Genomic DNA, 144,179 nt, shown 5'->3' with positions numbered 1-144,179 from the left:
TAATCTCATATTCTGGATATTTTTCATGCTACAAACTACACAGATACTAATATACTTATAATAACCAATATAACCTCAACCGCTCTATCTTTCAGGTGCTGTTCCGACAACTTTAGGCTTCCAGTTTTTCCACCATGTCACATTTTAGAGATAACAACTCGGTGTATCCCAGAAGAAATGGAAAAAACCCCAAGCGGAGTCGTTATCTCTCGACATACGGGATAAACTTAACTTCTGTCTGGCTGTTATCAAACCTCCAATGAGCGAGGCCATATTTCTTGTCCACGTGAACATTAACCCTCGGCTCGTCTCTGAATGGAGAGGTGCTGTAAAAGTCCTGATGCCTACATCTGGACCCATGATAAATCTTTTATATAATCTCACGCTTGTTCACGGTGAAGAAACAAGGCGGCCTCTCTCACAGTAAAGAAACACAACGTCTACGGCACAAACGTGTGCAGATTTTCACTCGTGAACAATTGAAGATTCTGATTTGAGGCATTCAATAAATGTCTATTTTAAAGTCACTCCGCTCTGTAAAAGAAAGGACGTTTCAAATGCCAGCGTAATGAAGACATACGGTTCAAAACCCACATGGTTAAAAGCTTAAAGAGGTACGTCGGGGGAAAGGAGAACATGTCAGACGCACTGAAACGCTAATGAATTCGAACAGGGGGTTTAAGAGCAGTTCAACCAGTGGCTGGGAGGATTATTTGGGGACGGCTTTTCTATTACAGAGCCGCAGTTGAAGCTTCCTCGCCCGTCAGTCTTAACCGGCGTGTTGGAATCAATCACAGCACACAGATTTGCACCTTCAACCCCAATTAAGACGCGTGAGGTGGGGTCAGATTGAAAAGGGATAGTCGTCCCAGAGAAACTACGTGTTGTGTATTTCACAACACTGTCACATGGTGGACAGGGTGCTGAGGAGGGAGGGGGTGCTGAGGAGGAAGAGATTCGGGTCGAGGCACCCCGAGGGAAGACTTGAATCTGAATTATTCCTGATGCCTGCAATAAACACTGACCCTGTTGTTTTTTCTGACGTCTGATGCAATGTGTGAAACTAAATCACAGCCCAGCGGAGCAGAGCAATAGTGGGAAGCGACTCTGCGTGTCAGTTATTGGTAAATCAGGTGGAGAATCAGAGCCTCCGCTATTTGTTGTGTGCAGAGCTCCTCACATCTGAGCCGGGCCTCGTGTACGGGAGAGGTGCAATCTCTCTGCCACAGTTGCAACAGACTTTTCCCATTGAGCTATGTAACAGTGTTTTATTACTGTAATATATATGTAATGCTTTTTTTTTGTGTGCCAAAAAATCATCTGCAAAAGTAAACGAAATGGTAACAGTAACCCAGCGTGTATGGTAATATATATATATATATATTTAAATATTTACATATATATACATATTTTGTATATATTTGATATATATATACAAAAATATATATATATATAAAAATCGTGTATACACATTTTATATATATATCTTTAAAAATATATATCAATATATTTATATATACATATATTATACACATGTTATATATTCTATATATTAAAAAATATAAACTCTCTATATATAAATAAATGTATATACACATTTGTTATATATTTTATAATATATATATATATATATATTATAATATATAAATATATATATATACATATATATAAATAAATGTATATATACACACAATGTGTATTGTATCCGGCTGGGTGCTAAACCATGGCAGCTTGTGCAAGGTTTAAAACATTTATTTTTCTTAAGGTTAAGAGTCCTTGTTTCAAACCTTTACTGGAAATAATGCTCATACTACTACTAATAATAATACAGGACTTGTATAGCGACCTTTATACGAGTTATGCAGCAGAAAGGGCTTCCCATAAAAAAACAAGGAAAATGAGAAGGACAATAAAAGACATTATTGTCACATGTTACATGCTCACTCAAGGAGCTGATTGGACCAGTCCCACTGCAGCGGTTCTCAGCAGAAAGCATATTATCCTGGTACTGTCGCTGGCTGGGCGCTGCAAACTGGACTCCAGGGCATTTTATCTGGAGTGAGCAGAATATAAAGTTTAAAAAAAACTAAAGTGAAGTCGAAACCGGTTGTTGGATAGAAACAACAGTATGCCTAGGGTTGACCCCTAATTTAATTGTATAATGATTGTGCATATTGGAATTGAAATCGAGCTGAATTAATGTATGAGGTCACTTCATGCTCTACGCCTCTGTGAAAATGCTGACAGCATTGATAGCGACAAACCGATCCCAGTGCAGGCAGAAAACGTGCCTAACAGCATCTTTAAAAAAACCTTATTTGCACATTAATAATTGGCAGGGTAATATTGGCCAAGTTACCTGGCCCCATACCCACAAATCATCACTATGTGGAGAGGAGAAGAAGGGGAAAAAAGCGATTTGCATATGCATGACCAGCAGAATGCAGATGTGTTCCTCTGCCAGCGCTATTAGAGGTGTTCTCCATTCACTGCACACGGCCCGTGAACAGTATGGCATTCTAATTTGGTCATTTCGGAGGTCTAGTGCACACTTTATGCAGCTCAAGCCTCCCCAAGTCAGAGTCTACATGTCTCATCTGCTGAAAGAGCTGAAGGCACAAGAATGATTTGTTTGCGCAACGCATCATAAAGCCGACTGGAGGTAATGGCCGGGCCAAACCGGTGTCGCCTGACACCGGCTCGTCTCTTCGTGGAACGTTTCGTCTTTCCACGAAAATGAAGGAAACATGTTGTCGTCATTCCCGATGTAATGCAAAACCTAAAAATGGAGCGTGGTTCGGTTAAGTAACGAATCCCACAGCAACGACTCTGGCGTGTTGCATTTCAACAGATGGAGGGATGATGCAACACGAACCCATGCAACGGTTTCCTGGGTTATTTGTTTAGCGTTCTCCGAAGAATGGAAAAGCGTGTGGTGTGTTGAAATAACTATGACAACATTAGTTAAGGTTACGTAACAATGACGTCAACATTTATTTCAGGTTTTACACGGGACATTAACAGCGGTTCCCTGGGTTAAAGTCCAGTTCAAACCCACCGGTCCACTCTGACCTCTTTACATGGCGTCATCTGTCCAGTACATTTGCCTAATTACAGTATCTATTCTATAGATTCTTAAAATGCTCTTCTATGATCAACAGAGCGTTGTTGTTTAAAGAGCTTAATGATCTATTGGGTTATATTTAGATTTATTTTCTTCCCAAAATGTGAAGCCAAGGTTTCACATCCACCTAACGACGTGGACCGATTCCACATGGCACTCACCCATGCAACCCACACAGGCAAAGAAAAATCAATGCACACACACACACACACACACACACAGGCAAAGAAAATTAATACACACACACACACACAACCACACAGAGAACCTTTTTCCAAGCATTGCTGCCGTATCAGATTCAATGGTTTGGTCTCATACACTTTACAGCACATCCTTGTAACTACACATATCTTAGTCACAAAATATGCAAATGCATAATCTTGGAGGCTTTCTTCATACTGGAGGAAGACATTTTGATTCAAAGCCAATTAAAAATAAACGTGGCCTCTTGTTCCCTCGTCATTTTACGGATCATTCAGATATTTTTTTAAAGAACAGGCAGCGAAAGGTTACGTTTCATAAGTACTCATGCCGTGCCAAGTTTCTGATGTGCTCTGCCGCGTATTTGTTTGTGTCTCGGAGACAGAAGATGTGATTTATAGTTAGACTGGTGGGGGTGGCAGCGAGGGAAGAAGCTGTTCTGTTCTCAGCTCGCCCCGATGTGCACCCTCGGGCTGCACGCCTTTCATTATTTCTTTTGAAACTTTCATCCGAAGTCTCTGAGGGATTAGCCCTCTTGATTCCTGGCACAGTCAATGAAAAACAAGCCTCATAATACAGGGGAGGGCTTACAGCCAGGAAAGACGCGCTCAGCCCCCCCCCTCTCTCCCCCTCGGTGTGAAACCGTACAACGGGAGCGAAGGCGCCTCCCGTCTGGTCACTTGGACGTCTTCAAATTGGTGTTTTTTGTTGGTTCTTTCTCGTTAGCAGAAGATTTTATATGCGTTTTCCACATCTAGCAATTCTTCCTATGGAGGCTGACGTCTCTTTGAATGACAGTAAATATAAGTATAACCTTCAGGCCGTATAAACCCGGCGATATGCAGGTTTCTGCTGCTTTTATCTGTTGGTTTTCCCCGGGTGCACTTGGACAGTTAGGTTTAGTCGCGGCGCTCTCATGACCTCATTTGAGGGAGCGAGATCACTGCTGTTGCCCAGCATGACGCCACAGTGACAGGATGTAAGGGCTACAAATGGCAGGTACATACACTACCGTTCAAAAGTTTGGGGTCACTTAGAAATGTCTTTACTTTTCAAAGAAAAACACTGTTTTTTCAATAAAGATAACATTAATCAGAAATACACTCTCTACATAGTTAATGTGGTAAATGACTATTCTAGGTGGAAACGTCTGGTTTCTTATGAAATATCTCCATAGGTGTATAGAGGCCCATTTCCATCAACGATCACTCCAGTGTTCTAATGGTACATTGTGTTTGCTAATCGCCTTAGAAGACTAATATCTGATTAGAAAACTATGTGCAATTATGTTAGCACAGCTGAAAACAGTTATGCTGGTGATATAAGCTATACAACTGGCCTTCCTTTGAGCTTGAAGTTTGAAGAACAAAATTAATACTTCAAATATTAATCATTATTTCTAATCTTGTCAATGTCTTGACTATATGTTCTATGAAATGTTCAATTCATTTGATAAATAAAAGTGTGAGTTTTCATGGAAGACACGAAATTGTCTGGGTGACCCCAAACTTTTGAACGGTAGTGTACATGTGATGCTTCTCTCTGCAACTGAAGGAGGTCCAACCTCTGCTAGTGTTGGCTCGAAATACACACGAGTAGAAGTGCGTGAACCGTGTAGGACAAGGTGGAAGTCACGATGCTGGAGGAGGACCATTTGGCATCACGTTCTGACCCATTGGGTCAAACCATCGACGACGGTTGCGGTAAACATCCGGTAATTGTTGTGAATTCAGAGACGCAAACTTTTTTCACAGATCACCAAATCGTCAAATCATCATCGATCTTCAGAATAACCCAACGACACATTGGGACTCGAACGCCGACCTCCGGGTTGAGAATCCAGCGCTCGTTTGACCCGCCCGCCTCGTCTTCCTGCCGCCCGAGCGCGGGTTCTTTTTCAGCCGTTACACTTTGTCATCACGACCTCGAGAGGATTTTCTCTGGTCGTCCAAGGGTGACGCACAAGGCCGTTCTTTGCTGTCACACGTATAGACGCTGAGGGACGCTGAGGGAGGCCTCGTGCGACGGTATCAGACGCTGAGGGGCGTCGTGAGAACGGGCTAAAAACAAGACTTCAGTTCTCGCATAGATCTGCCGGTACCCTCGACTTTAAGGAGCTTCGCGGTGAGTTCCAGCTCATTGTTTAGCCACGCCTCTTCTGCGGTGGTTCCCCTCGCGTACCGCGGCGTTGTCAGCGGCTACAGGAAGCTGTCGGAGCTCCCGAAGCCCTCTGTACACTGTATCTGCTGAGCCCACAGACACGAGTACTGACCGGAGCGGACCGAACGGTCCGTCAGGTTCATAAAGCAGCTGTCAGATTAGTAAAGCAATCGCAACAAAGAGGGATGCCGTGTGACGGAAGCCCATCATTATCAGCCGGATCGACGCTCGCAAAACTCTGCTCGGATGGTGACATATTGCAACCTCTTCTCCTTACGAGTTATTAAACAGTGCGTCCGAGGCCCTTTGGGATTTATATGTTGTCCCCCCACGCTCTCCTTTAGTTTACTTTTGTCAGCAGTTTCATTCCTTTGCACTTTGCTCCTAAGCAGGTGGAGCTAATCTATCTGGTTTGCCCTTCAGTTATGGTTTACCGTCCGCGGGACGGGACACAAGTGTCTCCGATAATCCCTTAATTAGGCAATGATGGACTCTTCATCTAGAATGCAAAGCTGCAAATCTCCCCGTCCAGCGAGCAGGAAGCCGTCCGCAGTCACACGGAGGCCGGCGCTAATGATCTCGGCAAGTGGCAGCGATCCATTGGAGCTTCCGCGGCGGCGGCGGCTGCACATTAATCTTGCGAGGCGATCCCAGTTGATGAATGACCCCCCCGGCCCAGAAGCCCTGGCAGATCCCACCTTAATTATGCTGAGGGAGGCACCGGGGGTAGGGGGGGGGGGGGGACTCAGGAACGACGATTCCGGAGACTCCGGCCCGAGCGCCACCGACCCCGGGACCGATGGAGAGGGAAGCTGGACGTCATCGATGTGTCCACCAGGACGTCTCGGGCTCAAGGAAATTCAGGATTCGATGAATTTACGGTGAACAATATTTAATGGCAAAAGTTGATAGACAATTAAAAAAACGACGAATGACGAAGTTTTGAGGTGTTAGAGGAGCGTCTGGTTCCTAAATGAAGGAAGATGTGTGATGGGGAAGAGTTATTTTCGGACTGAGCTCGCTAGACAGAGACACACGGTATGGAGGACTCAAAATGACTTAAGTATAAATAAATGCATGAATAAATATAGGAATAAATAAATAAATGTTTAAATAAATGTATAAATAAATAAATAAATGCTTAAATAAATGTATAAATAAATAAATAAATACAGGAATGAATAAATATAAGTTATAAATCAACAGGACAACTTTGGTTGGCTTATGGCCAATTTCAAGATAACGGGGTCAAACGTCATACTTTCTGTCATTGGACAGGAAGTTCCTTCAGAATAAAACTTATGTTGACTTCAGAATAAAGGTAACATCTCAGATTTACACCGGCATCTATTTTATCTCTCATCTCTTAACAATAACATATTATTAATTCCCATACATCATCCAGTTAATTGCTACATTTGTCATCACCGACAGTTATAACAAGAACAATGTCTCCCTCTTTACAATACATTCATCTTAATATTCTTCATCACATTCCCTATTAATTATCATATCTTTTCATATGTATTAGTTTAAAACATCAGACTTCCTTTATGTACATGTGCAAATAACAATAACTTATTCGAACTTTACACTGATTAGAGGAGTATTAAACTAGTTCAAGGCTTTTTCTTCTTCTTTTTTCCCCCTGTGATGCTTCCAACAGAACAACTTCACCGCGGCTCTAATTGTACCCCATTATTTGGCTGTGCTCTGACATGTTTAAAGAAAAGAAACGCACAGCAGTGTTGCATCAGTGTAACATCAACACCCTAAAGATAGCACACTGGCACAACAGGGTGTGTGTGTGTGTGTGTGTGGGGGGGGTTAGGAAGTAAAAGAGAAAATGAGATCAAAATGCACGCGTCAACAATATGAGGAAAAAAAGGAGAACAACACCAAATCCTCTGCAAACTGTTTGATTGGATGTTACAAATAGACGCGCCGGCCCTTTAAAACCGAGCCGTCCACATTTTTGAATTGTTTGTCTTTTCGGGAGCATTTCAGCTCACGTCAACATGTTTGATTTATTCTTTTTTTGAGAGGAAAAAACCACAAGCACATTGTGTTTACATTTTAGAGTTTGACAATGTTAAAATATATTTATTAAGAACAAACTTGTCTAAAACTATCAATAGCCAGAATACATGGTGCTAAAGAAAGAACCATCTTATCTTGGTCCACGGCTTTAAGCAACATTCAACAATAATAATAACATAATATATTACATTCCCTTATATAATAGCTGGAAATGTATTAAGGGGGTGGGGGGTGGGCCAACAGTGGGAGGCGGTTACATTTACATTATGTGTGTTTGTGTGTATGTACTAGGGTATGTACGTTTGTGCATATATACACAAACGTGTATGCATTTCAGGCATGGCACTAATTTGGTTTAAATCCTATTTATCAGATCGATCTCAGTTTGTATTTGTAAACGATGACGCCTCGATAACCACCAACGTTAATCACGGAGTTCCACAAGGTTCTGTGCTTGGACCAATTTTATTTACCTTATACATGCTTCCTTTGGGCAATATTATCAGGAAACACTCCATAAACTTTCATTGTTATGCAGATGACACTCAACTATATTTATCGATAAAACCAGAGGAGAGCAACCAACTCTGTAAAATTCAAGCATGTCTTAAAGACATAAAACATGGATGACCTGCAACTTCTTGATGTTAAACTCAGACAAAACCGAAGTAATTTTAATCGGCCCTGAGCACCTCAGAGATCAATTATCTGGTGATGTGGATTCTGTAGACGGCATTGCCCTGGCATCCAACACCACTGTAAAGAATCTTGGCGTTATCTTTGATCGGGACTTGTCCTTTAACTCCCACGTAAAGCAAATCTCAAGGACTGCATTCTTTCATCTACGTAATATTTCAAAATCAGACACATCTTGTCTCAAAAGATGCAGAAAATTGGTTCACGTTCGTTACTTGAGACTGGATTACTGCAACTCCTTATTAGCAGGCTGCTCTAATAAATCTCTTAGGTCCCTCCAGTTGATCCAGAATGCTGCAGCTCGTGTTCTCACTAAAACTAAGAAAGAGATCACATCACTCCTGCACTAGCTGCTCTGCACTGGCTCCCAGTAAAATCAAGAATCACTTTTAAAATTCTTCTCTTAACCTACAAAGCCTTGATTGGTGATGCTCCATCATATCTTAAGGAGCTTGTCGTACCATATTGCCCCACTAGAGAGCTACGCTCACTAAATGCGGGACTACTTGTAGTTCCTAGAGTCTTAAAAAGTAGAATGGGAGCCAGAGCCTTTAGTTATCAAGCTCCTCTTTTATGGAACCAGCTTCCAATTTCAGTCCGGGAGGCAGACACAGTCACCTCGTTTAAGAGTAGACTTAAGACCTTCCTCTTTGACAGAGCTTATAGTTAGGGCTGAATCAGGTTTGCCCTGGTCCAGCCCCTTGATATGCTGCTATAGGCTTATAGCTGCCGGGAGACGTTTTAGGATGCACTGAGTACCTATCTCCTCTTTTTTCTCTCCTTAAGGATGAATTTTCATCTCTCAATCACACGTTACTAACTCTGCTTTCTCCCGGAAGTCCTTTTGACTTTACGTCTCATGGGGTCATCGGACCCTATGAGACGGCATAGATCTATCTGCCTGATGGATCGTCTGGGTCGTGGAATTCCTGCTCATGACTACGCCACTGTCCTGTTGAGACTCCGCCCCTCCTCCTCCCCACCGCCATCTGCCTGATGGATCGTGGAGGTCTCCATCGTGGAATATGCCTACTATGAACTATTCATACACTCTGTCATATTCATTGAATGTATTTTAACTCTAAATCTGTCCTTCTGTACACATTACATCTATTGCATCTGTCCATCCTAGGAGAGGGATCCTCCTCTGTTGCTCTCCTCCAGGTTTCTTCCCTTTTTTTCCCCCTGAAGGGTTATTTGGGAGTTTTTCCTGGTCCGATGTGAGGTTTTGGGGCAGGGATGTCTATGTGTACAGATTGTAAAGCACTCCGAGACAAATTTGTAATTTGTGAAATTGGGCTATACAAATAAACTGAATTGAATTGAATTGAATACAGGACTGTCTCAGAAAATTAGAATATTGTGATAAAGTTCTTTATTTTCTGTAATGCAATTAAAAAAACAAAAATGTCATGCATTCTGGATTCATTACAAATCAACTGAAATATTGCAAGCCTTTTATTCTTTTAATATTGCTGATTATGGCTTACAGCTTAAGAAAACTCTAAAATCCTATCTCATAAATTTTTAATATTTCCTCAGACCAAGTAAAAAAAAAGATTTATAACAGCTGAGTGTTTGTCAAGGCTCAGGAAACCCTTGCAGGTGTTTCGAGTTAATTAAACAATTCAAGTGATTTGTTTAATACCCTACTAGTATACTTTTTCATGATATTCTAATATTTAGAGATAGGATATTTGAGTTTTCTTAAACTGTAAGCCATAATCAGCAATAAATCAGAATAAAAGGCTTGCAATATTTCAGTTGATTTGTAATGAATCCAGAATGCATGACGTTTTTGTTTTTTTAATTGCATTACAGAAAATAAAGAACTTCATCACAATATTCTAATTTTCTGAGACAGTCCTGTATGTCAATATGTATGCAGGTTTTTGCCGTATTTATATATATATTCTTTTTTTATTTGTTATTTGTTATTTTAATCTTTTTTTAGTACCATTGTGTACGTACAATATGTACATCTTTGCCTTTGCATGTGCATATCTCGAAAACCAGTACAATATTTGATCACAAAAAAGAACAAGCTTGTTTGGGTTCAGTCCTTTTTGGCCTGAGATCAAAGTGTTTTCGTTGTTGTCACTGAGCAGATGATGAAGGGCGGGGAGCAGATGAGGAGGAGATTGGGAGAATCTCGAAATGAGTTTTTGCTCTATAACAGAGTACTGGTCTTTTTGTATCTTGCCTTTTTTTTCTGACAGATATTTACTTTTTTTTTTCTACCTTGAGACATCATTTTTTTTAACACTAAATGTGCTGAAAATATTCTAAATGAAACATACCTTTTATTATAAGAATAGGCCATATTCATATTGTGCAGTTACTGAAGGCATTCAAGTGTCCTCGACCTGATCGGGTTGGGAACACACGATCCATGAGCCCTCCGAGCCGCCTTGATTTACAGCTCCTCCGTGTCCCCTCCAGTATTGGTCGACTGGTCCTCGCGTCCTCGTAGGAGGCCATTGAACATGGAGAGGTTATTGGATTTTCTGGCACAACAATCTCCAGTAGGGATAATTTGTTCCCTTTTCTCGCAGCAAAGCCACTCCGACTTATCCGGGACAACATGTCTGAACATCTCATTATCTTGTGTTTTGAAGTGAGGATCAATAAGTATTAATGCTTTGTTTTATTCATATTGGGATGTGAGAACTGACTCATTGTCCTTTTGCTAAAAATTATTTCTCTCTCTCTATATATATATATATATATATATATATATATATTGATATATATATATTGATATGCATATCTTTATGAATATACATATTGATCTACATATATTGATGTATATATATTTTGTATATATACTGTATGTATAAATATATATATAAATACGTGTATATATTTTTATATATACACATGTGTATATATATACACATATGTATACATATACATGTATATACAGGACTGTCTCAGAAAATTAGAATATTGTGATGAAGTTCTTTATTTTCTGCAATGCAATTAAAAAAACAAAAATGTCATGCATTCTGGATTCATTACAAATCAACTGAAATATTGCAAGCCTTTTATTCTTTTAATATTGCTGATTATGGCTTACAGCTTAAGAAAACTCAAATATCCTATCTCTAAATATTAGAATATCATGAAAAAGTATACTAGTAGGGTATTAAACAAATCACTTGAATTGTCTAATTAACTCGAAACACTTGCAAGGGTTTCCTGAGCCTTGACAAACACTCAGCTGTTATAAATCTTTTTTGTAACTTGGTCTGAGGAAATATTAAAATTTTATGAGATAGGATTTTAGAGTTTTCTTAAGCTGTAAGCCATAATCAGCAATATTAAAAGAATAAAGGCTTGCAATATTTCAGTTGATTTGTAATGAATCCAGAATGCATGACATTTTTGTTTTTTTAATTGCATTACAGAAAATAAAGAACTTCATCACAATATTCTAATTTTCTGAGACAGTCCTATATATATATATATATATATATACAGGACTGTCTCAGAATTAGAATAGATGAAGTTCTTTATTTTCTGTAATGCAATTAAAAACAAAATGTTTACAAAAATCATCAACTGAATATTGCAAGCCTTTATTCTGATTTATTGCTGATTATGGCTTACAGTTTAAGAAAACTCAAATATCCTATCTCTAAATATTAGAATATCATGAAAAAGTATACTAGTAGGGTATTAAACAAATCACTTGAATTGTTTAATTAACTCGAAACACCTGCAAGGGTTTCCTGAGCCTTGACAAACACTCAGCTGTTATAAATCTTTTTTTTTACTTGGTCTGAGGAAATATTAAAAATTTATGAGATAGGATTTTAGAGTTTTCTTAAGCTGTAAGCCATAATCAGCAATATTAAAAGAATAAAAGGCTTGCAATATTTCAGTTGATTTGTAATGAATCCAGAATGCATGACATTTTTGTTTTTTTAATTGCATTACAGAAAATAAAGAACTTTATCACAATATTCTAATTTTCTGAGACAGTCCTGTATACATGTGTATATATATGTATAAATACACTTGTTTGTATATATATATGCATGTATATAAAGAGTACATATACACATATATTAATATATGTATATATACACATATATAAATACACATATATATAGATATACATATATGCCTATATACAGAATATGTATATATACACATATGTATATATAATACAATATATATAAATATATGTATGTATGAACAGTTTTCTTTCTCTAGAGAATCAATGAACTCAGGCCAGTTGCAGCGTCACATCATCAACACATTGATGTAAGTGCATCCACCTACAATAAAGTTTGGACTCAGAAGGTCAGCTGGAAATGGGACAAAGCCCAGAGGAGTTCTCTTAAAGGGCCAGGCTGCATTTAATACACATCCATCACTTTTTATCATCTAATTAGTCCGCTATGTGGCAGCCTGGTCAACATCAGAGGGAAGCAGAATTATTGATCAAGTAGAGGATAGTATCTATCATTTCACCTCGGCATCGACGCTCCAGCCATTGCAAAGCAGGGGAGACAATGGAGTCGCAGCAAAGCGCCGACAGAGCCATGTTTGCCATTCCAAGCGGCCGCCGCTTGTTTGTCCTCCGCCGTCGGCCATCGACTAAGAGACTTGTTGTACCGACTTTGCAGTGCGACAACTACCGGGACAGCAAACACCACAACTAGATCATAATGTGAAATATGATACATCACAGTTTTTAATAACTACAGGATGTGTAATTATTGAAGTGGACTGAGTAACTGCAGAAGTATATATTACTTTATTAACTTTGTTGGACACCATATTATGATTGCTCATCACTATTTACATTATTTATATTATTATAATATATGTATATATATTATATATATTATAATTGCTCATCACTATTTACATTATTTATGTTATTATTATATATATATATGGATCTATTAATATATATAATTTTTATATGTGTGTTTATATATACATATATATTTATCCAGACACATACAGTATATACATATACATATGTATACACACACATATATATTAAATATATACATATATATGAAAACACATATATATGTATATATATATATACATATATACATGTATACAAACATATATATAAAAACATATGTATACACATATATATGTATAAACATATATATATATATATTATATATATATATAATATATATATACTATTATCAAAAAAATTGTCACTAGATATTATTACAATAATAATATACGTATTCAAAAGTCTGAAAGTATTCAAAGGAGCAGCCATAGGGATGATGATATGGTATTTATTGTGACTGGATGTGAGCAAACCTATTAAATGTTATGATGATAAACATCTGACAAAAAAAGCACCTGGAAACATCTGGAATTCAAAAGAAACACCTTTTACATTTGTCTTTTTTCCTCCGGACGCTAGTTTATGCCGGTGGTATTTTTCAAGTGAATCAAATCCTCCCCGGAGAGAGATCTGTGTGGGTCTATGGTCAGTGTGCATTCTGCCACATCCTCGGGGGAGATGCTGGAAAAACAAAAGCCTGAGATGAAACAGGAACATGTGAACATGGACGAGTGTTTGTCACACATATTAGCTCAATGATTCCTCCATAACAACATACAGCAAATTCCATAACTGCCTTCTCCACAGAGGACGTGCTGTGAACACCAGACGCAGAGCCTTCCCTTAGAGGACTGAATGTTTGTGCTTGTGGCCACATAAAAAACTAGGAATAAACTAGAACGGGCACTCGGTAGAGTGCATACCTTCGCATATCACAAGATTGGGCATTGAATTATGAACATTTTGGCATTAGTTGCATGCCAATTGGATATAAATTGACCGCGCTATGGTAAAAAAAAGATTGTGACCTTTCCATGACCTTGACCGTGACCTTTGACCCGATTGATCCCAAAATCTAATCAAAAGGTCCCCGGATAATAACCAATCATCCCACCAAATTTCATGTGATTCAAGAAGATGTTGACCTTTTTCATGACCTTGACCTTGACCTTTGACCCGATCAATCCCAAAATCTAATCAAATGGTCCCCGGATAATAACCAATCATCCCACCAAATTCCATGCGATCCGGTTTAATACTTTTTGACTCGTGCGAATAACACGCACGCACGCATACAAATACACGGCGATCAAAACATTACCTTCCGCATTTTCAATGCGAAGGTAATAAAGATATGTGCTCTATCCAAACTGAGAAGGACCTCCTCTATACATCAGGAATGGATGTCTGCGGGACACAAACGACGCCGGCTTTTCTTGGCCACATTTGAAGTGGGCCGCGCCATCTTGTGATGCGTTTGGATTTTTGGAAAATGCACATATTGACCGTGGCGTCTCCTGATTGTCGGCGCGCTGCCAGCTGCCACCGTCTCACCGTCAGAACAAAGGGATCGATACCGTCGATCCCGACATCTATTCGTCATCGGGACAGTCGACCCCGCTGAAAAACGCTTTCTCGCAACAATAACGGACCCGAGTGACGCATAACTTATGTGTGTGAGGAATGACCACTGCACACACACACACACACACACACACTCTCGTTTCCAAATGATCCCATCAGTGCTAAACGATGGTCGCGATGACTCATGTGAATTGTTCATTGCACAGGAACGAGCCTAATAGATGATAATTCAATAGCCGCCGGATACGACGATTAGCCGTAATCTGTTATTGCTTTAAATGACCCACTTTGTCCCCGTCCGGCCTTCAGCGTCCCCGACGCCGCGCATCTGTCAACACGACGTGCATCACTCAGAACTACACCTTCAGACACTTGCAGAATGTGAAGGAGTTCTTGTTTTTAGCATTAAATGTTGTGACATGTGTCTCAAAGTTGTGAAAGCAAAGTATTGTTTAGTTAAAACCTTCAATATTAAATATGTGAAGCCAAGATGAATCAGAATTATCCAATTTCCTGCCACTCTTTAAAAAAGGGCCAAATAAATCATAGCATATTTCATGCATCTCATTAACATACATGATTAAGGTGATTAGTTTAGTGCGGGAACACGTATGACATCATTTAAAGCCAGTCGGTCGAGATGTATTTCAGTTAGTCTTCCTTTCATGTGTTCTTTGACAGCATGAAAGAAATCTATGGATCGGACTTTTTGCACTCGGCCCTCTTCTCATCCAAACCCTCCACGTCCTCTGGGACCCGCCGGATGGAAGAAAGATGAAAAGAGAACAAGTCTGTCAGAAATCTTTATATCAGGCGTCATTTTGTGCTCCAGCAGGGCGATGACCCGAGAGGACCGCTGGTCCAGGGATGGAGCCCGGAGTTTGAGTTATGGGCTCAAAGAACTCCTGGAGCTCCAGTCAGCCTCCGTTTCACTCCCATTCCCTCTCTGTCGGCACGGGGGAAGTGTGATGTCTAACTATGATGTCCAACTATAATATCTAACGATAATATCTAACTACTGTTTATCTAACTATGATCTATTACTATAATATCTAACTATGATATATAACTATAATATCTAACTATGATATATCTAACTATGATATATAACTATAATATCTAACTATGATATATAACTATAATATCTAACTATGATATATTCCTATAATATCTAACTATGATATATAACTAGAATATCTAACGATAATATCTAACTACTGTTTATCTAACTATGATATCTAACTACTGTTTATCTAACTATGATATCTAACTACTGTTTATCTATATATAATATCTAACTACTGTTTATCTATATATAATATCTAACTACTGTTTATCTAACTATGATGTCTAATTATAATATCTAACTATAATATCTAACTACTGTTTATCTATATATAATATCTAACTACTGTTTATCTAACTATGATATATAACTATATCTAACTATGATATCTAACTATGATATCTAACTATGATATATAACTATGATATCTAACTATAATATCTAACTACTGTTTATCTAACTATAATATCTAACTACTGTTTATCTAACTATGATATATAACTATGATATCTAACGATGATATATAACTATGATATCTAACTATGCTATATAACTATGATATCTAACTATAATATATAACTACTGTTTATCTAACTATAATATCTAACTACTGTTTATCTAACTATATCTAACTATAATATCTAACTACTGTATATCTAACTATAATATCTATAACTATGATATCTAACTATAATATCTATGTACTGTATATCTAACTATAATATCTAACTATGATATATATCGACTGTATATCTAACTATAATATCTACTGTATATCGAACTATAATATCTACTGTATATCTAACTATAATATCTACTGTATATCTAACTATATCTACTGTATAACTAACTATAATATCTACTGTATATCTTACTATAATATTTACTGTATATCTTACTATATTATCTAACTAACTATAATATTTACTGTATATCTAACTATAATATCTACTGTATATCTCAAGATGTCCACGTAAACTCAGTTTTAACGTGTTAGTTTGCCTCTGTTTTTAAAAGTTATGCGTTTTTAAAAGTTATGCGTTTTTAATTAAATTATTTCATTGCCGTCTTCAAAACCCCCGATCTGAGCGATCAGTCCTTACCCAGGGTGCACCGCTGCGGGGCGGCGCACATGTTTGCACATTGTGTTGTTTACCCTGTTGTTTACGACGCGCCCCTCAGGCTCCCGGTCTCTGGATGCAGGGACTCTCTCGTCTTTTCTCGGCACATTTTGTTGCTGGTTTCTGGATTTAATGTGAATAAACCACATTTCTAGGTGTGTAAATGCTCACATATAAGGTCTGGGAGTCTCACATCACTTCATTAAGTGCAGCCACCGGGGTTGCGGACTCTGCCGAGTCAGCGCTCTCCAGTCCGGTGCAAGAGAGACCTCCCTCCCCCGCTTCACACATGTTTTCTCCCATCGGGATGTATAACCTCATCTCATTCGGACTTGGAATCTTCCAGAAGTTACGACCGGGTCACGGAGATGAAGAAGTACTTTGAGTGTGTGGATTTGACTCCAGCGCCACAGACGTTTGCTCCCCTTTGTCATGGATTTTTAATTGATGAGGGGGGGGGGGGGGCCTGATGGACCCTCTCTGCTGTCAGCCCCTGTGGGATAACATTGTGTGCTACTGGCCAAAAGTGCTGTGACTTAAATTACATGGAGCGCTGCAGCGGTGCCACACCGCCTCCCCACAACGACTCCATCATCTCAGCGGGGGTCAGCATCAGGTTCTTTCATATGTGAGACCATCCAGATTGCAGAATGTTGGTTCTCCTAATTAAGTTGTTTGTTTTTAATTTATTTGGTTTTTAATTAATTAATTTTTTATTTTCCATTATATATTTTATTTTAATATTGTGGTGGATAACATAATTCACCCACGGAACTATGGGTGGGGGGAGTGTTTAGCACGGACCCGTTTAGCGGACGGAACGACCGTCCAGTTTAGTCCGGTTTTGACTTGAGGAATGAACGTCTTTTGGTATTGTGTTCATTAAAGCTTTGTGCTGGATACTCCGCCTCCGACTCCCGTCTCTCGGCACTACACTGGTGAACCCGACGAAGGTCTCGCTGAAGCTTCAGAGACCAAAACGAACATGGCGAATAATGCTTTTATTAAGTTGCCGGAGTTCTGGGAGTTTTCACCGACGGCGTGGTTCGCGCAGACAGAGGCGCAGTTCGCCATCCGTGACGTCACGGACGACTCCACACGCTACTACCACGTCGTGTCGGCGCTGGGAAGATCCACTGCGACCCGGGCGGCGAATTTCATAGCGAATCCCCCGGACCACGGCAAGTACAGGGACCTCAAAGCCTTCCTATTGAAGACTTTTGGGCTGTCACAGTCAGAGCGGGCCCAACGCTTGTTGGCTATTCGGGGCCTCGGGACAGCAAACCCTCTGAACATATGGAGATGATGCTTAACCTGCTGGGTGCTGAAGAACCTAACTTCCTCTTCATGGAGCTGTTCCTCCAACACATGCCACCGCAGGTCCGGACGGCGCTCGCGGGCACGAAGATTACTGAGCCACGCGCGTTGGCGGAGGAAGCCGACCGTTTTTTCCTGGCGGCTCAGAGTTTTGCACCCGAAGTGCTAGCCCCAACACGCAGTGCCTACCCACCGGACAGGGACAGGCTGACCAACAGAGCCCCAGTAGCCGCCGATGGCAGTGCCAGCAATGGTATGTGCTATTTCCACGCACGTTTCGGCGCTAAGGCAAAGAGGTGCCGGTCCCCGTGCAACTTCAAGCCGACGGGAAACGCCAAGGCTTGCGCTCGTTAGTGGCCGTGAGTGCAGGCACGTCAACCCGGCTATTGTTCATCAGGGACACCCTCTCCCTCCGGGAGTTTCTTTGTGACACCGGGCTCAGAGGAGCGTCCTGCCGGCTACGGTGGAGGACACCGCCCGGGCGTCCATGGTCCACAGTTGAGGTCCGCTAACGACACACCCATCCGCACGTATGGCACAAAGACCGCAGACCTGTGCTTTGGAGGCCAGCGATTCAGGTGGGATTTTGTCACGGCCGACATCTCCTTTCCCTCCTCGGCGCGGATTTCCTTTGTGCGCACAATCTGCTGGTAGACGTGAAAAACAACCGCCTGGTGGACGCGGACGTTCTCATCGTTTGAATGTGCCCGCAGTCGGGCGGCTTACGGCGGACTCTCCAGCTCCCTCTCAGAGGGGACGAATATCAACGCCTGCTCAGGGAGTTCCCCGGTATAACCCGACCTACCTTTTCCGCGGTCACGGCGAAACATGGTGTAGAGCATCATATAGACACCAAGGGCCCGCCCGTCTACGCTAGGGCCCGACGACTCAACCCCGACAGGCTGAAAGTCGCTAAGTCGGAGTTCGCCAACATGGAGCGCCTGGGCATCATCCGCCGCTCGGACAGCCCCTGGGCCTCACCACTCCACATCGTTACCAAGCCAGACGGCGGGTGGCGACCTTGTGGGGATTACCGCCGCCTGAACGACGCCACCACGCCCGACCGCTACCCAATCCCGCACATCCAGGACTTCTCAGCACACCTGGCGGGCAAGCGGGTCTTCTCGAAGGTGGACCTGGTGCGCGGTTATCACCAGGTGCCGGTGCATCCCTCGGACATCGCAAAGACAGCGGTGGTGACGCCGTTCGGGTTGTTCGAGTTCCTGCGTATGCCGTTCGGGCTCAGGAACGCGGCTCAGACCTTTCAGCGGTTAATGGACTCGGCGCTCAGGGAGATGCCCTTCGTTTTCGTGTATTTGGACGACATCCTGGTCGCCAGCTCCTCCGAAAAGGAGCACCAGGGTCACCTACGCGACCTCTTCAGGAGGCTCGACCAGCACGGGCTGATCGTCAACCCGCGAAGTGCCTGTTCGGGTTGTCCTCCATCCATTTCCTGGGGCACCTCATCAACAAGGAGGGCCGCCTCTTCCGTCGAAGGTGTAGGCGATTTCGGCTTTCCCCCGCCCACACACCGCTCGGGCGCTCCGGGAATTCCTGGGGATGGTGACTTTTTACCACCGGTTCATCCGCCAGGCGGCTCACGTCATGCGCCCACTGTACGGGCTCTCAAGGACAAGTCCCTAACCAGGCTGTCGACTGGACGGCGGAGAGGAGAAGGCGTTCGAGGCCACGAAGGCCGCCTTGGGCGAGGCCGCCATGTTGGCCCATCCGTCGCATGATGCCCCATCGCCATCACCACCGACGCGTCTGACTACGCCGTCGGCGCGGTGCACGAGCAATGGGTCGATGGTGCCTGGCAGCCGCCGCCTTTTCAGTCGCCAGTTGACCCCAGGAGCGCAAATACAGCGCTTCGACAGGGAACTCCTTGGACTCTGGCTGGCGATCCGCCATTTCCGATTCCTCCTGGAAGGCGGGAGTTTGCGGCTTTCGTGGATCACAAGCCTCTGACGTTCTGCATGTCTAAGGTGGCGGAGCTGGTCGGCCCGCCAGCAGCGTCAGCTGGCGTACATCTCCGAGTACACCACGGACATCCGACACATTGCTGGCAAGTCTAACGTGGTCGCAGACTGCCTCTCGAGAACGGTCATCGGGGCCGTCCAACTGGGCCTGGATTACGTCCGCATGAGCGTGGACCAGGCCTCCGACCATGGGGTCCAAGCCCTGAGGGATTCGGACACAGGATTGCGCCTGGAGGAGGTCGCGGTTGACGGCTCGGACGTGAGGCTATGGTGCGACGTCTCCACAGGCCAGCCTCGACCGCTGGTCCCGTTGTCCTGGCGCCGGGCCGTTGTTGAGGCGTTGCATGGCCTTTCCCACCCCGGCAGGAAGCCGTCTGTGAAATTGGTTTCCCAGAAGTTTGTATGGCAGGGACTGAGAAAGGACGTTGGTGCGTGGGTCAGCTCTTGCGTTGACTGTCAACGATCCAAAGTGCACCGCCATATTAAGGCCCCTTGGAGAGTTTACCGTTCGAAAGGAGGTTCGACCACGTCAACGTCGACCTGGTGGGACCGCTTCTCCTCTCACGGGTTCACCTACCTCTTCACCATGGTCGACAGGACGACCCGCTGGCCTGAAGCTGTTCCCTCTCCTCGACGCCGGCTTCTGACGTGGCACGCGTTCATCGGCACTTGGGTCACGCTTTGGGACGCCTTCAGACCTCTCCTCGGACCGGGCTCGCAGTTCACCTCGGAACTCTGGAACGCGGTGGCTGAGGGGTTGAGGTCAAGCTGCACCGCACTACCGCCTATCATCCCCAGGCGAACGGCTTGTGCGAACGCTTCCACCGTTCCATGAAGGCAGCCCACGGGCCAGCTTGAGGGACGGCGACTGGGTGGATAGGCTGCCATGGGTGACGCTCGGCCTCAGGTGCCCGCGTAAGGAGGACCTGCGGTCCTCTTCCGGGGAGCTGGTCTACGGGCAGACCCTACGAGTGCCAGGCGATTTTATTCCCGCCTCGGTCCCCTGGTCGGCGGCCAAACAACGTTCCTCCCTACTGGAGACCGCTAGGGTTTTCGCGCCTGTTCCCACATCGCAACACGGCACTCCCACTTTCCGCATGCCCCCCGATCTGAGCACGGTGGACTATGTTTTCATTCGCCACGACGCCCACCGTGGTCCCCTACGCCCTCCTTACGATGGCCCGTTCAGGGTTTTGAGCCATGGAGACAAGTGCCTGGTGGTGGACGTCGTGGGTAGGCCTGAGACCGTTTCCTGGGATAGGGTTAAGCCGGCTAACGTGGACATTTCCAGACCGGTGGAGGTGGCGCAACCCCACGCCGGGACGTCCGCCTGCGCCGCGCCCCGCTGACCGTTGAGACTCCAGCGACCTTGTTGACCCCGGGACCTCCGGGTAGCGGACGGCGCCGACGTGCCTGCTGCTTCCTCTCCTCGGCCCCTGTCACCCGCTCGAGACGGGTCGGGTCGTCGCCCCTTTCCGTCACGAGGACTTTGACTATGGGTGAATTCTGGGGGGGCTTGTGTGGTGGATAACATAATTCACCCACGGAACTATGGGTGGGGGGAGTGTTTAGCAAGGACCCGTTTAGCGGACGGAACGACCGTCCAGTTTAGTCCGGTTTTGACTTGACGTCTCTGGATGCAGGACTCCTCGTCTTTTTCTCGGCACATTTTTTGGTTTATAAAATATATAAACCACATTAGGTGTGTAAATGCTCACATATAAGGTGTCACATCACTAATTGGGTGTCTAGTAAGGCCTTTTCATGTTATCTCTTTCAAAAGTGCAGCACCGGGTTTGCGGACTTGCCGAGTCAGCGCCTCCAGTCCGGTGCGTTGCAGACGACACCACAACATTGAGTCTCATCACACCAAGATGACGAGACCCTCTACAGAGGGAGGTCAACCTTCTGACCACGCAGTGCGGAGCCAACAACCTGGCAAAGAGCACAGAGGCGCTACTGCCTCCGAAACTGAGGAAAGCAGGAGCCCCCATCCCACCACAGCGACCTCGATTCGATGGTGACCCCCTGCCACCCTCACACGGGGAGGTAGGTACCCTCCGGGCTCACACCCGCCAGTTGTCCAACAGCCCTGACTGAAGAAGCTGTCCTCGGTCTTCTTGACGTTGAGGACGAGACAACCAGCATTCGCACACAACAGTTCCTCCTCCAGGTGGGAAAGGCGGTGTGAAGTGCCATGGCAGTGCGTCGCCGGTGGATCTGTTTTCTCCTCGGCGGCGCTGCCTTCGGGGCTGGCTGTTCACGCCGAACATATTCGTCAAAGAGGGGTGGTGTTTACGCTATGAGAGTGCAGCGAACATCGCCATTTATCGGGCGTACTCACTGACGTTGTTGTCCGGCCAGCGACCCTGAACATGACATACCCCCTCCACGATCTTTAGTGGGTCGATTGGCTCGACGCCTCAGCGCTTCCCTCCGCCGCGACGCTTTGCGTGAGATCGATGATGATCACCCCCGCGCCAGGGTGTTTTTGTGAGACGCAGCCAACAAAAAAGAACAATGCACTGGCCACACACTTCTTCTTCTTCTTCTTCTTCTTCTTCTTCCAATAAAATCCTCCTCTTCCCCCGGCGGCGCTTGTTTGTAAATGCAATGACAGCCGCCCCACACTGCCTCCACGGGACCGACGGACGTTGGGCGATTCGTAAACGGCTCCGATAACTTGTTGGGTTTGACGCTATGAGAGCGATGTGAGTGCTTCAACACAGTGACGTTGTGGGTTGGAAAGCTAAACAATGAGGTCCTCACTCTGCAGCTCCGGTAGGAGTGATACCTCTCTATGGTGCAACGCCCCCAGATGTTTGTCATGCATTCTGGATTCATTACAAATCAACTGAAATATTGCAAGCCTTTTATTCTTTTAATATTGCTGATTATGGCTTACAGCTTAAGAAAACTCAAATATCCTATCTCTAAATATTAGAATATCATGAAAAAGTATACTAGTAGGGTATTAAACAAATCACTTGAATTGTCTAATTAACTCGAAACACCTGCAAGGGTTTCCTGAGCCTTGACAAACACTCAGCTGTTATAAATCTTTTTTTTTACTTGGTCTGAGGAAATATTAAAATTTTATGAGATAGGATTTTAGAGTTTTCTTAAGCTGTAAGCCATAATCAGCAATATTAAAAGAATAAAAGGCTTGCAATATTTCAGTTGATTTGTAATGAATCCAGAATGCATGACATTTTTGTTTTTTTAATTGCATTACAGAAAATAAAGAACTTCATCACACTATTCTAATTTTCTGAGACAGTCCTGTATATACATATTTCCGAGACCCATGAGTGTGACGCTCATGGCTCTCCTGGTGTGTCGGAGGTGTGTGATGAACGAGATCCTCTAATACAGGGAGACATTTTGGTGGCACGCAATTTTAAATCCTCATATTGCGGCAAACAAAGTGTACAAGTTAAGGTCTCGTGAACATCATCCTCCAGTTATTATAGTCTGCACCAGAGTTGTATAATACATGCAGTGGACGCCAGCAGCATCCCCATCCTCGCAGAACGCAGGGTGGTGCATTAAGGTATATGAAGAAGAGCACTACCCCCCCCCCCCCCCCTCCATCCCCGAGTGACTCTGTGCTTTAATTAAAATAAAATAAAAACTCTCACTACCCATGTTGGTTCATATTGATCCAAATAAACTTATTTTTCTGTATTTTTGCAAATTAAATTATGCATTGGTCCGCATGAAAACCAGCAGGGTGCAGACATGAGCTTCCTGTGGAATGTAATCTCCAGCAAAACATTCTCAGATGGAGTTTAACACTGAACTTTATTAAAACATCTCAATGTAATAAGCCCTCGCGCACGTCCCATCACGTGAATGCGGGGCCGCACATTTAATTACGCAACGATACGTCCGTTGAGGGAATGTGACGTGTTATTGCCCAACTGTGTGCACCGATATGGGAGCGAGAGAAGAAGAAGAAGAAAAAGTGGGTGTACACACACACACACACACACTAGTTGTGCCGTGTGGCTCAGTTCAGACGAGCTCACTCATCGTTGGATTCCACCAATCTGAGGACGGCGCGAGCGGCAGCCTGGTCGTCAGTGATGAGCGGACGCGTTTGCGCAAAGGCTGCGGACTTCCCGCTGCCCGAAGTCAGAGAGCACAGAGAGCATCGCCCCCTCGGTGGAGAGAGTCAGTGGATTTAAGCTCGCCTGGATGGACGTGCATCTACACTCTGGTACCGCAGACTGGACTTCGGTGTTGATGAGAAGCAGCCGACTTTACGCACTGTGCCGCCGCTGGGTTTCTCCTTCTTCTTCTCCTCCTCCTCCTCTCCTTGGTATTATACAATGCCAGGATTCGGTCCATCATATTCTGTCCAGTTGGAGCCGGGCTGCTCATTCGGAAGGGCGCCAGACCTCCAGCCGCTCAAATCTGCAAGTTCAGTCCAATAAATGGTGATATTGTCTGTCAAACCCTTGGAATAACAAATCGATAAAAAAAAAAAAACGGGACGCGATATTCTTCCGGAATTTCTAACGATCCATTTCCCCCTCCATTCTTCTTCAATATGCGATTTTGGTTGGATCGCGTTGTTTTTTTTGGTTCTAGCTTCACGCTTCTTCTTTTCTCTCTCCTTTCAGCTGGTAGTGACTGATTATTGCCGTTGATTTATTTTGTTTGTTCCATGCAAGACTCGGGGTGGAAACATGTCTGGCCACTTCTTTGAGAGGGACCACTGCTATCAGAGATGGCATTTTGGTCCGGCACTTCGCTTTTCACCTCTAAAGTGCCCCGGAAAATCGTATTCATGTTCACCCTCTCCCTCTCCGTCACCTACTTGTTCTACAGCTTGATGAGCTGCTACAACTCGCTGCAGTTCCCGCTGCAAGAGAACTACGCGTACCAAGGAAGACCCGTGACGGAGGAGACAACTTTGGTGACATTGAGGGAGAAACTTTACTCCGCTTCCACCGGGGGAGCGGAGGGACCCGGCGCGGCTTCTTCTTCTCCTCCTCCTCTTTCTTCTTCTTCCGCCGTGAAGGATCATGCTGAGGCCGAGCAGAGGACCGTGGAGTGGATCAGGGCTCCCACGGCGTCTCCGACGAAACCCGCCGCGGCGGCGCGTCACAGCAGCGCGCCGGAGAAGGAGCGCCGCGACTTCAGCACCACGGACCGCGACCTCCGGGTGAACTGCACCATGGATTACGGAGAGAAGAAGCTCCCCCAGGCCATCATCATCGGGGTGAAGAAGGGGGGCACGAGAGCCCTGCTGGAGGCGCTCAGGGTGCACCCGGACGTCAGAGCCGTGGGCAACGAGCCACATTTCTTTGACAGGAACTACGAGAAGGGGTTCGACTGGTACCGGTGAGTTCGGTTTCGGTTTGACAGCTCGGTTTATAAATAAATACACAAATAAAGCACACTTAAAGCTGCTCTTTACCGTGTTAGACAAAGAATGCCTGTGTGCTGCGTTGCTAAAGGCATCATGTGGTCACAGGTCTTCATGCTTTTATTGCCGGGGAGAACATCAATGTGCTCAGATTGATGAGTCATCACTCATCGTGATTTATGCCGATACATGTCAAACTTAACGACTTGTTGTGCACTGCACTTTCAGCCACATTCCTTTATGATGAGATATGTCTGGGCTCGGATTACAATAGACTCAACCCGTTGTGTAGTTCACTGTGTTGAAGTTTAGGGGTTTATTCCGCCTGCAGGTTGAATACTTTATGTTGCTCATATGTGAATGAACACGTGAGTGGTGAAGCACAGATTCATGTGTATTGTCAAACTTTGGAAAGGTCCTTTGAAGAAGGTCAATTCTGTAATCTTGTGTTGAGAGTCTTATACGTATAACATTATGTTAACATAACATTTAGTTGATGATCAGATCTGCCTGTAAGTCAAGTTACCTCAATAGCCTCTTGGCTAACTCTGGCACATTTACTGCAATGTTTTTATCAATGTGCACTGTCCCTTATTAAATAAACCATAAAAATAAAAATAAAAAATAAAAGAAGATGCTCATCGTGGCACACACACACACAAACACACAAACAGACACACACACACACATTCTGCTTAACATGTTAGATAATGTTAACAAATACAGCAACGAGAATACTGACATATAATAATCATATGATGTTCATTTTAAATATTGTGTTTCATGCTGTGAGATATTGTCTCTCATTATTATTCAGGTGCATGTTGCGTAGCAGATTGTACACACACACTCAAACATGGAATCCATGGTCACAGATTACTGCAACACGGACGTGATTTGATAGGAGTATTCTTCTCCACCCTTTTTGGATATCACTAATTAAAGAGATAGAAGTATTTCCCCCTCTGGCATTCCTCTGTTCTCATCTTGTCAGCCAGTCGTCTTCTCCTCTTCTCCACAGAACATTCAACCCTTCAATTACCTCATCAACTGCTGTATTATCCGGGGGAAAAACCCCTGTTTTGTTGTCGCTTTGCAGCCGATTGCTCAACAACAACAACAAAGGAAGTGTGAATGTGCTCACACCTTCTCCACGTGTGTGGTAGTTAACGTTCACTTTGAGTCCGGGTGTTAGCCCGATTAGAACCTCTTCATCATCGGCCTGTTTACGGGAGGAAAGAAACAAAAATCCACTTTGAGGGTTGGTCCACAGCCGGCGGGTTACGGCCCAGTTGGGCGTTTGTTCTCGGGGTGTTTGGCCGAGGGCATTGCCAGACGCCTCGAATGGAGTCCATGAGCTGAGGGGAACGCCGCTGACTCAAAGCGCCCTCTGTTCCTCCGTGTGCCGGTTCACGCCGGTGTTTGGGTTGCGGAGCATCTGCTTTCATGTCGCTGCATCGAGACGTGGGAGCTCTCGGCTGTTCGTCTCGCCCGCGTTGATGCAAGCTGTTTCATTACACTCACGGTGAAAGGCTCATTAGACAGGAGGAGGACACGCTTACATGAATAATAAGAAGTGTGCTTGTGTGTTTAAGGGCCCCTGAGCAAAAATACCCCCCCCCCCCCGAAAAGCAGTTTTCATTACATATCTGATGAGTGGACAGCTCACCTCGGAACGATGCGTTCAGGAGCACGAGACACGATGGACGTGGTCAAAGTCGATGGTTAAAAATAATCACAAGTTGAGACATTTTCTTCTTTTACTAGATAACAGACACTATATATATATATATATATATATATATGTATGTATATATATACACATGTGTATATATACACATATATATATATATATATATGTGTATATGTGTATATATACACACATATATATATATATACATATATATATATACACACATATATATATATATATAGTGTCTGTTATCTAGTAAAAGAAGAAAATTTTTCAACTTGTGATTATTTTTAACAATTTAACCATATATATATATGTATATATATATATATTTATGGATGTATATTCATATATATCATTCAGAGCACGTTTGTTTTTCTTTCTAAATGATGCGTTCTACTGCATCTGTCCTCTCGGCCTGCGATGCTCCGGCTAATGTGGACTTAACGGAAGTGAAATGATGATCAGTTACAGATGTTCAACGACTCCATTTGACATCGGTGTAATAGTTGATCTCGTAAAAAATGCGATTCATCAAATTTGGGCTCGTCGCAGTGACACCTGCTCCACATGTTGACGGATGTGACTCCGGGGAACGCGACCCAAAAGGCATCTCGTTAACGCTCAGAAGCTTCTCCGGTGGCTTCTCACGACGTCTCTGTGCTACTGCAGCGAGCTCGCGCTGACGAGTCGTCGACATCTTGGTCCTTATTCTTTCCGTGTGTTGCCTTTCTCCTACTTTCGGGCTGTGTGCTTGAAGGCAGCGAGAAGAAAAGCCCCACCGAGTTGTGTGCAGTGAACTAAAGAACCTTGAAGCCGTGAAGTGGACGTGGACAGCGTGGATGCATTCAGGCGCGCCGGGAGCCCGTGCCGATAAAGTGGCGGTTGTGGCTCTGAAAGAGAGACGGTAGACTCACGCTTGTACTGCAGCTTTCATCTGAGGCTTCAACATGTGGTATCTATCGATGCTTTTTTTGGTTACTTTTCAAGAGATTGGGGCAAAAATTCACCAACGAAAGGACTTGTGATTATCCTGCCGAGTGTCTGACAGGGTCACGACCCGGTTCCCTCTCAGGTAAACTCGTCAGCGGCGAGCCGTCGCCATGTTGAGAGCCTTGTGGAGTCAATGGAGTTGCTCTGAATGTCGCATCGAGTGTCTTTCCGAGTCTTACGTTTCCGTGACTTCGTTTGCTTACAATTGTGCATAAAGAAATAGCACAATGTTGTATTTTAAGTCATGTGGTAGTGCGTTCTATACAACTGGCCCATTACTCAAACCGTTGCAGCTGGAGGGGGAGGGGGGGGGGGGATTTAGCAACATCAGCAAAAAGTAACTTCAGTAAACTCCGACTTCATTTAAATCTGTAAAGTTTTCCTTCGGGAAGATTTTAACTTTCTGTATAAAACACAGACTCTCATGTCGGATACTCGCATCGGGATTCCAAGTTTAGCGTGGGCTCGGCGTCGGCCTCCGTCGACGGGCCCAGATTGGTGATTCACGCTGATTTCCTTTATTTTTTTATTTTTATCACTCTTGGACAGTTCCTCCAGTGTGTTTTGGGCTTACTTGAACAAGCAATTAGCGAAGTAGTGCCATCATTACCGTACACACAGGACTGCCGCCAGCCAACTGGCGCTTCGAATGATGCGTCTATTTCTGAGTAAAGAGGATGATTCACCGACGCGAGGATTTTTAAACTCATCCGTTCTCTTGAGCTTCCCCCCAAAAATGGCCATCCTGGAATTGCAAACGTTTGAAGCGTTGAAGAGCGATACGGCAAAACGTTACTCCGTCCCCGTGCCGGCGTTCCTCCGCTTCGCTGGAAAGATAATGTGCCTCGTGAATTGTGCTCAAGAATGTCATTGATTATTGATCATACGTGAAGATTCATGAGCACTCTCAGTGGGAATCCACACGAGTTGGGGTCATTACGTAATGAGGGCTTATGAGGGAGGTGGACTGCTTGGTATTTTCGGGATTTCCTGCAAAATGCCAAACAAACAGTGTTTGTATTAGTGCAAGCAAAAAGGGTTTTAATGGAGCAACTGCCAGAGCAGGAAGACAGAACAATAAAAACTTGATTCTCAGATATTATTCAGATTTATAAATGGTGAAATTACATCACAAAATAGGAAAATACATATTTTTATAGTATAAACGCAGTTAAAATGACCAAATATTCGAGATATTTACTGTATTAAATCATGAAAATTACAACGACAATTCACCAGGGATTAAGGAACCGTGCTGAATTAAAAACGTGTCTTTTATGACAATGATGTCCTTCTTTCTTCTATTGAGGTGCAGAACATCTGTTTGTCTTCAGGCCGATGTGATCCCTCAGCCACGTCCCCCGGGACCGAAATATACGACTAAATAAGTTTGACTCGCGTAATGCTGAATGAATACTGACGTCCAAATCGGGAATATATGTAACGTTACTTGAGCCCATGCCTGGCTACTCTTATATGACTGAGTGTCAGTTTTAAAAAGAGTTTATTGAAGTTTGTGACTGAGTCGATTGTCTTTGAATTTGAGACATTTTAGTGAAACAATGCGGCTAACATCAGCCAGCTAGCTCAAATATCATTAGTCATTGTCTGCCAAACAACAGATAAAGTTGCGTGTTAAATACCGTTACATTATCCAAGTTATCTGCCCGACGTGGTTTGAAAGTTAACATATGTTATGAAGTTTATCTGGAGACGTGCTTTTCTTTGTTAGCCGCCCCGGAAACACACATAATGTTGCTAGCGGGAGTGGTCGGATCGGTCCGTTCACAAAGAGAGAGAGCGGCTTCCTTCACACTCAAAAGAACCCAATTGTGTTAACAAATATGCCGTTTAAATAATGCCATTAGGTAATGTATGTTGAAGCATGAATTTGCACCTCAAATATCTCTTCTCTAAGATAAGTTAATGAAGAGTGGAATGCTCTGTGTGTGTTTGGGGAATCTAACTATAGGCTCTATATCAGAATCCATCCGCCAGAGGTGCAAAAGTAAAAAAAAAAAAATCAATACGAGAGTCAAAGACACCATTCTGTGTGAAATTCATCACAAATCAATACGTCTGTGAAACAGAGATCTTCAACTTTAAAATGGCTTTTTGTTTATGCAACACGGTCTGGAATCTCAACTGAAGAAGTAGCATTGACTTTGTCACTAATTAAAAAATAAAAAAAAGCTGAATATTAGAGTACACTGGAGGCACTGATGGGAAAAAATGACCTGATAGAAACGTGTTGGATCAGCTTTGAATCCCATATTTGTGTGTCAGTTTTTTACAAATTATTTACAATTTTCCCACTTTTTCAAATCCCCTGAATTCAATTCACGTATAATGGAGGGAAAAAAGAGTTGTCAATTTAATATCTGTCTATAACCACCCACTTCAGTCCCAATACTTGCCCCAAAGCCATAAATCAAACTCCTCTCATAAAGCACAGGAGATCGCGGCCGACGCAGTCCTCTATGGAGGAACGCGGCGGTGTCCGTCCTCTACACCTCACCGCGAATAGCCTTCCTCAATAACTCCTCGCTCCGCCAGCCGGCTGCTGTAACACGGAGCTTCACCGCGGACTCGCTGGCTTTGACCCAGTGTAAAAGGATTTATGGCCACGCCCACCCTTTACGAGGCGAATGCCTCGTTCATCAAAAGCTGCACAGTCGGCGCCTGGAAGCAGTAAATTAAGAACACATTTTAAGGAGAAAAGTGACAAAAGCAACAGCGGTTTGTACTCCAACCAACTTTATAATTTGGAGTGGTTTCACGGCCGATGAACATTGATGAATCACTTCAAAAGTGAGATATACCTGCAACAATCTGAGTATCCACACCACCTCCGCCTTCCCTGCAAAGTAAGACACAGATAACCGGGAGGCAACATTTTTTAACTGGATATTTTTGCAAGCTCTCATATCTCTGTGTTATTAAAATGACACCTCTGTAATAAAAAGCCGAGGGGGATGTGGCCATAAATCTTGAGCCCCCCCCCCGCGCTGAGAAACGAGTCAGCTCGGCGGTGATTAGTCCCACTATGTATTGTTTTTATTCCGGGATGCATCTAAAACTATTTCTCCTTTTCTTGGCCACTTTTGTTTTTATTCATCTCTTCTTGCATGCCAGAGGATCAGCCTCGCCATTCCCCCCCCCCACCCCCCGAAGACTTTGCTCACGTCGCAAGTTCAAACACATCTTTCGATGACTTACAGGAGAGTGCGTTCCCAAAGAAACTCGTCCGTTTTTTTCTCCTCATCTTTTTCTCTCTCTTTAAAAAAAGAAAGAAAAAGAAGTACAGTGTGTGGCTCTCTGAAGGAACGGGGAACACGGTGCGCTGCAGCGCGGGGCTTCAGTGCACCTGCAACCTCCGGTCACGAGGAGTGGAGCCGGCGACAGGAGAAGGCGTAATGGAAACACGGCTCCGCGGCCCGGTCTAAACCCGGCGCTTATCCCCTTGTTTCTCTCTGCGCTCCCTCTCCTCAGCAGCTTAGCCCCTTGACTCTCGCCACCTGACTTGGAGCCCTGTGAATCCGCTCTGGTGAAAGTAGCAGAGGTGAGCCAGATCCCCCGAGCAGCCAGCCAGGCAGGGTGCCACCCCCCCTTCCGGCTGGGCCTTCGAGCCGCCTCGCCGTCCCGACGCCTTCCCCCAGACGGCGCGGCAGAATCTGCCGACGCCCGATAAGACGGCCGCCAAGACTCGCACCTCCGGAGCGCTCCGATGCCAACGCCGCGGTTGTTGGGAGTTTAGTCGGTGAGTGGATAATGGAAAGGTGCAGAATGACCTTCATGCCACTTCAGAAACATTTCCCGACTGTGTGCCTCACGATCTTATCCAGGGAACAACACACAAGGTGGTCCCAGAATCATCTTTCATTTGTCTTTTCATAGAAAGCATCAACATCGTCACGTTTTCCAAGTATTGAACTCTCAGGAGAAAACGTCCCTTTTGTAAGACGGCGTAGTTTAAATGTACAGCCGCCGAGATCCAGCTCAGCTGATTAGTGCAGCCATGACGACACTGTTCTCCGGGTTTATCGTCCCGTCTCCTATAATGATATCCAGAATACCTTTAGGATACACTGAGCACCTCTCACCTCTTTTCTCCCTCCTTGTGGATGAATTTTCATTTTTCAACTCTGCTTTCTCCCCGGAGTCATTTTGACTTCACGTCTCATAGGGTCATCGGAGGTTTTTCTTCTTCTTCTTCTTCTTCACTAGGATTATAGATGGTTGGATCGTATTGTAGCGATCTGTATTGTCACATGGGAATCATGGAGGTAGTAATACAGCTCCCTTCTTTTTGCATATGGAGAGAAGAAGAAAAATTAAAAAAAATCTCGAGAAGTTGATGGTTACGGCCAACTTCCCCCTGTTCTGAATTCATGTGCATTCCTCCTCCTCCTCATCTCTTTCTCCTGCCTGCTGCGGCTACACTCCGACGCCTTCAAGTGGAAGTCTGTTTTACTTTCTCCCCCCCCCCCCTTTCCGTTGCGATGAAGTGGCCGTGGGTTACGGTTCACCATCAACGCTCATATGCACTTTATTTTCGTGTCCGTCGAAAAAAGAAGAAGCGCCGGGGATAGAAATTCAGAGCGAAGCTTCTTTCTTCCCTTCCGTTGTCGCGGTGATAGAAGGGGAGGACTTAAGTGTGTTTTTGTTCCGCGACGTGGACAGATCGTCTAAAAGTGAAGAGGGACGCAGCTCGTTGAATTATTTATTTCACACCCAAAAATAAAGTCTAAGCTCAGCTGAAAGTAATTTTATGCAACAAAAAAAAAGAAGAAAAAAGAAGAAGGGATTCATCCCTCCCCCAAATGATGATTTGCATGCAACAGAATTGCCACGGTGCGCCTCGAGTCTGGAGGAACAATCGCACTCCCCGATGTGGTTTTTTCTTTTTCTTCTTCTCTTTTTTTTACAGACCTCTTTAAATCTCTGCAAACAAGACTACCGTGGGACAAATACGCACGTCAATCACGGTTGTCAAGATTCCAGTTTCTCCTCCTTCCACATCTCCTGCAGCACTTTGCTCTCTGCCTCCTTATTGGCTGCGAGGGAGAGGAGGGGAGAGGGGGGGGGGGGGTATGTGGTCTCATGATACCAGCTGATGCATGTGTTCAGTCAAAAAAGGGGGAGAAAAAAAACCCCAGACAGGAGCCAAGATACTGGGTCTGCCGGGAGGTTTTTTATTTTTTCCTTCCTCAAATGTGTGTCCACCAGCTGATAGGTGTGTTATGCCGAGGGGTGAAAATATTGGCTTCTCCCACTAGATTAGGCCGCATTACCATACGACCATTACGCCGTATAAATATGCAGCAATATGCCTTTAAAAAAAAAAAGAAACCCTCGTCCGTGGTGAGGTATCAGCATCCGGCGCCGGCCGCTAAACACGGACGCCGCTTTCAGCTCATTTTTTTCCTCCTCACGATTCTAAAATCTTTTCCGGCAATTATAATTTTTGGGGAGTTTGTTGTCGATTTGAAACGGAAAAAAAATTCGGAGGCGTTTCGCAAGAGGTGATCCTTCCGTGGCCAAATGCATCTCAACGAGATGACACACTTCATTCAATTATGGCCACGGGAAAAGGCTCCGGAGGTGTGAGCTAATTCCTCTGTTTACACCCCTGAGTCTCTGTCACACACACACACACACACACACACAGGCTTCATTGATCTTGTTTGTCCCGTCGCCTTTGAAGCTTCTCGTCGCTTCATGTCGTTTACTTATTCATGCTCTTTTCTTTACTCTCAAAAACCACCACTGGGTTTTCGGTTGGAACCATTTTAGCACAGATTGATACGACGTACGAGTCGAGTATCGGACGTGTGCGACGCGCTCGACGCCGAACTCGACGCACGCCGACGTCTCCGCAACCCTCAACGCGAGCAACGCCATTGACAAACCCCCTGGAGACGTGGATTAAAGACAGTGGAATGCAAGAAGGTGGCCATTAGGGATTATGCTCATTGCTAATGGCCGTTTCAGGAAGTGATTTGTTCTCCTGGATAGTTTTGGATTATTGGCATTAGAGGTTCAGCATCGACGTGTTCCGCCTTTCTAATACGATTGCATCTTCATCCCTTATTCATAAATGCAGAAAACTCATCCTTCTAGATCTAAACTTCAGTATCGGTTTAATTTAGGAGTCTATCGAAGACAAAACTGTAAAAAAAAACACCCCGACTGCTTTGAGGCTGTTGCAGGATTAGGACCCTTGACTTCTCAGCGGGCCTTTTTCTCACGAGCTATTTGAACTAAAGCTGGGGTTATTCATTCCGTGCATTTCAATGCGCCCATGGAGAATCTCCCAACAGTCGCTCTCCACTCCCATCGACCTCGGGTTTGTTTCATGTCTACCGAGACAGGAGGCAGAATCCTAAGAGTGCATTGATTTCCGAATGAGCGTACATTTACTTTAAAAAAAGACACCTGCAGGAGAGAGCGGCGGCGGCGGTGTTGATGGTAGTGGACGTCATAATTGATTCGAGTAATGAACAAGGACACGGCCGTCATGGTTTTTTTTTTGCCTCAAATTAGCGTCGGAAATACACCAGGGCAAAGGGCAAAACTGCCCCAAAGAGATATAATTTTGCCCCTGATATCACGAGGAGAGGGGCAAAAAATGCCCCCATAATTTTCTTAATTTAATTGTTGTTGTGTGTCCTATCTTTATTGCCTGTACTAGGTAGGTACACACACCAAAAATCAATAAATATCATTTTAAATTATAAAAAAAACACATTAAATTGTATTCTATCAAAATTATTTCTATGGTGTGATTTATGTTTTCTGTTATGTTTTTGTGTTCAAAAAATCTAAGAAACACCTTGAATCCATAGACTACTGCCTAATAGTATTATTATTGCCATTTTTATGACAATTGCTCATGTACTGTAAGTCCAAATAAGTCTATTTATTATTTTTTGAACAAAGGTTAAATGTTATTTCACAAGTTTCAAAAAGCGCCCCCAATTTCTTTTAAAATGCCCCTGGATTTCAGTCAGCGGAGGCAACAATTGTCCCCTAAAAAATAGGTAAATGTCCGACCCTGTCTCAAGGTCACTTTGCAGTCACGGGCTTGAAGCTGCGTCCTCTGGTCTCCGTAAAAAAAAAGACCGACTCGTCATGAAAGTGCACCTGGGCCGAGGTGAGAAGGTAGAGCTGCTGTAACTAATGGGAGTATTTAATTCAATTTATTGCCTCAGCCTGCCGCATCATACGAGACACGCCGGTCACTGGAAGATTGGAGGTTTTCTTCGTGAGAGAGAGATTAACCCTCTTTTGCAAAGGGCAGGAGACACTCGCCGCCCAGATCGCTGGATGTGTAAATCTGCAGAACTAAATGAGTGTCGGTTGGTGGAGAAACGGGTCTCTGGAGCTTCATCATCAGCGTCACGCTCGCTGGGGATCTGTAATAAACGAGGGTTTCGTCAACATGGCCGCCGGTCAGTGTCTTTTCAAGGAGTCGGTCAAAAAGCACTCCGACATATTTCCCTCCGACTACATGTTTCGCGTTCGGCGCTATCTTTATCATCTATTATGTATTTCTATGGATGGAGGATGGCATTCTGTTTTCACCCTCAGCTCATTGCAATGATTAATGTGGCCGTATTGCTCTTTATGTTGGCCACGTGTCAGACCGTATCTGCCTCTTAACACATTGTCTCCAATTAACATTTTCCAAATTCACGATGCAATCTGCGGAATACAAATGAAGGCGGTCCCTGAAGCCGTTGGCTCTTGTTCTCGGCTCGGAGCGATTTATTTTGTAAAAAATGGTTTGTAATACACCTCATTTTTGCAAGGAATAAACACGTACGCGGCGCCGCCGCCGCACATTGGGTAAACTCAACGAAAGGCTTCAGGGTTTTTGGAAAATTAATGTGCCTTGATAATTAGTTAAGCAACGGAGCAATGCCAGAGGAAGGAATTTCACACCTTGAGTTTAATAATATACAGTGCCATTTGCCGCGGTTGTAATGTGCATATGTTTTTCCGTGTTATTTCGTGCTCCTGTTGTCGTTTCGTCTCATCTGAACAGACGGATTGTCGAAAAAACAACACGACGGCTGCTACTCATTTAAAAATGTCTAAATTTTAGGATGTTTTAGCATTTGTATGCATTTCTCATGTACAGCACAGCCATTTTTGTTAGAGAACCTCAATTTAAGTGATTCATATGATTTTTTCACACATTCTACTTTCATACTTTTCTTGTATTCCTCAACAACAACAAAATTAAAATATGAATTTACAGCATTGTAAAAACATTGTAGCACCACTAATTATTTGTAAAATCTTTTTATTGAACAACTATTTGCTCCTCTGGTCCTGAGCACATGGAGCACTGCTTATATCCTGCCAGGTAGTTGATTGCAGGTAATTGCTTTCACCTGGCGTCCCAGGTGTAAACCCTCTTCCTGATTACACACTCACACTGAAAACCAGCAGGCCTTCAGGTCCAGAGGGCTTTGGATTGAGAACTTCCGCCTTTAAACACGCAGCTACGGCCCAAACCGCCTACTCCTAATTCTCTCCAGCCATTCAGCACGTTTTTAAATTTTTTTTAAACACACATTTATTCTCGCAGAGTAATGTCATTAAGAAAAATATGTGTATTTTCGTAACTTTAAATTTATTTTTTGCAACTTCTAAGTTCACGGAGGAACGTCAAGGTGCGCCGGCAAAGTTCTGCCATCAGAGGCCGTGCCCCCCCGACCTGGATAAGTGCTAACCCACAGAGTTCCACATCGCTCTTTCCCTCCGTCACGTCGTCGCCTTTTCTTTCCCGTGTCATTTTCCTTGACTTGCGAAAGCTCGAAATCTGAAAGGCACAACAATGTCCGCTGCATGTTCCGTCAATTAAAAAAAAAGTAGGCGCAGAAATCCCGCAGTGAAAATGAATGTAATCATGCAGCCTCCCGCGGTTCTGAAGTAAAAAAAAAAAAAAAAACATTAAGCATATTTTTGGGAACGTCGGGGTATTCCGAAGAGCTTTTTTCTTCTTGCTATTGCGAAATCTTCATTGTTGTCAATCCTACTTCAGGGAAATTTGCCGTCTCTGCTTCCAAATAAAATGTGTTCAACAGGCTTACCGAGCGCCACGTCTCAGACTAATTAGATGCTCCGCGGCTCGCTTCCACATATTCAATGTTTTTGAATAAGCAACAGTGCAACTTGCACAAAATATTGTTCCCACTTTGCACTTAAGATATTACAACCCAAGTAGTGTTCATACTGCCGTCTTAAACTGCTGCCCGTGACAACAATAGGAGAAAGAAAATTACACTTTTTTTAATTGATCCCTGTGGGGGAACCCTTCTCTGCATTTAACCCATCCTTAGTGAGTCAGGAGCAGCTGGAGGCTTCAGTGTCTTGCTCAAGGACTCTTCAACATGCAACTAACGGGGATTGAACCGAGTACCTTGCGGTTTCGGGACGACCGCTCGCCCCAATGAGCTGCAGCCGACCCCCAAAAGGGTCGAGCGTCGTTCTCGACCACAGGCACCGTGACGCCACCCGTTGGTTCGCGGACGCCGTTTTTGAAGTCTCGTGTTCGGGCATTTTTTCCGTCGCTATCTTGGTTTTTATCCCATAGCACCTTTTTGGTTGTTTGCAGCCATGAGTGACGAAATAAAACACAACATCTTCCAAACAAACAACAAATGCTGCCGATGGAAAAAGGGGACGTCTTCTGTGTTGAGCAAGGCGTGGCCCTGTTTGGGAACGCCCGGTTAGCAGCCGCTGCCGCATGATGGTGCGCCTCCATGTCGTCTTCCTCTGGATGTGGTTTCAGCTTCCTGTGTGTCGTGGCGAGTTTGTTTTGGCGCAGTTTCAGTGCCTTAGCTGGCCTCTTTATTACTGCATTCCCTAATGCCTTGATTTAAAGCCCTCTCAGAGGTCAGATATCGTGCTGGCAGCCACAGACCACTTCCTTCCACACCGCCTCATTAATAACGGCACATAAATCCGGGCACACCGACTTTTTCTCACTTGCATATTGCAGCTATTCGGGAGTGTTACGGGGGACATCTTTATTGCAGAGAGGAGGTAGATTGCCAAACACTCATCCGTTTACACCTCAAGCCCAAGTCCAAATTAATTAGAAAGTACTCCTCCCTGTGGGATGCTTACATTTGCATTTATTTAGAAACTCTCAAGGGGCCTCCACAATTGATTCGTGGGAGATTCACAAGACCGCGTAACGTTCGCTCACTCGGCAAAGTCTTCAACAAATAATTCTCTCCTTCGTGTTGGGTGATTTCATGAAAGATTCAGGGGAACACGCGCACTCCATCGAAGCCTTGATGTATAGCTTGTGACTTACACTAACTCGATCGCATTACATTTGCTTATTTGCGGCTCGTTGTGTGCAACTAACCCACTTCAGAGTGAAACGAGGGGGGAAATGAGTGAACGCAGCAGCGGGGTTTCTACCCGCACGGATCGGATTGCATTTTTATCATTTGATGATCCGGATGTGGTCAGACAGAAGAATTATTATTGTTGTTGTCAGCGTGTGTTTATCTTGATTCGGCCCACTAATCAACGTCAACCAGCGAGAGCCTTTTTGTTTTATTTGAGTGCAAATGTAACATCAAAAGCCTCATGTGTGTTTTTTTGAGATTACATTTTTAATGAAGCCAAATATCTCCTCTGGTTAGCCGTAACGATCGAATTGTTTCTAGAGAAGATGCTAAATAATCGAAATGCTTCGTGATGTAAGATGTTCAGAACTCATACACGGCCACAAGGACAGCGATTGGAATATTGGACTTTAAAAAGATGCAAAAAAAAGAAAAAAGCTCATCTCATATATCTATCTATTGATAGATATCAGCTGTTTGTTAAAAGTTATTATTTGGTTTGTAAACCATCAATAAACAATATTTGGTGACTTTTATAAAGTTTCAACTGATGACAAATATAATTTGTTGACTGTCATAAATAATTTGTGGAAAGCATCTACAAACTTTAACACAGACAGAAGGACCAGAAAACAATTATTAACTTTTGATAAACAATGTCTGTAGTTTGCAAACCATTTGGTAATCATGAACAAATACCTAATAAAGTGCATTAAATGGTAGTGTGCAACAATACACTTCATAAATAATGCATAAATTTCATCAGAAGGTGATTGACTCTTAACAAAATGATCATTCTATTCAACTACTTTTCATTGATGATGATTATTATAAAGTGTAACCAGGATTTATTTGAGGTAGTAATTTAAGCGCACGTGTAATCCCTGAGGTTGAGGTCTACATGTGCATACTTCTAGAAACATTATGGATGATATCCTTGCTGCACGTTTTCCATCTGGCTTCTGCTTTACAGACCGAAAAAATGCTTAAAGATTTAAAAAAAACGTAAATAGCGAACACCGGTTCTTGGCTCACGATGTCATCTCTATTGTTTACGTGCCATTAATCTCTCACAGCATTCTCCCCTCACTTCTCACATAGAGCATACATTGCTTGAGGCTCTTATCTCACGCAACACCAGGCTGCAGCACCGCGTCCACAGAACTGCTCCCTAGAAGAGGAGGAGGAGGAGAAGAAGAAGGAGAAGAAGACATAGGACACCCCCCCCCCCCTCATGCTTGGAGAGATTTCATCGTGCATGATTTTGCTGTTGTGGAAATATTTTTTTGCCTGGAGTGGAATATTAATTTATCTTCTGAAGTAATCAAAGCCGATGCATTAATTACACACACGGCGAGGAGGAATCTCGTTCGGGGTGATTTAAAAAAAAAAAAAAAAAAAAAGCTACCGCAGGAACTTTAATTAAATATCCAAATCAATAATTGTGCAGGAGCATGTGTCACTGTGTCGACGCGGCGTCTTCTCTACTGGAAGTCCGTACCTTTTTTTTAAATAACGATTACTGCTCTTCACACGCTGAATAATCAACATCATTAGCCGGTCTATTCCCCCCCCCCCCCCCCCGTGCTATTAAAAAATGAACAAACCCACTATAGCATCAGAACTATAGGCGGCAGAGACCTCGTCTCCATTTCCAAGTTGGCCAATGAAACGTGTCGGCGGGGGCGGGATGTTAATAAGCGTTAATAATGCAGAAAGAAGCAGCTCTTCCGATATTAACGCACTCCGTGTGATCATTTCCGCGGCAGCCGCGATTACACGGCGTCGCATGTTTATATTTTCCCAGTTACTGCAGACTTTGAAGTGAAAAGTGGGCCAATTAGGAGCTGTTTCTTTTCTTCTCCCCGTTGTTCAAGCACACAACAATCTCTTCACGGCCCTGCTGTCGGCTTAAGCAGACGCTAAGAATACAACCGGGAGGAGAGCGACAGCGAACGGATCCTTCGCTTCCTCGCTCGAGTAAACGATGCACGGGAGCGTTGTTTATCCGGCCGGCCTTCCCGGCTCCGTTCCAGAGATCCACTCGTGAAGAAATCCAGACTCTAATTGGCAAAACACCAAAGTGAAGACGCAGCAAACGGGACGACATCCAGCACCGCTCCTTCTCTTTTACGACCCACCCCCCACACACACACACACACACACACCCTTTTGGCTCTTTTTTTTGTCGACCCCTCGGTTGCTCTGCGGAGTCTTTGGAACCTTTTGACCCCTCGTTCTCGGGTAAGGAATATCAAGACTAAAAAAATGAAAGCGGGCTGCGACTGCAGGAGGAGGATGGAGGATGGTGAAATGACGGTCCCATAATTGGGGTCCGCAGCAGCTCTCCGTGATCTGGGGACCGGCAGCGCTTACTCAGCAAGAATAAAACCCATTTGGAGCCGGGATACACACACACACACACACACACACACATCACCCCGCTACCTCGCGCTCTTATTATAGCCCTCTAGTGCACTCTTAAGTGACTTGCTGAGACGCATTGTGTGTGTTTACCTGTTTGGGAAAGTTGCTCTTCAAAACTGCGCCATCGGCGGCCCTCGTAGGGGGGAGAGTGCTGTTCACGCTCGAGGGGAAAGAGGAGGGGCGGGGCCCGCTAAGTGGTCCACCTCGGGCCGTGGTTACCCGCGAGCGCCCGGCACAACGACACGCAGCGTCCACTTTGACTCATAAATCATTGAGGGTCCGACGTGCATCGACGGGAATGTCGGTTTTGATACTTGATTAGCGTTTCTGTCACTTCGCCTTACGTGGAACATGACTCCAGCTGTTCGCCAGCAGCCGGTCCTCCAGACTGGCAGCCGGAGGTTTTTTTTCTTCTTTTCTTTTGCAGTTTGACAAAAAGGTGCGATTTCCAAAGGAATATACATATTTTTTTAACGAAATAAGATGATTTGCACACTGTCACAATTAAAATTCTCTGACACATTGTCTTTGTTTCAGCTTTCTCTTTTGAATGATTTTCAATTTTTTTCAAATTACAAATTTGCCTCAAAAGGGCTTTACCCGCAGCTGTTATTGTTGCTGTCTTATCAACTGATGAGGGGAAAAAAATTATTATTATTAAAAAAAGATATCCATCTACCTATTTAAAAGGAAAAGGTGCAGATGTAACCATATTCAATTCAATTTGGTTTATTTTATATCGCCCAATATCACACATTTGCCTCATAGGGCTTTAAAATCTGTACACATACGACATCCCTGACCTTTGACCTCACATCGGATCAGGAACAACTCCCAAGAAATAGAAAAAAAAACCCTTTCACTGGAAATAAAGTGAAGAAACCTTCAGGAGAGCAACAGAGGAGGATCCCTCTCCAGGATGGACAGAAGAATAGACAGATATGATGATTAGATATCCTGTGCATGTGTTGTAACTCTGTAATGTGTCCTTCTGGTCACATGACATTTATTATTCTGTCCATCCTGGAGGGGGGTCCTCCTCTGTTGCTCTCCTGGAGGTTTCTTCCCTGTTTTTTCTATTTCTTGGGAGTTCTTCCTGATCCGATGTGAGGTCAAAGGTCAGGGATGTCATGTGTACAGATTGTAAAGCCCTATGAGGCAAATTTGTGATATTGGGCTCTATAAAATAAACTAAATTAAATACGGTTACATCTGCACCTTTTCCTTTTTAAATAGGTAGATGGATATCTTAATTCTTTTACCCTCAGCAGTTTATAAGATAGCAACAATTACAGCTGCGGCGGACACACATTACATTACGTTTTTAATCTAATTACAACGGCCCGCCTCCTCTCCCGGGTCCTGCAAGAAGAGCTTTTAGGTGTCGTTTCACACTGCAGACACTTTAAAGCGACGGCTGAAGGAAACCGACGAAAGAAATGCTGCAGAATGTTTTCAGACTGTGTGTCCATCTAAACTCATCACGCCATTCTCAGTGAAGTAGAGACGCGGCAGCTTGTCAACGTCTCTGAAGATCAGCCGTCTGCAGTCGGGAAACGACAAAAGTTGCCGTCGCGCGCCTCTTCACCGCGGATGAACCTTTTTAACCCCCGTTTCACACACACACGAGTTATTTATAGATAATACGTGAGTCATTGATTTTAAAACGAGCCGTTTGGATGCCCGGTAATGTGGAAGCGATGGAGTTTATGATATTCAGCGGCATGCGGTTCACGACTCCCTGTAGAATATGATGTACACATTGTGCCTCGCTGCCCAAATGCTTATCGCCACCTCGCCTCGTGTTAATGTTGACCTGCGCCGCCCGGCTGTCGGGAGCCACCGCTCGCAGCCGGCGGGGACAAAGACGCAGACCGGAAACTTCAGCCGTCGTGTCGCGCCGTTGTCACATCCGCATCGGCGCGTCGTCGTACTCTGTGGTAACTTTGTCAAAGTTGAGAGGAGAAACACAATGTGCGAAGGCTCCACGCTAACTGGACGGGAATTCAATTCAATTCAGTTTATTTGTATAGCCCAATTTCACAAATTACAAATTTGTCTCGGAGTGCTTTACAATCTGTACACATAGACATCCCTGTCCCAAAACCTCACATCGGATCAGGAAAAACTCCCAAATACGGAACATTTTCAATGTGTTATAAAGTACAACGTGATTGGCTGAGGCCTTTTTGTTTGCCGTGCGAACGCTTTGATGAATCGGGCCCGTTGTAGAAAAGCTTTTTGGGGTTTTGAGTTCCTCAAGAGCCTTACTTATACACAATGGGTCCGTTGAGAATGAAGCACGAAGCGTCACGACATAAATCATCACAAATACAACAAACACCCCTTCGCACACGCACACACACACACACACACTCACAATACAACGGCACACGCACGTGGTTGACCCTCCCTGTGCTGGATATCACATATTGTGCTTTGAAAAACTGATTCAGACTTTTTTTTTTTAAGGATCAGAGTTAATGTCGCAGTGACCTTGGGTTTTAACCGCAGGAAGGTCAAGTGCTTCGGCCACGTTGTCATGCCAACCGTCAATATGGAAACGAGAGGATACGTTAATATCCACCTTCTCTTCTTGCGCTCATTCACCGAGGCTGAAGTCATAGCTGTCCGCGGTGATGCTCGCTGCGGCCCTCCTGGTCGAGGCGGGCCCGTTGGTCACAGGGTGGGACGGCGGCTGCCGGTCAGCGGTCAGCAGGTCCGTCTTTCAATCAGGAGGTCGGCGGTTCAATCCCCGCCCCAGTCCACGTGTCCTTGAGCAAGACATTTAACCCCGAGTTGCTCCCCGTGTCTCCGGTGTGTGAATGCAACACGGTCGTAAAGTCACTTTGGATGAAGACATGTGATGTAATGGATGGTGCAGTCGTTCTTCATCGACCCTCCAGCCCTCGCATCCCGTTGGACCGTTTACCTCCGAATGAACACGTTAACACCACGAGCAACGAAGGCAAGTGAGAGGACACGCGTCTCTTTTTTAAAGTTTTCATCATCGCGATGACTTTGATTCAGTCGCGTTGGAACTTTTTTACCCGGAGCCAAATCCCCCTTTTTTTTCGTTGATCCGTCGAGATGCTCAATGTGTGAAACGCAGTTTTCCATGGCAACGGTGAACCGACTCTTTGGCTCCGCCGTCTGCAACCGCACAACAGATTAGCCAAAGAACTACCCTTGAATCAAGGAAAGTAATGAGTCTCGCTGCTCAGCCGAAGAACGATCGTGTAATTTGCCACTCGGCGGCGGGGGGGGGGGGGGGGGGCGGGGCGTTGGCGGGGGAACGGAGCTGCACACGAATGCAAAATGTGCTGGAAATGCCAGGAATTTCTTCTTTTGTAGTCTGAGAGAAGACGTATGCTGAACATACATGTGGGTATCTGGAGTTCCTATTGACATGCACATGAATCCTAGAATTATTACTAAAGCAATAAATAAGGTAAGTATTACTAAACTTAATGTATTATTGGTAAATGGACTTGTACTTGTATAGTGCTTTTCTAGTCTTCTTCACTTCAAGACATTTAGTTTCATTGAGGCCAAAAAATAAACGACAAATCCCAGAGAAGAGCGGCACCACAAATGGAAATCATCTTTTTACATAATAGTAAAACATATTAATGTGTTTTCACTTTTTATTTGAGTCTCGTCTGCACCGACTGAGCAGAGCAGAGTCTGGGCTCGCTGCTTTTCCTCTGCTCTGCTTCCAGAGCCGGTCGGAGCGTGTCCTGCGGGGCTCGACCTTTTTGCTTTACGGCTTACGGCCGACATCGCATTGCACAAAGTAAATCTTCCTTTGTCTTCCCCTCTGCGGGCCTGTGAATCAGACGCGCAACGGATACAGAAAGAAAAGGTTTTGGGAGGGAAATGCTCCTGGGCCCGGCGTCCTCTCGCTGCAGCTTCCGTCTGCATCGTAATGATCTCGGACTCAGGCAACGATCCACACGCTAAAACCCTTCATTTAAAACCAGAGCTCGTGGAGACGAGCCTGTGAAGTCGGTCCGGTTCTGGGATGAGAGCGTGACACCATTTTACAATCGTCTCGTCTTTGTAGAACAAAGACGCAGCGAGAAGTCTGCAGTCTGACTTCATGTGTCACAGGAGCTCGGACTGTCCCAACTCACACGCATTGGGATCACGGCATTATGGTCACGGCATTATGATCACAACATTATGATCAGTGTTATGATCACGGTATTATGATCACGTCATTATAATGATCAGGGTATTATGATCACGACATCATGTTCACGATATTATGATCACAACATTATGATCAGGGTATTATGGTCACAGTATTATGATCACAGTATCATGAAGGGTTGCAGTGATGTCATATTTTTTGTACGTCAACCCGGTGGTTATAGCGTTGCACCGGTTTCCTCGACATGAAGCCAAAAGGATTTCTCGATTGGATTTTTTTGGGATTATTGCAGAAAATAAGCTCCTTGACAAAAAAAAACCCGATTATGATATTTACAAAGATAATCTTCATGAACGAACACCACTTTGAGGATTTCTTTCAAGCGGACGTATAATCGAAGTCGCCACCACCGGCGTATTGTCGGGCTCGTGTTCCAGGAATGATGTTTGGGATCCTCATTGAGCAACTCGTTAGAAACAGCCTGTATACGTGGGAAAAAGAAAAATAAATTCACGAGCGGTGACATTTATCGACGGATTTTATGTCGCCGAACAGAATAAATCTCGCCAGCTTGTCTTCACAGATCCTATTCAAACCAAAAACCCATCGACTTTGACAAAAAAAGGGACCAGGAAGCACAAAAACGCTGACTCACCTCCAGGCTTTAGGACTCCGTTCTGAAACTCTGGAAGGTTTAAAAGCCGTCGCAACAAAGACAAACGACTCGACGGATTGAAGGTCTGCAGTCGCCGGGATGTTACGTCATGTTTTCCGTCGTATATCAGAGAAGACTTCTGTGGAATGGCCCCCAATGAAAACAAGTTAATGTGTTAATTGGATTAGTTTATGGCGCCGTGCGCGTCGCCATCTCCTCGTTGGCCTCCGAGTCACGGCAGTAACAGCGTTCCGGAGCTGGCAGTTGTACGTCTGCCGTTGGGTTTCAGGCTCCGACGGGTTCAGTGGCCACGACGGCGTGGAGCCAACAGAGAAGGAAAGAGCCGAGTCTGCCAGGCCTCCGGTTCCAAGTCCTCCGGACAAAAGCCCGATGCTTCGATCTGCTCCGAGACTTCTGCCAACGTCTCGGCCGACTCCCGATTCGTCCGCCTGGAGCTCAGATATGTTTTTTTGTTGTTTTGTTTTAAAGGCAACAAAATATTTGGGTTGAAAAAAAATACGATTCGACTTCCAGCTAATGATCATCACTGTTGTAATGGGTGTGAATCCAATCATGTCATGCCGAGATGAGCATCGGCTACGGGATTCATGAAGCCGTGAAAACAAACATGGATCCGCTCCAGTCAGATCCGGATTGATTTTCGGTGGCGCACGCTTCATTTTATCCATTTTGTCACTTTCCACTGGACTTAAAACCTGAACTTTTAGTTGGTGATCTCCATTTCAGAGTCTCTCTCTCTCTCTCTCTCTCTCCTTTGAGACACAATAAAGAAGAATAACGAGCTTTCTCGAGTAAACCAGACGACCAGTGTAGCTACAGGTGAGGTTGTCGGGGGTTTAACCAGCAACTGGAAGTAAAGTCAAAGAGGTGAAACATGTCCCTCATCTTCCCTCATCTTCCCTTTATCATTTTAAATAGAGTATAATTTAATTCATGAATGATTTTTTTTTTTTAAGGACAATGCTTCTTGAATGCTTATTTGGTTACTGGTAGCGACAATGAAGTTTATATTTTGGGGAGTAATTGTTTCTCATCGTCTGTGTAACTATATCTTTGAATAGCCAATTAAAATACGTGTTAGAGGTTGAGATATTCCTTTTATTTACCTTTTCTCTGGGGACCCTCCATGTTCTTGTCATAAAGCTTTGCAAAAGAACACACCTCCGGTGTACACACACACACACACACACCACCGCTGCCCACACGTCTGCTCTTGTCATGCTGGTTTAATAAGCGATAGCATAGAATTAGAGAAAAGACAATAGCGGTTGTTTGCTCTCCCCCATACTGGGGTAATGGTCCGGGGAAGCTGATTAAATACCACGGGAGCTTCTGTCCAACCGGTGTAATCTGGACCATACAGTATGTGGGTGAAAACTATTCCACAGCGCTCACACCCGCCTGGACCAAGAGAATGAAACGAGCCACACGTCCCACACACTCCAATCTTTTTCTTTCTCTACAATTTCGTTAGATATCTTCTGTCACACGCAGTAATCATATTACCATCGCAGTTATTTAAGGAAGCGCAGTCAATAGACACCTACAGCGACTGGAAGACGCCTCCTGATGCGGCGGCGGTGTAAAGCCAGGTGGAGCTGCGGGGAGGGATGTGTGGATCTGGATATAAACCCCCTGATCAACTGGGAAGGTCTCACTCAGGTGTCGTTTTATTGCCTCAATGTGTATCATCACAGCTGCTGAAGATACTGATAATTAAAGCAAGAGAAAAATATTGTTTTTAACCAATAAATTGCCTCATATTTTGACAATTGTTTGCAATACTACTCCTAATGATAATAAAGCAAATACTTAACATTTGCTTTTAAATGTAGGGGTAGTTGCCGTCTATCAAGTGATATAATTCTAATATGAAGGGCTGTGAGTGAGATATAACTGTTATACTCTGATATCATTTTATGATGTGGGCGACTGTGGGTAGCAGGTCCGTCTTTCAATCAGGGGGTTGGAGGTTCAATCCCCGCCCTCGTCGATGTGTCCTTGAGCGAGACACTTGACCCTGAGTCGCTCCCTGTAGCTGCGTCTACGGTGTATGAATGTAACAGGATTGTAAGTCGCTTTGGATAAAAGCGTCAGCTAAATGACATATGATGTAATGTAATTTTAGAAACCCAAACAGGATTTAAAATTCATATGAATCATTAAGTGCTTCACAATTAGCCTTAATTATTGGATTTCATTTCACGTAAAGCTATACTGCTGTCAGTGTGTCCACCCCTGAGTACTTTTAAAGATAGGCTGGTCTAAATTAACGTGGCGGAACTCATAGATATCCCACAAATTGATGCACAAGGAGATATGAAGAGCACACAAGCACCCAGAGGTGGATGTGTGGACTGCTCTCTGTTCCACGTCCCTGGTTATTTAAACCCAAACGTCTTTTCTTCCAACCTTACCGAGTGGTTTTCTTGCATAAACGTAACTTGAGTATTTCACAATCGTTTCCTGAGAAGAAACATGAAATGAATCTGTTGCGTTGCATGAGAGTACGTGGCACGCAGCCGAACCCCGGGGCTCTTCCAACAGATACCACACCGTCCACGCCCCCACGCTGCGGGGGGGAGCTGATCCTTTGCACTCGGCGCGTTGTACCCACAATGCCCAGAGCGCTTACTCTAGCAACACGACCTCGCTCGGCTTCCCCTCCGATATCCAAGGGAAACGAGACCAGAATTTAGAGAGAAAAGGTGGAAAAGGGTTGTTTTGTGCGAGGGGGGGGGGCTTGCCCGGGGCAGAGCACAGCGGGGAGCCCTCCGCGTGGTACACACTAATCTGGCCACCCACCAGTTGTGACCCGTGTCTTTCCCCCCCCGTGTGAGGATGAGCCCACGCTCCCATCGCCGCCACACGCCGCACTGATGAGTGCCAGAGGGCGCGAGGTCAATGACTGGGATGATTTGCCTGCTGATAAGTGATCGCCAGGAGGTTCTGCCGTGGAGAAACTCAAAGGAGAGAGACCTCCTCTTGCATTTCGCCCCTCTCTGAACTCCTTCCCTTTTTAATAAAAACTAAACAAAACGATGAACCTCGGCCTGGTTCCGCTTGATGGGAGACGCTGCAGGTGAACAGGGTGCACATCTAACTAATACATATATGTCGCCATGCAACTTCCAGAGGTGATTACTTACATTATTACCTTTGCATTGAAAATGCGGAAGGTTATGTTTTGATCGCCGTGTATTTATTTATTTATTTATTTGTATGCGTGTTATTCGCATAACTAAAAAAGTATTAAACCGAATCGCACGAAATTTGGTGGGATGATTGTTTATTATCCGGGGACCATTTGATTAGATTTTGGGATCGATCGGGTCAAAGGTCAAGGTCAAGAAAAGGTCAACATCTTCTTTTTAGCATAGCGCGGTCAATTTGTATCCAATTGGCATGCAACTAATGCCAAAATGTTCATAATTCAATGCCCAATCTTGTGATATGTAAAGGTATGCGCTCTACCGAGTGCCCATTCTAGTTTAATGTATGTTTTTATAAATGCAAACACGTAATTTTCTTGTTAAATATGTGGCAATTTTCATTTGCAACATAATTCTGAAGACTGGATGAAGCCAGTTTCCAAATAGGTAAAAAGCTTTTACAGAGGTTTAGATATGTTTTTATTCACACCATATATTAGTAAATAACCAGACAAATTAGTTGTTAAAAAGCCATGCTTTTATGATTAAGATGTAATAATTTAGCCTATGAGTGATGTATAAACAAACCAATCTCGGAATGAAACTGGAAGGTTTGATGTCTAAGTGGTACTGATCAACTAATGGATATCTTCATTACACTTCCCCGGATAATTAGCTATAATCAGATCATTAATCTCAAAAAGTAATGTTGTTATATGCAAAGGAGGCCTTATCTAATGCCACCTATTAACCAAAAGACATTACATGGAAGCAAAATCTCAAAAATGTGGTGCAAAAGAGCGTGAAAGAAAAAACTAAATGCCTCCAGTGTCTCGCCTCGGCAGTAAAACGTCCGGGGAACTAAACCGATCTGCACATATAACATTTGCATTATTTAGCGAACAGCATGTTATCAGCGCTGTGATCACACCCTCGATGTGTTTCGACCTTTTAAGAAGTGTTTGGTGCATTAAAAACCTCAACTCTTCATCATTCCGCATACACCTCGGTTGTTCGTGAAGGCAGAATAAATGATTTGAGACTCAAATTGCTTCTCAGTGCTTCCTGCATGCTGAGGTAAGTGATATAAGCCCCGTAAAAGTCACTTACATGTGATTATGCAGCTGTTACTGTAGAAAAGGCACTTTTAGCATGTAATTATGTGGCAATTTGCTGTGTCACCACTGCCCACATTTGTCTTTTTTCAGTTATTTTTTTTACGAAGTGTTTTTTTCCAGCTTTTAAAACACTCTTAAAAACTTTTAAGCGTTCCTTTTATGACGTGATGGACTTCGTATCCTGTCGGAGGCAACATCTAACACCGCAGTGGATATAAAAGGAGGGGAGGAAAAAAGAAAAAAAGGCGACTATCCTATACATTGATGAGCCGAAGATAGCCAGTTTTTTTTCTCGTCGCGTGTCGAGCTTATCGCGCTTTCTTTTAACTTTCCCCCCAGAAGCGGCATCGAGCCGCCCAGTGCTTTAATCTTTCCTAAAATTAGGCCCAAATTCCAGAGAGAAGAGGCAGCCCGGAGCGTCTGAAATATCAGGCATCCGAACGGAGTCGAGCAGCGTCTCAGCTTTTTGTAATAGATACACACTGGATGCCTTTATTTTGGCGGGGCGTCGGGTATTGTCAGTTTCCCGGAGAGACTGGCAGCGGCTGTAATCAATCAGGTGGTCCGCGTGTTGTTTGGGGGACAGCCGAGCTCAGAGGACGTCCGTCCATCAGTATCCATCGTATACCGACGCTCACTCCATGTGAATAAATGAAAAGGTCGGTTTAATTAGTTGGTGCCTCCGAGAGTTTTATTTGGTTTTTTTTTCGATCTCCAGTGCGTTAAGTGTCATTAGAAAGCGGCGGCTGAATAACGCATCGGGTACACGGGCAAGAGGAGAGTAGCTTTGTGTGTTCCCACTCAGAAGATTTGCAAATCTCCCTGAAAGATTGAAGAGTTGGGTCTGAATCTTTTACATCGGAACGGTTCACAGGAAAAGCTCTCGTTGATCACACATGAGGCTGGAGTCGAAGATCTATTTCGTATAATTCTTTATTGAACATGAATCATGGGAGGAAAAGCACAGTTTGCTGAACTGCAGAATTTCTTCAAGAAACCACAAGATCTGTATACCGTACGCCACAAAGAAGTGGGGGGTGAGACACATGGGTGACACCTTTATGTCCATTTATGGATGTTAACCACCTTAAACTTAGGGTATAACCTAGAGGTCAGTTGTTTACATTTCAGGGAGAGATGCTGAGCACCTGCATACAATACATAAGTCCATACTGTACATGGAGATGGTCAGAACATAGGCATGTAAGACATTGATCATATATGGACATGGTCAGAATATAGACATGCAAGACATTGATCATATATGGACATGGTCAGAATATAGACATGTAAGACATTGATCATATATGGACATGGTCAGAATATAGGCATGTAAGACATTGATCATATATGGACATGGTCAGAATATGGGCATGTAAGACATTGATCATATATGGACATGGTCAGAATATAGACATGTAAGACATTGATCATATATGGACATGGTCAGAATATAGGCATGCAAGACATTGATCATATATGGACATGGTCAGAATATAGACATGTAAGACATTGATCATATATGGACATGGTCAGAACATAGACATGCAAGACATTGATCATATATGGACATGGTCAGAATATAGACATGTAAGACATTGATCATATATGGACATGGTCAGAATATAGGCATGCAAGACGTTGATCATATATGGACATGGAAGATATTGATCATATATGGAGATGGTCAGACCATAGGCATGGAAGACATTGATCTGATGAATATCAGTGTGTGTATTTCTAACACAAAACTGGACATATATTATAATACATTGTGTTGAGACCTCTCATAAACTGCTACAATATTACATACACTGATAGCAATCTTAACGTGTATACAGGAGATATAAAATATCTCCACACAGTTTCTTTGAACGGCCTCGGTCGGGCGAGATCCAGTTAAAAAAAGGTGAAAGGAAAAGTTTAAAGGGAACAAAGAAATGTCCGAAGGCCGTTTGGTGACTCAGCACTTTTTTGTGGTCGACTTTTTTTCTTTGTGTCATTGACATTTTTTACAGAGCAAAGATGTGCATTAAAAAAAATGGTGGCTTAATTTTTTTGAGATAATTGCACTTGATTTATTCCAGCAGGAGGACGGAGGCAGCATATGCCGCTGCAGGTGCTGTTTGTTATGAAGCCGCCCAACAGCAAGTCCATAAAACTAAACCCATTAAAATTTCATCCCGATTGTGTCGGTATTGGATAAACGCACAGAAAACATCTTGCAGAGGCAGCTGTGAAAGTAAACACTGGCAATGGAAATATATATATATATTTTTTTCTTTTGGACTTTGTACTGCTGCCACATTGGAATACATTCAAGAAATGATTCCTCCTCAAACTGATTGGCACACGAGCGTTTGGATGTGTTCTCATTAGTTTGTGCCAAGTCGGTTTCTTCAGATACACCCACTTAAAATCCTGCCTTCCATAGTTTCTATATTTTTTATCACGTCACATTTTCTTGTTAATGCATAGCTGTAAGTTGCACTAAGTGAGAAGCAGCCCACCAGTGGTCTTCATCATTTAGGGATTCATCTGTGTTGCCAATAACAGGTCGGTGCATATTTCATGCATATTGTCAACATCTTTTTAAAATTATTAGGAACTGCTTTTATTTTGAAGGTAGAGGACAGACTGTAACACACAATACTATCATGTTTCATAAACCGCATACTGAATCTATAAAGTGACATAAATGTGAAACATACAATCATCTTTTCACAAACTGTTTGAAAGTTTTTGTTTTCCTGGAATCATATCCAGTGTGTGTGTGTGTTGTTGTTGCCAGCCCATGAATGATGCATGCACATGTCGAGCTGCAGGGGTTTTGTAATAGCGACCCGGCGTCGCCTCGCTCCCGGGACTGCAAAGGGAAAGAAAAGTGGCAGCCTGTAACCGCGGTGACATTTTGGAGTGACTGATCCACAACAAATGTCCGTTAATGGCGTGTTGCATTTCAAGCGAAGTCCCTCGTATTCTCCCCGGCCCCCGACACGGGTCAGCCGGGGCCACGCCGCACAAATCGGATTTTTTTATTTCACTCTGCGTGGAAAGAAGAAAAGATGATTTCCATAAGTGGCGTCCGATGATCGGAACACACGGAATATTTCCACTTGCGCGAGTGGCGGCTACGCGGTGATGATCTCCCGTTGCCATGGCGGCGAATAATGCTCTGCTGGTGCAGAACCGACACTTATGCATCACACCTGCAGTGTGTGGTAACCAGAGCTCAGCACCGGAGGAATGGGAGATATTAAATGAGTCCATTAGATATGAAACCAAATGTTATTCTGCTCTTTAAAGAAAAAGAAAAAAAGGCTGAAAATCCTTCTGCTTGGAGCACAATGGATCTTAATTGTTTTAAGATTTGGGGAAATAAGACGTGGCTGTTGCTTAACAGTTTATTCCCCTCGTGCCACCGCGCCCATTTCTTCACGACCAGTTCCAACACTTTTTTAAATTTATTCGTTCTTTCAGTTTAGCGCCACTAGCGTTGTAAACAATGAATAATATTTGTTTTCACAGTTCGTCAGGCAGCAGTGGCTGGGAAAAGAACTGGAATCTCCATTTATGAGTGTTTGTGCTTGATTATCATATCTTTAGAGAGTCGGTGCAGATTTCAAGTGATTGGCAATTAATGCGAACAAAAACAAGAAACTAAAATCTTGTATTTTCACGATTTTATTGACAACACGATTCGTCGATTGAGCGAAAATCATTCGACGAATAAATAATAATACAGAAAATGTCTATAGCGCTTTTCATAGGACTCAAAGACGCTTATACCAAAATTCAAATAAGCAGCAGCTGAAGGGAAAGTCTGATAAAGATTATCATAACTTCAGATCTATAGCCAAGTATGACATTGTCTGTGTATTCACATTTGACTGAGTTATTATTCTGAGAAGAAAGGAAGCACCAAGCTACCCCCCCCCCCCTTCCATCCCCCGTCACACTGGTGCCCAAGGCATCTCCTGTGTCGCTTATACCACGAAGCACCTCGGGGTCCTCCAGCTGAGACGCGCCATATGAATATGAAAGCCTATATACCTTCTCGATTAGACTCAATTTGCGCCGTCTACCCCGCGGGAGACGAAGGATTCGTATTTTCTTGCCGCAGCTTCAGATAAATCATAATAATGAGAATAACGTCGGCGTCCCGGACTCACACGTGACACGCTTCCTCTTTCCAGGAGTTCACACACGGCTCACAAGGAAGATTTATTCAACGCTCCCGTTATTGTGGAGCACTGCGATTCATTTCTTTCGGCGGGTTTTTTCACCTTAGTGGCTTTAATTGAAAAATGAGTGAGTATTTTCCAATCACGACTTGTAATTGTTGCCCTGTTTAAGAGGGGAGATAAAACGCAGCTCCGGGTAGCAGCCCGTGAGTCTACTCCCAGTTATCTCCGTGTGTGGGAAGAGAATTCTCACATTCTGCTTCCATGAATACAAACACAGGGCAATACCCGGCCAAAAGGGTGTACAAATACTAATTACCTGCGGTTCACTGGGCTTTGAACAGCCCACCTTTCTTGGGACAATCAATAATTACACACGGAGGCCGTGAGGAATGAAATCACCCTGATAGCCATTAGCATGGCGCTGGATGGAGTTCATCAGCTTTTCTGTGGGCATAGAGTATAATATCCAATATCAGACACAACTAGCTCTGTTATCCCTTTTGTCTTTTGTTCTGGGACACACACACACACGTTGGTATTCTGTGACTGTTCATCACACGCAGTCATAACAGCTGGATGAGCCGCGGTGTTCGATGTCCACACCGAGGCTGTAATCACTGTCACGTAAGTTTGTCATTATTTCTTCAGGTGTCACCTTTTTGGCAGAAAAAAAAGACGAAATGTAAAAGCGACAGTGCAAAAATACATATATTTATAAAGTTATAATGACAGTGTCAGGTGAGACGGACGTTTCTGTACCTCACAATTATCCTGCCTTATTATGTGACGGGTTCCTTTCCCGTGCCCGACAGCCCGCCCTCCCATGCATCCTGATTTACTCGGCAGATATGTTTCACACTGGTACAATATTGAGGGAATAGGGCCAACCATGGGCTTTTAGCCTAATTCAGCTAATGGTGTTAGACGTCTGTTATGTGGTGGAGAAAAAAAAAGGATGGAGATTATTTAGATTATCATCCCATGTCTCACCGGGGAGACTGCAGTCTCTTTTCAGCTCTCAATGCATCCTCTATTACACTGCATGACTGGCTCCCCTGTGGCTGTGGGCCAGAAAGCTCCTTTCAAGGGACGGGCGACACAAAGGGGCCACACATGCAGGAAATAGATAAATGAAGAGGTAGCCTATGTTAATCTTTGATCTCTGCTCTTTTTTTTCCTTCAAAATGTGCATTAACCGCCATTGAAGCGTCGTATAGGCGAAGTAGGCCGGAGCTCAGGATCGTGTTTTTTATTACTCTCAGCCGAACACAATGAGGTGAATACTCTGTATGCATTAAAAAAAAGTAGTTTACTTTTCATTTTCAGATTTTTCTTTTTACAATCTGGTCCGTAAAACCCAGATGTGTAACCTGTATCACGCACCGCAGCCACTTCATTAGTTCGTGGAGCCACGTTCACATTCACCGGATATTTAAATTGCGTTGCATCACATTCCTGTAAATCTCGTAAAAATCTCATCATTTAGAATAAATATATGCACATGTTAAATCAACTGAGGCGGAACTGAGACGGTATGAATCATTAGAAAGGCTGGAACTAGTTGGCTGTGGAAGTTTCTTTACTTAAAGGGGACACATGCTCATTTTTGTCGACAAACAAACACAGGACTTTCATGCAGGAGACCTCTGTCTGCGTCCCGGGCAAAAAAACTAAAGTTAAAATGTCGTCACATCAGACGGGACAGACTCGACTGTCACTCCGTAGTCATGCGAGTAGTTACCTGAACCTAACTAAGTGTGTTGTTGCAGATAAATGCTGTAGGGTAAAAAGTACAATAATTCTCTCTGAATTAAAATATAAAAACTTTAATCCCGCCACTGAAAGAAAATATTTTCTTCCTTTGAATAAAGCTGAACAAAGACAAACAGAAGCATTGTTAGTAAACTATTGGTCTACAATTGAAACAATTAAATAATTAAGGAGACAATAAACCATTATTTTGAGTTCAAATATCTTTGAAATATGTACCCGATATAACAAAATAGGAGACTAGATGGGAAGCTGCAGCAGCTCAAATTGACTCCTCTTCCTCATCCTCCTCTCTGTTCACTGCTGTCGCAAAGGGATGAAGACCTTTGCTTTTCCCTTCGGTGTCTCGCTTCTGGTGAAGCTTTGTGGAAACCACACAGTCCTAGTGAAGTGCAAATCTGGAGAATGTTCGCCACATGCGTCACGAGAGGAATCTTAATTCCTCACAGGAAAAAGGCCTTTTCCGCCTCTTTACGGCTACGTGAGGGATCATACAGAACCGGTACTCTAGAACGAGACATTCACGGAGAACATAAATCTGCCCGTTTCATTGCAAATGTTACCTTTTTTATCTTCCGATAATTCCCGGATAAGATGAAGTCCTGAACGCCGCTCCACGTCAGAAACCAGGCGGTTTAAATGCCCTCCGAGAAAGTTGTAGGTGCGAGTCCTTCACTGCATCTGATGACAGACCTGGGGGGGGGGGGGGCGGGGCAGCTGTTTTTTTAATAATATAATACATAATCCATATATCATATATTTAGGCTTGTGTACCAGCAAATTAAATGCATAAGTCTTCTACGACAAGTCTACCATCGTAAATTGTGTTCATATCTAAAGGAAAATAATAAAAATGAGGCAAGTTCTCCTGAATCCCTCGCATGTGATTGCATGAGGCCCATTGTTTTGCACAGTTTTTTAATTACATTTTTTGAGCTCCATAAAAGAGATTACACTACATTATATTGGTGGCTATCTCCAGCCGTGCACATGACCACGAGGTTATAAAAAAATGCTTTTTATTTTGGAGGGGAGAATTAACCCTTTTCTTCGAGCTTAGATGGCAACAGTTAGACGGTACATTAATTAATACTCATCCTTGTTCAGCAAATTAAAAAAACAAAGTTGAAGGGAAAACATCCTCGATGTAGCTATACAAATCCACTTAGAGGCTTTATATGGATGAATGCACCGTTTATTTCAATTAAAGCTCCGTGCATATATTATATGAATTGTGTGTAGAGTGCTCGTATTCAATGGACATTAGATGGCATGTCATCAACAGCAGCGTCATTACTGGAGGCTGAAAGCTTTGAAAGCAGGACTCGGTCATGTGACCACACCGGCTCAATGCCACAACATTTACACAACGCAGTGAAAGATATCGACGAGATATTTCAGTGTTAGTGTCGTATTGATGAAAAGCAACCGGATGAATATTTTAAATTACAACAAGCTCAACAACAAGAACCGCGAGCCAAGCAAAGATCACATGATGTGCTGGAGAAGGTCAAATGGAAACGTACTCGCGTTTTTTTTGTTGTTGTTCAAAGAGAAAAGTATTCCGCTTCCCCAGATGTCCATCTTCTCTGCTCCCGAAGGCTGTTTTTCTTGTTCTAGTAGTTCTGCTTCTAACTTTCAAAGTGATAGAGATAATTTACCGTGTGCCGGGGGAAGCGTTGCTTCACTAGTAAACTTGTGTCTTTCAAGTTTTCTCCTTCTGCAGTAAATCAAATGAGCACATTCACTTTTTTTTCTCTTCTTTTTCTCCCGAGACGGATTCGTTTTCAGTTTTCTGAAAATCACACAGTTTAGTCGGGGGTTTGAGGGGTTGTTGTTTACTGCAGTGGAAACACTGGGTGGAAGAAGCCTCTTATGAGAAAGATATAGATATATGAAATTAGAAACTAAATGAGTTTTGTCTCTTTCTTGAGAACTCGTCCGTGTCGCTCGGGCCACCCATGTTTAAGTCATGTCGCGTGCTCCGGATCGTTAATGGCGGTACGTAATGACCACCGATAGCCTCTCGGAGTGCTTCTCCATGTCTGGTTGGATACTTGATGAGAGAGAGAGAGTGTCTCAAGAATAGAGGGGACGTTAAAGAGCTCAGTATACCCTTCTGCTGACACTATCTCAAGTGAGACTTACTGCAAGTGGTGAGAAACAGAGAGCACAGAAAAGGAAAGGAAAGAAAGGAGAAGAGATAACATTGATCAAGGAGAAACATAGGGTCCTCGTTGAGAGGCGTTCATCAGCTCACCTCACTGTTATACTTATACTCCAGACGGCTCTGGAGAGCAGTCATCACCGGCGTTTGAACCACGCTTTGACTGTGAAACCAGAATAATTAAACGATCGTATCGCTTTATCTCAAAATCTCTTTCATTTGTCGATTACTGCCACTAAAGAAACCAGATTAATGGAGTCACGGAGTCTGGTCCGGATGCAGCGGATTTTCAGGTATTTTGAAAAAAGTCATTTATGAAACATAATCACTGGGATGTACAAGTTGGTTTGTGGTGCTTGATTTTGGAAACTTGTCGTTGCCATCTCGTTTTATTTTCAACCTATATCTATATAGATCTAGAGATATATATCTCTAGATCTATATATATATCTATCTATATCTATATCTATATATATATAGAGATATATATATATATATATATTTTCATCTGAAGCACTGGCATGGATGTCTTCATATTTGTCAAACAGAATGCAAAGTGTTAAAGTTTGTGATGCACTGTCCAGAAACAGGAAATGTACAATGAGTGTTCCACAAGGGTCAGTGTTGGGTCCCTTATTGTTTCGCTTATATATCAATGATCTCCCTGAACAATACTGTTTGGTCATAACCTGGTGGTAGCCATTGTTCTGAGGTTAGCTTCCAGACGATAAACATGCTTTTTTCTCCTGTACATTTGACAATTTTAACATCAATGATGACTCGCTTTTTGAGCCAGCCTCAAGTGGCCTTTCAAGGAACTGCACTTTATCGCCACTGCAAAGGCGTCCGCTACGTCTGAACGTCATGAAGGTGATACAATGTATCGCAGGACCTGATTTGTTTACATTAATATACTCAATTATGAATTCATGCAATTTTTCAGGACATGCAAACCATCTGTTGATGGATATATGTTGGTACAAATCATGTTCTCACATGCTGGAAGAAAACATTTAAAACTTGTGATGTTGGCGTAAAAATTCAACCGTAAAATGTACTATGAAAATATGTCATACAATATGATGTATAAAGATGCCTTTTCCTTTTAGCTTGAGACTTTAGTCAAAAAATGAAAGGACAAAAATGCACTTAGATTCTGTGACCTCATTAATTACTCGAGCGCATGTCAGTAGAGATGCTCCACCATCACCAAGACAAACATAAAGAGAGACCAGCCCTGACCCGACGCGTTTCCATACCATTAGGCAGCAGAGCTTTGAGCAAGACCTTCGCTTTTAGCATCTTTTCACCTCTGGGTTATTGCTTACGATGGCATAACGCAGCATTCCTACTTTTCTTTAAGCCCTCGTCTTTATTCAGGGGATATTTTCAGCCATGTCGGAGAAGAGTCCTCTGCGAAAATCGTCGCTCTAAATAAATAAAAAGCAGTTTGCAGCTAACCATCCCGGTTTGAAGGAAAACCACTGTCGTACATCCTCTTGTTTTCCGAGGTATGACAATTTTAAGAACATCCCTTTTGACAGGGTTGTTTACTTTAAGACGTGCTTTCAGCCGCAGCCGAGATTGTCTGCGTGCTCAGTTTCTATTCAGTGTTTATCCATTCTGTCCGCCTCTCCTACAACGGATTAGCTGGAAGTCTACGTGCCAGTTTATAGACGGGTTACCCCCACTTGACAGTTTTCTCTTATCTTTTCCAAAATTGACAAATGCCATCAAAAGAATCTGGAGGCTACACTGATGCCGTTTTGGCTCGCAATTTCTCCGGTAATTAAAAAAGGGAGCGCAGCTACCTCCCTAATGTCGGGAGTGATTTTTTGTTATCGGCTTCGCGAGGCGCGATGGAATGAGTCTCGGTCTTAAACCGTCCGTATCTCCCTCCTCAGACTCTCTCGACTTGAGTTGGGAAAGGTTGCCATCCCCGGACCCCGAGACTCGATCATTAGAAGGTCAGAGAGGCGCGCGAGCAGAGAGACGGATTGTGCAGGCCGCCTCTCAACGGGACTCATCTCGCCTCGTTTGCAGTGCGGTGGGTCGCTTTCACGCGTGCGGGAATGTGACGCGACGAACGCCGACAACTTGAAATGTGCCTAAAAAACAGTTATAGAAAAAAAAGAAAATAATTTTTTAGATGACTTTTATTAATGTTTTTATTTGGAAATATTGACGGGTACATAACACAGTAAACATGTACTTTAACTGATATTTTCACAGTTTTTTAATATATTTGTTAACATATACAAACGGACAACAAACCCACCTAGAGAACAGGAAAATAAATACATAAGATATAAAGAGGTTCCCTCATTTTGCCGAGCCAGACGTCTACATATATACATTTATACATGTATCTAAACACATTTCCTGTACATCTGTATGTAGACACTCCTGCATCATTCTACAGAGAAAATACACAGTCATCACATCACATCAGTACAATGTATCCAGAAATTAAATTCATGCACATTTTATGTTTTTGTTCCTCCGTTTTACTTCAGCCGGTGTGGTCACATGACCGAGTCCTGCTTTCAAAGCTTTCAGCCTCCAGTAATGACGCTGCTGTTGATGACATGCCATCTAATGGCCATTGAATACGAGCACGCCACACACAATTCATATAATATATGCACGGAGCTTTAATTGAAATGAAAACGGTGCATTCATCCATATAAAGCCTCTAAGTGGATTTTTTTTATCGCTAGATCGAGGATGTATGTCAATTCAATATTTTTTATTTGCTGAATAATTATGAGTATTAATTAATGTACCGTCTAACTGTTACCATCCAAGAGCGAAGAAAAGGGTTAATTCTCCCCTCCAAAATAAAACACATTTTTTATAACCTTGTGGTATCTGGTCATGTGCACGGCTGTAGATAGCCACCAATGTAATATAAGTGTAATCTCTTTTATGGAGCTCAAAAAATGTAATTAAAAAACTGTGCAAAACAATGGGCCTCATGCAAGAAGCACTCACAGTCAATCATGAGCGAGGGATTCAGGAGAATTTGCCTCATTTTTATTATTTTCCCTTAAAATATGAACACAATTTACGATGGTAGAGTTGTCGTAGAAGACTTATGCATTTAATTTGCTGTTACACAAGCCTAAATGTATCACTTGTGATTATATATTATATTACTTTGAAGCAATTTTTAGTTGGAAAAATCCAATTAAATGAATATATTCATAACAATTGTACACGGTAATTATGTCACCATTACATGACATTATCTGTTGATTTCTATTGTATAATGTCGGAGGAGAAAATGTGTTAACAGTTCTCTCTCCCAAATGTTTATGGGGGGTAGTGGGGTCATGTGAAAAGGTCACAAACCGACTTGAGGTAATGACCAAACCGGAAAGGTCACTCAAATGGTCACTTGGTTGTGGGGGGGGGCAGAATAAACAGAGCCTTCGGGTGTCTCAACTTCCTCTGACAGGAAACAGACGGGCTTTGGGAATGTGGATTGTCTCAGAGATCTATACAGGTTGCAGTCTTGCACTGAGGAGGCAGCAGTTATTTCTGACAGTCTTGAGAGAAGGCTCAGGGATTCTGCTCCATTCAGCTGAAGGCTTTCATGACTTGTTATTTAGTGCTTGGTTGATGACTTGTAAACTTGTTACTATAATAAAGTGTTTTGGGTCAACCATGCTTAAACTATACTTTTGATTTCTCACAAGGTAAAGGAACACTTATTTCCACTACATATAACACTACAATATTTTCTAAACACGTTAAATTATTAGACCACTCTTCATGTTTCAACGGTCATTATATGTCACGCGTGTACGAGCCCACCGCACCAAAACAAGTCAGAGAAAGTTGAGATGAGAAAAGTTAAATGGTCTTGGTTAAGTCCATCGACCTTGTTGTTGTGAATAATCTATCAACCTCAGTTCGTACATTTTTATATTGAAAGAACTTTTCCCATTGAGGTTCTTCACCTTGTGTTTTGGTGGAGGCCAAAATCTCAAAGCCACTAGAAATGTAGCTGAAACGATTCACGGGCAGCAAAGAAGTATATGAATAATTTTTTTTTTATGGGTGCATTTTTGGTGAATCAACCCTTCAAAGTCAAAGGCAGGTTTGCGTAGGACGAAACATCCTTTAAGAATGTCAAACGCTCAGTTTACACAGCGCTCAGATCTGAATGAAGTGTGTGTGTGTAAGTGTGTGTGCGTGTGGGTGTGCGTGTGTGGGAGGGGGACACAAGTTGATCAGTTCCAAATCCCACAGACTGTCTGTCTGAAAATAAGTTAAGTATTTCATTTTCATCACTTTCATCCGAAGGGAACGCGGGAGGTAAAAGTTCTTCCGTCGGCGAGCTCGTGATTCAGACTCCGACAAAGAGCGCATGCGGCGAGCTTCGACCCGCTCCTCCGTCTCCCTATTGCTTTTCCCAAAAATATTAAGCACTTATACACACACACACACACACACACACACGATGCTCACCACCAAGATTACCCGTCGCACTTAGTAATGACTTGTAACATTTCCAGTAATGCTTTCCCACCCGACCAAACCTCCAGCTGATGGCTGTTGTAATTTACGCCGCATGTTTCTGGATCTCAGTCGCGCTAAAAGGGTCTCTCTGTATGAAACACACACACGTGTTATGTACTGTGCACCGTGTGACTGAGCGCCATCACCAACAAAAATAGCGTCATTCTTTTTTTTAAAGCGCCGCTCTCTTCATCTCCAGCTTTGGGGAGAAGTTAAACCTGCTGTGTGTGTCGCGACGGACCATTTAATGGAATCCGTTGTACGGCTCCTCGTGGCTCTGCTGGTTTTAAAACACTGTTAGCCCTCTTGGTCAGACGCTTTGTGTTATTATTATTCTATGTTTTGGTTTAAATCATTGTCCTTTCTTCTAATACTTTGTATCGTTTGAGGGGTATTAAGCAATTTTTTGGATCAGCATTACACAAACGGATTGACCCCACATGAAGCTGGGATCGGCAATAATGGAGAAACCAGAAAGAGGAAGAAGTGTCCCCAAAAGTATCGAACCGGAAAACCCAGCTCAGTAGCGTTAGCCGTTAAATCTGGTGAGAAAGTCGCCACGTCTGCGACGCTGACATCCCCTCCCTCCAAGGCCACGCCCCCAAAACGATCATCGGGATTGTAAACAACAAACATGGCCGCTGTTGGCAAGCAGCTGTCAAGCTAGCGGAAGACTCTGGTGACGTACAGTGATGGTATCATTTCATTTGGCATCATGTCAACTGTCTTTTCTTTTCATTTTCTCGGAGCATTTGATTTATTGATTGCCGTCAGTATATATAGAGAGTTAATTTTAACAAATATAACTAAAAATGGCTTCCAAAATACATGACTACCCTGACTTTAACACTTTAAAACAGAACCTATTATTTTGGCCGCCGCTCGAAAATTGCATACTCATACTAAAGATTATATCTCTGCATCCATAAGGGCTATTTAAATCATGCTGGTGTCATAATAAAGGGAACACTTGTGAGATGTGTTCAGATGTTTAGATATCAGTTTACGTGTTACTGGTTAAGAGTAAATGAAGGTGGCACACAGCCAAGGTTTCAGGTTTGCACAACAGCAGTATTGTGCTCTTATTGCATAATATGCAGTCACAAGCACCTCCCCTTTTGCCCTGGATGAGAAAAGTGGCCTTTCTGCTGGAGACACATTTGTTCATTAATAAGTATTTAAGAAAAAGAATGACTCTCTGTCATTTCAATTAAGATTGCGGCTTTATAACGTTTTTACGGAAGTTTGATATTTCCCGACATGACCGAACGGTCGAGGTTAGTAAAGTTGTTTATTATATAGCATTTTTCGCATTGTAAATGAAAATTGCAATTGTTAATAGAAAACATGTCATGTTGTTTAGCTCTCATGTCTTCTCATGACACAATGCGTTTCAGGTGTTGCGTAGCAACCAATTATTTGCTAACTTTAAGTAACAGTGATCAATAGATAAATCATGTTGGCGATGGGTGCCCTTTTTTTGTGGTTTGAGCACCTGCCCCCCAAAATGTCTGTGCACGTGCCTGATATTATGGTTTTTATTCAATGAGACTAATTTCACTTAATATAACCTAATTTAAGGATTTAGGAATACGGTTTCAGAGATCTACTGCAGGTTGCAAAGTGAACACAAATGACCGCCTCTTCTCTTCTCTCTCAACTTTCTATCTCCCAAACGCTGCTCTACCTCCCCTGATCCTCTCTCGAATAGATTTTATTTTTCCCTTTCTCCTGTAGCTTTTAGTTTTATATGACGAACCCCCCTCGGTCTCTCCCCGCTCATGAAGCTTTTAAACACCGATAGCGGCTGCAGAGGGCACGGAGGGCCGCGTGGGAGGAGTCAGCTGGTGACCTCGGGTGATTTTGAGCACCTGGCTCTCAGAAGCCGAGCCGCTCCTCGCTCGCTGCTTTTGCTTTTAGACGCCGAGCTTGCAGATCCACTTTCTCCGGGCTGCCTGATGAATTATTTTTCCTTCTTCGCCGGTCCCAGATGTTGCCTTTGATCCCTGTGTCTATTTATACTGTCCGTGTGTGTGTGTTGGAGAAGTTCTACTTCTTGGTGACAAACAGAAAATAAAAGACCCGTATTTTTTGGCGACGTGGAAAAACCGAAGGAAAAAAATGCGACAGATGTTTTTACACCTTTGTTGTAAATTAGTGGTGGTATTTTCATCTGTAAGCACAAAGCAGCTTAAGCACATGAAAAAAAAGGGGAGATTCGTAATATTAGGAAATCATATGGTTGTTTTCTGCTGATTATGCATATTTGTCAGGAAACCGTCGCCTCTCTGCACGCTGAAGGGTTTTCTTGGGTAAAAAATCGACTCATCGACTCTTTGTTTTCTAAAAAAACGCTTCATATTTCTAAGGATGCATTTAGTCACACCTCATTTGGTTGGAGGACACTTAACATGCTCAATTAGTCGGTCCGTTCCTTTTTTAATAACGATCATTGTCTGCTCCGATCCCGAATAAAACAATCCGGCCTCGCCCGGCGTTGGAAAAAAACAAAACGACTACGCGTGATACGTTTCTAATAAAGATACGTTGACCCAAAATGCTGCTGTCGCCTGACAGACAGCGATTTAGATGTCAAAAGCGTCTCTTTGCTAAAGCGCAATATAGGCACATCAGAGCGGTCGAGCGTGGCATTAGTTTCCCAAAATTCCATGAATTTGTTGGGTTTTAAAGGATTACCAGGAGCACGCAGCTCAGTGCTGCTCTACAATTTCCAGATTTTGCATTTGTAATGATATATACAGCCCCTTTAAAGAGCATGCTCTTTTAAAAGTCTGAACATCTCTTCAGGGCAAAACCGCCACTCCCCAAATATAAACCATGCGATTAGTCAAACACATCTTGTCGCAGCAGGAAAGTCTATATTTGTCATATTTCTTCTGCTTTCCGTCTCGACAAAAATATAATGGATAACACGAAACATCCGCAGTCACCAACGGTGCTTCTGTCTGCCATCATTCCATGACTTCGCTGCGTGACAATGCTCATTTCTTTTATAGGGAGACAAGATTATAACTCATAATAATTCAACTTTGGAGGAAATCGTGCCGTTTTTTTCCCCCTCAAACCATGAAAATAAAACCAATCTCTGCAGAAAATGTGAATAAATGTCATCAACTACCTAATGTACATTATCCTTCCCAGGCATAAACTCATGAATATACCCGTGAAGGTTCATAATTTAACAACGATCCATTAAATGCCTTCTCTAAAGCTGCCGCTCATTAACGCTTGCTGAAAAATTCATCGTGTGAGCATTTAGGCGGCGGTTGGTAATTAAGGGCAAGAGGGACAGACACTGCACATTAGCTGGAGGCGATGGATGCTATGATATGTGCTTCAGTCTCATCAGTGTCGATTCTCTTTGAGGTCCTATGACAACAAGCAAATAATTCATCATAAACCAGCACTTCTCATGAACAGCACAAACTGGGTAGGCTACTGTATTCGGTGTGTGTGTGTGTGTGTGTCTCTATTGTCCCCGACTGAATGTTATAGCTTTTTAGTGGTGCTCGGGTCCAGTGGGTCATCGTTGACATTTCCATTACGGCGAATGAAAAAGCAGCTGCACAAATTCTCTCATTTCGCCGAGCTTATTCTTTATGCATTTCTATTGGATCATTGTTTTTACTGGATTTGATTATGTACCTGTAACCCAAAGTATAAGCGGCGAGAGAATGTAGAAATCGCTTTAGTGAAACCTAAACTGTTTAATTTATAAAGTTTTGATAATAGCTACATTATATTAAACATGTTTTTTTTCACCATCTGATGATCCCAGTAGCTTATTTTTCCAATAATTTGCATCCCAAAATGAGCAACAGATGAGTGTCATGATCTTCGTGTGTGTGTAACGTTGTCTTTTTTTCAACATTAACACAACATAAAAGGTATACTCAAGACTGTATAGAGAGGATGCCGCTACTATTGTAGAATTCCTGAACGTTACAAATGCAGATTTTAAACTTTTATTTTGAAAGGAACTTTGGCTCATGTTTTTCAGCCTCACATGTGCTGACCACGTCAGCCACAGAGACACGCGCATGTGTATTTCAATAGAATGTGATCTTGTTTTCTCTTTCTATTCACTTCCCCCCATCCAATAACCAGATGGCCTCGGTATTGTCCTTAGTGTTCTTAGCGTTACCATGGAAACCGCATAGTGCAGGTGCAGATTTATCCATCACCCGGGTCCAGGTAGATATGAGGTGAGAACAGGTTTAAATACACAGGGCATCTACATATAGTGCCTACTATCTGCACACCATCCACAATGTGTGTGTGTGTGTGTGTGTCAGTAGATATGTCAGTGCTGTGCCTTTTTTTTATCGTGGATGTCATGGCTGTCATTATCCGGCACACTTCATTATTTCTTTTTCATTCATTTCGCCGTGCCATTTCATTTCTCCTTCCCCCGGATGGAGTGATAAGAATTTAAAAACGTGTTTTTGACACGTAGATGATGGACGAGAGGCGTGAATAAGCCCCCGGCGGCGACACACTCCACACTGGCGTTCAAAGCAAACCTAAACGGGGGTTGGGTCTTCCATTAGAAATTAAATGAAATTAAAAAATATGCCAAAAGAACATTTTATCTAGATGTGATTAAGTAAAAAGGAGGGATGGGTGAGCTGTTATTGCACATTGAGGGAGGACAAACATCACATCTCGTAAAAAAAAAAATGGTCGCGGTAACTGATAAATCTATATTGACGCCGCTAACCTTTGACCCCGCCGCCGCTCCCACACTCGGGCTTCACCGAACTAGAGAACGTCTCCGTTGTGACGCGGAGACCACCCGACGACCCCGAGGCGCCTCTTCAATGTGCTTTGTGGCATTTTACAGAGGACAAATACGCGGCCCCTTTCTTTTTTAAAAAATATATATTCAGATACTCAAACCTTTTACTGTCATCGTGAGCGAAGAATCAATACGTTCAGCTCACATTAGTGTCATCGGCGCAGTAGGTTATTAACTTATTCCAATTAGCGGACCGGGAGGAGGCGCTTCAGACAAAAGCTCGCTGCTCGAGGACTGAAAGACGGTTTTAAGATGAACTTCTTGACGTCAGGAGGAAACATCAAAAGGAATCGCCAGGTGAAATGTAACGGCTGGAGACAAATGCTGTTAGACTCCCATGTGTGTGTGTGTGTCTCCCCCCCCCCCCCCCACTGCTGAGTAGTAACTGTAATGTTTAAGCTAGGCACCATTTTTCCCCGCGATCGTCTCCTCTCAAGGGGCCGTATTGTTTTTAGCTTGAATCGCTCTGTGAACATCCATTATTTGGTCAAATTCACCTTTTTTTAGAAGAGAAGACAAACATACATATTTTATGATATTGTTTTTCTCTCTTTCTCCAGAGGGCCTTCCCGGGCCGCTGTACAGTGTATGCACAGCATCATTCAAGCGTTGTTGTTGTTTATTACTTCAACCTGAGGAAATATAGGCTTTAATATGACTGACTGATTAACCTGTTAAACTCCAGCCCGAGTGGGATGGCTGCCTCACAGAAATGACAAAAGGCGTGAATAATTCACTATCTGATGCACTTGAATGCTCCAGGCTGGAGATTAATGTTGCATTCTTTGTTTAGTTGTAGCTACATAAACTCTAATAACATCAGGTTTTATGACAATATAGCCTCTACGGCATCGAGGCCTTCAAACGAACGATTGCAGACGAATGTGACGTGGATAATATTCAACGATAATGGTCAATGGGGTTGTTGAGAGAGTAAAGAATGAGAGAATAAAGCAATGCGTGTCCGATGTGTGTAATGCAGCCGAGCGAACACTGGCACGGTAAGAACATGTCAGTTAAATATTGGCCACATCCTACAAATCAGGGTTTCATTCTCTTATTCGCCATAGATTTGCTAATTATTATCCAATAACTTTGAATCTAAAGAAAGACGTTGTCTCCGCAGTTTAAACCATCCAGGCAGCTTTTCATCAGGAATTAACTGTCACGGGTTTGTCACGGGGTGAGGCTCAGGTGAGACAGGCTGGACTCCAGGTTTGAGTGAAACAAAAAGCACTTTACTTCAGAAAAAGGTAAAACATACAAACTCTGGCTTTATGCAGCTAAAAAAGAAACACGAGGAATCAACATGCGAACAAAGACTGAGAGTGAGATTATGAAACAGAGACACTACGAGACTGAGATGAAGACAACAAACAGACAGGAGACAAGGGAGAGACAATATATAGGGGGGAAACACAGGTGTACGGCATGAGACATTAACGAGACAGGAGTGGCTCAGGGCAGGTGAAGGTAATTAACCAACCAAGGAGACAGGAGTGGCTGAAAGCAGGTGAATGGAATAAAACTATCAAGACATAGGAGACAGTAGACACAGGAGAAATGGAACAGGGCATTACATTAACGTTCTTCTCCCCAAAAGCAATCATTTGAAGTGTGGTCTCTGCCAAAGTTTTTACGTTTGATTCAATATAACCTTTTTTTCAGTTAGTACCACCTGACAAAACGAGCGAAGACGCCTCGCTACCGATGTGAAGTGTAAATATGTGAACACTAGTGATGGTGAGATGAAGCCTCATGAGGCATCGAACCACTTCAGCCAATTGGTTCGAGAAAGGGTTCATTTCTCGAAGCTTCATGTGCTCAAGAAATCACCTACTGGCCAAGTGTATAATCACAGGCAGCTGTATCTGAACCACATAATGGGATGCATTGAATTTGCGTGTCTGTTATGGCTGTTGGGAATGACCATGAATTACAAAAATGTATGACCAAATCATTTCTGTACATAAATTATCACATATGTGCATAATAAAATATTTTTTTAATGCATTCTGTGTGTAAATGTTCCCAAAATGGTAGTATCATATGATATGGCAGGTTGTGTAATAATGTTATTATGTCACTTTAGGAAAATGGCATGCGCTTAAGCAGGCAGAGGACAGTGAACGTGTGTGTGTGTAACTAGGAAGAGGGGACTGAATATGCTTGTGTAACTTGGACAGTGATGTACAGGACAAGGGACATTTTATTCATTTTTATTCAGAAATAACAGTTTCTCAACAGTTCCATCTTATCACCTATCCTTCTCTCCTCACTCTCCCAACTATATCTCTCTCCAAACTCTCAACCAACAACCCACATTTTGAATGGAGCCTGAGGGGTTTATATTGCTGTCAAACCTCCCGGCAAAATCTGAACCGCTTCCCGAAGCAGTCACGTGGTACAGCCGGGCAGCGAGGCTTCGGACGTCATCATTGTTGGCTCCTCCCCTAAATGAAGCAAGCCTGGATATGCGCTTCGAGGAAACGCCCCCTCCATTACTCGACACACGCTTCGAAGCGTCGGCACATCTCGTAACAACACTAGTGAACACCTTTTGTGGCGTTCCTCGTTTCGGGAACGTTTGCCGACCGGGACACGGAGGAGGGTTCACGCCACATTGGCCTTTCTGCCCTGTACAAATTGTACAAGTCTGATTCAGCATCGCTGTGTCTACATTAGAGTTATGTTAGCATTATATTTTAAACTCAAGCAAAGGTTAATCGGGTGCGGGCGAACGAAACGAGGGTGAAACGGAAGGCGATCGCGCGTCAATCCCCGATGAGTAGGGGTGTATCGGAACGGTTGGCTTATTGAAAAAAAGACGTGTTTTATTTAGTTTATACAAACGAATCAACCGCTATGCGAATAACAATGCTTCTTTTGTCGTGCGTTAAATATCGCCCCCGTTCTTGTGAAGCATGCCCTTTTTTTTTTGCATTTCCCCTGCAGTGGTTTGAGCGCTAGACGACCAGGGAGGCAAATAGTTGGAACCACGGGTCAATTCCAGGGGCAGTGGTGGAACATTCAAAAAGGTCATTGAAGGCATTTTTTTTTAAAACCATATTTTTAAAAAAGGCGCCGCTGTGTTGTTAACACGAAGGGGCCTCGACAAGTGAAGGGTAACACGGTGGCCTCGGGGGTCAGGGGATCTGCCCTCTCTGATTTGTACAATCGGAGGACGACGCGCCGGTACAGAAAAACCTCGACAATCTTCTCAAAGGCAGCAAAAGGTCAGAGGCTTTGACGTGGGCTAACTGATGTCATGTGCCAGGTTGGCGGAGCTCCTCACACTGTGCCGAGCCGCTCAGCCTTCACTAGGACTTGGACTCTCCACCTGACTAATTGCTATGAAATGCAAATGACCCGATAACCTTACGTTTCCCGATCAGTCATTGGCTCATTTATCTTTAATTGGACGCAGTGAAGTTGTTGGCCCTGATCCTTCCTGTATTTTAGATGACATTTAAACTGCTTTGACTGACATTTTCTCTTCACATTTTTATTCACAAGATCTCACAGGACCCCCCCCCCCGCAACGCCCCTCTCTCTAAAGACCGCTATCAAAACACTTAGTCCTTGGTGGGTAATGGCCTCCCCGGCCGCTTGAGCAACCTTTTGAATTAGCTCGACGCTGGAGGATTTATTCTAATGTTAAAGTACGACATGTAGTTGACGCCAGTAGAAGAGGAGAGCGGGACAACCTTCAACAAAACAAAGACGCATTCTCCTCTGTGGTCCTACAAGGGAGGCAGAATGACAATATGCTATGAAACATGAACGTAAGACAAAGGCTTTTAAGCGCTTGTGGCTTGACAGATTTAAAAATACTCTTTGCGTTCAACTGTAATGCAGAACGAAAAAGGCTATTTTCAGACAATCTCTTTATGTAAAGGAGCGCTATTCCCTATAGAAATCTAGAGTTGGTTTGTTGATCTGCCTCTGGTGATTCTCGTGAAACGTGCCGTCAATCTGCTGAAATAACCAGATGTGTTGTGCACGATGTGAATGACACGAGATACAACACGTCTTATGCTGCGTTCACACCAAAAACGTTGAAAATATCCGCAACGATTTACTCGAGTGAGTTTCCTCGCCCGACAAGTCGTGGTTTATTTGCGTCATTCGCGCCTTAGAGGGGGCGTGACTTATCTCTGTGGCTTTACTCCATGGAAACGGTTATCATTTCTGCCATCCACCATGGAAGATCGAACCACTAGTTCTGCTTTATACTTGTGGACATCCTACAAATGTTGTAACATCTTCATAGCGAGATCACCATTTCCTAGTGCTGTCCGAATGCGAAGTATATAGTGGACTCAAAGTTTCCCACAATGCATCAGGACAAATAGTCGACAATGAGGGTCCAAAACCAAGCACCATCATTCACCGACCTCAGAAAGATGACTAGATGGGTGACTGTCAGTGGTTAGCAGGTCCATCTTCCAATCAGGGGGTTGGTGGTTCAATCCCCACCCTGGTTGATTTGTCCTTGAGCAAGACACTTAACCCTGAATTGCTCCCCGTAGCTGTGCCTACCGTGTATGAATAACATAAAAAGTGGATTGAGTACCTTTTAAAAAGCACAATATGTATTACAAGTATTATTAATAAGGTCTATTAGAACGTTTTGGGTTTTTGCATCAATAGTTTTGATGCAAGTATTTCACATGTCTGATGTTTTTTATTCATCACAAACAGCTAAAGGCCTTGACAGGAGAGCAAATGAGGGTTCAACTGTATTTCCTAAAATGTTGCGTCATTATTCATCAAATCAAAAGGCTATCATTTGGGACATTTCTTCACGCCACATCATGTTTATATCAGTTCACGCGTCTCTACGGGTGATGTTTAAACCAAGGACTGAACGTCCAACTCTACTCATGTCGTCTATCTTTGAACGACGAGTGTTTCCTATTTATCATTGGTCCTCTGCGGAGATGACACAGCTAAATGATTATGACACCGATAATGAAAACAGGGAAACGCCACAGATGTAAGTGTCAGCACAGCTGTTAATTATTTTGTCCTCTTAGGCGTTGCCCCTGGGGTGGTATTGAAGAAGGCTAGTGTTCAGCATATTTAGGACAGCTTATGTTAATTGAAAACAAAACAGTGACAGCTAGCTCAGTGCTACTTCCTCTTGCCAACAACTCAGAGCCTCTTGGCAGGTGATGTATTGAATTTAAATCAAATTTGGAGGTCACTGGAATAACTTCATTAACATACACTTGGCACAGTCTGGTTTCGTTAAAGTCAATTGTTTATTGAACTTATAAGAAAAATGCAAGGCGGCGTGATTGGAAAGTTTTCCAGATAATTGTATTTTGGGATGTTAGGGACTATTCTACTGTGGATGTGTTCGTACGGAGGATTATTGCGGTTCCTTCATGAAGAAAATACATCAAATACAAGCTATTGCGTATTTGCCAAAAGGAACAACAATGATGCGCCTTGACAGATATTCAGAGCCACCTCCAAAACTACTTCTATGCGGACAACAGCAGCCATTGGCTTCCAGGGTCTGAACACGTCCCTTTCCAACTGAGATGGAGCGTCAACGTCATAGCGTGGCCCGGTTTGGGCACGGGGGGGATGTGTGTTGCAGGCTGCAGCCTCGTGCTCCTCTGTCGCGGTCGGGTCAGACGACAGCCAGGCGGGAACTCGTGTCACTCAGATTGTCTGGGGCCAAGAAGTCCTCAGAGAGAGGGTGTCGTATCACCAAAAAACATCACCGAACATCTCCTGCCGCAAGTGAAAGAAGCCTTGAGGAGAACTTGGAACAGTGATGATAAGAGGGAGAAAGGGGGTGCTTTGTCTGAATAATCCATGTGAAAGGGTTTTTCCTGATCCGATGTGAGGTCCTGGGACAGGGATGTGGTATGGCTACAGATTGTAAAGCCCTCTGAGGCAAATTCGTAATTTGTGATATTGGGCAATACAAAATAAATTGAATTAACTGAATAATGAAGTTGAGTTGGGATAAGACGGTAACTTCTCCTATCGATCGTGAGCTAAGCTTCGTCCGATAGTCATCATAACTAAACCTGGCAAGCCTAAGATTTTGGAGACCTGTTTTCTTTTCATTTTTTTGCTATGACAATAACCTTTCCAGAGGGGTTGTCGTGATACCCAATATATCTGAATACAATATCTGTAAATCGGTGTGTTTTATGCTGTGTCATAATGCACTGAACATCTGCTCTCAGAATGACAGGGTGAATTCACGAGTGCACTATGTTGTACGATTAATACTTCTCAAAACAACATAAGTGTCGGATTTGATTACTGGCCTGTCAGGCATGTCAAAAATCCCAGTCTGAGATAACTAAATGAACCGTTACAAGGTATACAAAGACACTACTTTGACTTTTTTAATTAACCGTAAGCAATTAGAGACTGTCATAAACCGAGAAGAGTTTTCCCCGACGCCTTTTTCCTTTTTTTGAAAGAGCTCCTCGGGTTTTCAAGCGGATTCCACCTGATATGTGGAGGAAACGAAGCACAGTTTCTTTAGTGTAAAGAGTCAAGAAGTCAAACCTAATATTTTCTTTCTGCTTTGAAGCACTTAAGCAACATGAATAATTACGGGCTATATTGGGAATGTCTCACAACGTGGTCATGAGATTGGTTATGCCGTCACCGGCTGCACATTTAGTCGTCATGAATGCGGAGCTGTCTAAACGCGGCTTGGAGGATATCTTCATCAATAATGCACTTATTTCATCCTTCTGTCCCAGAAATGTCTGACGCAGCTGTGAAGAGGCCTTTGTTTCCTCTTCGTCGTTATGCAACAGACAAAAGATCACTTGAAGGGACGCAATGCATATACAAAAATCATATAATCATCCCCTGGTGAACAATGTAAAAACTTTAACATAAGATAATTACTTAAATTTTAGCATAATTTTTTTGTTTTACAAGTTTTCTGATATGTTTAAATATGCAAATGCAGCATTATTATATTAAATATGCACTAATTTGCACAGATTTTCCATATAGAAATCTTCAAGTCAGGTTAAAAATTATTGTTTACATTTGCTGATATTGAGGGGATTTGGGATGTCTCATTTGAACGCTCAGATGTCCTCTTAAAACATTTAAACTATCAGTCTATGCATTTCATATAAATGGGAATTAATCTGGAAAGTGTGGTGTCTGTATGTTCTACTTAAGATTTCTGGGTCAGTCTGGGGAAAAATAGTATAAATAGAAAACAGCCAATATGTTTGCATCTTGAAGATACTCGTGGAGGAAAGGGTAAAACTAATACTCATATCACCATGACACTTCTCCGATTGGTTTCTGACATTTAGATACATTTGTTTGTTTTCTGAAATGTCATATTTAAGTAAACGAATGAGGCATTACCCAAGAATATAACACAAATAGACACAGGTAGTGTCACCTAAATCTGTATTTCAGATGTGTTCTTCCCACTAGTCAGAAAGAAGTCATGTTGTGGAAGAAAAGAAGAAAAGCTTCCCAAAAGCTGCCAACATCTCAAAATGGATCCGTGCATGAATTTTTTCTTTTTCTTTTTCGTACCTGTAGCGTTTCGCCTTGAAGGAAATCTAAAAGTCGGAGGGAGCGGTTGGACGAATGCACACGAGGCTTATCTTCACTCCCCCTGACAGGCCGGAGGCCGGTCACTCCAGGCTTGTCTTTTTGTTTCAGGTATCGGCATCCTCAGCTCCCGAGAAATAATAAAGCCCATAAAGCATCTTTTAATAGCCTTCTGTCTCGCTGAGGTAAAAGCCGACGAGGAGAGCGTTTTATAATGAGGCAATCATCAGGTGGACTTTGAGATTATATTGTTTGTCATAATATGTCTTGAAATTCTCCTGGCACACCTTCAGCATCCCCCCCCCCAACAAGCAGCAGAAGCAGAGTAAAAACAACATCACATGTGTTTTGTATGCATGTTGACGACGGGGTTCGACAGTCATCGTGGTTGGTAGAGATTAATGGAGCCTGTGAAGAACCAGGCAGAGGATTAATTGAATTATTTCAATGCTCTGATATGAAAAAGAAAACTGTCCATCGAAAACATTCAGCTCTGTGCCCATTTCAGATCATCTGAGATTAACCCCGTGAAAGAAAAGCGTACATTGAATGATTTCCTCAAAACACAAGTGGTGGGAGGCCAACCGTTTTTTGATAGTTCCAGTTGAAAACCGTGATGCTTATGTTGTTGTGTGAAAGATGACTGCAGAGTGTGATATTAATTATAACAAACATCTGCTTAGAGAAACAACAGGAACTCCAAGAAATGAACAAACTGTCCAAATCTACTTAAACGGAAAAAATACCCAAAATTATGATGGCGTGAAGAACATCACGAAGAAAATATTTCAAAACACAGCCTGTTGTTTTTAAAGATACAAGGCCAAAAGTATGTGAACCCTTTAACAATGCACCCATATGTCATTGTTTTATGGTTCCAAAACCCTGGGCGTTAAGCTGCTGCCATGGCAACCTCTGCTCCTCTGGGACGACCTCCCAGACGGTTTAGGACCCGGCTGCGGGGATTTGCTCCCGATCGGCTCCAACAGCTGGCGATGAGCTTCCCCTGCACATTTATTGCCTAAGCAGATGCGTATTGAAGATCATATGAAGTAACTTTGTGCCGTGAGCGATATCTGAACTGAAGTGAGAGCTCCACAGGGCTCCGGTTCACCGCTTTATACGGTCTGGACTAAAGCCGGAATCTCTCTGAAGCCCTCCGTCCTCCCACTGCCATCATGAGGATATATGGCTTGTGTGTGCAGGAGTCATTAGGGAATTAATGTATTGTATAACTTTCCACACCCTGGTGTCCAATTTGATTCATGAGAGGGGGATTGTTGGTGAGAAGATATTCTCTAAATGACTGCAGCGTTTCTTCGCGCACCGTTTAAAAAGGCCCAGAGTGACTCCGATTGGTCCGCTCCAGAGACTTGCTTTCTTTTTGGGGCGATGCATCCGTAGAGCGCTCGCAGTGCTTCACAACTCGCTGACGAAAAGAGATGAAGCGGTGTGAAGTCCCGTTGTCCTCCAATCAAGAGAGCCTCCGGAGATTTAAGGATTTAAGACGTATGGACGACGTCGAGAGTGCAACGGGAGCCGACACTCAACGTCAAATAATTCAGATTAAGAAGTGGGGAGGGGACAATAAATTGCATGGAGGCCTGGTTCACAAGTATAGAGGGAGGAGTAAATATATGAATAGCTATTTGCGACATTACATCAGTAAACCCGTCCGGAATGTATCAAATATATCTGAAATAATTATAAATATCACGTGTGGGACTTTAGGGAGATGGAATATCCCATTGGCGCTGACTTTGCCGTGTTTTATTGATAGGGTTGGGTACCGAAAACCGGTGCTAACATTAACTCAGATTAGCACCGTAACTTTGATTGCAAGTCTTGCATTCATAAAAGTAGGTAAAACAATTATAAATGAGTCATAATAATAACCATGTTTGAGCTAGCTCGAAGCTCGTAGCGAGCGCGACAGTCTGATATCCGTTTTTTGTCAGTGAGAACGGCTTTTACAGGGAATATGGCCAAAGAGGTTTTTAATGTCGTCATTGTCAATCATCGGTTTGTGCTTTTTTTTATTTTTTATATCGGTTCAGGCACCGGCATCGTTTTAAAAGTAACGGTTTAGCACCGGTATCGGGGGAAAAAACCCGATACCCATCCCTAGTTATTGACAAATACAAAAAAATGCATGGCTGTCTGAGTACGGACGCTTTAGTGAAAGGTTGTCTTGCGTCAGTGGGAGAAGCATAACAAAATATTTTAAAAGCCGCAATGCAGTTTGCTCTCCCGGATCCTCTGATCGCCGGGCTTAATTGAATACTGATGTGAGACGCAGGCAGCCAGAGATTAGCAGAGCAGGTTCCCCGAGTAATTAAAAACGTTCTCCTCCAGCCACGTACGGATAATTCACTTTAACTTATTTATCCTCCTGTGGTGGAGGCGTGACCGCTTTAAGTGTTTGGTTATTGATAAGGGATTTCCAGGATCAGCAATAAGTTGGCGGAGGATGAATGCGCAGCTGTCAACGCGGGAGAGCCGTTTGCAGTTATGAAGTTCATCCGGCGTTATCGTTTTTGCAGGTTTTTAAACTAGGTTTCTTCTGAGAATTACTCCGTAAGAAAAAAAAGTAATCAGAACCAATCCCGCCTCTGGCTACACGCAGTAATCAGATACAGTAAATGTACTGGAGTGCAGAGAGAAATTTAATTTAATTTACATTTTAACTGTAAATTCTTATAAACACGGCGCGAGGACAACAGGAACTGGGGCTCGACGGAGCGAAGAGTCGACACGTTTGTAAAATATGCATTTATCAGTTAATAATTGAGCGTATGGGGACGGCGTGGTAGACGGTATATCTTTCTCGTTGTGCATTATCCAGTCAGCAACTATTCTTTGGCAGATATGTGGGCCAAATGAACAGCCGGGGCCCGTGGCACGGATTTCGGTGGGGGGGGGGGGGGGTGATGTCACGGCAAAATGCCATTACCACGAGTCACACCGTAATAACGGAGTTAATATTTAATACTACGACGAAAGGAAACGGGGTGGGGGGGGGGATGCCGATTGGTGGATGTGCAGAGAGGCAACCGGTGGATGTGTCAGTGCAGCATCAATCTCGTGTCAGCTGAACTTTTCCTTTTGCCTCCGGCTAAATGACGTTCCCATACAAGTCAACTCGGTCACGTACGCAGTTCTACTTGCAAATAAAAACCAAAAAACTCTAAAATGTATTTAAAAAACACATTGTTTGACTTAAAAAGACAAACACGCCAACCTGTGACAAACGCTGTGTTTATAATCCACAACATGATCGGTTTCCTTTGAAACCCAACTCGTAATGCCGTGTTGTGTATGGGAACAAGTTTTTTGGGGAATTTCCTTAAAATCAAATTATTTCCATGGTGCTGAATGCACACTGCAAGCGGTACGGCCCCCGCACTGCATATTAGGAATTAAAAATAATAATAATGGCCCGCCTGTGTTATTCCGAGCAATTTCTGTCACGGTGCTATTAGAGTGGACCCAGAAGCACGACTCAGACAGGAGTAACAAAGATGAATGTCTTTAGTTGAAAACAGGCTAGGTCAAAACCGGGAGATCAGTCCAAGAAACAAACAAGTCCAAAAAGGGGCGGGGCAGAGAATCAGAGGTCAGGGCAGGCAGGTCAGGAATATACACTAATAACACTGGAGAACTTGGCATGAAAACACAAGACAATCTGGCAGAGGACAAGAGGAAGTGAGGGAACCTAAGTAGACAGGGACTAACGAGGGAATGGGCAACAGGTGAGATGGGCATGAAGACCAGGTGAAGGTAATGAGAGACTAACGAGGGAGTGATCAGAGGCAGGTGAAGGGAGCTGGACTGACGAGACGGGAAGCAGGATCTGGAATGACGTGATAGTTAGAGACAGGATGAAAACGACTAATAATAAAATGAAGGTGTGGAGCTAAACTGTTCCAAATTTCTATTGTCTCAAGTAGCACACAACATGCTACCGGTCGGACCAGAATGGCGTCTTGCTCTCATCCAACAAGCTTTCAGTTTTCTATTTAGTTTTATATTCTCTGACTGAGGAAACGTGACCTGGACGTGACGCCCCGGAGCCGTTAGCGAGAGCGACAAAGTGTGACCGCTTGAGCCGAGGGGTTAACCACTGGATATATTATTTTGTAAATGTATCCGATCCCAAAGGGTCCGTGCAGAATACCAAAACAGACTCGCGCGACCATGATATACATATGAATATATCCCCACAACTTCACATCGACCATTTAAATGATGAAAAAATAATACAGCACAGAAAATGGAGCCAATACATGTATCGTGTCTGAAGCGAGAGGTCACTATTTAATAAGGTTATTACGCCGCTCCAACGACGCTACAATTCGTATCACTTTGCACTCGTCCGGTTGACACGGCGGTGAAGTGGCTGCTCGTCTCCCCAGAGAACAACCGCCGCTCATGAGTTCATCTTTTTCATGTCTTTGAAATTAAACTGCAAATTGCTGTGTGGCTCCGAAGCACTTAAGTCCTTCCATGAAATTACTTGAGAAAAACCATTCAGGGCGTCTTAAGTTAATTCCCTGAATTGGGTTTCAGTTTTCGGGTTTATCTTTTCACATTTTTTTTTTTATTGTATTTTTTGCCGATTTTTAAACTGGAATTTACTTAAAACCACTTATAATTTCGAAAGATGAATTGCAAGTAGTAGCTTTTGATTGTAGAATATAATATGTTTTACTTGCATCATACATCTTCCCACTATACTCCCAGAATATATAGGACCAACGATAGCTAAAAAAAAACCACCACATAGGAGATTAAGCGTTAATACTCGGTTTATTCTATCTATAAATATTTGACACATTTCTCTGTAAACTCTCCCTTTGGCAGCCCGGGATTACACAAATTAATCTTTGTATCTCTAAAACATTATCCTGCATTTGTGCGATGTGTTTACGGCAGATTCACTTTCTCGTGTCAAACTTCCTCCGCCCGGGAGATTACGGCCGGGTGCCGGAGGTTTTACTGGAAGTGCTCAAAGAAGCTGCTCCGAAAAGGGCCGAGGGCGACGCGGGGATCCATTCAGGGATTACGTCCTCCTATCGCCTCCCATCTCGAGGAGCGAAACACCGGGGCGAGATGTTCACTGACTCGCAGCAGCCATTTCATAGCCGAGCTCGTCTAGTTCGGAGCCGCCAACCGGCGGAAAAAATGCGGGAGAAACTTATTAAAAATAGGTGAGAGGTCCTGCAGAGGCTTAACCCGTGCAGTCATGTAAGACGTTTGCTCAATATTATTGTTGCACGTAGAAAGTTGTTCCGATACCTGAACTTTGTACCAATCTGTAGACCAGCGAGTCAAATATAAAAGTAGTTCCTCTTTCAAACTACTGGATGCATTCAAGATTCTCACCAAAAAAAAAACCATTTTACATGATTACATTTGAACATATCATTAAGAATTTTGAATTTGTCTTGCCAAAACAAGAAGCAATGAGATTTATTATCACGCCGGATGTGTATCGATGCGTAGACTCACCGTAGTTGCCGATATTTTCATTATTTTTGGCTGCGTGGAAGCGTTTGTGATACCGGTACTGGTATTGGAAGAGGCGCTTTTAGTCACCATTTTCCTGACTGGTGCGTTTCATATGTCTCTAATCCCTGAGCAGGTATGAAACTCCAGGAGGAGAAGATTAAGTTGTTTGATTAAATCTTACAGTGATTAAATAACCAACCATTTTATGTCTGTGGCAAATTAATTTCCCCAGTGTCATGTCAGCCCGGCTAACACGGCGTATCTGGTGATCTAACTGAGCTGCGGATATTAACTGCAGTCCGACCTGCTCCCGGGTCCCTGCTACATCGCCACGGTAAAAGTGAAAGAAAAGGAAATAAAAAAGACGCCGTGCTCTGCATTTCCCCCCTAAAAAAGAACACCCTAAAACCAGAAGCATAAAAGTAGAATGGTTAAGCTTCCAGAACATAACGTTTCCTGCTCTGGCCCCTCCCCCTCTCCCCCCCTCCCCCCGTCTGCAGCGGTCAATATAACTGTCACTCACCACATGTGAGTGTGATGACAGCAGTCAGGGCTGTTAAGCTGGTGTCCAATGGAGGCACGCTTAAGGCGCTGCGGACCGGTCATAGCATTTATTTGTTCTGCAAATAGAAAAAGCCACCATGAAAATGAGCTTTTTCTTACTGGGGAAAAAAAAAAATACTAATAGCTAAGCGTTTGTGCACATATGATAGGCTACCGAGAGATAAATATCTCATAAATGATAGCTTGGCAGGTGTACTATTTTTGTATTATTTTTTTCTCTCTCTCCCAGCAGACCTTCTGAATTGAGCAATCTCTGCCAGCTAAAGCACAATTTGGATTAGCCAAAGCTCCACTGATAGGTCAGCTTAGCCAGTAATGGAGCAGTTTAGGCCTTGTGTGCATGATTAGAACATTCTTAGCAGATTAGATTTCCATGCATGCAGATGTTACACTACAAACATCTCTGCCTCCCCGTAAACCACACACACACACACACACACATTTAGATCACATCGAAATGATGCACTTTTTGAAATGATCTCAATATGATGCGTTTTTTTACAAAAGACCTGACTAGCTAACCACTCGACATCCAGACTGTTTGCTGTCCTGGCTCCTCAGTGGTGGAATGAGCTCCCCACTGACATCAGGACAGCAGAAAGTCTCTACATCTTCCGCCGGAGACTGAAAACACACCTTTTCCCAACTATATCTGGATTAAAACACAGATTTGCACTTCAGTGGCACTTAAATGGCTCGTACTTATGGTACTTTTGTAGTTCGACTATGTTGAGGAAATGTTACTTCCTGTATTCTTGTTGTTCTTAGTTTGTACTCTAGGTTGAAATGCATTTATTGTAAGTCGCTTTGGATAAAAGTGTCTGCTAAATGACATGTAATGTAATGTAAAAGAAAAAAGACTAAATCAATCTTCCGTAGCCGTAAACGGTTTCAAGCGACGCTCATTCATTTGCCACATTTAATTTATGCTCCAAGTTATCGTCTTGGACGTGATTTTGCTCAAATCAAAGCATCGTGATGTCAACGTGTTTCCCTACTTTAGACGCCGGCGTATGGAGAATGTATTTTGAGTTCTTTGTGATTTATCGGCTCAGTCGGTTTGTTCACACGTTGCTATACATCTTATTTCTCAAAACCGTTGACGTAAATTATGTTCAGCGGCTCAGATTGTGGCTGCGTTTTAAATAAGAGTTCCTTCTGGAGTTCTGGATGTTTTTGTATTCATAATAATAACAATACGTAGTGATGCTCAGCAGCGATCGATAAACAGGAAGAACAACCAAAGACGAGCTTAGTGGCATTAAAAAGGTTCATAATTGGTGTTGTCAATAATAGAAATTACCAGAAAGAAATCTATTTTGACTCTTGCAAATGACATTGAGTGTGTACGTGCCTGTGTGTGTGTGCACGTCTGTGTGGTTCTTTCACTTTAGAGAAGTGTTCCCACACAATCAATACCGTCCATAAGTCCACAGATCAATAAACGTTTCGGTTACGGGTTCATTTTCTTAGCTTGAGAGCGAACGCGTCTGAACGGGCAAATATTCTGACTGCAGAACGAGGAGGAGATGGATATCGTGCTTTTGGATGCACGGCGTCTGGTAAAGGAGCCCTGTGCCCTGTCCTGGACTCGGGCTACTGAGGCGTTTTGACCCCGGAACGGGAAAGGCTTTTGACGATTGTTAAAGGAGCCCTGGGCCCTGTCCTGTATTTGGGCTCCTGAGGCGTTTTGTTTTCCTCCGGCTGGATGGCTTCTGCTGTTTGCTGTTCCGTCCCGACAATTTCCTCCGACACGTTGAATGTTCTAGAAACGTTTTAATGATGTGAAGTCCGGTATCAAAAACAAACAACGAGCTCACCGCGATACGGTCAAAACCCTTTCCCGTTCCGGGGTCAAAACACCTGCCGTCGCCAATTACCTCTTGATTAATAGGTGCACAAAAATACCCTCAACAGCCCCACCCAGTGTATACATAAGACATGCATGTACCCGCACAACATGTGGCTCTTATCATTGGTTGGCCTCTGAACATCGGGCTCGCCCTGCTGAAGTTTAGGGGGAGAGTCGGGGAAAGTTCTTGATTCAGGAAACATACTTTTCTTCTGTTTTGAAAAAGGTGAGAGCTTTGCTTATCTGTACTGTACACACTGCGGTCAGGTATGTTACTACTATGTTATTACTATTAGACCTTTCAATGAATACTGCTTAACACCGGATGTAAGTGGCAGTTCAACTTTCTAAGGGTAAAAGGCTTTTTGTTTTCTTCTAAAACTGTCAATGTTCCACCGTTTACATTCTTTATGTCATCAAACTGCTGTGAAGCTGATGTGTATTTTTGTTGTGTATTTTATTCAGTCAATGATTGCAATACAATATAATATTATTCTATATAATATACAAAACAGGACAGAAAAGGTATAGGTAGAAGCACAAATGCTTATATATTCCTCTCCTAAATTATTATAATCAAATAAATCGCAAAATGTATATAAAATAAAGAAAAATAAAGAAAATATATATATATATATATATCTTCCATATACATACATTTTCAATCACACTTATAATCCTCAAAAATTGTTTTATAATTAATCCTTTTGAAAACCAGAAATGAGTTGACCGTTCTTACATCCATTTTAATGTTGTTCCAATCCATGAAGAATAACTTTTTTATTGCCAAGTATGTTTTCATATACAAGGAGTGTGTCATGACAGGTGGTGCAACAATAGACAATGACATTAACAATAATCAACACAGTGCGAGGCTTAAGAGTATGAATATAAGATAAAGTGCACAGACGGGCAGGTTTCAGAACTTTAACCAGAGACTGCCGGATTCATTTATAAACAACAGTTATTGATATTGTTTCATTAAATCGTTGTTTGCTGCTCTAGTAATGCTCTGAATGTCTTTTTGAGAACCTTTTGAAAGATAATTTGAACACCAAACAAGGCAGAACTATTTTACTGAAGGATCTTCCTGAAATCAACAATGCCGTCGCCCGCTTCACCCTCATCATCCTCTTCTGACCCATGTTCACCCCTTTTTGAAACTCAGGGAGTCGATTAATCTCTCCATATAAATGTAATAGATTCCCAAAAAAGAAATGGTGGAGGATTACCAAATGCAAAGACGACATGTTCTTAACCCTTGTGTTGCCTTCGGGTCATTTTGACCCGATTCAATATTTAACCCTCCTGTCGCCTTCGGGTCAATTTGACCCGATTCAATGTTTAATGTCGGTGTTCTTTCGGGAGTCAACAAACAAACATAAAGTACCTCACACTTAAACTTGGAAAACAATATTAATTCTAATAATTTTCAGGAGATTTTAATAGCTGGGGTCATATTGACCTCAAGGGTAAAATATGTTAGTAAATATAAAGGTAACAGGAGGGTTAAACATTGAATCGGGTCATATTGACCTGAAGGCGACAGGAGGGTGAAACATTGAATCGGGTCAAATTGACCCGAAGGCAACACAAGGGTTAAGCACACGTATGTGGGAGCTACACGTGTCTATAAGTGACACGTGTAGCTGGAGCCCGGATAATATTTAAGGCCTCCAGCGGACAATTTACGGACACCATCAACGTGCTATGTAGGAACTGATCACGCCCCATTCACACCATGTTGAAAATGATATACAGTGTTTACACAAAGCTGTCACCACAGGATCATACATACTAAATGTGATCTACACACACACACACACACACACACACACAGGCTGCCACTCTCTCCCACTTGAAGCGTCTCACACAGCCCTCTAGAGAGGAAATCATCTCCATGTGTCACTTTTTAAAATGCTGACCAGTTGCAGCTGGAAGTTGCTGAGCAAACGCTTCACGTACACACATTTGGATTTTTCTTTTTTTTTAAAGCTCATTTTAATAAAGCAGTATTCAAAAATCAAGAGTTGGATGCACATTCAACGGGCGATGGCGTCGACGTGCCGCTGCAGATGGATCCATGACAACGACGGGTCCGAGGCGAGTCACGGGGCTTCGCCGCTGCACAGGACATTACACTTATATTACATTTTTCTTCGGTTATGACTCCACCCGCAGTAAAAAGAATCCTAATGGAAAACATGGACATTTTATTTCGGAATTGAAAAGAGCATTTAAGGCACGCTGTAGATAAAAGCCTGTAGCCTTAATAGTGAGGTAACAGATCATTACAGACTCCTCCAAGGCTCTTTGTCTTTCTCTCTTATTTTTTACCAGATTGCCTTTTCACACAATCTAAATCAGAACCTCGTGTTCCATCCCGAGACGGAGGGATGGAAGAGTCGGACCGTCGAGGTCGGACGCTCGTCCGTTGAGGAATTCAAACGGGATACCGAAAGCCGGAGACTCGATGGAGAAGGACTCTTGAATTTTAATGCGTTCCATTTTTACTGGGAATTCAAAGTGGATTCCAGTCGGCTACGTTAGCCAAGCTGTTAGTGTGCTGATCATTACGGGAATATTTCAGGGCCGCGTATGAAATGTGTCTTTGTCGTCCTTATTTCCTCGCTCGAGACTCCCACACCATTTATCTCTGTGAGATTACCGCTGAGCTTGAAGAATTCCAAGGGTGTGATCTCTGTAACTATGTAATATGACAAAAAAAGTATTTCCTTCTTCTCTGATGCCTAGAGAATAAATACTCACGTGTGGCAACTTGAACTAAAGCTAATTTGTGAAAGATCTTTCAGATTTTATCGTGATTTCCAATCTCACAGATTTCCATGTCATCGTGTTTGCATTCATGACCAACATGTATTGTTAATGTGCAGTGAGAAGTGGTTTAATTGTTTCCTTTGTGACGCCCCTCAGATACTTAAGCTTACGGCCCCCGTTCGTCTGTAAGAGATGAAACGACTACAATGCAAACCCATCTTCTTCATGATCAGAGAAAATTTATAAAAATACAGAAAAATCCCACCACGCATGGTGAGAGGGTGGGGTGGACTGGGAGACCCGTGTTCAGGCCCCATGGGAACTGGTAAAAAAGAAAAGTAAAAAAAAATAAGTATCCCGTTGACCATCTGGAGCGCCGCAGTTTGACCCGCTGGGAAACGAGTCCTGGCCTCGAGTCAGGATGGGAAGAGGTTCATACTTTACTTTAAAAAAACTATTGGTCCGTAAAAAATCAAAGCGTATTTGAGCCCGTCTGCAATCGACGCACAGATGCACGGTTGCTAAGCAACCGCAGTAGGAACGCTTGTGAATTATCGATTTACACATATTCCTTTTTCTATAGCGTAACATTGTTCAGCATTTCAACTAAGAATGTGTGAATACCTTTTTGTAACCCTCCTGTTACCTTAGGGTCAATTTGACCCCATTCAAGGTTTAACCCTCCTGTTACCTTTATATTTACTGACATATTTTATCCTTGGGGTCAATTTGACCCCAGCAATTAAAACCTCCAGAAAATTATTAGAATTAATATTGTTTTCCAAGTTTAAGTGTGAGGTACTTTATGTTTGTTTGTTGACTACCTAAATAGCCCTTTAAATATATAAAAAAGTTGATATTTCTTATATGTTTGACACAGTGAAAAACAGCCTGGGTTCAAATTGACCCCAAAGAACACCGACATTAAACATTGAATGGGGTCAAATTGACCCTAAAGGTAACAGGAGGGTTAAGGGTGATGAAATGCGTAGTGTTGCTGTTTCTGGACAGACGGACGCCGACAAAGACATTCCACCGTCACGTCTGCGGCACATTACTTGAGATGTGATGAATTGCAAAAGGAACACGTTTTCCAGCTGTAATTTCCATCCTGATATTTTTTGCGAGTTACCTTAAATCTCTCTGAAAAAACCCGGAGAAACCGGAGTCTGTGAATCACGACGTGTCCTTTTTATTAGTGGATATCGGCCTCGCTGTGGCGGCGCGGCGATGAAGAGTCGGTGCAGCCTCCCTCTTCTTCTTCTTGGTGGTGTCACGCTGACCTACAGCTCCACTGTGATGAAATGGGAACAAGAAATGGAGAAAGAAGTGACGGCGTTAGGTTATTTCATGGATATGTTCACGTTCGGGTGTTAAACAGATTGAACTGGCAAAAAAAGAAGAAGGGAAAGACGGACAACCTCTCCGACACACCTCAGGGCAACATATGGGCAGAACCAGGTACCCAACAGCCATAAATCATCATCAAAATTAAACAAAATTCAGTTTCTCTGTTGCGCCGCCCGAAATCCGACACAGATGCCGTTTAATTTGCTCTCTTTAATGACCGGTTTTCAATCCATTTATTTCCGATGATGGCCTCAGCCATATGGCGGCGCTCCGATGGAAAGCAGTTTTTATCTTGCGCAGCCACTTGTTTATTCCGCACGGTAATTGATGCCCTTCAATCATCTTGTCAGACGCTGCATCACTGCGGGCTCGCTGCACAGTGTGTGATTGGGAACAGCCGGGACTGCTCGTATTTTTAGATTAAACTTGTTACACCTTCTGTCTGATGATCGCCCTCGCGTGAAGCCACTTAATGCGAATAACCCTTAAAAATATCGTGATTGCGTCGAGTAACGAGCCGTAGGTGAGAATTCATGTTCGGAGTTTCCTCTGTGGTCGACGTCAGTGACGTGATTGCGTCTTAAAGTGCTGGACATTTTTCTCAGACAAGGAAATCTATCATGTTCAAACTGTCCTTTTAATTGGTTCTGCTTGACTGAGCCGCATCGGCAACATCTCCAGGATGTAGATTTTAGCCTTTTGACTCTTGACGTATTCAGGTGTGACTTCCAATTATATTCGTCCAGTTTGTGCCTTTGATACTGTTGGAAGGTGTAAGGATGAATGACACATGTGTTGTTGTTGTTTAAAAGGTGCTACAGTGTGGATGTTATGGACCCAGTAGTGAAGGTTAAATGCTGCCCCCTATTTATCCGGAGCAGATGGCCTTTAACAGTGCACATTTAATATAAAGCTAAAAGTCAAACCTTTCACAGGATATTTAGGATAACTGTAATACAAATTAAACATAAAGAAAAACACATTCAATAAAATGTTCTATACAACACATTATTAAAAACACACTAGATGATCGGTTCTCTTCTCGCTCTGTGTTCCAAAATAAATAAATGTCTGTATATATATATATATATATATTTGCTGCCGGGACCAAGCGCTTCACAACTGCTTGTTTTTGTCGCGGCGACATCAATAACATTGAATATCGAGGGCAATTGTGATCACATTTATTGTGCATTATCATTTTGGATGAGCCGATGAGCGCTCGAGCAAGCGACGAACAATAACATTTAAAAAAATCATCTCTCCGACCGCTGCTGCTGAATTACAGCGCAGATGAGCCATTACGCAAGATTTATTTGCACTTTAGAGTTTGGACTGTTTATTTATCTCCAGGTCCGTGAGGGATTTTTTATGGCTAGTATTGTTAAAACGAGACATCGAAGTTGAAAAAGCAATATCCTCCTGAGGCTTTTCGATGCGAGATAAGATGACTTCCATTTTCTCCCTGGACTTTAACACGGTTAAAAATAGATGCATTTTCCAGCTCGTATGTCCAGCGCTTTGGACTAATGCTGCGAGATACTACAGCACAGCACACGTCTCCATGGTTTACCTCGTCGCCGCATGTTTCGTGTCCAAAGTGTACCTGAACACAGCTTCAGAACTGAGCGGGGGGGGGGATAGCATCGGGCTCGCCTAGCGTTGGAAGAGCGGCGGTCTTCAGGGGATCTCGGGAAGAGAGTCGGGAATACGGTTTTGATCAGGACCGGCTGTCATTCTGTCCTCGGCTCTTCTCTTGAAGCCCACAGTCCTGCAGAAGTACAAGTGTGACGGGCTCATTTGAAACGGGGAAGGCGGCGCTGTGTTTTTAATTAGTCTCACCATTTGTTCCTGCCATTCAACGGACGTGCTTTACTCGTCACTGTAGCCAACTTTACTCCGGAGAGACCAACAACCTCCATGTAGATTCATCTATTTTTGACGGGATAATTCGTCTTACATCCCACCAGGCTGCAAAAAAAACTGTTTGTAGTTCATTACTGAGGAGGTGTGTTCCTGCAGGTGAGATGATGGACTCAAAGATATGTTGTCCGTGATCCATTAAGCTCCCTGGACATGGAGGTGAGAGCAGAGTACTTTTTTTTTTTCACAATAGATTTCTTTGAGGTTAAAAAAAGTTGCAGAATATTAGTTGAAGACTCAGCCAATCAGATGCAATGTTGATGTGGTTTTATCTGATTTGATTGACCCAAACAACCCTGCTGAATAAAATAATACTGATTGGTGCAAAGCAGTACGTGACATCGCCTTTGTCCGACTGAGCCCACCCACTTCAAATCAGTGAGAAGAGCAAGCGGGAAAAATAAATAAGTATCGCAATCAGGAGAAATAATAAGTTCTGACATTCCCGTTCAGCCCGTCTCTCGTTATCGGAGAGGTGTTTGAAGTAAAAGCTCCAGTGTGTAGCTGTTATGGGATATGGGTTATGTAATATAACGCTCTGATAACGTTATACATGGATGTAACCTTTACATTCATGTTTAATCACCTCAAACTGAGAATGCATGAAGGAATCCTTCACATATGGGGCGGGTCCTTCTCACGGACCCTGCAGTTTTGCATTGCCGTGTTTCTACAGAGGCCCAGAACAGACTTACTCCACACTGGCACGAAGTCCACGGAAGTAGAAGTAGAAGAAGCCTCTCGTCTTCCCGCCTCTTTTTGCCGCCGTTTTATTTGGTCAATTATTAGGGTAGATTAAATATGTCACAATCAGAATATTAGAAGTACAACGGGCAAAACATCATCAATACCATACGGATCAAGCCAGAGCCTTTTTCTTGTTCTCCGACGTGCCCGTGAAACTGCAGCAAAGTGAGCCCGAGTGTCTCACTCCTCCTGAACTCGTGTTCTTCTGGTAAAGATGACCTCTGAGCGAGGTGAAGGGCGCGACCGCCGCTCTGCAATCTGCACGCTCACCTCACCGCGATCGTAGAAAGGTCAAAGTGAGCCGAAGGATAGTCAGGTATTCAGTCGGATCCGACGCACTGTCCCTTTAAGACGACCTGTGTTTACATTGTGTGTCGAGGTAGCCACCTTTTTAATTTACTTGACAGGAACCTCTTGTGGAAATGCAACTTGTGGCTCAGAAGCATTGTCGTACCAGACTGAGTGGATTTTTTCATTTAGTTGAGGCGGCGTGATGGATTCGGAGGTGATTAAAGAAAAGGATACTGTATGAATTTAAAGTAGCAGAAACCATACAAAGCTAACATGAAGTATACTAATAGTATAAAAGGGTATTGAGAAATAATACGTGTGAGTGAGCAGTGTCAAGGTGACCTTTTTAGTTTCAAGAGTTTCATGACAGGGGGTACTGCCCCTTTAAGACTCTTCTACGAATATCATAGGGCCGTTATATGCTTTACGCAAATGCATGCAGTACACGTCTCTATATATAAGACACTATTACAACTAGTGGATAGCTTCAAGGCAAGAGACAGATCCTCCCATTACTCTGAGGCTGAAAGGTCAGATTCAGGTGGAGAAAAACAAAACAAACCGAAGCCTCCACCATTACCTGGTCTGATGGCTGAGCATGGCAGCATCCTCTACTTGTTTGGCTGCACCTTAAGAGAACAAAACAATGCCTCCCACTCCACAACAGAGCCTCTCAGATCCTTTGCTCTGGCCTGCAGGCTTTGTTTTTCCTATTTTTCTTCCATGTGTGCCAAACATGTACGCGTCCACTTGTTGAGTCGAGTGGAGAGAATGACTCATTTGACCGAGCGTTTTTTTCTTCTTCTTTGTTCTTTGTGCTGCCGTAATCACACACATGTCACTCAGAGTGTAATAATGGGATTATTCATTGCAAACTGACCGCAGTATCTCTCACTTCAAATGTCCTGGCTGACTGCTGTTGACGAATAGCCGTTTACAGCCCGGATTGATATTTGAAATCGGCGTAATACCTGAATACAAATGCCTTTTCGTCATCCTCCCCGTTGTCTGCAAGCACTCTCAGTCAAAATGCACGATTGTTTTTACAGAACACATGAAATGACTCCAGCTTTCATCTGTCATCAACTCCTTTTATCAAATGTAATATCTTTCTTCTGCAAAGGGCAGAGATTCCTCAAATGACACATTTCTACCGTATAAATCATTCCTCAATATTATCATGTGATTTTTTTTGTTTATTTAAAGGAATTAATCAGTGGATCATAGAAGTCTGCCCACGTCACTGGCACAGTCTCCAGATCGGGCTCTCCGAAAGACTCAGGAGCTTATTATGAGTGGACTCTTTTAGAATAATTGATCGTATTTGACATGACATGGAGGAAGCTCGGATTGATACTCCGCCGCACGGCGCTGATCAATCCAAATGAGAGACTGGGGGGAGCTTTTTAAAATTATTTCTCTGCCAGAGTGCATTAGAAGCAACTCGGTTTCTCTGAAGAAAACTCTCGTCCTCCAGAGAAACGGCTCGGACCCATTAGTGTCCGTGGATGTAAATTAGCGTGATCTCATCGCGCCTCGTGATATTCCCCGTACACTAGTTCAACGGAACATTCAGCTGAATGCCGGGCCAAGTTCCGGAGCACTTTTCTTTGTGGTGACTTTTAAAGGCATGAAAGATATGCTGTGATCCGGCTTCCTGCACGTTGTGGATGACGAGTCAAACCTTTTGCAGACGACTGCGTATTCTTCGTATGTGAGAATTACCCGTGGCACGGGTACTACGCCTTATGCAAGACGGGGAGGTCTCGCTTTCTCTCGATTATAGTTCTCAACTTAACTTGATTTAACTTGACTTTCTTTGTAACATTTGGGTGGATCTTGACTTATTTGTTTAGTGTGCTGCCAAGATAGCAGCTATGGACGGTCTTTCTTCTCCGGGTTTCATTTTACTCATGTTTTGGTCCTAAAACATCAAGACCGACAGGTGTAAGATGGATTTCCTCCCTAAGTCAAATTACAAGTAGTTTAAAATGTTGATTTTCAGTTTTTATTAATTATTTGTCAGATATTGTTTAGTTTTACTTTTAACGGATCTTGGTTGTGAGGTGATTTTATGAATAACAGAAGTGTTATGAGACTTCATTCATCTGTTCAATGCCTAAACTATTAACTATTCGGTGAGGTATCAAAGGGTCTGCCTGCGTTGTTTCCTGGCATCCACCACATCTCTCAAAGCAACAAAGGTAATTCCCTTGCAGGCTTCTCGCGCTGCGGAGACCATTAAAAGTTGCTCTTAGTACGCGAGGTCGTTATCTCTTAACCCTTCCGTCTTATAGTAATATATAGTAAAAATATAGTAAATAAGTAAATGCCGTGCGGACGAGTCGACGGCGTGAGGCGGTAAACAGCAGATGGTTGGCGGGGCGTCTTTAGAGCTGCGGATTTAATTTACCTACCCACCTGAATGACCTGGGTCGAGCTGTGCAGCTGATACGGAGAAGGAGAGGCGAAAAAAAAGAAGAGGAGAAAAGAAGCCGCGTTAACAGTTTGCTCTTGTTCGCGCTTGTTTACTCCGGTTCCACTAGACTGCAAGGCCAGAGGAGTCGTTTGTCACGCGCGGAGAAACCAGCTTTTTTTTTTTTTTTACACGTACGTGATCCGTGACGCCAATCAAAACGGAGCCTCGCCAACATAAAGTATTTGAAGCTTGTGCACTTTCCATGATCAAACCATTAAATGCACGTTAATGAACGTCGAGCCCGTGTGGACAATCGCTTGTTTGGTTTATGCCTTTCGAAAAAAAAGAAAAAAAAAGGTAACCTTGGAACATTCATACATCCGTCCTCTCAATTGGATCTGCTCCAAAGATGCACAGCGAGACGGCGCGGCGCACGTCCACGCCGTCGGGTGTCGGTAGCGTCGAGGTGATTTGCCGCGGTGTATTTTTTTATTACGTTTGAATGTTTGCTTCGGAGTCGAGTTAAACGGCAGACGGACCCGGAGTCCTTGGAAAGGTTACAAAAATCTTTCGCCATTCATTACTGTAACGGAGGAAGTGTGGAAAGTGATGGAATATAATGAAAACTAATACTCTTTCTAGTGACTATGCTATCAGTTGATATGTTTAATATCCCATTACAGGCCCAGAAGTAACCACAGTTTCTACGCCGTCAAGAGACGAACACAATCCAGAGGGAAATTACCCATCAGGAAGGCAATACTGTTACTGAGATCCAATTACCAGGCCACTTGTGAGACTTTCAGCCCAGTATCCATGGGTGTGTGTGTGTGTGTGTGTGTGTGTGTGTGTGTGTGTGTGTGTGTGTGTGTGTGAGGGTGTGAGGGTGGTCGATACGTGCATAACAGCTTCTATGTTTTGCAGAGTAAATTGGATTCTTTGCTGGAGAACAGTTAATTTAGAATATGTCCAAGATGCAAATGATTGATGTGACTCGGTCGTTACAACTGTAGGTTTGTGGTGCGAGGTATCCTTATATGGTGGGGAGGGGGAAGAATAGCTTTTATCCCAGAATTATGGAAAAGTCTTTCTGGGCCCAACTCTGCAACACTTCAGAAGGAATAATTATCTTTTTTTGGCATGTTCACACATTCATTTTAAAGCAAACATGACTTAATTTGGGGAAAAACTGTATTCACGCTCGGGTTTAATTGAACTTGGTTATATTGTGAAGCTCCCGTGCTCACGTGTGTGTGTGTGTGTGTAGTGAAACATACAAAAAATAGCAGTGAAAAAAATACTAAAAAATAGTAGTAAAACATAGTAGTGAAACATAATAAAACTAGAACGGGCACTCGGTAGAGCGCATACCTTCGCCGCAGCCACTTTTTTGGTACCTTTTCATGAGCTTGAACTTTGACCCGATCGATCCCAAAATCCAATCAAATGGTCCTCGGATAATAACCAATCATCCCACCAAATATCATGCGATTCGGTTTAATACTTTTTGAGTTATGCGAGTAACACACATACAAATAAATAAATACACAGCGATCAAAACATAACCTTCCGCAGAATGCGAAGGTAATAAATAGTAGTAAAACATAGTAGTGACACATAGTAAAAAAAATTGTAGTAAAACATACAAGAAATAGCTTTTATCCCAGAATTATGGAAAAGTCTTTCTGGGTCCAACTAACACTTCAAAAGGAATACTTTGGATTTTGTTGGCATGTTCACACATTAATTTCCAAGCAAACATGACTTCATTTGGGGAAAAACTGTATTCACGCTCGGATTTAACTGAACTTTGTTATATTGTGAAGCTCCTGTGCTCGTGTGTGTGTGTAGTGAAACATACAGCGAGCGCGTCTTACAGAGGATTTAAAGTACCAATTTAGCACTGAATCACACCGCCTGGAAACAAAGAAATCAGCCCAGATTGGAACGCAGTGTAAACATTTGATAAGGGTTTGCTGGAGGCGATTGCTTTGCTTTATTATTGATACAGAAATAGAAAGCGTGGAATCGAGACCCGCTCTCTGCGCGTGTACTCGGCGTCGATACCCGTCAACTCATCCTCGCAAAAAAAAACTGCGGGAGATAATATTTCACTACGAATGTCGAACGGTTTTCGCATCTCCTTCACGTTTTGAACATTTCCATTGTGCTACAAATTATCACCTTGATTCTAAGAATGAATCACTGCTTTCCTTCCGCGAACAGCCGCTAGCCGTAGAGACGGAGCGCGGCGGAGGAGAAGCGGAGCCTTCACCCGTTGCGAAGCGGGAAGTGAATGTGCGAACGAAATCTGCCTGTTCAGAGTGCGAGCCGTCGCATGCATAATAAATATGACAAAACAATACCCCAGGCACCCCCAGTATTAATGATATGCAGCCAACTCATTATTAAAGTTCCAAAACAGCTCCTGGAGTAACACAGATGGAGTCAATTCAGCAATGAGCATACTTGCCGTTCCATCTTCTTTTATAAAATTTATCTCCGGCGTATTACTCCGTGGATGTATTAGCTGTGTTTCTGCTCACCAACATAACGTCCAGTGTTAATAACACATACTTTGCCTTGTAATTTCAGATAATGTGCTGCTTAATAAATGTACCAAATGTGCCGGAGCTTGTGTCCTTGGGTATTTAACTTGCCGCTGAGGAGAATACTGTGCCGAGCTGACTCCTTCTTCTCTCTCTCTCAGGGACCTGATGCCTTCTACGCTGGAGGGCCAGATCACCATGGAGAAGACGCCCAGCTACTTTGTGACCAACCACGCCCCGAAGCGCATCCACTCCATGGCGAGGGACATCAAGCTGATCATCGTGGTGCGCAACCCCGTCACTCGAGCCATTTCGGACTACACGCAGACTTTATCCAAGAAGCCCGAGATCCCCACCTTCGAGGTTCTGGCTTTCAAGAACCGGACGCTGGGTCTCATCGACGCCTCGTGGAGCGCGCTGCGCATCGGGATCTACGCGCTCCACCTGGAGAGCTGGATGCAGTACTTCCCTCTCTCCCAGATGCACTTTGTCAGCGGGGAGAGGCTCATCGTGGATCCGGCGGGCGAAATGGGCAAAGTGCAGGACTTCTTGGGGCTCAAGCGGATCGTCACGGACAAACACTTCTACTTCAATAAGACGAAAGGATTCCCGTGTCTGAAGAAGCCCGAGGACAGCAGCACACCCCGGTGCCTCGGCAAGTCCAAAGGGAGAACTCACCCCAAAATCGACCCGGACGTGATTCGCCGGCTGCACAAGTTCTACAAACCCTTTAACATGATGTTCTACCAAATGACCGGACAGAACTTTGAATGGGAGCTGGGGGAGGACAGTGGACCCCGTGGCTCTCAGGACTAGCGGACTAGCGGCCACACCACCAGCCTTTCTTCAAATAATGAAGACAAAAATAAACTCCTGTCGCCTCGCTTCGTCTTCAGAGGGAGCGCTTCGATCCCGCCAATCAATCACGGCCGTCTTTGCAGTGTCTGTGTCCATTAAGCCACAGTTTTTTGCCGACATGCTTTTTTTTCTCTCTCTCTCGCCCTTCAATACCAATGTCGTTGACGGTAAAATCATCCTTGTAAATTATGAAACATAAAATATATTTATATTTGTGTAGAAAAAAAAGAAAGGGAGATGATTTATTCCCTTTTTTGGGGGGGTTTTGTTTTTAAAGCATAGAGATGATGATATAAAAAAAAAACCTGTTGACTATGGCAATGCATGCGATAAGTTAAGTGTCCTTACCTCATGAGCCCTACGGCTAAACTCTTGTCTGTTTCCTACCCCCCTTGCTCCCTCACGCCCCCTCACCAGCGTTACGAAAGGATGTTCTATTGCGATAACCTGTTCTGTTTTCACGTCTCCTCACGCTGTCCTGCTGCTTTAGAAGAGGAGAACAATAATCCTCTGTGTGTGTGCTCATCTTTTCAAAATGGAGACAATCCTGTGTTTTGGTTTTTATTAAGTTTACCAAAGTGTTCGTTTACTGCGTGTCAGTGCGGTCTCATTAATTGCGCACATATTCAACGAGAGAGCTGCAGCTCAGTGGCCGTCGCTCAATAATTGGATTGTTTCACTGCACAGTTGAACATTAGCATACTGATGGCCGTGCACTCGCCACGCGGCGCAGTATCACTGATTTTGGCATCATTTGACCAATAAATCCATGTACTACAAATATCAAAGGGTTAGCTGCGCGGATCAAACTATTCTGCATCTGGACAAAAAATGATTTACGGTCGCCTCCCCCCCCTGAAAATATCAACGCCCCCCCGCCCCCCGCTCGACTGTTTGCCTGGAGAATCTCCTCTTTGTCGCAGTAACGCGTGTCAAAGGGGCGCCGAGCGGGAGGTTCGTTAGCAAACATCTGCCGCCACGCGCTCTCCTGTCGGTGGAGATTAATGGCGTGTTAAATAAACCGCTGGCTGCTGGAACAAAGTCAACGTCGGAGGGAAAAAAAGAAAAGCTACATACATGCCCAGGTAAATTGCCAAGCCATTACTGTATGTACTTAACTTGAACGGTGAACAGTGGGACTAATTGGACAGATGCTTGTCAAAAAAAAAAAATTTTTAATTTTTTTGTTGCTGTGCAAGACTCCTTTTTACTCATGCAATGAAATATCACTGTTACCCGTCAGATGTCCTCATTCTTATTTTTTTCTTTTTTTCTGTCTATTGTCTCTGGACTTTTCATCAAATGAGACAATCAATCCAGCCGATGAGTCAATAAACAGTCTGCTACACATTACTGGTCGCTGCAGCTCTGATGCGTCGCTCTGTTCTTTCGTCCCCCCCCCTCCCCCCCATTCTCTCCGGGACTGGTTTCGCTGTCGGCGGACCTCTCCGTCACCCCGGGGAGGCCGGCACCGGCAGCTACTTACACCGAGCCATTGATTCAATCGAAGTAAGCGGCTACGCTGGGCTTATGGAGTGCCGAGCTCGAACACTTACCTCCAGAGTATCGCTATCCCAGAGTCACAACTTCCACTCGGAGGCTTTTTTTTACCTTGCGGCCGTCACTCGGTGTGTTTTCTGGAAGAAAAAAACCCGTCTTTCGGCCCCTCGCTCTTTTCCTCTGCGCACAATCCGTCCTCTGAGCTGCGATGGCGCTCTGACATTAAGGATGCTGAATATAAACACATGCTCATCATACGTTCAAAGAGGTGCATGTCATGACGAACTATGTAAGTGCTTGTGAAGGCATCTGCAGAGCCCACTATGAAAACTGAAAATGATCCGACTAATCAGGCTAGATTAGTAAAACTCTAAATCTAAAATCTCAAATCGGGACGTAGACTCCATGACATCACCCACAGGTTTCCGAAGAGCCGGTTGCCATCTTTGGCGGTGACGACTCAGAACGACTCCTGGCTGAACCGAAAATGGGCAAACGGGTGTATCGACGGTGACGTAGCGGAGCAGAACGCTGGTGGCCACGCCCTCAATTATGCCTAAAATAAGGCTAAAACATTAAATTTCATTGAATTCAGCTGACACTTTCATCCAAAGTGACTTACAATCATGTTATTCATGCACAGTAGACACAGATACAGGGATCAAATCAGGGTTAAGTGTCTTGCTCAAGGACACATCGACGAGGGCGGGGATTGAACCGCCAACCCCCTGATTGAAAGACGGACCTGCTAACCCCAGTCACCCCCCAACAAGAACATTAACCGGTTAGTTGTGCAACAGTTTGTCGTGAACTACTGTTATATTACTCTTGCTTCCTATTGGCTGCAGAGACAAACACGTTGTGTAACCAGGATGTAAAGATGAATATTTCTCCTCTAGAGTTGGACATCTGAGTATCTCCACCCCCTTCACTATCATTACAACAAAGATGCAACGTTTTTTTTCTTCTTCTTGGAAGCCAATCGGAGGAGAGTTGGCTTTTTGAAGACGGGGGCTAAAAGATACAGGAGCTAAAAATGAGTGTTTCAAACAGCGCACAGTTTCACAAATAAAAAATGATGTTTCTTTCTATATTAAAGTCGCTCATGTCGTAATAGAAACACTAGAAAACAGCAGGATGTGTTCAGTAAAGACCTTCATGACATATTCATCTGCACGGCTTCCCCACACTTGATAACTTGCTTATGAATCCACCTTTTCATCCCAGACGGTCCCTCCCACTCGGTGTAGAGACGCTCAAAGAAACCCACAGAAGACACCCGACAGTGTTATTAAGACGTCCATGAATATGCACTTCTGCTGCCATTTGCATTTCCAGCAATCACACGCATGAGGGAATTCCTCTCCGAAGTTGGAACCCGTATCATCACACACACACACACACACACACACCTTTTTTCTCTTTTGTACCTCTTGCTTGCTTTAGTTTCGGGCGGAGAAGTGTGATGCATCCTGGGAGGGTTGCGACGCTTGAAAGGCATGCTAAGCTGCCCTTCATGTGCTCCTCCCGGCGGGGGGGCTTCGAGTAAAGAAGACTGTGTGATGTCGGGCGAGCGAAAACAAAATTACAAATTCATATTTGTCATTTATTACTGACCATGGATGATAAAAAAAAAAGTTTTTAAAAACTACCTCTGTGCACTTTAAAACGATTTGCCGTTGCAGCCGCCGCGTTTATTTTTGCGATGAAAGGCCGTAATCTGTGTCTGAGAGATGCTTTAAAGTGTTGACTTTTTGTGTTTTATGATCTATAATTAGATAACACTCTGGAGAATAAAGACACAGCACGGCACACATGAGCTTGAATCACACCGGCGTGAACAGTGTGGCTGCACTTTTTAACATTTATGTATTTCCATTGTGACATACAGCATGTACTGTAAACAGCAATCTGAGGTGAGCATCACAGCTCTCTGGAGGAGTAACCATGGCGACCGTCGATCACTCTGCCTTCTGCAGCCGCCTCACCTGGCGAATCATCGCCGCCTGCACACGAGGATCGAGTCGTTTAGCGCGAACGGGTGTGAATAAAGCCGTTAACGTCTCTCGTGAGATGACTCCATGACCTCATTGTGAGTCCTGATCATAAAGCCGTGAGAAAACACGAGTCAATAAATTGTGTTAACCTTTTAAACTTCCTTTTAAATAATTAGAAGATGTACAGAATGGTAGATACACTGATTGTGGCGATCATTTCGGAAGCACATATACATTAAAATGCATTTTTTTGTAGGATATAAGATTTCCAGTGCATTTCTTTTCATAAACAACGTTATGAGAATAACTTTAAATGACAGAGTCGGGGAAGAATCTGTAAAGTTCCATTTCTCCCTCGTCTTCCCGATCCAACACTAAACTAGCCAACCTTTCTCTGGTATTGGCCAAATATTTAAAATATATAAACAATCAAAATAAGAAAAATTTGAGTGAATTATTGCCCACTGTCATCCAAAATCCTAAAACACGTTTCATGTCGTCCTTTTTAAAGCAAAGATTTGAAATTCATCAAAGACAACAACAACAACAAACAAAGCAAGTCTTCCCGCTCCTCATTAACATAAAGCCAAGGTTTTTTTTCCAACAGCTGAGAATCGTTCCCAAACCAATAACCGCAAAAAAAAAAGAAGTAAGCCGAAAAAACGAGTCGTGGCCGTCCACGCCCTTTCCGCGCTCGTCTTCCTCATCCCTAATTTGACTCTTTTCATTCATCCATAACGCAATCGCATCTGCATGGAGACGTCCCCGAGGTGGCCCACTCGCTCATTTCATTTAGCTGCTATACGCCGAAGCACCGGGACTCTTGTTGATCACTAAATTAAGGATTAAGCACAATCCCCGCCTCGCTCTCTCTACAGTCGTTTCTCCATTCATTTATTTTCTCTCCGCATCTTCGTCTCCAGGTGTTTTCGGAGGGGTGAAGGGTGGGCAGAGAGAAAATTGGGGACAATGCATCCACCGGTTGCCAAGGACAACCTGTGCATCGGCGTCTGGACGTGTTTTAGATTCACAACCCGAGACCTACAAAATGTATCCGCTGATGTTTCTCCAGCTTTGCTTTGTGGAATATGAATTTTAATACGCACACTTTCAGAGCTGAAGATGATGCAATAAGCATCCACTCTGTTAAGTTTAACACTATGTGAACACAGATGTTCAACCGTTGTTGAGTTATTGTGAATTTTATGGCTCGTTTATATTGGTTAACATTATTATTTTGGGTATAGCCACCATGTTCTTTTTAAGCTTAACATTTAAAGCTGATTCTGCTCCGTTGAGTTCACTTTAAGAATAATCTCAACACAATGTTTACAATCACTGCATTACTAAACTCTTTTTCCTCCACCAAATTTCTCATAACTTAAAAAAAGGCCTAAATATATAAAAATCCATGATTGTCTTCATTCACAAGCAGGTTAATGTTAAGTTTATGAAGAACATTGTGCTTGTACCCTAAAATAATAATGTTAAACAATATAAACGAGTCATAAAATTCACACTAACTCAACAACGGTTGAACATCTGTGTTCACGTAGTGTTAAACTTAACAGAGTGGGTGTCAGCAGCAGATATCTACTCCTAAAAGAGGATTCCTTACGACTCGTGTGCGCACTAACTCGTTCCGTGAACATGATTTTACATCCTGTATCAATTTTGTCTCCATGCAAAGTGACTAAAAGAGATTTATGATTTATTAAACGGGAGTTCTACGGGGTGGAACACGACGCGGGAGAACTCGGAACAGGACGTCCTCCGACAGCGTTCCTGGCTACACCGGTGAAAAGTACACAGGAAGGATGGAGGATGGAGGAGAAAAGATTGAGGATGGAGGATGGAAGATGAAGGATGGTAGATGAAGGATGGAGGATGGAAGATGGTGGATGGTGGATGGAGGATGGGGGATGGAGGATGAAGAATGGTGGATGGAAGATGGAGGATGGAAGATGGAGGATGAAGGATGGTGGATGGAGGATGGAAGATGAAGGATGGTGGATGGAAGATGGAGGATGGTGGATGGAAGATGGAGGATGGAAGATGGAGGATGGAAGATGGAGGATGGAAGATGGAGGATGGTGGATGGAGGATGGGGGATGGAGGATGAAGAATGGTGGATGGAAGATGGAGGATGGAAGATGGAGGATGAAGGATGGAAGATGAAGGATGGTGGATGGAAGATGGAGGATGGAGGATCGGGGATGAAGGATGCTAGATGGAGGATGAAAGATGGAGGATGTTGGATGGAAGATGGATCAGAGACCTTTTATTTCTTTGAGTAGCCGTAGTTATATCAGGAAAAAGCTATTTTGGAAATAAGCGTATCATTGTTTGTTAACTAATGACGCGCCGCGTAAAGTTTTCTCCTGTAGTTTTAAATACGACGTGAAAAACCCACTTGAATATTGTCACAGATGATTTAGAGCAACAAAAAAACGTCTTTATGAAATCAACGCGGCCTTAAACACACGTGAGCTCCGCTCAAAGCAGACGTCGATGTCGCCGATGAAGGAGAGCGGCGAGTCGACCGTCAGCTCGCCTAAAGTCGTGTTTTCCTCTCGGTTATCTCCGTCCTCCTCGAGCTGTTGACTGTCGGTCGAGTTGATTAACGAGTCGCTGTGTGTGTTCTGCGTGTCGTCGTGTTCGCGATGTCCGCTTGAGCCACGAAGCTCCAAACAAACAGAAACAACACGCGGCGTCACACTCATCATCTAATCGCCAATTAAACACTAATCCCTGAAAGATAAACCCGTTGATGGTGTCGACCAATAAATGAGCCGTGCATAATTAATGAGCGTGTAATGAAATCGGAGGAACAGACGCGATTTTCCTCCACGTGTGCTTTGATAATGATCAGTAATCCAGTTGATTAATATTAACCCCGTAGTCCCCACCAATCCTCCTGGATTCATACATACAATGACAAAAACAACAATACACATGCCATAGAAAGAGGGGGAGGAGCTAACTGCTGCATTGAGTTCACTTTAAGAACATTATCAACCTAATATGTACAATAACTGCATTACTAAACTCTTTCCTCCAAGTTTCTTATTACTTAACAAAAAAGGCCTAAATACATACAGTATACAGTGGGTACAGAAAGTATTCAGACCCCTTTACATTTTTTTGTTTCATTGCAGCCATTTGCTAAAATCCAAAAAATTCATTTTATTACTCATTAATGTTCACTCAGCACCCCATCTTGACAGAAAACAGAAATTTAGAATTTTTTGCAAATTTATTAAAAAAGAAAAACTGAAATATCACATGGTCATAATGTCAGGTTCCTGTGACGGGGTGAGGCTCAGGCGCAGAGTGACAGGCTGGACGCAATATGAATAACAAAAAAAGCACTCTTTAATGAGGCAAAACAGTTTACAAAAAACAAGGTCCAAAAGGGGCAGGTAGAGGATCCAGGTTCAGGGCAGGCAGGGTCAAACAGGCAGAACCAGGAATCCAGACAGGACGACGGGAAAAGGACACGGAACTATAGACGACAATCCAACAGCAGACAAGGGAAAGACTGACACAATATATAGGGGGGGAAACACAGGTGTACGACATCAGACACTAACGAGACAAGAGTGTCTGAGGGCAGGTGCAGGGAAGTAAACAATTAAGACAGAGAAGACACAGAGGAGACACAGGAGACACAGGAGAAACAGAACAGGGTGTTACACATAAATATTTTTGATTTGAGAAGAAACCCAAAACACATGGTGAGTAAGTATGAACCTGGACATGAGCATGTACGATGTGTCCCCTTTACACTGAGGTGAGCAGTTCTTCTTGCTCTGCTCACCAAATAGTGGTAAATAGTAAGAAACACGAGGAACAAATGATTTTACACATCATCAGAGTCTTTTGTTTTCGTACTCGAACTTGTCCAACGTCTCTCTGGAGGGAAGTCGACAGACGCTCAGTGTCTTCAGCTACTTGATCAAAAACAAGTCGACGGGTAAAATAGCCGAAAAATGTTGCATTTTAATTTCCCCCGGGACTCTGGGACATTGACCTGGTCCTCAAGGGGCCGCAGAGACCCGCAGAAGGTTTGCTATCCTCCTGGACGGCGAACTGGCCGAGCCCGCTCCGTATCTTCTGTACGTGGAGCACATGAACCATGGAGGAGGACGCCGGACCCTCGAGGAGGAGGAGGGCCAGGGGGCTCGTCGTGAAGCCCGGCGCTCCGCTGACCGAAAGGCTCTTCTTCAGGCGTCCTCCGGTACCTGAATGCCTCACGACAGAATAGAAAGCAGTCGTTAGAGGTCTTGAGAAAATCGAGTTCAGGAACAAAAACCCCAGTGAGGAGAGTTCAGTGTGAGCCGCTTCTGTTTATTTCATGTTCCTCGTGAACCTTTGACCTTGAGCCCTTTTTTAGAACAGGATGGGATCCCCAAAGGTGGTCTTATTTATCACAGGACCAGTATGACCTTGGGACCTCTAGTGCTTTGTAATAATTGGAGCCGTGGTCTGTTATCTACATCCTGAGCGGTTCTGGCATGTTATTTATCAAAAAATATAATTCCACCGCGAATGACCTTCCATATTTCCCTCAAAACAGGAAGTCATGTGAAAATATTGGAGAATCATCAGCTCAAGTTTGTCTTTTTCTGTGTTTTGTAGTTTTCCACATCCCTTTTAGACGCTGCGTTATATATAAAATTAAATATGCTCATCCCGCGACTGGAGTTGTAAGAATGGGAATCTAGATTGGCCTATATACTATTTTAAATGAAAGCATATATTACTTCATTCTGTATTATATGTTGTAAGAAATGAGAACATTGCACCAGTGAGGGTTTACATTTTCTTTTCCTCCTCATCATTTATTGTTATCTCTGATTGAATTGAGCTCTCAGCGGCCTGGAGCAACTCCTCACAGCTGGATGGAGGAAGTAGACTCTTATCCAGAAGCCGAGCATTAATGAACCCACTCTGACGTCTCCGCTCATCGGCTGGAGCTCAGCGGTGCAGTTATGAGCATTGGAGAAGCCAGAGGACAAACGAGTGTCATGGAATAGTGAAGTTTGAAAGCTAAACAAATAACCTGTGTCTGTTCAATGCTGATATCAATAAGGCTGATCGGATGATTATTGAGATAACTGTCGAAACATCAACAGCCTGTGAAGTGAGAAATGGGGCGTTCAGCCGACGTTTGCTGAATACTGGAAAACAATTTTACATAAGCGTAGATATTCAGAGTTGTGAAACGGAAGAAAGATCCCGAAAATAAACCAGATATAAAATCAGCGTTTGGAAAAACAGCAGACACTATTTCACCATCGTGGTTTTCCATCGCGAGCGTCGCGCAAAGCGTCCTCATTGTTGTCATAGCGACGAGGCGAAAAATGAGAATCTCGGAAGCAATTTATATCTAAAAAACAAAGAACAATTCAATACTTTCTGAATATATGTGTTCAACTATAAAATGCCAATTTTACCATGAAGGCAAACAAACAGAAAGTCACCTGACCTCTGTTTGACCTTCTTTTTTTGTGACTGTTTCCAACTTTTAACACTAGTTTTGTCCCCTTTTGACACTTTGTCTCTCTTTTTTCTTTAAAAAAATACATTTATTATGATCACTTCACCCCAGAGTGTCCCCACCGCGCTTCATCATTTGCATAAATACACACCAAAGGAGGAACCGCAGCATCTTTAGACTACCGTGGCCTCCAAACTACTTCACAAGAGTCGCGATAAAAAGAAGTCGTAGGCAAGGAAAGTTTATTTGTTCGGCACATTTTAAGGCAAATCATCGCGCTCGCTTAACATAAAATCATTAAAACATAATTAAAAAAGTTGCAGTGCAGTTAGAAGTAAAATGCAGTAGTGAGATGCACACATTGATATCCTTTCATCTGGTGCAATTAAAGGCAACAAACAAAGTATTACATCTGGATTTAAAGGAGCTCATGACCTCTGAGGGTCTCTCAAGGTCTCTTAGGGTCTATCAGTGTCTCTCAAGGTCTATCTGGGTCTCTCAGGGTCTCTTAGGGACCTTGTTCCAGATATATGGAGCAGAAGACCTGAATGCTGCTTCTCCATGTCTAGTTCTGACTCTTGGACCAGGAAGTAGACCAGTCCCAGACCACCTGAGGGGTCAGGATGGTTCATACCAGCAGATCACAAATGTATTCAGGACCTGAACCCTTCAGGGCTTCATGAACCAGCAGCAGGACTTTAAAGTCCACTCTCTGAGGGACAGGAAGCCAGAGCAGAGACCTCAGACCTGGAGGGAAGTGATCCACTTCATGGTCTTAGTGAGGACTCAAGCTGCAGCTTTCTGATTGACGTTTTACAGAGACCTGTGAACGCACCGTTACAGCAGTCGAGTCTATACTGAAGATAAAGAACGGACACGTTTCTCCAAATCCTGTAGAGACATACATCTGAATCCATAACTACATCCATATTTCTGGCTCGCTTTGTGGTTTTTAACATTTGAAGCCGAGAGCCGACTTTCAATCGTTCGTCCCTGAGACCAAAAACAATTTACTTCTGTTTTTATCTTTATTTAATTGAATAACATCCGATGCATTTATCCAGACAATAGCGAAACAATAGCCGTGGCCACAAAGTGTTGTAATGAGGGAGGGACGAGGCTTTGTTTGTTTAGCTCAGTATCTCATTTGCATATTTAAAGACACAATTTCGAAAAGATACCAAAAAAAGCGCCACCAATTCATGTCCCACTGCGATGGTAATCGCATTTATTGTAATCTTCCCAGTGTTATTAAAAAAAGAAGAAGAAGATATATAAAAAATTAGGCTGTTCATGAGAGAGAGAAAAATAAATTGAGGTACCCAGCTGTGTCTTTTGCAAACATTTAGTTTGTGTTTATCATCTTGTGGAAAGCTCCCTGAAGCTCTCATGTGGACTTTCAGTTGTGTTACACATTCCGTTTGACTGCTTAACTTTGAAGTGCTGCTCAAATGAAGAATCGAAAGATGAATCATCCCATCTCTGGAGTGTTCTCTAAGTACTGTCTGACTCGCTGCCAATTAATAACCCGGCACACTCTTCTACACGGACACATTTCATGCGCATATGAATCACTCGTGAAGCGACTGTGGGGACCGCGCTGAGGGTTCAGCTCCCCGGGACCGCAAACAGGAAGCTGCACGAACCACCTGCAACGTTTGCATTGAAGAAACACACACACACACACACAATTCAGTTTCAATTCAGTTCATTTGTATAGCCCATTTTCACAAATTACAAATTTGTCTCAGAGTGCTTTACAATCTGTACACATAGACATCCCTGACCTTTGACCTCACATGGGATCAGGAAAAACTCCCAAACAACCCTTCACGGGGAATTAAAGGGGAAGAAACCTTCAGGAGAGAACAGAGGAGGATCCCTCTCCAGGATGGACAGAACAATAGATGTCATGTGACCAGAAGGAATCATTACACACAAATTAAAACACAGGAACAACACAATCAATGAATATGACAGAGTGTATGAATAGTTGGTAGTCGTTGGTAGATGGAGGTAGAGAGGAGGAGTGGGCGGAGTCTCAGCAGGGCCATGGCATAGTTGGTAGTAGGCATATTCCACGATCCAGACCTCGATGATCCATCAGGCAGATGGAGGTAGAGGAGGAGTGAGCGGAGTCACACACACACACACACAGAGACGTGGACCTCGGCAAGACACTTCATTTTTCAAAGTTAATTAAATGCACTTAAATATACAAAAACACTCTTAATTTCGTCAATAACATCAAGCGTGCGACCTCCGGGTGGCCCGGCACAGGCCAGCCGGTCAAGGGCTTCTCCGGCTCGATGCCTTATGTGTCAAGTCGATACGGCAACGTCCAGAAAAAAAGTCCTGTTTTTTTTTCTATTTTTAAAAGAGACTAATTTCATTACCAATCCATGCGGGTAATGATCTCATTAATTCATTGTGATTCATTTTCAGCTGAGTGGATATTAACCTTTTAGCCAGTAATCCTTCATCCTCCCTCTGAGAGGTGTGTGTGCTGTGTTGTGATTGGAGCTCGCGAAAAACAAAACAATTAATAGGCTCCAGACGTTAGAGGTCGTTCGCGATGTCCGGCCCACTTCTTACACTCAAATGATCGATTAATTGACCCCTCGTTCTCCTCCCTCCCCCCCCTCCATCAACAGAACTGCTCTCATCTCTCACCCTCGGAGTATGTTTCGCCTCAGAAGTGATGAGGGGGGGGTTGTGTGTGTTTTGTGAGGTCGTGCATGTATTTCGGGGACAATTATCACGCTCTGAATCCTCATGACTCTGCAGCACCTGGCCCCGGACTCACTGTACGACCATTACTTATCCTTTTTAAAAGATATAAAGTCATATTTAATATACGGGATCTATCTAAATGTAGTTGACATGGTTACCTTCACATTGAGAATGATTTGCCTTTATTCTCTGTAGAGCACTTTGTAAACTGTGTTTTTAAAGGTGCTATATAAATGAAGTTATTATTATTATTATGACTAATATTATTAATCTCTTTGTAGAATTCCAGTGTTTGCTTTGATAGTTTCCGGCTCGTGTGATCCAAATATTTCTATCACTTTGAGAGCGTTGTAAACTCTAACAGTTATGTGATCATGTGATCATGTTAGCAGTGGGCTCCATGAACATTTTACCGATGACTCTAAAGTCAGATTGTTTTGGGCCACCTGTAAAAGGTGGAGCAGTGCGCCCCGTGTCTTTGTAGCACGTGGCCTTGCTCATTGCTCTGGTTTAAAGGAGTCAGAGGACGGTGTTTGGGTGGAGGAAGAACACTTTACTCTGCGTAGGTAGAAGAAAGAATTAAGTCTGTAACTTCACAGTGAAACTAAACGGAGGCAGAGGCTTTCACACTTCATGGAATCAGTGGCCCGCTGTCTGGCACTAATGAGAACACTTTGTGTGGGGAGAATGTCAAAAGGGTGCGCGGTAGTTATTTTTTTTCCTCTCGACTAGATTTGGATTTTTTTAAACCACCTCAGCTACAACGTGGTGCTCCTTTTACACGTTCGCTTTGGATTGGTGTAATGGTGCAACGATAAAAAAACTAAATATGTATTTCATCGTGAAGAGGTCACACGACCACACCCGAGCCGGGGAGGACGGCGCACACGAGACAGCAGGTCCGCCAGACGCTCCTTCTGCCCGACCTCCATCAGTGTCTCCTTCTCCAGGCCAGGACCAGAGCTAAGCCCCGCCTCCCCACCGGGAGCCAACACCATCACCAGGCCATCACACTTTGCTTTACTGGGATCTGGTCCTCTTGGTGAACCAGGACCACCAGGACCCCCTCACCATCTCAATGTACCTCGCTTTACCTGAACATGTTGTCATTCGTAAGGCTTGCAGCATGAAACATAAAAGCACAAGAACACACACTTAAAAAAAAAAAAACTTCCCCACCAACACAAAAAACAACAACTGCGTTCACTAAGCATGCAAAGATGCATTCATGTGCACCTTTAATTTGTGTGTCAAGAGGAGTTTTTGCTGTTGGCATTTCTCTTGTTTTATTCATGTTCATTCTATATCGGGTCTAGAAACATTGCTTCCCCCCCTCCCCCCACACACACCACATTTATTTGTTTTCGCCCTCAGCTGATGTTGAAAGATGTAATCACAGAATGAAAGAAAAAAAAAATTAAGAAAACAAAATACAAGTGATTGGTTTCACAGGCGCAAACAATTACCCCGATTTCATCTTTCGGCACGTTGCAACACGTCTATGTTTCTTCCTCGCCGGGCCGAGTCTGGTGCAACCGTTGCATCCCGACGCCGCCGATGCATAAATGATGCAGCGCTCAAAAGCTGTGGCAGGTTTGAGCCTCGAGCGATTTGAAACTCCTGAGCAAACCGGAGCAGATCAATGCCGAGAGCGAGAAAAACAACTATGGCGAAGAGCATGAAAACATCATGAAAACATCATCCGTCGCTTATGGAACCGGGACACTGGGTCACATGTCAGGGTATTGATTCCAGTATATAGAACGTCACATGTCGCAGCACATTATGTTTACAGTGACAACGAGAGAGAATGCAAGGTCGAAGAAAAGGAATATGAAGTGCACATATTGAGCATTTGTGTGTGTGTTTCTTTTGGGAATACGGTTGACGAGGTTTATTATAATGAAGCTTCAATGGGATTACACTGCTGTGTGCCTGCTGTTAACGACAAGTGATGGGAAAACTTCTCATAACCAACTAGAACGGGCACTCGGTAGAGCGCATAACTTCGCATATCACAAGATTGGGCATTGAATTATGAACATGTTGGCATTAGTTGAATGCCAATTGGATAGAAATTGACCGTGCTATGGTAAAAAGAAGATTTTTACCTTTCCATGACCTTGACCTTGACCTTTGACCCGATTGATCACAAAATCTAATCAAATGGTCCCCGGATAATAATCAATCATTCCACCAAATTTCATGCGATTCGGTTTAAAACTTTTTTTGTTATGCGAATAACACGCATACAAATAAATAAATAAATAAATACACGGCGATCAAAACATAACCTTCCGCATTTTCAATGCGAAGGTAATAAGACCATCTCCCGTCGGATGGAAACACCAATTTGTGTATTTCTTCAGCAGAAACCAGATCACAAAGACGTCCATTATGTTTCAGAAAAGAAGAAGGAATGGATTCAAATGACCAAAAAAAGGTACCCGCACATTCTGCTGAGACTTTTTCTTGAGCGATCAAAATAACACAGAGTGTCCTACAGGGAGGGTGAGAGGCTTGGTATGGGGTCAGATCAGTCTCAATGAATCCAAATGCAAACACAGAGACTCACAAATGCAAACATGAAGAGTCACAAATATATTCAATTTACAAATGCACACAGAAGGATTTACAATTGAATTAATTCAATTCAGTTTATTTTGTATAGCCCAATATCACAAATTACAAATTGGCCTCATGAGGGCTTTACAATGTGTACGCACACCACATCCCTGACCTTTGACCTCACATCGGATCAGGAAAAACTCAGAAGAAATAGAAAAAACCCTTTCAATGGGAAGAAAGGGGAAAAAAGACGCACAAATACACAGAACGATTCAAAAAAACATTACAATGCACACATGAATAAATTATGATTTGTTTGTTTGTCGACTGCATTTGTTTGTGGGTTTTTGAGACTCCTCTGCTGCCGTGGCTCGATTCACAAATGCGTGTTTTTCAACGTAGGCCTATCGGCCAATCAGATGACAACCAAGAAAGATAATATTCTGTATATAGAGAAAATATTTGTGAATTCTTCTGTGTGCAGTTGCAATTACTGAGACTGATCTGACTCCATATTTTTGGGGTTTAAATGTAAATCCTTTTGAACAAAAGACCCTAAATTCTAGGAGAGTAACCTCCATTCCTGAACTTTGTTTGGACTTTTTACCTTCATTTGAATAGGGAGGAAGAAAAAAAGCTTATCATTTAATTGAATAGGAAAATGAGAGCACAGGAAATCTCAGCAGATGGTGAGATGAGGGCCGCCGTGCAGAGGAGACACAATAACTGAATCCCACGAAGCTTTAATGGAAAGACAGAGCAGGTTGCAATTCATCGTGGAGGAATGACGTTTTCATGATCCATATAAATATGAGCACAACTGGCCTGAGCGTCATCCGAGCAGCACTGGAGTGCTGTATGTATGTGCACCTCCCAATTATACGTCTGATGAATAGCTTTCAGTGTCAGAGCCACTGATCTGGAAGGAAGAGGCGCTTCTCTTTGTGGAGGCGGAAGATTTATAGCTCAACTCCTCGTCGTCGTTGTTGTTGTTGATTCAGACGTACAGGAAGGAGAATCGGCCCCTCAGTTGAGACCGAATTCACTTTGAGGAAGTCCGTCTCACCATGTGAGCGAGGGTCCAAAAGTCATCCGGCGTTGTTTTGACCGGAATCAAATGGAAGCCCGAGGCCCGGGCACGGAAAAAAACCTAAATATTCCAGTTCCTGAAAAATACGAATAAATAAATTGTTGTCTTTATTTATTTTTTAAAGAGCCAAACATAATGTATGTGGCGCGAAGACACCAGGATCCTGTGAGTTGCATCAACGAGTAAAAATGCATTAGTGGCACAGTTATGCATTTATTCAGCCCCGAAGGCCATGATTATTAATTATAATTATTTTTAAAAAGCCCCGCATGTCATGAGACGGAAATGAATAGTGTCCATGTGTCACCACAGGTAGACCAGCACCCCCCACCCCCCTCCCTCACGCAGCCTTTCACCTTTCTATTCTGACACTGACACCCGGGCAGCAGCGTCTAATTTTAAAAGTGTTTGACTCGGCTCGGAGTCGAACCGCAGGACTCCTCCTCCAGACGTCCACTTCCTGCTGCTCAGGAGCTCAGCGTTGGTCCTCCGAGTCATTTTAGCTACAATATTATATGTCAACAACCGCGTATTTATTATGTTTTTCACACTTTTTTTTTGCTAACTCTCTGCCTCATCATGCCACTTGAGAGTTAAATAAAATCTGATTCAATTTAAATTAAAAACATATGTCTGCACAAATATGGCTGCGCAAAACAAAAACATCCTGGATGTTAATGGTTGTAAAAACAACAATAAACAACAACATAAACAACAGCTGTTATAACAACTGTATATTCTACGGGGGAATTAAGTATGAATGTGATTCCATAACGATATCGTTATGCCCCGACTATGAAACTAAAAGTTACAGTAGACTTAATTTAACATTTCACTTTGAATAACAAATGTTTACATTCAACAAATATGCTGAGGGGTGGATTATAAAAGATTACAGCGTGTTCAGTCATGACATTATGATGTAAATGTAAATATCGAAGATGTATCTTTGATATCTAAAAGTCTCTCTGACGACGTTCCTGTGAGGAACACCGATGTCAGCGGCGGGTTTAACCCTCCTGTGACCTTCAAATGTAAAACATCTTTTACCCTTGGGGCCAATTTGACCCCAGCAATTAAAACCTACAGAAAATTATTAGAAATAATATTGTTTCCCAAGTTTAAGTGCACTCTAAAAAGCCCAACTTCAAATTTGTTGTCCTAACACATTTTTTTAAGTTGAGTTAACAAATGCCTTTGAAAAAAGTCGAACTAACTCAAAATGTCAATTTCATTAATAAAGAGTGGAATCCACTTAAAATGTTAAGTTGAGAAAACTTAATATAGTGGTTTGGGCATCTGCTGAGGTAATTAAGGCCACTGCGCATGTATGTCAGTAAACACACACACATATATATATATATATACAAATACATATATATATGTAAATACATATATATACTACTTTAATCTTATATTTTAAATAATAAAATAATATAAAAATATTTTCTTTAGCCCCTGTTTAAAATACATTGGTTTTTGATACCATTGTTTGTTTATTATATTTAGATATGGATTAGATTTGGAAGGATATTGTCCATTGTTTAATGGCAGATTTGCTCCAGTTCAGGTTTTTGTCACTTATTGAATTAAAGGGAGCCTGTACCGTGAGAGCAAATGTTTCCCTGTATTTTGCTCAATTTATTTATTTAATTTAACAGACTATGAAGATTGAAATACTATAATACTAATGTGTAGGAGGTGACTCTTGTATGAAAGTGGTATATTTTAGTTTTTAAAATCTGCATAAAAATGTCTTTTGACTTTTAAATTGTATTGTTACAGAATGGGAAGAAAAAAAATGAAAATTTAAAAGAGGCGGTGAATATTTATTATAGTCTCTGTATGCTTGTTTTCTCAAGCAGCCCAGTTTCAATGGACTGCCATTGTCCTTCTGTGTTGTATATATGTTCCATCATATACCATTGTGGCAGCGGGGGGTGTTAAGGCTCGGCTGCAGAGTGGTTGGAGCGGGGGTGTGGTTCAGGGAACGGTGTCTGATGACGATCTGTGTTATCTGAGTCTGTCTCCATAAAGGAGCTGGACAGACAGGAGATGAGAGGACCGTGGAGAGCAGAGACACAGTCTGCTGTCGGAATAAACCTTATTACCGAATATCCCTCTGGCTACTTGTTGCTTATTGGTGCTTTAGGGGGGGGGAACCTACTCGTGATGGCTACACACGTGTCACAACCATGTTCCAAAGCTTGTTTCAAGGCCTTGATTTTGGATTCACAAAACAGATTTTTTTCTTTATGCAGCCATTTTGATTTTTAAGGATGTTGACCCTCTGCTGTCTATGTTCAAGTGTTGACACCTGGAATTCATATAGTTATGCAAACAAATGTTTAGTTATTGTAAATAAACATTTTGTGTTTGAAGAAGTTTGTTTTCTTTTACTGTTGACTTTTCCAAAGAAAACGGTGTACATTTTTTATTAATTTAAATGAAGGCAACGTTGCAAAGAATGTTGAGTGTACTCAAATAATGGGCAGTGAAATTTAGTAACAACACATTTTAAGTTAAAAGTAAGTTCTCTCAACAAAACATTTTAAGTTAAAAGTAAGTTCTCTCAACAAAACATTTCTCAACAAAAAATGTTAAGTGCTGTTGATGTATGTTTTTAATCTACAAGAACACACAATTTAAAGTTTCTCCAATTTAATATTTTAAGTGTTCTGAACTTAAGTACATGAGTAGATGTAACTATCAAATGCAATATTTTAAGTAGTGTTAACTTAAATACATAAGTACGTCTGAATAATAATGTTACGTTTGATAAACTTCAGATATCACTTTGAGTGAACTTCTTATCATAAGTTGACACAACACATTAGCCCTTAGTTGAATGAACTCAAAAAGGCTTTGCAGCTGGTTGCCTCACTTTTTTAAGTTGACTCAACTTTTTTTTTTTTAGAGTGTGTGAGGTACTTTATGGTTTTTTGTTGACTACCTAAATAGCCCTTTAAATATATAAAAAAGTTGATATTTACCTTCGCATTGAAAATGCGGAAGGTTATGTTTTAATCGCCGTGTATTTATTTATTTGTATGCGTGTTATTCGCAGAACTCAAAAACTATTGAACCGAATCGCATGGAATTTGGTGGGATGATTGGTTATTATCCGGGGACCAGTTGCTTAGATTTTGGGATCAATCGGGTCAAAGGTCAAGGTCAAAGGTCATGAACAGGTCAAATCTTCTTGAATGGCATGCAATTTGGTGGGATTATTTGTTATTATCCGGGGACCATTTGATTAGATTTTCGGATCAATCGGGTCCAAGGTCAAGGTCATGGAAAGGTCAACATCTTTTTTTTACCATAGCACGATGCATTTGTGTCCAATTGGCATGCAACTAATGCCAACATGTTCATAATTCAATGCCCAATCTTGTGATATGCGAAGGTATGCGCTCTACCGAGTGCCCATTCTAGTTCTTATATGTTTTAGGCAGTGAAAAACAGCCTGGGGTCAAATTGACCCCAAAGAACACCGATGCCTACAAGTTGTGTACAGGACATTGAAAACATAACATCATGTGAATTTTATGTTATCCCAGTTGTCCCCAATAAATTAGGAAAAGTCATGAAATGTGAAGCAAAAAAAAAAAAGATGTCAATCATTTTTTTTAGAGACGTTAAATATCGAATGGGGTCAAATTGACCCCAAAGGTAACAGGAGGGTTAAATCCAACGTGTGTGAAGTCGGTCTGCAGTTGGTGAGGCTCCGAGATGCGAGTGGAGCCTTTAGAAAAGACTGAGAATCCTTCTGTGCGTACACACGAATATCAACACGCTGCTGCTCCTCCTACGGAATAATATCCGATGTATTCCGGGCAGAGGTTTCATCCGCCTGACGAATAAAAGGTTACGCAGAGCGACGGAGGATAACTCATCGAATTTCTGCGGGAGAAGCGTTTTGCTCTCTGGATGTCAGAAAGCATCAACTCCCATTGGCCGCCCGGCGCTCCGGTCCACGAGGTCACAAGGAGACGGCGGGCGAGTTTTAATTAAAAGTCGCCGGTGAGACGACTCAAAATTCAGCCTGTCGGGTCATTTCTTTGCTGACAAAGAATCATTACATTAGATGTCAGAGGGGATCAATATCGTGACCGGAGGAGCCACCCGTCTCTCTCTCTCTCTGAACCTGTGTGTCGACTGCAAACCTTAAGCAGCAAAAAGGATGAGGTCAAATATTTGTTCAAATCAGCACCTCCGTCCCCGCGGCGGAGACGGGGGGCATCACTCTTCGTTTGTCGAGGCCGACCAGCGGCGGCAGCGAAGGCATCATTAAATTCCTTCTCTCGCTGCTTATTGTGCATAATTCATATTCAGCCTGTTGAAATATGAATGTTGCTGCTGTATTGCAGAAACTCTCTTCTGCCAGACCAAGGCAAGACCAAGACCGGGGGGGGGGGGGGGGGGCAGAATGAAAACCCCCGAGTGGGCCTTCAGGGTTGGAGTACGGGGCGGTGGCTCCTCGGACGGTTCTGAATCACCTGTAGCCAAATATATATTTAATATTAACCCCCGGGAAAGGATAAATATATGCATGCCGCGCCTAATTGGTCAAAATTCTCAAATCACATCATGATTTTTTGCAAAGGACACCGTGCTGCACAAAGATATTACATCCACTGAAGTGTTCCTAAACATGCATTGAAAGGGGTAAATGTGTATTATTAATGTTCATATTGCTGCAGCATTGTAGTGCGTGTTGTTTATCCATAAACGAGGTTCATGCTCCTGATATTAGAAAACAAAATACTGTAAGAATGGCTGCAAGTCATTCTGCAAAAAAAGTTGGATTGTTGCAATAAAAATGTTCTTATGATTTATTTACTTGCAAAGTTAAAAGGTAAATAACATCACGTCAATGACGAATATACTTTTATTAAAGCTGCTCCAAACAATATCGCGATAACAATAATGTGGAAAAAAAATATAGCTGGTATGGTGATGAATCTACAAGCAATCATCAACCGCCTCCCCTCAGCTCGAGGATTTTAGGGTTTTTCAGCTCATTACCTTCGCATTGAAAATGCGGAAGGTTATGTTTTGATCGCCGTGTATTTGTTTATTTATTTATTTATTTATTTGTATGCGTGTTATTCGCATAAAAAAAAATATTTTAACCGAATTGCATGAAATTTGGTGGGATGATTGGTTATTATCCGGGGACCATTTGATTAGATTTTGGGATCAATCGGGTCAAAGGTCAAGGTCATGAAAAGGTCAAAATCTTCTTTTTACCATAGCGCGGTCAATTTTTATCCAATTGGCATGCAACTAATGCCAAAATGTTCATAATCCAATGCCCAATCTTGTGATATGCGAAGGTATGCACTCTACCGAGTGCCCATTCTAGTTGTTTTAGTTTTAAGCGCTGCAGTCTCATCAGCACCGACTCCAGAGGCAGCGATGCGATCGGCTCCCCGTTCGCTTTACATTACAACATATAGCATTTCTCTTAGATCTCCTGGATTGGCTACATTTAGGTATTACTTATCTTATCTTATTAGTATTCGTAAAGAGTATAACGTGTATAACGTGTTGTACGGTGATCCTCAGTGAACATGAGGCTCAGTGAGTAAACCTGTTTATGGAATAATTTTACTCGAATTAGATTAATCTCCTGTACAAAAGATGTCCGTGACGGTAGGCGTTGAACTCAAGACTAAAATCGGAGTTATTTCTCTGTCCATGGAGCTGAAAAATGCAGCAAAATAGAGATGCCATGAGGCCTTTTGAAGGGGAGAGCTGTGTGTCTGGTAACACAGTTGTCAAGAGCACATAGTCGGTCCTTAAAGTCATGTCACATCGCCATACTTTGGCTTTTATCTGACCCCCCCCCCCCCTGGTGGATCAATACAATGTCGGCGTATTTCCCACCTTATTCACAGGGCGCTAGCTCCCCCGGCTTTACTCGCACTTAGTTGAAGCCGCTCCTCTTGTGCAGTGATCCCCGCCGAGTGATTCACCGGCCCGTCTCGGCCCGACATCCTCCCAAATCCCTCTGAGTCGGCCCTCTCTCCAACCCCCCCGACACATTATCAGTCAGCGGGCGTCGTGTTCACCGTCCGGCGTGAAGCATCATTTACGGGCAACATTGCATTTTCCAGCTGTTGGTCGCTTTTCGTGCATCAAAATGAACACGAAAAGAAAAAAATGGAGGGAAAAAAATGCCCGAGAATGAAATCCCACCTGTACACACAATCATGTTCATTCTCAGCGGGATGTGAACGCAAGATTTTAGAGATTTGGTTTCATCGCAGACCGATAGTGGACGAGCCCTCGTGTGCTTTCAGGATTAGACTGCGGAGGTTTAAGTGAGTGGCGTGTGTGTGCGCGCGCACGTGTGTGTGTGTGTGTAAGAGCGGTCACTTAGCGGTGGCCTTGAGGAGCGGTCACTTCCCCGGCTGCAGCTCAGTATTAATGATGGGAGTGCATGTTGATCCTCTTCGGCTCTCGCCCGTCACCACGCTGTGTGCAGGATGCTCGTAATGAATAGTATACCTGGAGACCTGCAGCACGGTAATTACAGGATAATGAATGCACCTGCATTTTGCCCACAATGTCAGGGGGGGGCAATTTGTTGTTTGTGTGTTTGTGCTTTAGAGAGCAGCGATCAGTTGTCTGTCGGAACCGTGTGTGACGTAACTGTCGCTCCCCAGAGAAGGAAGGCTAGGCTTTTGAACGCAGCCCTGAGGCTGGCTCCGCCCCCAATCAGCGGCAGTATATCAAAGCCAACTGTTGCCGCCGCCTCGCTCCCTCTTGGCGACTTCCGAACACTCTTTAGTTGCACCCTTTGATAATGTGTTGCAGCATGGAGGAACCGTTAATCTGAGTTCACCATTCAGAGGTTCACCTGCTGCTGTTTTGGCCCCACTTGTTTCCTGCTGCTGTTTTATCTGTTTTATCTGTTACTATTTTACTTGTTACCGTCGCATTGAAAATGCGGAAGGTTATGTTTTGATCGCCGTGTATTTGTATGCGTGCGTGCGTACGTGCGTGTTATTCGCATAAGTCAAAAAGCGTTAAACCGAATCGCATGAAATTTGGTGGGATGATTGGTTATTATCCGGGGACCATTTGATTAGATTTTGTGATCGATCAGGTCAAAGGTCAAGGTCATGAAAAGGTCAAAATCTTCTTTGAATCTCATGAAATTTGGTGGGATGATTGGTTATTATCCGGGGACCATTTGATTCAATTTTGGGATCCATCGGGTCAAAGGTCAAGGTCATGAAAAGGTCAACATCTTCTTTTTACCATAGCACGGTCAATTTCTATCCAATTGGCATGCAACTAATGCCAAAATGTTCATAATTCAATGCCCAATCTTGTGATATGCGAAGGTATGCGCTCTACCGAGTGCCCATTCTAGTTTTTGCATGTGTTTGTTTATGGTTAATTGCTTTTGCATGGTTTGTTTATGGTTAATTGGTTTTGCATGTGTTTGGCTTCTAATTGTTTTGTTTTAAATCATTGAATTCCTGAAGTTCTGTTTAATTCTACTAAAACACGTCTCTGGCCGAATAAAAAAACGAATATGTGCCCTTACAGGAGCAGACATAATATTTCTTATTAAACACATACATAGTTCAATAATTCAGATGTATATTAACAACGGGAACAACATAGTGAAACTATATTGAGTAAGATATTTTATTTAAGCGCTTTGTCCTCTGTTTGCTCGGGTCATCGGATTTAACAGACGTCCGTGGCAGTTCTCTTATGTTCCACATAAACATTATTATTATATATTATACCAGCTTTTACTAAAACAAACCATCTCACATTTATTTTATTGCACCATCAGTGTATTGTACTTTGCTCTTTTAACTGTTGAAATGTTTTGGCCCCTGTTATTGCACAATTGTTTTAATTGACTACTGCAGTGCACTTTGACACTTTATCTGTGATAAGTGCAATATAATTAAACTTGACTTCCTTAAATAAATATACAAGTAGAAATATAGCCAGAAAGCATGCAGCTCGGTTTGTTTACAAATAAATGCATACATATTCCATGTATAAAAAGGTCATTTCATCCCTCTTTTAATGAACATTATATTTGAATTGTTCTGTCCGTTGCACTGTAATATAGCTTTTTGAAAAGGTCAACTTCAAATCCCTTCGAGAGAAGAAAGATGACACCATAAACCCGGGATTCATATTTTTAAAAAGATCCTTTTAAGTCCTAACAAGTGTTTTCCAATAAAGCATCAAACGGCTGCCGAAGATCACAGGCCGACGTCGCTGCTCTCAAGCAGCGCTTCAAAGACGCCGGATACAGAGGTGTGTGTGTCGGGGTGTGTGTGTTTCTGTGTGTGTGTGCGTTTGTGTGAGTGTGTGTGTTTCTGTGTGTGTCGGGGTGTGTGTGTGCATGTGTGTGTGTATGTGTCGGGGTGTGTGTGTCGGGGGTGTGTGTGCGTCTGTGTGTGCATGTGTTTCTGTGTGTCAGTGTGTGTGTGCATCCGTGTGTGTCTCTGGGTGTGTGCGCCTGTGTGTGTGTGTGCGTGTGTGTCTGTGTGTGTGTCTCTTTTGTCTCTTTCTGGTCAATTTGATGCTTGCAAAGAAATACCACTTCATATGATATATAATGGCAGAAACACAAACACCAGCTCTTTTTTTGCTTTGTGCTATTTGTGTTTACAGTACCGATGACGTCATCAATGAAAAGTGGATTGATTTTCAATCCGAGCAGTTCCGCTCTTTCTTCTCCTCGTCTTGTGTTCAGCTTGTAGGATTAAAAGAAATTCCCCTGGTAATAGATTTAAAATTGCTCGTATCCCTGTTATTCTTTCATGCTGTGCCCTGGCATGTCTCGTGCACCATGTGGCAGATATCTTTGGACCTTTTAAGCATCAAGCTTTTTTTAGGCCTCTGCTCCGAAAATTGCATCCCCAAACTAAAAAGACTGTATCTCTGCAACCACGAGGGCTACTTTAATCATTTTTACATTAAAAAATATATATATATTTTGTTCAGATGTGTACATCAGTCTATAAGTTACTGGGTAAGAGTAAATGAAGATGGCACACAGAAAAAATATAAAAATGTCAGGTCTGAATTGAAAAAAAGCACTTCCATGATGATTATATGTTTGGAATGAGGCAGTTGAAAGGTTTAAAAACTCTCTCAAATCATATTAAAATATTTTAATATTTATATATATATATATATATATATTATATATATATATAAGAGAACATGTGGACGATGGTAACCGAGGTGTTTGTCGTTCAGCGGTGGAAATTGTTTTTCCCGCAGTGTGAAGGACGTTCCATTGTGGCATTGTCAACCAACATCAGAAGCAGATCAATGGATCTTTTAGAACTCGTATTCAGAGGATACTGAAAAGGAAAAATACGGAACGACGACTCGAGGAAATCATCGTGCCGTGGGAGTCGTGTCCAGATCACAGGTGCGCCTCCTGTCGTGCTTAGCTCATCTTTCCTCTGTTGATATTTGTGGATTCGAGTAAAATGTATCAACTATGGAATGATTGGCAAATAAATGAGTTTCACACACTGGTATCCCTGAGGATGGACTTTAATAACTGTGCTGGTCCTTCAGTCATCGAGTGGTTCTCAGTGGAAATTAAACTTCTCTTTGGCCTTCTGGTGTTTTTCCTAAAGGTAATATGTAATCACCTGAATAGTGTTTCAATCGGTTACAATATACATGGAACAGACACAACCATCACACAAGGAACGCTAGTGTAGGTCACATGACACATTTTCTTTTTTTCTTTTTCTTTATATATTGTTTGTCACTGTTTTATGTTGTATTGTGTGAAACTTTGTATTGTGCTACTGCTGCTGTCTTTGCCAGGACTCTCTTGTAAAGGAGATTTTTAATCTCAATGAGTCATTCCCTGGTTAAATAAATGTAAAATAAAAAATGAATAAAAATGATACCTCCTCAAATGTAGAGTCATACCTCATCATATAGCTCATACAGGTAATAATTTGTCATTTAAAAATCAATTACCCCTCCTGTTACCTTCAAATGAACTAACATCTTTTACCCTCGGGGTCAATTTGACCCCAGCAATTAAAACCTACAGAAAATGATTAGAATTAATATTGTTTCCCAAGTTTAAGTGTCAGGTAATTTATGTCTGTTTGTTGACGACCTAAATAGCCCTTTAAATAAATGAAATAGTAGATATTTTGAAGACAAATCTGATTAAAGGAAAAACAAAACATAGGGACATTGAAAAACATATCAATACATTTATGTCCATGTTTTCCCCAGTTGTCCCAGTCAAAAAAAAGAAGATGAAGTCAAAAAGATTTTTGAATTTATTAATTTTAATATTGATATTGAATGGGTTTGGACAATGGTAATAAATAGGAGGGTTAAAGGCACCCACTACCCACTAACATGAACATACACACATATCTCATCCCTTTGGTGATCTGTGATCTTTCTTTGTATAAATGATGTATTGCACAATATACATCCCAGTCCTCGACTATTGTTCTGTGTGTAATATTTTTCAACTGTTTGTATCTCGCTAAGGCGTCAGCTAACGGCGATCCCGTTAATAAACCAAACAGATACATTCCCTCATCTTTCCTCTGTTAATATTTGTGCATTTGAGCAAAATGTATCATAAACTATCGAATGATTTGCAAATAAATCAGTTTCACACATTCAAGTCCCTCTGAGGATGGACTTTAATAACCGTGCTGGTCCTTAAGTCACCGAGTGCCATCACCATCTCATGATTGTGTTTGTCCCTTTGCTTAATAACATTCCTGCCAAACTGGAATTCCCAGTCGCATCAGCTGTAATTTGTGTTTAGCGCTAATTATTAAATATTGGCATGCTGATGCTCTACAATGGTGAACCCGTGAGCATGGCTGGAGGCTGTCGGGGTCCAATCTGACACCATGCTCGAAAAGAAGGAAGAAAAAAAAAGGCACGCGGAGCAGCACAAATGTCATCGCTGGTTTCAGGCCGCCACCGTTGTCATGGTCACGCTCCGAGTCGAGGAAATAGAAGGAACAAAAAGTGCCAGTGTCCATCTGTGAGCTCGTTTTTTAAAAGTTGATCTTGGAAGCGAGGCGTCGGCGGAGGGATTTTATTTGACTGTCCGTAGGCGGCAGGAAGCGATTACGTCATCGGCCGACAAAAAACAGGTTTTTGCTCATATGCAGTCAAATGGAGTTGTTAATGGGGAGAGGGGAGGGTTAGACGAGAGGCCGCAGGTCAAGGGTCACACGCCCGGCCCTCGCCTGCCTGTCACAGCATTTCGCCCACGGCAACATTAATTCAGCATCCGCGTTAATGGTTGGCGCCAGGCGGTGAACCGAGTACCCTCCTTATCGGGAAAGGAATATGAAACTCATCAATACTAAACAAAACATCTCGAGGGTCGGAAAAGGTCGACCGTGAGATTTTTAATCGTTCCTTCAGTCAAAACCTGGTGTTTTAGGCCACACTAATGTATTATTTGGATAATTAGATTCCACTGGTGGCTCCTGTGAAACAAACGTTTCCAGTAACTCCAGAGGTCCAAAATTATTGGACAAAAAAAAAGAAGATCTAAGCATTCATGACATCTTTTAATCTCACTCTGCTTCAATCTATATTTGATGGGACTGAGATGTGACTTCATCCTGCAGATAAAGCTTCATGGGGTGTCTGCACATGAAAAATGACCATTACAACATTTTATTTTTCAAATAAATATGTATTATCCATAAAAAACAAACAAATTGTATTCTGCTTATCCTTAATTAAGCATAATCCACCATTTAAATATAAATGGTGCACCGGGTTCAGGCACACCTGGCTTTCAACCCTAACCCTTTCTCAACACATATCATTTACAATGTGTTTGTTTTTTATGGATAATACATATTTATTTGAAAACTAAAATGTTATAATGGTCATTTTTCATGTGCACACAGCCCATGAAGCTTCATCTGCAGGATGAAGTCACATCTCACTCCCATTTTTATGATTTTGGTGAACGGTGTGACAGACCACATCAGTTCTAGTCAAAATATTATAATTTTTTTTTTGTTTTAGACATTATTTACATGTATTTACCATTTTATTCATCTATGTCACTGCTTGTGTGAACCCAAGACCTTTGGTTAACCAATTTAAAACACCAAAACAGTTGGTCCACATGAGTAAAGGTATGTTTTCACAAGAGATATGAAGAATCGTTAAAAATCGAACTTCAATTTTCAGCTTTAGGGCAATATTATCTCTTCACACTTGTGCTTGAGGACAATTGTGCCTCATTATATAGAGATATGAGATCTGCAATTGTTGATGTAACACACACACATGGGTGTGTGTCATATGCAAGTGCCTTTTAAAAGGTGAATTTAAGAAATTGTGTAAAATCGATTAAATGACCCCCGACCCCAGAGGGTTCAAGGTAATGGGGGAAGACGCTCTCAAGGTTCAGGGTTCAAGGTTCAGGGTTTTTTATTTGTCATTTGTGCGGAGACCAACAGTCCAGACACATTGAAATTGTTTTGCAGGGCTCTCCGAGTCGACAGAGGTACAAACGCACTATAATAAGAAGAAATAATATAAAAAACATTGTACATAAGGAGGTAGGATATACAGTAAAAAAAACAGGTTATCAACATAAACATGAGAGAGCAGAGGTTAATAAATAAATAGGCTAGTGCTGAGCGCTGCGCCTAGCTTGTGAAAAGAAAGGAAAGTGTCACGACTCAAAAAACAGGACCCAAAAGCACGACTTGAAAAGTTCAGGGCAAGCAAACGGGTTTATAAAAAAACAGAAAATCACAGCTATGCTGGAAAAAGACGAACAAAATACAAAACAAAATCACAACTATGCTTGAAAAATAATCCAGGACAAAAGACGACAGACAAGAGACAAGACGATCTGACACAAAACACAGCTAGACACCGGCTTAAAATACACGAGGAAATGGGGAACAGGTGGACACAATCAGGGGTGGAGCGGACAATCACACGAACGAGGAAACACCGGGGCAGGAAATAAAGTTTCTGAAATGAGAGAGGACAGTTACTACAAAATAAAAGCGGACATGGAAAACAGGACGTAAACCTAAAACTTAACACAACCGACGAGACATGACAGAAAGGGGACCGTTATATGGGGATATTGCACATTTTGAGAGGTGGGGGAAGGTTATGTGGGGTTTATTGCACAGATTGGAATATTGAAAACAAAATTCAGATAGTACACATTTTTCACTAGTTCTGTTTTTGTCTCATTGGTTTAACGTGACTGGTTTTGATGAACGTTACGCCCAAAGCAAACCTGTGGAGACGGACACTCTGAATGCACTTCCACCACGCAGCTTCAGAGTAGAGTAGAGATGTTTCGTGGACATAACATTAAAGTTTACAGTGGCAAAAACTACAACGCATATGGGCTGTGAGGGGAGAAATAGAGCTGTATTCGTGTATACACACACACACACACACAGCAGGGTATCGTCTGCGCGCCAGCCAATGACTCCCTGTGAGTAATGTTGTGTTCTCCTGGATGCTGCACTGCTGCACTCCACTGACCTCAGTGATGTTAGACCTCACCGCTGAGGTTCGCCAACGTTTGCCGCCGTCGCACATCTGACAATTTGACAGTTTCTTTTTTTCATTAATTTTTTTAGATCTGGAACAAAAAAACAAAATAATGGCCGACGTGGCTGGATGCGTTCATGAAAACAGACGGTAAGTAATGGCACACGGTTTCTGCATCGTACGAGCTCGGAGCTTCCGCCGCGTCGCCCGCGGAACCCAGCAGGCATCGCTCTTTCCAGTTGGAACTTATCGAGGCGTTTATTCGAGGCCGCGTTCCCATTTCAGGAGCTCTGCTGACAGTTTCCTGTCTGGCCGCACACACACGGAGCGTTCAGGGGATGATGTCGTTATACGGAGAAGGGAAGTGGATTACGGTAGTTCCCATGTGACGAAATGCTAACACATACGTTTATATCGTGTCAGTGGGGTCAAAAGCACGAGTTGTTGCCTCAACGGAACCAATAAGTTAACATTTCCCATCATTTTAAGGCAGACTATGGTGTTTTTTTACAAAGTCGAACCAAAATATGTGTTTTTTTGGTGATATTTCTGTAATATTGGAGAAATATGTCTCCCTCAAAACCCAACTGAGGGTGCCAGCTTTATGGGAATGCCATTTTGGGAAGAGAAAAGCATTTAAAGGTTACATTAAAAAAAAAGTCTTATTTTTTTTTGCATCAGAGCGATTAATGTACATTTTATGTTCATAATGTAGATTTCCCCCCCCCCCCCCAACGCGACGGTTACCCACGGTCACCAACGACCCAGTGCGTCTCCAATACATCCTCCTCATCCCGCCTTCCTCCGTGAGCATCGGTCACGCTCCGCTCCGCAGGGAACTGCTCCGTTCATCCTAATCTAGTTTTCTCGCGACAACAATACGCCCGAGCGTGAGTGTTAGATCATTTTCTGCCTTCCTCGTGGCGCCCTGCGATGGTCGGCGCTGAGATCGGCTGGAAGAAGCTACCGGGGCGCGGTGACTGAGGACCGACCTTGTCCGGGACAATCTTTCAAAGTTATTGAGCCGGGATGGTGATGACAGTTGAGAAATGTTGCGCTACACAACAGAGGATACATCATTGGCTAAAATTGTCTTCATATTGACCTCTCGGAAGAAAAAAAATATGAACTCATTCGCGGGCACCAAGAAACAGCTGGTTGTGTGTGTGTGTGTGTGTGTGTGTGTGTTTTTTCCCCCCTCTGTGCAACCGTCCACATTGAGACTTATAGCCACACCAGACAATGTCTCGCATTCAATCCATGAAACAGGAAGTAAGTTGTTTAATTATTGCGTTGTGCTGTTATCGTTATGCGTTTACTGCACAATGAAAGTGATTTGTTTTGTTGTCTCTGGTGTCAACAGGAAGCCAATTACAAGAGGAAGAAGTCTGTGTGTGTTGTTTTTAGTTGTTCAATGCATCATAGGCCTACACCTGTAGCCCCATACATCACCTGACACCACTGCACCCCCCCCCCACACACACACACACACACTCTCTCTGGCTGAAAGTTAGTCACCAAAAGTTGCAAATAGACGGTCAATTACCGGCAGCTGTGGTTGCCAGAGTTTTACTGTAATCAATTAATTGACTCCGTATAAGACTTTTCGGTATGTTTCGTAAAAACATCAGTTCTACTGTAATCCTAATTACAGTATTTCTTAGTGAAAAACTCATTACAAGACTGCATAATATATTACGGTACTTTACTGAGAAGTAACGGTGAATTAGCAGCAGCTGTGGTTGCCAGTAATTCACCGTAAAAAAGCTTTGCGTGTGTATTTTGTCTCCTGTAACGATCCGTCGACTTTAATTGAAGGATGAAATCAATACGCCGTGTATTGAAGTGAACCCTGTATTCACGCCTTCAGTTCTTTTAGCATCATTGATTAAAGTCATTAAAAGGAGACGGAGCGCTTGGACTTCTTTTTGCCACGTCTGTCGTCGCAACATCATATTTTTTGGAGGATCCTACATGAAGCGTGGACAGCAACACTGACGGAGACGGGCTTTGATGCTTATGAGTAAGAAAACAATAATCTGCTGCCGGCAGATAATGGGCCAAACAATCCACAAGAGCACACATGTACAGGAAAAGTAGCCTACTGTAATGTGTGTGTGTGTGTGTGTGTTGATTCTATATCTGCTTTATTTTTACAATACAATTCACCATTTTTAAGGGGAAAATGAAATTGAACGAGTTATTTAACCCTCCTGTTACCTTCACATTTACTAACATATTTTACCCTCGGGGTCAATTTGACCCCAGCAATTAAAACCTCCATAAAATTATTAGAATTAATATTGTTTCCCAAGTTTAAGTGTGAGGTACTTTATGTTTGTTTGTTGACTACCTAAATAGCCCTTTAAATATATAAAAAAGTTGATATTTCTTATATGTTTGACACAGTGAAAAACAACCTGGGGTCAAATTGACCCCAAAGAACACCGACATTAAACATTGAATGGGGTGAAATTGACCCGAAAGGTAACAGGAGGGTTAAATAAAGTCATCATATTATATATTCTGATTGTGAATCCTTGTTCTTGCAAAGTTTGACTTTTTCCACTCCCACGTTGTTCTTTTCTTCGCTTTGTCTTCGTTCCGTTTAAAGCCTCATCCCGTGTGTGAACACAACACACGGCAACGATAGACTCCAGAGTTCACTTTGAACACGTCTTCCTCTGACTCTCCGTTTTCTTGAGAGCTCCAAAAAGAAAGACGAGAATCCCCACTGAGCGTAACCGACAGGCTTCAGACGGGCTCCTCGAGAATCACCGCGCCGCCGTCTCTTCAGCAACTTCAAATATAAAAGTGCCAAATCCGCCTCTCCAGGTTTCGCTCATCAGGTTTGCCGTAAGCTCGTTAAAACACGGCGTATATTCAAAATCCACAACAACTGGACGTATGCACACGTTTGTCTTTCTTTAATATTTAATGGGATAAAACAAATACATAAATCCTTTCTAAGTATCAATAATTAAGATGGTACACTCAGGCAAGTAAATAGGGGTAGATGATGTCGTTATAACTCTTACACTAATTATTCCGTGAGAAAGAGAATACAGGAAGTACAAAAAAACCATCTCGGCAGTATTTGACAAAAACACAAATCCTCTTTTATTTTTTATTTTTTGGGGGGTTTTCAGCTTTATCTGGATGCTTAATTAGTGCCACATATGATTGAGGAAGAAAAATGCAAAAAGCCAAAAAAGATACAGCGAATCAGAGGACTGCTCCTGCAGAAGAGACGAGACAAAGAGAGAGTGTCTTGCTTTACGTTGAATATTCTACGATGTTAATCACTACTTTAGTTTTTGACCGAGGTCTCCCCTCTTCCACATTCATTCGCACTTCTGCTCTTTATGAAATATAACGAGTAAGACATTGGAATGAGGCACGAGCAGCGGGAGAAGAAAAGCCATCGCTTCCAGGGAGGAGGAGGACGATTCAATTTTACATATTTAAATTGAACTTCGCAAATAAATAATAAATTTGAGGATTTTTTATTTTTATCAACAAAATTTAACACAAAAGTAGCAACGATAACAAAATAATTTAATGGGCACTTTTTTTTTATCTCTTGGGTTATTGTTCCCTTACATTGTTGTGCATGTTTATAGCTGGAGGGAGTTCCTAATGAGGGTAAGTGGCTGAGTGTTGCTGTGTTTTCTTTCTGTGGACTCACAAGTGACACTGATGCCTCTACGTCTCCCATCACCCTTTAATTAAGAGACATTATGAACAACGGGTTCCTTTGAGATGAGCGGCTCCAGGACCGCCCTTTGCTGTCGGCCCTTGAAATGTGTTTTTTTTCTTTTTACTTTAAATTCAGAGAATATTCTCAGCAGCTTTTTTTTGTCGATATTGAGCCTGCAGTCTGTGCTGCAGAGGCGGCGATGCAAAAAATCCACCGTAAATCCATGAGTCCAATTAAGAGGCACCAAAAAGACCCCTTTGCCCGGATTTGGTTTTATTAAAGCAGAATTTGGAGAAAGAAAATAACAAAGCCGAGCTTTGATTATTCATGTTGAAATAATGCTGAGGTGCTTTTAAAGAAGATGTTTTCAGACAACGGTGCAAAATAAATACCATTAAAAAAAAGTTGGAAAGGTTTTCAACCCCAGGCCCGGCTCACTGGAATGAAAAAGGCGAAAGTCTGCAAAAAAAACCTGAACACATAAGGCGAACACGAAAAGGCGAGTGGTGACTCAAGGTCACGGCCCTAAATGAAGGTTATGCATTGTACCAGCTGGAGCGTTTCCCCTTGCTGCTCACTGAATCACTCTTATAGGAGTACAAAGGATCTAATTCATCACTAGAATTTGATGATTTTCAACACTACACTATTTTAGTTTTTCTTTGTTTCTCATGCTGATTGCCCTCAATGTGATGAAACAGACAGAGTGCATTACGAGACCAGCGTTATCAATCCGCTGGACGAAGGCCGACTTCAACCAGAAGTTCTTCCTTTCCTCTCGCACGCTCTTTCTCCGTGGACATCGGGCAGCCCGAGGAACTCACTGTTCCACTGTTGCGTTTCATTGGCTCATTTTTGGCAGTTTTTCATTGAGGGAAAAAGAATACCTAAAGTCCAGCTTCAGGTAGTCAGATGAGAAGCAGGCAGAGCGTCAACGGGAGGTTGCAAACAGAATAGCAGAAAGTGTACGTTTCTTTTTTTCTTCCATATGTTGTCATGGATAATAAGATCCAAATTAAACAGTGTAAGCAATCCACTAAAAGTGAATGTTGACTTAAATAATGTGACACATTTATTAATTTTAAGCCAAAAAATGCTGTTTTACTAAACTCACCCAAGTAGTTTCGTTGCTGTGGAGGTGCGTGGGGGTATGGTTCGGGGAACGGTGTCGAATTGGCCTCAGCTGCTGGCTGAATGGTAATCAGCCAGCAGCTGAGGCCAATCGGTGTGTGTGTATCTGTGCCCATAAAGGACCAGTAGGGTCTGGGGAGAGGGAGAACCTCGGTGTTAGCTGATCCTTTGCTGCTTAGGGGCGAAACCTACGGGTGACAGCATGAATCAAGCCACAGTTGCGTTTTTTGTTTTAATTTCCAAAGTTAACCACGTGTTTAAAACTTCAACCATTATCCAGGAGTGAATATGTTTCCCTTGAAATGTAATTGTGAAATCAGTTTAGCTGTATGGGAGTACTATATGGGTTGCATTTACACAATGTTTGATAACTTCCGAAAAGCTAATGAATTAAACATCATTTTTGTAATTCAATCACGAGCGTATAAGATCCGAGCGTTCACCCATAACCGTATGAATAAAATACAGACACATGCTCAACCATCTGACAGGCTGATTTAACGCGACATATTTCTATTACATTACGACACTCCTCATGATCGTGCTTGTCCGGCAGTCGCCGCACACGAGGTCGGCCCCGGTGGCTTTGAAGCGACTCCCTTTTGCCTGCCTTGAAAAAAATTCTGTGTTTCATGTTGACGTATGAAGGTGGAAAATTAACACGATAGCCACCAGGCAAATGAAATGCAGCTGAATCTGGAAAGCCTGTCACACAGCCAGAATCTCTGGCAGGACGCCAGCCATCAGTTCCACATTATTTTCACCTTTTTGAAGAACATTTAGAGGGCGGAATATTATCTTTCTCATGCCAATGATAGCATAAAATACAGCACATTTATATAACTAAGAGCACCGAGCCAATCGGAGTCACGGCAGGTTAGCTAGTTAGCTCCCTTGAAAATACGGCCCTGGTTTTTTTATACGAAGCTGGAAGTTTAATACGGTTATGTAGAGTTGTAATGTTTAAAATATATACATCCAACATTAAATAAAGCCATGACATTAACAACACAATGGATCCAGCCGACAGATTCAACTTTACCCAGAAAAAAAGGAGAGAAAAAATATGGAATTGAGAAAGAAAAGATCAGGAGGAGATTCAGATTGACTCCACACAGCTCTCAACATGGCGACGGCCAACGGTTCAAACCACGGCAACAGTGCAGATTATAACTCACCCCATCATCGGCGTAAAAGCTTCCACCGGAGGGATGTTGACTTGTAAATATATAATAATTGCAAGTTGCAAGTATGATATGTTATTGTCCACAACCTCCTGCTGCAGTGGACCCAGAGGAAGGGAGGAGGAGAGAGGGAGGAAGGACACTGGGAGGGAGGAGGAGGCTAGAGAGAAGAGACTGACGGACGGCGCGGGGAACTTTTTACTCTGAGCACCCATAACTCTCAAATCGTAGCATAAAATACCGTCAGATACAAACGGCAGCGCTAACGACGTCGACGTCACTTAATTATTCGAGTGATTCGATGCGAGGAAGCCCGTCGTTACGACCTGCCCGAGTTGGAGCAGTTAGAATAAAGACGCAGTGCTTTTCCTGCTATGACTTTTCTAATTGTTTTGGTCTTGTCCTTCGTTGTCAATCCGTATTTGAACCACAGTTGTTGTGACCGCTGTGTCTTTAGACGATATATATATATGACTTCACTTCGGCCGACTGCCCCACAATTACAGCGTCTGTTCAACAAATGACATTTATGGCCTCCCAATTACACAAAAGGGCCTTTTTTATGTTAAAGCAGTCGACGTAGACGCCGACCGAACCTTGTTTCGTCCATTTCATATCAGGGGAGAGGTTGTTCTTAAAGACACAGCGCCGTGTTTTAAAGGGACAGTGCGTACGTTTTAGTGGCATCTCGTGGTTTGTGGCAACCGACTGAATGGCCCTCAGCTCCTTCTTTTCCAAGCTTGTTGGAGAACTACGGTGGCCTCGAGGCTAAACTTTAATAAATACTTTGTCCCTCAACATGACGGAATCATTTTTAAATAGCTAAATGTTGTTTCTAGGGCGGCAACGGTTGCTTTTAAAACAGCAAAGTCACGATAGAAAGTCTTTATCTCACTGGAAACAAATGTACAATGTCAAAAAACTAAATAACATTCGGAGTTCATAGAGAATGAAGAACACAGACATCCGTCAGACTAAGCGACTCCTCCTTTCTTCTGTCTTCTGTCCACCTGGCTGCGGGACATTTGACAAAAAAGACCTCTTCTCCCTCCTCGCGTGTGTAAACCTCGTGTGTATTCCGAGGTTTCGCTCTCGTTTCATGATGTGTTGGCTTTCTACTCGCACATATTTGATATATCAACTACACTTCACCTGGTTGACCTCACCACAGCGGCCGATCTTCTTCTCGTGTGTCTGTGTGGGAGTAGTTAAAGGAGCATATACACATTAAAAAGTGCTAATAAATCAGAAAGGTAGAGGATAAGTTTTGTATTATTATTCATAGAAGTTGGGGGAACTTTTTCACAAGATGTAGTGTATGTATTACATAATTCAAAAGGGTTGAAAACTATTTTACTATCTGTCATCCTGGGGCCCCAGTCCCATGCCTCTGGATACATTTGGATTAAATTGAGACATTTAAATAAGTCTTTGGGTTTTGGGTTGTGGCCGCCGTCCTCCACATCTCTCTCCGGCGTCTCATAATGAGAAGACAGAGGAAATGGTTTTCTGGTGGGGGGGGGGATAAAGGTCCTATTGCAGTTATATTGTAAACACTGTGACCGCTTGGCTACCAAGACACCCCCTCACTGCTCGCTTTCGAAGAAGTGAGGTATTGTCAGACTGTAACACCTTTGTTCGGAGCCAGGCTGAGCGATACCACATCTACAGTCTGTGTGTCTTTATGTTCCTGGCAGATCCAGCAGCAACAACACAAATCAAAGATTTTAAAACCTACATTTAAGGGACGTTTTAATCACACGGGTTAGCCGTTAGCTGCAAGATTCACATGTTTGGATACTATTTTATTTTTATTTGAATATTTTCATTTCCTTTGTTATTTAAATTCTCAAATGTAACATGCCCTGCTATTTTATTTTATTGTCTTGTATATTTGTAAAAACATGTTTTTCTCCCGCTTTAACGCATTTCCCCTGTGGAGATGTATAAAGTAAAATAAAATATAATGTAAATGTAAATGAATGAAAGACACACGTTTCATTTCACAGAATCATATTTGTGTGAGAAGAGATATGTGCAAAACAATACAGTTCCCTACAGTCGACATAGAATATTACTCTATATTATATTACAATACATCCAACACAACTATATGCTATAATACCACACGAGTATTCATTTGTACCACGATGACAAAAAACAGCCGAAACACATCCTTAAAAACGTGAGTAGGAACATAACAAAAGAAGCAGAGTTAGAACAATAAAGTGTGGAGCAGTGCAAAGAAGAAGAACCTGCACCCACACACACACACACACACACACACGTGCAGAACAATGAGACGCTGGTGAGCGGCAAGGCGCATTAAGGAAGGGAACGCTGCCAGAGCTGTTCCAAGGGAAATTAACAAGCTTGTAGTTCGGTGGTGGACGAGATGCTCCCAACATCCACTGCAGAGACTCCATCAGTGTGTCGGATCATTAGTGTAATCACCACGAAGGGGAAGAACACAGAAGAACTAACGACGTCAATATGGAACTATTGCGCCCGTCGTCCCTGCCTGTAGAGTCGAGGAACCAGAGTTACAGAAACGTAGAGGAGGCTGAGCAGCGACGGTACAAGTCATCTCAATTTTGTCATTTTTTTGCTCACGCAAAAATCTCCCGAGATACTTCCTCCTGTTCTCTCTCTCCTTAAGGATGCATTTTCATCTCTCCATCCCACATTATTAACTCTGCTTCCTTCCCTCGGAGTCCTTGTGACTCCACGTCTCACAGGGTCCATTGGACCTCCTGCCAGCTCCCCGCTGATGCCCCGCCCACTCCCTCCTTCTGATCCGTGGATCATGGAGGTCTGGATCGTGGTCCATGCTGACTCCGAACTATTCGTACACTCTGTCATATTCATTGAATGTGTTTATGTAACTCTGTGATGATTCCTTCTGGTCACATGACATCTATTCTTCCGTCCATCCTGGAGAGGGATCCTCCTCTGTTCTCTCCTGAAGGTTTCTTCCCTTTTTTTTTACCCCTGAAGGTTTTTTTTCCTGATCTGATGTGAGGTCAAAGGTCAGGGTTGTCGTATTTGTACAGATTGTAAAGCCCACTGCGGCAAACTCGGAATTTGCGATATTGGGCTCTAGAAAATAAACTGAATTTAATTTAATTAATGTTCCCAAACACGACTGATGGCAAGTGCAGTTTGTCTTGCGAAGTAGCTGCGCGCTCCTTTATGAATGAAATATATTCCACTTCACATTCATATTCAACAAGATAGTGCTCCTGAAATCCTTGACTTGTTTTTTTCTCCAGGCAAAATGAATAGTTCACAATGGAGTCGACGAGTGTTCATGGAGGGGGAGGGGGAGTGAGAATAATTTGCACATTCTCACCATCACCATCAATAACAGCAGCCATGTTCTACATTCACAGACAAATGTAAAAAGACGATATTATTCTCATATTGCTTCCTCTGTTGTTTCCTGTTCTTCTGGGAGTGAACTGTCGTGGTGAGGAAGCTTCTGTCGTTAGCCGCCCAGATGCTCTCCAAAGAGCGTCGTTAGCCGAAGATGAGATTCCACCCCGACGTGTGTTTTTGAATATTCTCGTTTGGTTTTACTCCCGAGAGGTGCAGAGTCCCACTGCTGTGGTTTTACACGTCTGTCATCTCAGAAAAGGTACACGGAACATTGCATTGTGGGAAAAAAATGACTTTACATGCTAGACACTATTTCTGTCACTCAAAAATAAAATAAATGTCATGTGTCTATGATGAACTTTATGTGTAGAATGATCTCAACAGACTGCCCCGAATACTAATACATAGGATCAGCGTTATGGAAACTTCAGGTTATTTGTTGCATGCATATTTCTCCGGCACTGACAATGGATGAATGTGTTGACTTGAAGTTTGATTGATAAAAAGCACTTTTTTATATTAAAAGATCTTGCGTGCAAAAATGCATCAGTCATATTTCTGCTCAGGAAAATCAAAAGAGGACAAATATAGCGTATTAAAGTCACATTTTCTGCCATTTATTACATAAGTGTCAGTGTCAGCTGAGAGAGTAATGACTCGTGGTATTGAGGAGCTTTCACATGTTTTTTTTTTCAATCACACCTACAAAAAGAAAAGTAAATTATGTCAACTACAGTAGTACTGTGCAGTATTATTTTACTGTCCTGGATATGTATTTGAATACTTATTGTGTTCCTTCTCAGTCGGGTCATTAGCATTTCATGCTGCAACCAATGCTTCCCCTTGAGGCTCTTAAGGTGCTGCAGTACACAGACTCATTATTTGCTCTTTGTCAACTGAGACTTAATTAAAAAACCTAATTAGAGATTTTAATTAGAATCCTTGGATTATAGTTTTATATTATCAATATAATAATCACATCCTATATAAACAGCCGTGTTAATTTATCGGGAAGAATGGCCACATTTAAAAATCTGACACACGCCGACATAATCCTCCAAAAGGTTCCAGCTGAAGCAGCATGAAAATACAAATAGTTTAATGAGTTATCAATATGAGTAGTTATCTGGTTATGATGGTGTTGCGATGTTACGCAACCATCGTATGTCCATACGTTTGAACTCCCTTCACTAAAATACTGTTAGGCTGTAGTGGGTTTTATGTACGCTTGCACATGTAAATAAAGAAGTATTATGTCTTAAATAATGCATATAGAAAGATAATTTACATAGGGGATAACTAAAAACTAAACGTAATCCAGGAGAAACCCTTCGAAACACCGACGACGCAGATTTCTTATTCGGAAAATGTCATTTTTAAAAGAAGATCTTTCTAGGCTACAAGTGTTTTTACTTGTTCGTGATGAAGGTAAACTTCTAACAGGAGTGCAGTGGGACAGTCGGTGTCTGTAACCACTGACGCCAGCCCTTTAATGCGACCAAACCAGCCGAGCGCAAAAGGGTGCCAGAGAGAGAGACCGCCGTGAGAAGAGACCGCCGTGAGGCCTCGAGAAAAGCCAAACGCACACCCGGCATTCCTGCACAGAGACGGCCGGTCGCGCTGATAACCGCTGAGGATTTAACACCGCTGCATTTTTTAAAAAAATAAAATTGTGAATAAAGTATAGCCGAGGATGTGGACGCCCCCGGGGTGTCGAGTCATGGCCGGCGGCCGGTCTGTCCGGGTCCAGTCCGCTTCGCCCCGAGGGCTACAGAGGAGCCGGCGAGCCGCAGGGCCCCCCCGCTGGGGGCGTGGCTCCGCCCCGCAGACGCTCAGAGACAGAAACGTTTCACAGTGACGCTGGAGGCCATGTCAGCGCTTTGAGAATGCTTAATTACCTTCGCATTGAAAATGCGGAAGGTTATGTTTTGATCGCCGTGTATTTATTTATTTATTTATTTATTTGTATGCGTGTTATTCGCTTAAGTAAAAAAGTATTAAACCGAATCGCATGAAATTTGGTGGGATGATTTGGTTATTATCCGGGGACCATTTGATTAGATTTTGGGATCGATCGGGTCAAAGGTCAAGGTCAAGGTCATGAAAAAGGTCAACATATTCTTGAATTGCATGAAATTTGGTGGGATGATTGGTTATTATCCGGAGACCATTTGATTAGATTTTGGGATTGATCGGGTCAAAGGTCAAGGTCAAGGTCATGAAAAGGTCAACATCTTCTTTTTACCATAGCGCGGTCAATTTCTATCCAATTGGCATGCAACTAATGCCAAAATGTTCATAACTCAATGCCCAATCTTGTGATATGCGAAGGTATGCGCTCTACCGAGTGCCCATTCTAGTTCTGTATGTGTTACTGGGATTTTATAAACAATAGAGCGTGTGGCCTGTCGGGTGGTTGAAAACCACCTGAGTGCATTGTGCATTGTGCTTACGGCTCTTTAATTAACTTTTATAGAAATAGTGTGAACCTAATCATAACACTCGATTAATCTTGAACTTGAAAATGTTGCTTCTATTTAATTCATCAATCGCGTGGTTTCTCTCTCTTGCCTCGTCACACACACACACACACACACACACACACACACATGGGATCATACAACAAAACAAAAGAATATGTTTAATTTAACATGCCAGGGTTAAAATCCCCCCCATTACCATGGATAGCGCCACTCGGCCGGGCGTGCCAACACACTTTAATATTTAATAAAAGAAATAACAAGATGTGCTGTCAACACAACACTAGGCTTCAGGCCACAGTACAGTGTCAGGTCCATTTGGATTGTTTTGTTGATTGCACTCATGACTTAAATACATTATATTAATGTTGTTACGTCAGGTGTGTTGTATTGGTGAAGATGCATTAATCCCTGGACCTTGGACTCCGGCCCTTTTGTATAATCTCCGCCTGATTATCTGACTTTCTTCCATTTTCTGCTTCCTGACTGTCCATTTCATCTTCATCTGCGTTGTGTCTTTTGTTTGTTTATGAGTCTGACGCTTTCTCGTCTAGCATCAGTGTCCCGTTGCCTCCGGAAAAAAAATCTTCGTCATTCTCTGTTTATGTTCTTACACCCTGCAGCTACACAATATAAACACAACACCACCTCAATCCAGAATATTTCAATTAATTTGGGTTTCACTTGTGACCGCAGCGGCACACCACGACAGGAAAGGTTCATCTGCTCATTCAACATGTTCCCAAACATTAAAAATGAATATATATTTTGATATATAATTAATTTAAAGACAATTTACAGACCGTGTAGCATAATTAGGATTTTTTTTTACCAATCTACATCACGTGACATGTTGTTTTATCGATATTAAACCGAACACTGCTTGTTCCTGTGATTTTCACCAAATACGGAGAGGGAATCAGCGACCGGCTGCATCGCCGCGTGTTAATTCACATCTATCGTACGTCCATCGACGCTCATAGCACACAAGGGAAGCATTATACTGACAGAAAGACCATTTATCTTCAGGTTTAACGACAAAAAATTAGTAGAAACGTTACTCTCAGCTTCTGCATGATACATCGACTTTGGATTTTATGTTCCGAATAAACCAGTGCAGCTCGCAAGTATGCAATAAACTGTGTCTGTGCTACTGGATATAACCTTTAAACATTTTTTGCGAACCCTTCTGTCTGCTTCAATCTGAAATCGCATTTGGATTTTTCACAAAAAATTAGATCATATTTAATTCAACGATTGTTGGATCCGTGGTCTCTAACGGCTTGACGGAGATCCACGGATTCACTTCCTAGTCCACTCGACCGAGAGCTCCTCTTTGAATGCCGAGTGAACTTTGCTCCCTTAAGCCACGCCCCCTTTCATAACTCATGACCTGCCGCTCTCTTGCGGGGAGGCATTATTGGTCTCAGCAGAGGAATGGGAGGCAAATATGTGCAAAGCCCTGTGTGTGTGTGTGTGTGTGAATATATAGATATATATATAATTAAGTGTATGTGTATATATTATGATTATTATTATTAAGTGGGGTTTCAATCTCTCTCCCTTCCCCTGGCTGGTACCTCATTGGTATTCAGCCTCTTTCATTGCTTCACCCCAGGAGAGCAAAGGTCCACAGCATATAGTTCTAGAGCTCTGCCCTGGATATCTCAAAGGGGAAGCAGCACAACGCACAGACAATTCAGATGACTACAGATGGATTAATCAATGCTTTGGTATTTCACAAAAGAAGCCTGCATCGAGTTCAAAGGGAGGAACTTGTTAGCCGTACCCGCTCGGGGGGGGGGGGTGCTGCTCTGTCTCCAGCTCCTCTGGCGCTATGTCTCAGGTATCGATGTTTCTATAGACTCCTCTGTATTGATCTGTGCACATGTATAGGGAGTTCAATTGAAGTAAGGAGTCTTAATGAAAAGCTAAAGGCAGTTCACACTACGGCTCGCCTCCGTCCGCGTCGGATGCAGCCGAGTGCTGCAAATATGAAAGATGGACGCGTGTCTCTTCTTGCGTGTCACATCCTCAGAGACTCCCTACCCAGCACTTAACGGAGCTCTCGTGCTTAATTATGCATGGGATATGTTGTCGGAGGAATTGTTATAAAAGTGCGGGCTCCAGCTTCTCCCCACCTTGTCGTGACCAGACACGATGAGATCGATTCATCGCTTCAGTGGAAGTGTTTCGGGCGATGTCGTCTAGTACAAGGTTCTGTTGAAATGAGACGTTCAGGGGACTGCAGTTAAAACAATAGTGATAGTGATGCACAGGTTTTTTTTTTTTTTACATATCATATACGAGGAAAACATTGGTCAATAGTTTTCAATCTGAGTGCTAATAAGAGATGCTAGGTTTAAGTGAATTGGCTCAAACTAGGCAGAATACACTTGACCATAAGAAGCAAATTCTCACAGCTTTTGAAAATGGTGAAATATCATTAAAATGTATTTGAGAGGATCTCTTTCATTTCATTGATTTGCATTCCTACGCTGCCCGGGCAAGCTGAAATCTGAGCCGCACTATGGATGATGCTGTGACTTTATTTTGGGGCCACAGTTATCGGCTGGAAGATCTAAATATGTGACTCAGTATATCGTGTGGGACATAAATTGTTGGTCTTGGAGTCATCAACATGTGACGGCATAAAAAACGTCAAATTTCACCTTTACACTGTTCCAGAAGATGTTTTTACTCCCTACAAATAGACTCACAGGTTTAGAACATGTAATCACATTTAAAGGTCAAAACCCTGACAGAAGGCTTTCCATTCAAAGAAAAACTTTTATTTTGAAATGATTTCAAAAGCGTACGACGGCTTCAGAACTTACGAAGCTCCCGAAACCAGATTGTGGTGCACCGAGGGCGCCGACTCCGATTTAGTACTCCAGCCACGTCATAGCGGAGCACAACAGGCTGCCGAGCCTGAATGCTTAATTTGCGGCCAGTGGGATGCTTTATCCACAGATATAAACAAGTGCGGGCCCTATTGCATGCGGCGCCACGTGGGCCGAGCGCGGGCCTGAATAGTTAAACAGGGCGAGGAGCCTCCTTGTTAACCCCCCAGAGCCAGAATTCAAGAAAGACCCCCAGACCTTGAACACCAGGTCGTGCATAGCAATTAAAAATCATAACTCTGAGGATCTTGTCGCGTCACGTTTTTTTTCTTCCTCCATTATCTTTGTGACTCTTCACGGCGTCACGGCAACAATGCCCCGCGCATTCAAATGAACCAGAATGAAAGGAACGCAATTAATTCCTGATTTTCATATCAGGATGAAAAAAAATTGATATCCTGCAAACTAGAGATTTAAACGTTTTTTTATTAATTTAATCTGAAAAAAGTATTTTCTATTATTGCATCGTGTGTTAATGTGTAATATCAAGTAAGCCATTTAATATCTAAGTAAGCCATTTAATATCTAAGTAAGCCATTTAATATATTAGTAAGCCATCTCTTGCAGACTTCTTCAAGAACTAGTGTCTCTCTCTCTCTCTCTCTCCCTCTCTCTCACCCCCTTTGAAGTGTAAAAATAAATAAAAAATAGGGTACAGTCTTGGTGATTTATTTTCACATCATGAGTCTTGTAAATAATCCCATCTGTGGTATTCACAACTGGAACGCCGTATTCTGACTTTGTCTGTGGACATTATTTGGTTCACCGGTGACCTTTGTGTTCATCTTTTTATTGCACGCCAGATTTGCACATTGTGGTTCGCTGCAGACTCCCACTGAATGTCAGTGGAATACTGACCCTGTAGGTGGAGGTGTGAGAACAGCAGAGCTTTTCAGGCGTCCAATCGTAAACTGATTAAACGACAGGTTATACAGTGGGTACGGAACATATTCAAACCCCCTTTAATTGTTCACTCTTTGTTTCATTGTAGGCATTTGCTAAAATCAGAAAAGTTCATTTTATTTCTCATTAGTACTTTAGGACCAGGAATACTTTAGGAATTAGGACCATGTGATATTTCAGTTTTTCTTTTTTAATAAATCTGAAAACAATTCTACATTTCTGTTTTTTTCTGTCTAGATGAGGTGCTGAGTGAACATTAATAGGAAATAAAATTAACTTTTTTGATTTTAGCAAATGGCTGCAATGCAACAAAGAGTGAACATTGTAGAGGGGTCTGAATACTTTCTGTATAGTATGTGAATTACTTTAATCCAGGACCTTGATGAAGGCCGGAGTCGGTTTGTTATTTTAAATACATCTTGGCTTGCAAAACCTGTGGGGGGATTTTTTTTAAAGGGAGACCTGCAATGTCGACTTCTCCGAGATTTTAAATGAACTGCATGCAATGAGCCCTTCACAAGATGAGTGAAGCACAGCACACCTGAAGAATCCAAAGAGCACCTGTCTGGGATTACCACAAATACCCAGAAGCCCTCACTCAGTCGTCTTCATATGTTAATTAGGGGGTTCACGTCGAGTAAATAAGCAGCAGCAGCCATAATCCCTAATAAATCTTAATATCAATAATTATTTTCACAAAACACAGGCTCCAGAAATGAAACTTTGTTAGAACGTTTAAAATAAAGTTTTGGAGGAAATGAACTCTTTCATTTTTCTTTACTGAATTTCACTCAGAACTCTGAATTATTCAGCCTGCTATCCACATGGAGGGAGCTCTGTACAGTTATAGCGTCGCTTTTCTTTGGGACATTAAAACTGTAACAGTGATATGTTTTTTCCCCCCTATTCTAAGAAAAGACAATATTCCTAATAAACCGTTTCCATGGGTAAAGCACATGAATATTCCAATAACATTCAATGTTTATAACATTATAACATATTCCAACTAGAATGGGCACTCGGTAGAGCGCATACCTTCGCATATCACAAGATTGGGCATTGAATTATGAACATTTTGGCATTAGTTGCATGCCAATTGGATACAAATTGACCGCGCTATGGTAAAAAGAAGATTGTGACCTTTCCATGACCTTGACCTTTGACCTGATTGATCCCAAAGTCTAATCAAATGGTCCCCGGATAATAACCAATCATCCCACCAAATTTCATGCGATTCGGTTAAAAACTTTTTTTGTTATGCGAGTAACACGCATACAAATAAATAAATGAACTAGAACAGGCACTCGGTAGAGCGCATACCTTCACATATCACAAGATTGGGCATTGAATTATGAACATTTTGGAATTAGTTACATGCCAATTTGACAAAAATGTATCGTGCTATGGTAAAAAAAAGATTTTGACCTTTCCATGACCTTGACCTTGACCTTTGACCCGATTGATCCCAAAATATAATCAAATGGTCCCCGGATAATAACCAATCATCCCACCAAATTTCATGCGATTCAAGAAGATGTTGACCTGTTCATGACCTTTGACCTTGACCTTTGACCCGATCGATCCCAAAATCTAATCAACTGGTCCCCGGATAATAACCAATCACCACACCAAATTTCATGCGATTCGGTTCAATACTTTTTGAGTTCTGCGAATAACACGCATACAAATAAATAAATACACGGCGATCAAAACATAACCTTCCGCATTTTCAATGCGAAGGTAATAACATTCTTGTTTACAGGCGGCCGTGCACATTCCGGTTCACGTAGAAACGTACATGTCCCTCCAGCTGCAGTCGCGTCTCTCCTGTGGTTGTGTCCTCGTCTTTGTACCGAAACCCAACTGGACGCGTCGTGTCTTTCTCTCCATTCTTACCAGCATCATGTGGTCCATTTGAGGAGCTCATCACATCCTCATCACCGCGGGCCATTGAACCCCACGCCGATGCCATCTGCGGCTGCGTTTGGCGGGTCGATGCCCCGACATGCTGGTAATCACTTCAAAATATGGAACAGAGGAAGGGGGTGGAGCCACTCGTGCAATGGAGCTTCTTTGCATCAAAATATGCTTTTTTTCACGGGTGGAAAACTTGGTTGAAGGAATGAAAGAGGGAGGCTTCATAATATATATGCACGGCTTCATATTATTAAACACGCCGCAATATTTGTGCATATCCCAAAAAAGCTCTCGCTATCCGAGTCGTTCACGATGCATAAAGGTAAGCGTGTTTCACCTTTAACCCTCCTGTTACCTTTAGGGTCAATTTGACCCCATTCAATGTTTAATGTCGGTGTTCTTTGGGGTCCATTTGACCCCAGGCTGTTTTTCACTGTGTCAAACATATAAGAAATATCAACTTTTTTATTTATTTAAAGGGCTATTTAGGTAGTCAACAAACAAACATAAAGTACCTCACACTTAAACTTGGGAAACATTATAAATTCTAATAATTTTCTGGAGGTTTTAATTGCTGGGGTCAAATTGACCCCGAGGGTAAAATATGTTAGTAAATGTGAAGGTAACAGGAGGGTTAAGACTATAAAATGTGGAGCTTTTTCAGAATATTCAAACGGAATATCATAACGTGAGCCATATCACATTTTATATAATAGGAATATGAGTGTGCATGTATCTCATTACTTTCATAAAAAGGTACATTTCTGATGAATATATATATATATATATATATATATATATATATATATAGTCTCTTTTAAAGAAGGACATGAGTATAATGCTGTAACATTCCTTGACACCCCGTCTTGGCGTGATGATGCAATCCTGCCGGCCCTCTGCAGGTTTTCAATCAACCACAAGCCTCTAATCCGACCAATCGGCTCGCTTTCAACCAGACACAGAGGAGCAAAGCAGCCGGTGTTGAATTTGGCTGCGATTTTGAACCCGCGTATGTTCCAGGGCAGCGGAGACCGCCGGCTCGGAGGAAACATGGCGGCGCTCCCCACTGGGCCCCCGTCCGCGTACGACGGGAGCAATGAACGTTAAATTCGGCACATTCGAATAATTCCTCGGCTCCCTCCGTGTGCCCGTTTCTTTGGATGATGACGATGACGATGATGATGACGATGATGCGTTCATAATCAACCGACCTCTGCGAGTGACAAAGCCGTGTGGATTCGCATTCAGGAAACTTTATCGTCCGTCACAATATGATAACAAGCATCCAATCGAAGGATGTTTTGAAGCGATTATTTATTTTTAATTTAATTCGACACGCCGTCGAGGAACAACATGTGACGTTGCAGGTGCTTCGAAGCGAGTGTCAAAGCATCTTTGAGTTTCCGAGTCCACGCGTTTAAAAACCCGAGCGCGGCCTCGAGCTGCGTGTTCACGACCTCGGCGTGCAGGAGGCCGCACAGTGGGGGGCGTGTCCTTCGAGTGGCTCTCAAGTGGAGCGCCAGAGGCGGCGCAAGTGTTGAGGGTGTTGCCGTGGTTACCGTTGGCTGTAAAAAGCTTCGCGGCTCTCGTCGGCTTCGGCGTTCTTTCAGTGATATCCGCTGTACTTTATGTTTTAAGGGTGCACCTTTGAGATGGAAACAATAAAC

General features: G+C 42.9%; 1 protein-coding gene across 1 annotated transcript; it reads left to right on the top strand.

The window, feature by feature from the left end:
- Positions 1-23,959: 23,959 nt before the first annotated feature.
- Positions 23,960-97,326, top strand: hs3st4 (heparan sulfate (glucosamine) 3-O-sulfotransferase 4). The gene is made up of 2 exons (XM_056406854.1): positions 23,960-25,471; positions 95,272-97,326. Exons 1-2 carry the CDS (start codon positions 24,855-24,857, stop codon positions 95,924-95,926), a joined length of 1,272 nt encoding a protein of 423 aa, XP_056262829.1. The 5' UTR covers positions 23,960-24,854; the 3' UTR covers positions 95,927-97,326.
- Positions 97,327-144,179: the final 46,853 nt, after the last annotated feature.

Source organism: Pseudoliparis swirei, chromosome 23 (assembly GCF_029220125.1).
Source record: "Pseudoliparis swirei isolate HS2019 ecotype Mariana Trench chromosome 23, NWPU_hadal_v1, whole genome shotgun sequence".
In the NCBI taxonomy this organism is placed as follows: Eukaryota; Metazoa; Chordata; class Actinopteri; order Perciformes; family Liparidae; genus Pseudoliparis; species Pseudoliparis swirei.
Note: the sequence above shows the minus strand (reverse complement) of the source record. Positions and strands in the feature narration are given on the sequence as shown.

Bases quoted from the DNA above. Each gene is read 5' to 3' on its own strand.
- hs3st4 (XM_056406854.1), top strand. From the start codon at position 24,855: ATGGCATTTTGGTCCGGCACTTCGCTTTTCACCTCTAAAGTGCCCCGG. The intron at 25,472-95,271 runs GTGAGTTCGGTT...TCTCTCTCTCAG, and splicing joins AAGGGGTTCGACTGGTACCG to GGACCTGATGCCTTCTACGC.